Source organism: Diplotaxodon limnothrissa, linkage group LG12 (genome assembly GCF_057381915.1).
Source record: "Diplotaxodon limnothrissa isolate DT_005_m linkage group LG12, D_limnothrissa_male_GT1.1, whole genome shotgun sequence".
Classification (NCBI taxonomy): Eukaryota; Metazoa; Chordata; class Actinopteri; order Cichliformes; family Cichlidae; genus Diplotaxodon; species Diplotaxodon limnothrissa.
In genome coordinates this window covers 28,246,232-28,390,410 of record NC_140607.1, presented here as the reverse complement: position 1 = coordinate 28,390,410, position 144,179 = coordinate 28,246,232, and the positions used below count along the sequence as shown (strand labels likewise).

General features: G+C 39.6%; 4 protein-coding genes across 8 annotated transcripts; 1 reads left to right on the top strand and 3 right to left on the bottom strand.

Moving 5' to 3' along the window:
- Window positions 1-18,459: 18,459 nt before the first annotated feature.
- pcna (proliferating cell nuclear antigen) lies at window positions 18,460-21,561 on the bottom strand. Its single transcript, XM_085368498.1, has 6 exons — window positions 21,183-21,561; window positions 20,207-20,304; window positions 20,050-20,117; window positions 19,767-19,961; window positions 19,087-19,210; window positions 18,460-18,989 (listed from the first exon to the last, which is right to left on the bottom strand). Exons 1-6 carry the CDS (start codon window positions 21,401-21,403, stop codon window positions 18,913-18,915), a joined length of 783 nt encoding a protein of 260 aa, XP_085224624.1. The 5' UTR covers window positions 21,404-21,561; the 3' UTR covers window positions 18,460-18,912.
- Window positions 21,562-23,531: 1,970 nt separating this feature from the next.
- On the bottom strand, window positions 23,532-31,263 carry LOC146621490 (putative aminopeptidase W07G4.4). Its single transcript, XM_085368497.1, has 16 exons — window positions 31,229-31,263; window positions 30,401-30,442; window positions 30,224-30,314; window positions 29,369-29,517; window positions 29,157-29,265; window positions 28,739-28,866; window positions 28,572-28,671; window positions 28,310-28,385; window positions 28,139-28,224; window positions 27,378-27,482; window positions 27,064-27,139; window positions 26,869-26,987; window positions 26,700-26,783; window positions 25,274-25,331; window positions 24,112-24,293; window positions 23,532-24,021 (listed from the first exon to the last, which is right to left on the bottom strand). The coding sequence occupies exons 1-16, from the start codon at window positions 31,237-31,239 to the stop codon at window positions 23,887-23,889; spliced, it is 1,551 nt and encodes a 516-aa protein (XP_085224623.1). The 5' UTR covers window positions 31,240-31,263; the 3' UTR covers window positions 23,532-23,886.
- Window positions 31,264-31,788: 525 nt separating this feature from the next.
- On the top strand, window positions 31,789-41,027 carry fahd2a (fumarylacetoacetate hydrolase domain containing 2A). Of its 2 annotated transcripts, none has more exons than XM_085368496.1 (8): window positions 31,789-31,804; window positions 33,124-33,389; window positions 33,631-33,847; window positions 34,870-34,929; window positions 35,020-35,182; window positions 37,685-37,793; window positions 38,296-38,383; window positions 40,466-41,027. In XM_085368496.1, the coding sequence occupies exons 2-8, from the start codon at window positions 33,124-33,126 to the stop codon at window positions 40,526-40,528; spliced, it is 966 nt and encodes a 321-aa protein (XP_085224622.1). In that variant the 5' UTR covers window positions 31,789-31,804; the 3' UTR covers window positions 40,529-41,027. The 2 variants fall into 2 exon arrangements, with proteins under 2 accessions (XP_085224622.1, XP_085224621.1); XM_085368495.1 differs by lacking the exon at window positions 31,789-31,804 and adding an exon at window positions 31,806-31,867.
- Window positions 41,028-43,063: 2,036 nt separating this feature from the next.
- Window positions 43,064-83,944, bottom strand: gpat2 (glycerol-3-phosphate acyltransferase 2, mitochondrial). 4 transcript variants are annotated; one of them, XM_085368494.1, is made up of 23 exons: window positions 83,873-83,944; window positions 80,828-80,844; window positions 80,453-80,540; window positions 80,149-80,219; window positions 79,944-80,054; window positions 79,397-79,519; window positions 76,041-76,140; window positions 71,232-71,365; window positions 70,956-71,055; window positions 68,076-68,255; window positions 66,725-66,823; window positions 65,924-66,006; window positions 61,086-61,216; window positions 60,909-60,979; window positions 60,495-60,655; window positions 60,285-60,388; window positions 54,951-55,132; window positions 54,258-54,335; window positions 53,412-53,537; window positions 47,247-47,367; window positions 45,898-45,966; window positions 45,469-45,524; window positions 43,064-43,180 (listed from the first exon to the last, which is right to left on the bottom strand). In XM_085368494.1, exons 1-23 carry the CDS (start codon window positions 83,942-83,944, stop codon window positions 43,064-43,066), a joined length of 2,394 nt encoding a protein of 797 aa, XP_085224620.1. The 4 variants fall into 4 exon arrangements, with proteins under 4 accessions (XP_085224620.1, XP_085224617.1, XP_085224618.1 ...); XM_085368491.1 differs by lacking the exon at window positions 80,828-80,844 and having other exon boundaries at window positions 68,070-68,255; window positions 80,453-80,563; window positions 83,870-83,944; XM_085368492.1 differs by lacking the exon at window positions 80,828-80,844 and having other exon boundaries at window positions 80,453-80,563; window positions 83,870-83,944.
- Window positions 83,945-144,179: the final 60,235 nt, after the last annotated feature.

Here is a 144,179-nt window from a genome sequence, read left to right as displayed (position 1 = left end):
TCTCCCAAATATATATACTCTCCCATTTCCCTCTGTCAGTTGCCAGATTGTCTTTGTACTCCAAGTAGGCAAGCTTTCCAGGGATTTCCTTATGATTTGTTTACAAGATGATATTTACTGTGTCTTTCAGAGATTTTTTTCCCCCCTCTTGTATTTTGGCTCCATGTTACTCATTATTCTCTGTATGACTTTCGCCTGTTTGTTGGAATTCAGCTTTTTGTTTATTTACAGAGCAGGACTTTATCAAACAGATTACTTTCTTTTTACATCCTTTCTCTGGCAGGGAAACTCAAGCAGATTTGACACCGTATAAAGATGAAAATTAGTCAATGTCACAGTAATGCAATATTTATGTTTTGTGTCACGTGCACAGGCAAAACATTAATGCTTGTGGTGAACAAGCATCCCACTATCATATTTCTGTCTTGTCACGTGATGCAAAAAAAGAAAAAAGAAATCCTACTTGTAAATACTTTTAGCCCTTTTTCATTTGTACCTACTCAGCTTAACTTGAGCTTTTTATAAAAACTTTTTAGGGTTTTAAATTAGGTGGTAGGGTAGTACCTGCTACTAGGTACTTTTTTAGCACCAACTCGACAGGGTTTCCAAGCGATCTGAATGGATCTGAAAATGTGACGTCAGCAGATGATTGGCTAGTCAGTGGCTCGTCATGAGAGGGAAACGGCAGCAAAAACACCAACACCGTGTTTCTCAAGTCTGACAAAAAGCCATACACTGAGCAGCACGTATACCATATATTCAATTACCTCCATTGTTGTGTTGTGTTTGTGTTGCACACAAATGACGTCACGGACTTTCACTATCACGCCATTACTTTTGCTATCACAACCCCACGCACATTGAGGTGGTACTCAAATGTAATGGAAAAGCAAGCAAAACCAGAGTAGAGTAGTACTTGTGGAAAAGAGGCTTTTGCAAATATTCTGGAGTGGAAAGGTCAGAGGGTCAGCAGAAAGGTATAACTCTGGTAGTTATACTGTTACCTCTAAATTAGTTTTGACAAAGCGCATCTTTTCTTGTCAGCTCACGTTATCTCAGTTATTTCTTCTCCATATTTCCTTTGCCTCACTAGCTTTGCGTAACACAGAGACACAACTGCATACTGTGTTCACAGCGGGTGACCCACAAATAACCTCCTGTTCTATAACTAGCGAGCATTATTTAGAGGCCAGCGGAGGAAAACAGCAGATTAATATTTGAGTGACAGAGTGAGTGAACACTTTTACAAGAAGTCTGCTTTATTTTACTCAATCGTCCAAGTTCAAGATCTTATTCTCTAAAATACACTTTCAGCACTTGGTTTGGCTTCCCTTCAGCAAGAAAGAATGGCAGTTATTGGAGAAAACGGCTCAGTCGGACAAACAATCAGTGAAAAAAGGTCAGCTACAGCTGAACTCCAGCATCTCGCACCACACAGTGATGGAAGCGTGATGGAAAGCACTCTTGCTGAAGATCGACAGCTGCTCTCTGATCCCTGTGGGGGGTGTTGGGTGGGCTATCTGATGGTTCAGTCAAGCTGTTTCAATCTATTGCTGGTCCCCCCCCCCCAAGGACACCCATAGTCTTTGCTGAAAAGAGGAAAATGCATCAGACACACAGAGATCATCTCCTGTGAGAGGAGTGCACAGATGTGGAGGCAAAGCTGGGAATTCTTGCAGGAGAGATGAGATATGGGGCCACAGACTGCATGAAAGCAAGACGTAGCTTCCAGGTCTGAAAAGGGAAGCCTATGCACATGTGCCTTTGACCTGCAGCCTTTCTAACGGCCAGCAGGGGGCAAATTTTGAGGTTGTGAAAGGATGGAGTAATTTTCTTCCTTAGGTTGTTTTGTTTTTGCAGAAGCATTCATAGAAATCTGTTTTATATAATAAAAAAGTGTGGACTTCTGTACTTTAAGCATATATTCCTCAATCTTTTCTATTTTATTATCTAGTGGCTCCTTCTGGAGTCCTGAATTAAAAGCACCAGAAACATTATGCCCTTATAACAATTTGTTTTTAAGGCTTGTTTTTAAGACTAATATGGAGACACATCAAGCCCTTCGGTTCTTGTGGTCATGGCAGTGGTGGTTGTAGCCTCAGTGAACACTAGAAACATCAGAAACAGCATCACTGTTCCCAGACTCTTAAAAAATAACATTTCAGCGTCATGTGAAAAATTTCTTCAATGATTCACGTCATGTCTCCGCACATCAAAAATTCAGTGACTCATTATATCCCGTGGACTCCCTTTGAACCACCTTTAAACTCATCTAAATCTTTTGCAGTGGCCAATTATTTATTTTTTAAACAAAATCCACTGAGACCAGCTCAGCATGTTTACAGCTCACAGAGGACACTAATTGCTTAATTGCATCATGCGGTACAACGGCATTAAAGCAACAGCGTGTATTTTTTGTTGTTTAATTAGATTGTCCCTTTAATTTTTTAATTTATGTGTCATTGGGGTTGTAGCAGAATTTCCCAAGGGGGAACATAGTCTTTGGTCAGTTAGTCTGTTTTATTCTGAGTTTAGGTCATTTCAGTTTTCTGGCATTTCTCACTACTATAGTTAAAAGAAGGCTTATGTTTTCCACTTTAGTCACTTAAATCTGGCCGCATGGCTCTGTGCAGGGACCGCCTCTACTTTTCACAAATGCAAGGCAGCAACATCAGCAGCAAGTCTACAGCAAGACAGAACAAAACAGGCATCAGTGAAAACAGATAAGACACTGATTGACTCAAAAATGGCATGCATACCATGAATATGGGAGTGGAGGTGGGTTACTAAGCAGCTTGCAAGGGATAAATATGCTTATAGTGAACATCAACCAGGTGAGGGTGATACTACCATTTTATTTTATAAACTCAAGGTTTCATCACAGAGAGAACACACTGGGAAACACAGTCAGCTTTTATAAGCGCAGTTAAATGCTAACATTTTTACACAAGGGTTATTTGGCTTTTGAGCATTTTTGCTCGAATGAGATAAAATTAGATCCCTGACATTTTTCAGACATCAACGAGACAATTCCATAGCAGATTAGCCCCAGAGTCCCCCCCCCTCCGCCACCTTCTGCTACTGTAAACTAATGTGCATGAATGTACGCCGTGCCTGTCGGCTTAAAGCCCGTCAATGTGAAGGCAGGAAAAGCTGGTGGATGGGGCTTGATGATCAAAGCACTGTAAATCCTGCCTGCTGCTGGTGGAGTGGGAGAGCGGAGATTCCCCAAGAAAGAGCCTCACAGCTGGAATCATACAGCTGGTAATTTTCCTTCACCTTTGAAAGAAGCTGAGGAAAAAGAAAAACACACACACACACACACACACACACACACACACACACACACACACACCAGCAGCAGCCCGAGAATAATTTGCCCCTCAGAAGGATTTCATGTTTCTATGGAGAAGAATGTCTATTTTTAGGAGTGGTATAAATAGATCTTTCTGTAGCTCCAAAGCTTGGATTCTTGTGTGAATATCCCCCCGAGCCTTTACTGTATATAATTTCTCTTATTCATGTGTCTCTATGGACATTTTTTTATATAACACAGCCATAGATTTATCTGCCTTCCTCCTGAGCAAGTGTGTGTGTGTGAGTGTGAATGACAGTCAGAAACATGAACAGTTAGCGGGGAAGTGCAGACAATGAAGTGTAATTTGTCTCAGTGACATTAGTGCTGAGCTGTATGGTCTCAGTGCCTGAGTGCAATAGGCATCAGGTTGTCACATTCAATGAGATACACTTTCCAAAGCCCTCCTAGGACAAGTAAAATCACCAAAAGCTGAGAGGTAACATCCTTCCTCACAGAGGAACACCACTGGAGCTGATCAAACTAAAAGGCAGTCTTCACTGATGTCCCGGGTACAACATTCGCTTCATCGCCAGGCTTTGGGGAAGTGGACACAGAGAAGCAGAAGGACTACAATGACTTTGGGTGGAGGCGAGATGGGGGTGAAACAAGGAGCAACTTTGTAGCCGTGGAAACAGTTGCTAAGGAGCGAACCGAGGCTTTCCCAGACAGAGAAGAAACAGAGATGTGATTGTGATGGGAAACAAGGTGCTGTAAGGCACTTTCCTATATTACTAAATTGTACAGGGTACAAATCTCCAACAGAGTAGCGCCTAAATATTAATTTCACTGTTCTATGGATTTAGCTTTTTTAAAAATAAATCATGACAACCATGAAGCCTAAGTTAATGCTTGATACATGTCTTATTGTACTGAAAAAGACAATAAAAGGAGAAGAACTCAATGAAGCTCGGAGATTTCCTACTCAAATATTAGCTCAACATGATTTGAACAGATGCTGATCCATCATATAAGGTCATTGAGATAGCTGCCTCTTCTCCTGGTGACAAGAGTCAGTGTATAGTCTGGATAAACACCTAGTGTGGAAGGACAAAATCCCCTTTAACACAAAGAAACCTCCAGCAGAACCAGGCTCAGACATCTGATGTGACTGGTTGGGGCAAGAGATAAAAGGAGAGGACGTGCAAGGATAAAGACAAAACAAACTAGACAGAAGGTAATGACATGAAGCAGTGGCCTATAAACATATGGTGAGTGAAAAGAGCAGAGAAGAAATATTTAGTGCATAATGGAGATTCCCACAGCCTCACCCCATAGCAGCAATAAATAAGGTATACTTTATGGCTAGCTAGTCCAACCCTATGATTTAATAGTGACTATCAGCAACAACTTGCAGTTGAAGAATACACATTTTTCCTTTTGTACTGGCTTTAAAAACACTTAATTTTTAGAAGAAGGATTAAAGGATTTAACAGTCGGTCTATGGCAATCAGTTTTTTAAATACTAAATCAGAACAGACACTAATACAGAAGTTTTTTTTCTGAGGACTAACTAATTAATAACTTTATTAGGCTCTAATATTGAAATTTATTCAGTGTTTTCCCAGGATTAAGATGCACTTTTTAGCAGTGTCTGTAAATCACATAAAAGGCATCAGATTAGGCGAGAAATGTGTCATCACAAACCTGAAAACAGGGCTGCGTTTTTAGATAAAGGATAATAATTGTCTTCAGTGCACTCTGATATGTGCAAATGAAGAGGAAATATGCACCAGAGCCTGCATGCTAGTTCAGGCAGGCAGCTTGAGCAACACTGCATCATACACATGCAACATCACACCTCTTCTCACATCACATATCAAACAGTTCAATTCAATTTTAATTCAGAAGCGTTATTTCAAAGGGGTTTGTACTGTGCGGCAGCCTACAATATTAAAGAGAGAGATCCAATGATTAGAGGATCCCCTATGAAAAAGCACTTGATGATGGTGGAGAGGAAGAATTCGCTTTTGAGGAGACCTCCAGGAGAACCAGGCTCAAAAGCTACTCTATTTATTTAATTTATAGCTTACACTACTGCTACTATTATACATAGGTTAGATTTTTTTATGCACTATACTTTCAAAAGTATTTTTTCATCGGACTTCAGATGCATATGAATTTCAGTAACATTCTTACTTCATAGGGTTTAATATGATGTCGGCCCACCCGTTTGCAGCTAAAACAGCTTCAACTCTTCTGGGAAGGCTTTTCACACGGGTTAGGAGTCTGTTTGTTGGAATTTTGACCATTCTTCCTGTAGTGCACTTGTGAAGTCAAACACTTAGAACGGACAAGAAGGTCTGGCTCCACTTTAATTCATCCCAACGGTGTATATCTGTTTGAGGTCAGGGCTCTGTGCACGCCAGTCAAGTTCTTACACCAAACTGAGTCCTCCTGAACCCCAAACAATAATCCCCCCTCCATCAAACTTTACATTTGGCACAGTGCAGTCAGAGAAGTACCGCTGTGCTGGCAACCACCAAAACCCAAACTTGGTGAGCTTTACACACCTGCATCCAACGCTTTGCATTGCACTTGGTGATGTGAGGCTTGGCCATGGAAACCCATTCATTACACTATCTACACACTGTTCTTGAGCTAATCTGAAAGCCAGATGAAGTTTGGAGGTCTTTAGCGATTGGCTCTGCAGAAAGTTGGCGACCTCTGCACATTATATACCTCAGCCTCTGCTGATCCCGCTCTGTGATTTTATGTGGCCTATGACTTCATGGCTGAGTTGCTATCATTTCCAATCGCTTCCACTTTGTTCTAATACCACTAACAGTTGACTGTGGAATATTTAGCAGCGAGGAAATTTCATGACTGGACATGTTGCACAGGTGGCATCCTGCGACAGTCACTGAGCTCCTGCGAGTGACCTATTCTTTCACAAATGTTTGTAGAAGCAGTCTGCAAGCCTAGATGTTTGATTCCATACACCTGTGGTCGTGGAAGCGAACACCTAAATTCAATGATTTGGATGAGTGAGTGAATACTTTTGGTATTCACTTAGTAAGTAAGTAAGTAAGTAAGTAAACTTTATTTATTAAGCGCTTTTCGCAGACAGGCAATCACAAAGCGCTGTACACAAATATTAAAATATTAAAATAAACAATAAAATCAATAGACATTATATACAATGTAAAAGATCAAATGTAAATAATGTAAAAAAAAATAAAATAAAATATGTAGATCAACAAAAGGCTTGTTTGAACAGAAGAGTTTTTAACTGTTTTTTAAAAGAATCCACAGAGTCAAGCAAACGTAATTGTAGTGGTAAACTGTTCCACAGCCTTGGTGCAACAGACTGAAAGGCTCTGTCCCCTTTTGTCTTCAATCGGGGACAATTCAATAGTTCTTCTTTTACACTAAGGTGAGGGGGAAACAGTGTTTCAGTTCTCCTGTATGCCCCGTAAATGTGGCAAACTAACAATAGAAAATCTTTGAATCTTGAAATCACAAGGACAGGTAGTTGGTGTGTGAGAGGAAAGGATAGAGGGGAGATCTGCATAAAGATATCCGAGAAACAAACAGGAACACACCCTTTCAATATGAAGGGCTATTTAGCTGCAAAGCTTCACATCTCTCTCTTGCTCTTTGAACCTCTCCACCATGCCAGTAGGCTCTGTGTGTATATTTATTCATCACTTTATCCACCGAGTGTTAGGATTCCAGCAGAATCCAGCTCATCTCCCTCTCTCTTCGCTCTCAGGTGGAGTTGGCTACAGGTCTGGTTTTGCTCCTGCCTCCTCCTCTCAGTCAGCACACTGGTCTCCCATCTACTCATTACTCTTGGATTCAAAAGGCCAGCTTAAACCTCCACTCTCTGTCAGTTTGTCGTCACCTTTGTGGTGGTTATGAGACTCACTCCCTCTGAGTAACTTACCTCCCAAGTGATCTGACTTTGCAGTTCTTGTTCACCTGCCAGTGGTGAGCTAAGGCTGGATCAAGATTGGAGCTTTCACACCAAGAAAACTGAGCACTTTCTTATAAGGATTTATCAAAAAACACTAAGCTGTCAAGGAAAATCCAATCCCCTGCTCAGTCTCTGTGCAGCAATGCTTACCAGAGTGAAACTTACCTGAATCCTGATTTAATTCTTGCTTACGTAGTTATGTACTTTAATCATTTGGGTCCATACATTCGTACAAATAACCCACTTATTCCAAAACCTGATGACTTGTCTGAAAATGTATAAACACGCCAGTTATTTAAAAATTCACTAAGTAAAAGCTTTTTTGAGTAAAATTTTGAGGTCACATGAACACATGTTGGGCTCTTCTCGTGATTGCTCATTTCTATTCAGTTCTGTTCCCACTTTGTGTCCAAACAGGAATGTGAATGTGTGTTTTCTTTCTGTGCTTTAGTTTCTATATTTAAAATGAGGAAATAAGCTAAGCTTAGAAACACATAACTGTCATGGTGAACACAGTAAGAGCAAACAACCGCATTAATTATTTGTTCCACCTGAACTTCTTACACCCAGATGTGGCTCCTGAGCCTCTGCGGGCATCTTCCTCCCCATCTGCATCGCCTCTTCTTCTCCCTTGCTGCTGTGAAATCTGAGTGACAGAAAACAGGGACAAAGAGGACATCCCATTAATATGCTAATCCATGCGGGGATGACTTCAACACGCCGAGCATAGTCAGAAATACACATATGTCAGCTATGAGGCATACTGTGCAAAATCAGGGCTCAGGGAGGAGGAAGAGGAGGTGGATACGCATTTACTGTGGATGGGGTGCATAAAAAGCTAAATTGGTGGGTTTGTGGGGATCCCCACATCCGCACATCCACACATTTATCCCACTGAATAACATCTGAAATACTGAAGAGAGGAGTCTGAAGCAAGGCAGACTGTGGATTGTGTGTGACTGGCATGTCTCTGCCATGTGCGGCCTTGTTTGCTCTTTGCTGGCATCAATAATCCATGCGACCTGCTCTTATGCACAGACGGATGAGCACTGGGGGCTTATATAAGAGTCAGGTCTAAGAGTCGGGACTGACCCTCCGGGACCTGACTGGCTGACAAGAGAAGTGCAAACCACGACAACATAAATCTGTTTACTGGACAGACTTTCATCTGTTCTGCAGCACTCGCACTTTATACAGGCGATATTTTCAGAGAGAATCCACTGTATGGCTTGACACTTTAAATCCACCAGCGGTTTGTTTCGTTGCTGCTGATAAGGCCGATAGTGGTGTGAAATGGGTTTGAAAGATGCTGCCGGCATCTCCTGACCGAGAACAACCTGCTCTCTTCTCTGTCTCAGTAAATGTACCGCGTCACTGTCAGTAGACTCCCCCTGCCTCGCAGAAGAAGACAGAGATAGACAGCCAGGCAGAGTCTTTCATCCCATTCCCCTTATCTTCCTGGCCAAAATCCCCTGCCTCCAGAAAGCAATTTAAAGGCCAGACAGAGGAGAGGGAGCGAGTCAGAGCGATGCAGGAACGCAACCTCATGATAAACCAGCAGGCATCTGGTTCACTTGAATACAACAGTCCACATCCTGAAGAAGCGAAAGCCTACTACAGTAAAAATGCATAAAAATATTCAACAGTGAAATACAATTACATCTGAGCACCATCTATTAACAAATATAGACATGTTACAAACAATATAAACATTTGATTATGGTTTTGAGTGTATTTCTGGTAATAAAGACGTGTTTCTGAACTTACATGATAATATTAAGACCAAGATCTAATATCAACAGGCTGACCGGGAGCAGGTCCAAAGGTTCAGCCACAGACCTGTGTGAGATATGATTCCTCAAACTTTTCTTTGTGAAGAGCAACACTGATTAATCTCTGACAGTGGCCCTGCAGGAGCCTGTGCTCTGTCAAGCGCCCCTTAATGGGTTGACATTTGGGGGAGGTGCTTATTTGCTGATGATCAATACCTGACTCATGTCCATACAGATTAGCACAAAGACCAGAAATGGAGGAATCAGCTAGTTTGGCTGAATCCCAAAAGATAATCTTCTACAGGCAGAGTTGGCAAGTAGAAATACAAATACTACTATTAAAAATACTTTAGTAAAAGTTGAAGTACTGATTCAACTACTTAACTCAAGTAAAAGTAAAACAATACAGGCTCTGAAATGTACTCAAAGTAAGAAAGTAAAAAGTAGTTCTTTGGAGGACGTTTCTATTTTTATGCAACGCTAACTGAACCTTGTGCTGTATTAACATAATAATAAATAATATCAGTAGATTCTAATTATACTCAGCTTGACTCTGACAATGAAATCACAGCTACTGTGCACCAGTTACACATTGTTCTTTACTTTAAACCCATCACAGTACAGCAAACTAACCTCTTTATCCTGCACTAACATGCAGCCTTTAAATAACACAGTTAGTCTATCTCAGTTTGCTATGCAGCATGTTTCACAATATGAAAAAAAAAAAAAAGATCCCATGTTCAGACACAACATCTGATTTTAAAACATGAGGACTTACATGTGAGCTTTCCTTACCTTTAATTCTAACCTCTCTTCTTCCTCTCCTGTCTTTCTTATCTTTCTCCATTTCTGAGTAGGGCTGAACGATTATGGAAAATAATCTAATTGCGATTTTTTGCCCCAATATTGCGATTGCGATGCGATATGCGATTATTTTTTAAGGTCTTTGTCTTCTGTATTATTAAACAAAGACAAGCAATACATCATATAGTATGGCCAATACTATATTACATTAATTTTAAACTGTTCTTTCCTGGAAGACAGACCTCTGTTATGATGACATGAGGTGATGCATGAATTGATGACTGACATTTTTATTTAACTTCTTCAATCACAACAGTATATTTGAACATACACAATAGTTTATTTTTAGCTTACAAACATCTGAGCATAAAGTGCTGACAAGGAACCCTGGTGTAAACATTAAAATGAAAGTCAGTACAATGTGCAGATTGCAGAAATATACATAAAAAAAATCAGTGGCTTTACCACACTCAGTTTTTCGACATCTGTGAACTACTAGACAGTCATTCAATTAAAAAATAATATTAAATAAATAAAACTAATAAATAAAAAATACACACATCTTACTGATCTCTGCAGTCAGTAACATTACACATAAAGTGCAAACATAATAGCAATTGTATAAACACACACACAAACACGCCTTTAAAATTTAAAGGCGTGAAATTGGACGGTCTAGCCTTCTGATTAGCGTCACCGCTGTCTCGGTGGAGTTTAATAAACTCGGCCGTCTGCTTCTTGCTATCTAAAATATAACCAGACACTGGTGTAAATTCTCGACTGTCTCATACTTCTGTTTAATAAGTTTTCTGTTTGACGTTTAGTCAGCTGTGTGAAAACCAAGGAGGAACCCACCCGGGGGATTAATAAAGTTTTATTTTATCTAATCTAATAACTTTAATCTCAGCCAAACCGATTTACTCACGAACAAACAAAACACTGAAAAAAGCCCAACAATAACATTTTTAGGTTGTCTAAGTGACTTATATATTACGTTTAACCCGAGCAGCGAAACTCCGCGGTGATCTGAAAATGATGTGCCGGGAGTTGTGCCGCTCTCGGCCGCATCAGTAACCCTCGAGCTCCCGGCTAGCTGTCGAGCTGGTGGGTAGCAGACGCCTCTGAAAACGTCGAAGCACTTTTACAAATATGGGATATCTTGATAAACCGAGCAGATATTTGATGTTTACACAACTACTTTCTCGCCTGAAAATATGTTAAAAGTTTATTTTGTGACCCAGAAAGATTAGTATGAGTAATTTTAAAACTTAGTAGCGGCCGCCATTGCTGGAAACTGGAGTTTGGCTGGGCCGCGCTATGAATTCTGGGATATGGTAGTAATTTGGACAGCCTTCGGCACGTCGCTGTGACGTAATCGGTCTACAAATGCGGCCTCAGGAGGATGCAGCCCATGAATTTGGACATGTCCAGAGTATAATCGCAGCCTTTGCGGTTAGAAAATTGCACTTGATATTATCGCAAATGCGATATATCGTTCAGCCCTATTTCTGAGTTTCTATGCTCCATCCTCTGGTGAGTAATAAACGAACAGGACTGCCTTTCATGTGTTTAGGCTCAGATCAGTTTGATGTTTGGAGGCTGGAAGTATTTGTATTTGTACTTTTACTTCCCGCCTCAGTCTACAGGTTGGTGTCACTGTGAAACAAAACTGGATTTTGCACTTGTTTCTTGTGTTGGCCATATACTGTTATATACCATCACTCACTCCGTCTGCACTTGTTTCAGTTTCAGGTGACTTCTCTGATACTTGTTTATCATGTTGCTTTGAAAACTCCAAGCTCTGCTGCTAATTTGCATACAGTTTATTCAAATGTTAGTGATGGGGGATGGCATGTAATTAATTAATCAAATTTGTTTACTAAAACAGAATAAATGAGATAATTGTTGTCAGACATTCTGTTTATAATAACGCTCTCACTTTGCCTTTTAGTCCTCACTCCCAGGCTGCCACATGTCTCAATTCATATTCATGTATTTATTTTTTTCAGCTGAATTATGATTAAAGTTCTTTAAATCCATTAGAGTGATAAACTCTGTGTGTAAAGTACATGATAGCATCACACAGTGGCTGCAGATTTGCTGGTTGCACATCCATGATGCAAATCTCCACTTTGGCCACTGTGGAGGCCATTTGAGGAAAGTGAATTCACTGGCAAGTTTGAGAAACCAGTTTGAGATTATGTGACGTTGCATATCATCCTTAAGCAGAAGTTGAGACTCGTCAGACCAGGCAACGGTTTTCCAATCTTCTGTCTCAGCTTCCTGTCCTTTGCTAGCAGGACAGTCACCCGGTGTGGTGTTCTGCTGCTGTAGTTAATCTGCTTCAAGGTTTGATGTGTTGTGCACACAGAGATGCTCTTCTGTATAGCTTATTGTAGCAGTTGGTTATTTGAGTTACTGTTGTCTTCCTAGGAAACAGTAACTCATATGACCTTGGAGCGAGTTGTGTGGGAAATTCCCAGTAGCAGTTTCTGAAATAACCAGCACAACTACAACCACAACACGTCCACTTAAATCACATTTTCTTCCCCCTCAGATCCTCAGTTGAAGTTCAGCAGGTCATCCAAACCCCGTCTGGATGACTAAATCCATTCAGTTGCTGTGATGTGGTAGGCTGATTAAATACTTGTGTTAACAAGCAGTTGAACAGCTGTACCTAACAAAGTGGCTGTCGAGAGCGTATAAATAATCCCAGTGTTTATATGAAATGTTCCTCTGAGTTGTGCTGCCTCGAGCTGCTTAAATAAGAAGATTTTAAAAAGTACTGGCTCAGATAATAAGCGGTTCACTGTGCTTGTTAAGACAAATAATCAGTGTTGAAGACTGGGTGGTAATTATCACCTTCTGGATTATATCTGTTAAGAACACAATCTACGGTAACTGTAATCTAATTAGATAGACGAAAACAAAAACGATTTCCAACAATATCAAGTCAGCACGACACAAAAGTCACACACTCGCTGTGGAGCTCTGAGTCACAGACAGATTATCTGAGTGGCCTGATTTTGTCAAAGTCGGCTCTGTCCATTAAGCAGAACTCAGACACACAGCTCTGACATTATTATAAAGCACGGCTGATAACGCCGTTTAAAATTGTGGCCAATTCAGGCGTGGAAACCCCAATCAGGCTGAACCCTCCTTGCTCTCTTCCAGGACGTGATTAATCTTAACCTGGATGGCAGTGCTTAATTAAATATTGAGGCAGCTTAAATGGCTGCGCTGTCGCTTTGTTTTATCGGTCACTTCCTAAAATGACAGTCCCATCTTTTCCCTCGCTCCTCTGCATCTGGAGACAACACACTTCTGCTCTTATCTGAAGCACTGGCTCTATCAGGTAGACACAATGTACTTTAGGAAGTAAAATAATGCGAGCACAGCTGCACGCACGGCTCTGTGGAACATTTCATTAGAGGGTAAAAAGCTAGTGAGTGCTGGAATGAATTTAGACATTCAGGTACTAGGAGTTATGAAGCACATCTCATCAGATCTATCTGACATGAATGAATGCATTAAAAAAATCCTCTTTTCGTGGCGCTGGGTGAAAGCTCAGCCCTTTCAGCAGAAAAATTCAGATGGAGTCTGGGATTACAAAAGCAGGCAGTCTACTGTGAGGTTATAATCTGCGCTGTCTCTCCCCTGCTGTCCCTTATCTCTGGCTGCCTTTATCCTTTATTCAACTGGGACAGGTAAAAGCAAAGTCAGATTGCTCACTGACAGCCTGAAGATGAGAAAACTCCTCTAAATGGGGAAATGTTCTCAAAGGAAAAAGTCTGGGAAATATTTACTTTGTTGCTGTGTGGTAACAATGAGAAGACTGATACTAGGTAAAAAGCATACCACCAAGTTTGGACACGCACACACAGCCAGACTAGGTCCTGAAAGAGCAAAATCCTTCATCCCTAAAGCTAACCAATTAACCCGTGGTATACTGTTTAATCCTTACATAAACAATTTGCCACTGAGCATTAACTAACCCTCTCAGTCTCCTGGCAACTGCTAGGCGGGAGATATGCTTCAGTTTTCTGTATGGATTAAAGATACATGGTGCACTGTTCATTTTGCATAGAGCACACATGAAGGTTCATGCTGTTTTTAAACTGTCCAAGATGTTAGGCTAAACTAAGGCCAGGACAACCTATCTGCAGACAAGAAAACAAAGCAGGTGGTTATAGGCCAGGAGCAGCCATCTACAGCTAGCCCCAAGCCCCAGCATTGTATGAAGTTATGCTAGCCCTCCTGTTAAGGACATGTTTTTACCCTTTAAATTAAACGAGGTACATATCATGTGGTATTGCAGGTAGATACCTACCTACTTGCGATGGCCTTAATTGTATCCAGTCTGTATGCAAAGCTCAGTGTAGCCTTAAACTTGTTGGCTTAAACTAAAGCCTGAAATTGGCTGTTAAACTGTGGGATGCTCCCCAGCCGAGCCACTAGGGGGCCTTGGAGACTGACTGGAAAATAAAGGGATCATGTCTGAAGGAGACCCATTGCAGAAGCCTGGGTTCAAATCTGCTAATCTTGAAATTATTTTATTGCACCAGAAAAGGTTTAAGAACGATTACCAAGTTAAGACAAGTGTCTAGTCTGTAAGCTAGCCTAAGCTAACTACAGCCTTTTTTTTTACCCAGTCTGAATTTCTACAAACCTTAAACCTTCACTTTGCTGTCGCTATGCTAAATCATCTATTTTTACAAGGACTAGGGTTGCCAACCGTCCCTTAAAAAACGGAATCGTCCCGTATTTAGAAACAAAAGTACACGTCCCGTATTGAGCTAATAAGGGACGCACTTTGTCCCGTAATACAGTGAGAATCAAAAGTAGTCTATAACTTTTAATGGAATTAACACTTTGTTTGAAAACATAATTCCCAGCCCCTCTCCTGCTTTGTGACCAATGAGCTGACAGCACACTTATGACAATTCGAGTATGACAAGTCAGATTACCGCTCATCTCATTGGTTGAGGAAAGGTCGCTTACGGAGAAAATACCGGAAGACAACCGATGACCACAACAACAAGCATGGCCAACAGGGGAACAAACGCCGACACTGCGGTGCAAGTCTCGGACGGCACACTGTGCGTCCATAAAATGAAGGTTATAACAGAAAATCTGTCGCTCGCTCTCTCTGTCTTTCACTCACACAGACACACCACCACCATCAACTTTGCTAAATTGCTAATGAAAAACATTGATCAGGCAGCTGTGATTGAGCAGCAATGTAAATCCAACTATTTTCACGGTTGTTGTGGTCGTGATAATTTTGTGATGCCACATGGAAAAGGCTCGGATGAGCTTTCCAAAGTTCTACAAGTTGTGCCTCCATCGCTTGTGTCCAGATCACACGCTGCACAGCTGTGCTGCAACGTCTTTTTCACCGACGTTTACGTGTTTGCGCGTGAGCAGCTGCGGTGACACCCTCACGAGCGATTGATGATCGGGAGCTGGTCGTGAGGTGTTAATCGCTTCTCGTTACCCCACGTATACTACACGACGCACGATGAAGGCCAAAATCGGGCTGATCACCAAATCGGTCGCACGACTCAAAAATCGGCTCAAAATGGGCCAAAAATCGCACAGTGTGAGCCCAGCATTAGAGCAGCAATGTTTGTTCGCTCAGAGAAAGAAAAAAAAAAGGCTGCAAAAGTACAGGGAGGAATGGGAAAAGGAAAACACCTGGCTGGAAAAGTGCACTATAAAGCGCACTGCACTGTGTGCTGGCGCACTTTTTCCATAGGCATGCTTCTATTGGTGGGCACATGAAGAACATGAGGGGCATGAAAGCTCGGGGAACCCTTTACCAATTTTTTGTCCGCCAGGCCATGGCAGAAGCAGATATGGTATGTAAACACTGGTTTGTTTTTTTTAAACCCTCTGGTTAAGGTTAATATGGGCATGTGCAGTGAATATCAGGGCTATGTGGCCAGAAGTGTGATAATATAATTTATTTTGTGTAATAAACAACTGCAAGGATAGATGATTACAACAAATAGATCACTAATACATAAAAGTAATACATAGATGAATAATGATGATGAGTTAAGATGCGTAATCATGGGAACAAGCGGGTTTACAAACAGGAGCAGCTGATTAGCATTAGAAAAGCTGAAATAATACCTCAACTGAAGCCATTTGTACTAAATGCACTAAATGTGCACTGTTACAAGAATATTTTTCGTTCTATTGCTTTCTATTAATTTATATAATTTTAAGTTAAGCAGGACAGAGTTCTTTTAAAGAAAGATTTACTTATATTCTCAAAAGTTAAGCATGACAGGCTTCTGTTTAAGAAAGAGACCTGTTTTACTGTGTTAATGTTGTCATTGTGAGCTAAAAATAAATGGCTAAATGATCATTTGTTTCCCATATGGTCATATCACAAAGAATATGCATCTGCTTAAATCAAGTTCAAGTCAAATGGTTAAAAAATAATTTCACACACAAAAAAAGAGCTACCACACTGGGAAGGGTGAAGACAACTGGGTTGCCCGGCCCTGGCCACGAGGTGTCCCTTATTTATTTTTCAGGGAGTTGGCAACCCTAACAAGGACTAAGCTAATTAACATTAACAATTAAAGTTTTTTCATGAGGCTTTATTTCAATTAACTTTCCTAACAAAAACATGACCTACGACTGGTCTTTGGTAGGCCTGTGGTGCTCTTTCAAAGATTTTGTTTGGAGCTCATAATGTTGCATTCGTAGGGACGATGATGAAATTAACATAAAATATACAAAAATAAAAAAATTTGGGATTTATAATAAAGTTGGGGAAAAAAGAAGCTAAGTTTACATGTTTTCAGGTGTCTCCATTGCATAAAAGCTGCATGTATAGAAGCACCAGTGAAACCTGGAAGCCATGTTTCTACCACCTTCTTTGCTGTTGTTGAAATCTCCCATATATTAAATTTCAGGCCTCTTTGAGTCTCCCAATTATAACATGTCTGGGTAGACTAATCAAAAAGACTTCTGTCTTTTTGTAAGCCTCTGCTGCTCAAATGTTAGTTTCCAACAAAAACATTAAAAACAAGTAAATCAAGACTAAAACAATTATTGTACAATTCTGGGTTAAAACAATGTTTCTGTTCTGCCTTTTGTTCCCTGTTTTTATAAAATTGCTTTGTGAAATTGAAGTAAAAAAATCTGCTACCTTAATTTTTCCAATCTCTTAGCTTGATATTTACTAACACTACCAGCTAGTTTGTAGTTATGTCATGTGGCAGACTGCTTTGTGTAATGAAACACAGGCCGTGCCAGATGCATCTGCCAGTCAGATTAAAGCTTTATGAGGATTAAACGGACTCTACAGTGCCTACTGCCCTCCAACACAGATAACACAATCAGCTGCAGCCACACACTCTTGTTTCTCAGATGCATTTCTTGCTGCATGTTAAGTGATTTCTCTGAATATGCACAAGTTTGTTCAGTTTGGTCATCGACCTGCAGGGGCACAGAGCTGAAGCTCCAGAGGACCCTGACTCAAACAGCTTATCTATGATGTTTGCGATTCTGGGAAAATCCATTAAAATCCCCTTTGTCTGGTTGAATAACTGAAATGCAGTGAGTTCACAGTTACACAGTTGGAAACAGATTATGAAAAAGGATGCTGGGCAGCTGTTAGATTTAAGTGCAAAATAAACTGAAATACTTTTTGAAAACTGCAAAATTGTGTTTTGGACCATGAAGATCTTTTGTGCACAGTCTTTCCTGCAAAAGAAAATTCCCGAATGAGGAAGAAAATCATCAGGATTGCAATAAAAAAAACAAAACTATTTTAGTCAGTTTTTAACTTTGCAGGTCATTTGTTTCACCCGAAAAATAAAATCAGAAGTAGCAGAAGAGCATCACCTAGTGGCCATTTCTGATTACTGCGTCATGTTGACTCAATGAAGATTGAATCAATACGATTTGGGGAGGTTTTTAGGAAAAATAACAAGAGTTTGCTGATCAAGTTTTATAACCTTAAATGCAAACTTGGGTCTTTTCTTTTACAACTGATAAAAACTGTGCAGTGACAGAACTGATTTACATTTCTTAGCTTGTGAATGTGAGAGAAACCCCCCCCCAAAAAAACAGGACATTTACTTTTTTCTTAATGATTCTGATGATGAACAGGCCAGATGGATCGCTTTCATTCTTATTAACTCTTAGCAAAACCCTGTTTTTAAATAGAGAACATGACCTGTTTCTCAAAAAAACAAAACTATTTATAACAAGTCAACAGACAGGAATGACAATACTTAGAGGATTTTTGTTTATTTGTTTCCAAATCACAAAAACTTTGATTTTTTTTTAGATTTGATTCCTTTCTTGAGCCGTAATTTCACGTTGCTGTGGTTTGCAGATGGTGCAAAAAAGAAACATTTCATTTTACAGCTAGTGTCAGTGTTAGATCCTACATTTGATTACACCTAAACTCAATGTGCTCAACATAAAAGATAAAAACTTTTTTAAAAAGCTGTGTAGGTCTGTACCTTGGTGCAAATGAGCATAACAGCTTAGAGATCTGCAAGGAGTGTGATAAATACAGAAAGAATATTCACACATGTCCAGAAAAACGAGACAAAATTATTTTTAAACAACCTCAATTATTTATTTGGGAATGAATCCATGAATACAAAAACATTGCGTTTGACTGACAGTGCTGAACCACAGGAAGTATTTACAAATGTGTTATCTACAAAAGAAAAAAAGGGAGGAAAAACGAAAAGGAAATATGACATTTTAAATCTGCTTTCCCAAAAACGGGCAAAAATAGAGAGCGACTCTAATTTAGATTGAGCAAGTGCTGACATTTACACTGGGGATGTCTGGACCAGAGCCGGGTGCTCTGAGGCTTCACTGCATCACGCAGATGGCACCATTCATACAGCTGACAGCTGGCTGCTTATAAAAGGCCGACCTTCCACCGCGGACAGCAGATCAGAAACCTCGGGGCAGAGTGATCGACCGCCATGAGATCACTTCAGTGCTTCAATCACTCGGGACAAGTCGCAGTCGTCTCGCTTTTCTCTATTCTCCCTTTTTGGTCTGTTAGAAACACCTTAAGAAGCCTCCTCATCAATCTTCGGTGCCAGGTAGTATTTGATGTGCCCCATGTCAGCAATCTTGTACTCCACCACTGTAGGGAGAAAAACAAAACAAACAGTCAAGTCTAGGCCACGACACACCAAACGAAGAATCCTGCAGTCATTTGAGGGAAGAGCAGATGCACGTACCCAGGGGGATATCAGCGGACATGCTGAGAGTGACGGTCTTGGAGAGTGGCGTGGCCTTGGTGAAGAAGTTCAGGTAGTTGAGGGCAAAGATCAGCTGGACGGGTTCATTCATCTCAATCGTAACCTAAACACAGGAAGGGAAGAGCCAAGAACTTAACAGGTGCTGCCACACTCACTCAGATCACCAGCTCATAGAGTAAATAAGAAGCTCTAAAGTAAAGGCCTTAATTGCTGTCTCAGCATTAAGATGGCAACAAATATTTAAGAATACTTGATTTATTTAAATTTAAAAAAAAAAAAGTTGGTCTTAAATCTGCTGGTAACTAATTGATGCCTTTAAATAAACAGTCATGAATTCATGACACTGAAACATCTGCAGAGCTTTCAACCTCCACCTGTACTCTGTACAAACAGCAAAAGTCACTTCTTGGTAGAAACTTAAACTGATCCAGTCATAGGTCAGTATTTCTCTCTTTTTATTTTATTGCGTTTTTACTGTTGAACAGCTTGTGAGTGCATTACTGCCACCTTCTGGCAGTAATAGCACATTACACCAGGTGCCAGTTAAAACGGAGCACAAAATGCATATTTAAACCATCACATTTTAATTATTTCACATGTAAATTTTATGCAATTGTCTTGCCCATGTCTGCCAAAACATGCTGAGCTCTCATACTCACAGCCTCGTCCTCTTTGTCCACATTGCTGGTCTGGGACAGCTTGATGTTTCCTGTGCCCAGCTCGCCTGAGGCGGAGAACTTGACTCCATCCTTGGCGCAGGAGATCATGACGGCATCGCCGATCTGTGAAAGGTCACGGCAGATGCGAGCGAACTCCCCGGAGGGCATCTTCACCACACAGCTGTACTCCTGCTCCTGGAGGGACCGACAGACATGGAAAGGTTAGCAACCGTGTGAGGAAAACCCTGCCGTATACAAATTGAGGATGTAACAGCTGACTTACCGGAATACCAAGCTGCTCCACATCCAGGTCCATCAGTTTCATCTCATAATCTGACACCTTCTCCTGGTCTGCAAGATTGAAGAGAAGCGGTAAATACACCACCGTGACACCACCAGTCAGACTGATGTTACTGAATAAACATAGAATTCAAACTTACTGAGAGTCTCAAAGACGAGGGCGAGCGTGTCTGCATTGTCTTCTGCTCTGAGGGTGATGATGTCCTCATTTCCGGCACACTTCAAGATTTTTGACATACTGGATAAGAGAGGTAAAAAAAATAAATCAGTAAACTTTAGTCTCGCTGCATTATAAAATACAACAAAACTAAATAAATAACTAATATAACCACGTCATTCACACAATAAATCAAATCCTTTCCGCAAAATATAATTGAAAATTTCAACAAGTAGTCAGTAGTTAAATAAAAATATCATTCAGTCTGTTCTCTTTTTAAAAGAAGGACCTGCAGCGACAACAGGCTAAACAATAAAACAGTTTAAAATAAATATTACTAACAGTCTAATTTGCCGATTAAAAAGCGTTGTAAACAACTAAACAGGCAGTGACGTAGGAACGGAAGTGGTATTTCCCGGGTTCAACAACAATTCCCGCCAACTATCCCGGCGCACAGTTTGGCGCTAAAACGCTGTCACCGCGCAATCACAAAGCAGCGGAACTCTCTCAAACTGCTCCAATCGTAATTTAAACTTTAAAATGTTTTTGCCCCCTTAACAACATTTAATATACAAAGCGCGCCATTTCAGAGCGGTCACTAAAGAGTTAACTAAGTTCAGGAGGCAGACATGCCCGGGCAACTCCGCCAAGATGGCCTTGTTCTTTGTCAGCATCAGAAGCTGCATTAAGATGTAATAAAGTGCGCTTAAAAGGGGCTAAAAGCGATCGTGAGACTCAAAAATAGTGACCGCGTCACAAACCAAGCAGCCATTTTTTTTCGTGTTATTAGACTCGATAAACTTTGACAACTCAACCTGTCAACCTGGGGACATTAGTCAGCAGAAACTCCTCTTAGCTAAGCCCCATCAAGAACCAGCAACGGGCTGGCATCAAACGGTGTTAAGACAGTATTTTCTACCTATAAGCTCTATTTTTTATTTTTGGTATATGTGCTCCACCTGCTCAGGTTGACTCCCATGGCGAGGTTCCTATCGCAGCGGTACGAGTCGAAGCCATCGTGCCGCAGAGTGAGCTGCACCAGTGAGACGTGAGAGGAGTCCATGCTCTGCAGGGAGATGCCGGACGAGCTGACGTCCCAGCAGGCTTCTGTGATCAGATCCTTCAGAGCCTCCAGCACCTTCTTCAGGATGGAGCCCTGGACCAGGCGAGCCTCGAACATGGTTGCTGTGGAGTTTTATGTCTGCGCAGATGAAAAGATGAGAAAGGCTTCTCTGAGAGCTCAGGTTTTGTGTTGCTGGCGAGCACAGACACGGCACGTGATTACCACTTTCACGGTACAGAGGAGTTTAAGCTGGAAGCGCGCGCTAACAGCCAGTTTTAATGATTCGGGGGCGCGATTGCGTCATTTCCGTTTCCTTGTCGACGCCACAACCGCTTAAAAGAGTGGGCGATTATTTCAGCCATGTTGGAGAGGACAATTTTGTAACCTGGACAAATTATACAGAATATTATACAACACTGTACAGCAGGGGTGTCAAACATAGGGCACGGGGGCCAGAATCGACCTAGCAAAAACTCAAATCTGGCCCACTGAGCATAGCCATTCATACAACACCAAAGTAATTAAGAAATACATGAATAAATACCATAAAAGTTCTTGTTCCCTCCGGGTACTCCGGCTTCCTCCCACCGTCCAAAGACATGCAGCTTGTGGGGATAGGTTAATTGGATAATCCAAATTGCCACTAGGTGTGAATGGTTGTCTGTCCCGGTTGTTCAGTGATGACGCGACGAATCCTACTTCCGGGTCTAAAGTAGTAATATGGCTTTTGTGTTGTTAACATGTTTAATGTTATGTATTTTCTTCTATTTGATCTCAAAAAGCTCCTAAAACAGTCAGTGATCCCTGTTGACCTCCCTCAGCTTTTATTACCACTAATCATTTATTTAAGCTCAGTTTTTAAAACCTTAGGATGTAACTACAGCTCAGCCCATGCAGCAGTATATGAATGACTAACCTCGTATTGTGGATGGATTATCTCAGTTGTTCTCCTGGCTGAAGTTTGGTCCTTTTACAGCATCCTGCCATGCGATTACATTTGTTTCTGACCACCGAGAACACTCACGTTAACTTTTATCGAGTGGAAAAAAAGTTAGCTTGTTTATATTATGCTAACATAGCTGTGTCGCTAGCGGTCACATAGCACATCATTATATACCAGCTAGCCCAACTTCAGTAACCCTACAAACATCACTGCTGTTTAGTTTTCTGTCTTCATTTATGCTGGAAGTGATAGCAGAGCTGTACGTTTTAATTTGTTTCCAAAACCCCGCAGTCAGGACATGCTATATTGTATTTAGATAGAAGCTAGCGAGCTAACTCCCTGCTAACTTCTAACTCCGTTAAATGTCATAAATTCCGTTTTCATGGATGCCTGGATGCTAAACTCAATTGTTACACCTGGTAGAGCAGAACGCTGATCATTTTATTAAAGATGAAAGACTTTAGACAGTTTTTCAACTCTCAGTAATGCCACAGTGATCATTTGATATATGGACCTGCAGCAGAGTTTAGACCCAGATACGGCTAGTGACATCAGACTGAACAACCGACAGACTGGCGACCTGTCCAGGGTGTACCCCGCCTCTCGCCCTATGACAGCTGGGATAGGCTCCAGCGCCCCCCGCGACCCTGAAAAGGATAAGCGGAAGTGAATGGATGGATGGAAGTTCTCGTTCATCTAAAGAAAAACAACAACAACTTTGTTTTATACATATAGGACAATCTGGGCAATGAGCAGTACATTTATTTCTTAAAATGTAAGTCCAAAGTGTAGCAGCTGCAATTTATTTTACTACAAAACAAAACTGACACACACTGTTGTGATTTAACTTCTTTTTCTTATATTATGGTATCAGTCAGATTCAATCTGTAGTTAGACTTCTTTTCAGTGACAAAGTATTGAATTTAAATCAAAGTGGGAGCTAATCTTCACATCCAAAGTACTTGTTCTATATAAACAACAAAATGTATTTGTCATATAAAATGACCACTGTAATATGACTGTTTTGCATGCTAAATGTGTAAATTAACTGTAGCTATCACCTAACTATTCAAAATTTTACAAAGCTTAATAGTTAGCTAAATGTATCTAGTCTTTTTAAAAATAGGTTTACTACAAGTGCAACAATTTTGAACATCAGTTAGGATTTTCCAGTTTAAAAAAAATAAATAAATAAAAATCCATCACTTCCTTTTTTATTTTAAACTTGGTCCAAAGGCAATAAAAATGGGGCTTCCTCCTTGTAAGAAAACAAGTTACGTTGAGAGAACACAAAGACCTCAAAAACCTTTTTATTGATGAAGTACTTGGTTTGACAAGCACATGGTGTCACAAATTACACAAATCACATCTAAAGTCTGGTGCATACATACAGGCACACATAGAAAAGGATGTTACGTTTGCACGGCCATTTAACCCCTGAGAATGTACTGATTCAGGCCACTTGACAGGCTGGTTTGACACTTGATTCGGATATGAAGCAGCAAACAGTCTTACAGAAAAGCAGTCTGAGGTATTAATTCATGTCAAACAGGACAGATTATTTTTAATTTTTTAAGTGCTGTAGCAGGTGTTTCTTTTGTAATTGGATGGGAAGAAATTTGTGCAGGGTTTAAGTGCAGAGACTAAATTTCTCTGTTTAGAGATCAGAGAGTATGTAGTTGGTTGCCATGGTGACGATTGGGGCTCCTGTTGGTACACCTGGGAAAGGACCGCTGGACCCGGCGATGTCAATGTGGGAGTACGGCAGAGGGGCTTCAGAATCCACGCCGTGCTGTGGTGGGCACGCACAAGGTAACACAGGTCATTCCACACGAATGCACACATTTCACATGAATAGCAGATGAATAAAATCAGCAAGCACCTTGTCAAGTCCTGAAGCCATGATGAGGAAAGCTGCAGGTGTCTGATGTCCTCGAGGTGTAGCAGAGGACGGCAGGTTGTTGCACTGCAGGATGTCCTCGTACTCAGACTGGCCCTTGTGGAACTCATAGTCCTCGCGCCTGATAGTAGACACCTCAAACAAATCGCCCAGCACCTCTCCGGCTGCAAGGGAGAAGGCCATGTATTAGTGTAAATCAAAGGCAGCGTTCTGCCAACTGAAGGCAACATTATGCTAGTATAGGAGAAGGTAGGGTCATTTCACAGAATGAAAGTCACAGCAGACATTATCAGTGGTATCTTGCAGCTGCCCCTCAGCTAACATCAGTGGTTCCAGCTATGAGATCAGCAGGTTTATAGTGGTGTGGGCTGAATGCATGAAACAGGAACAAGATAGGACCCTGCACTGGTGGAAAGAGGTTTATGAAGCAATGTGCTTTTACTTCTTTTCAAGTATTTGCAATTCTTACAATAGCAGCATCTGCTGGGAAAACGGTAGTACTGCAATTTTATGAAAGCCTAAACTACAAAAACGTGCTAGGCCAACAGGAGTGGTCTCACTGACAATATCATTATAATTTGCTCCAATAATAGTTACACCGAAAAAAAAAAGTTAAAAGCTGTTGAAAACATAGATTCTAAAGAGGTCACATGATTCAATTTATATATAAATAAGCTTTGAAAGGCTGCCCTGTTTTAGACAGTCTGTGTAAAGATCTGGGAAGATTTTTCTAATTAATTAGACCCTAAATCAGGTCCCATAAATCTGTAGTCTGCACTAAAGTTATGTCTTAACTGAGTTCGATGCAAACATAATTCATTTTTTAAAACATATTGAAATCCAATTAACCAAAGTATCTGAGTAAATATGCAGCAATCAAGGAGTCCATTCATTGAATAATGGTTTTAGCTGTAATTGAAATGAGCAGAACAGAGTAATTCAAAGCATCATCTGTACAGTTAAAATAACTAAAGGACTGGTTATTCGGCGTTTCCTCTGTCAGTGAAGTTGTCTTGGCTGTTTTGGTTTGTACACCTGGCAAAACAGGTGAACTAACTCAACTGTTAACAAAATGATTCAGCTCCAGCTGAAAGAGCTGGAGAAGCCTTAGGTAAGTAGATCTATAATTGTAAATATTTCTCACCTTTCTGCCACTGAGCAGCGTTCCCGCTGCGATGGGCTGGTCCGTTATCCATGATGATCTAAATCAAAAAGTTCCAAACTTAACTTAGTACAACAATGATGATTAAAACACTGCTCTTATTTTTTTTTTTCCCTATCATAAAGGAGGGGTCACAGATTCTTTGTTTCATTTAGCTCAGAATTCAGACTGTTACTGTTTATGTACCACAACAACAAATTTAGGTCAGATTTCTAAATGCCAACTTGATTACAAAGAGATTATGAGTAAAATCCATGCTTTTCTCAATACGCATCACCTGACTAGTTTAGAAGATCTTAAAAACAAACTGGGAAACTGATTTGGGAGAATCTACCTCAGACCCAACTGGGCAAACTGTAGTCCAGTTTAAACTTGTACATAGTGGTCATTGGTCTGCTGATCATCGTGTGACTGATGCGGAGGATCCTGACCACTGTTGTATGTTTTGGCTTGTTTTCTAAAATGTGGACAAACAGCACATCCATCTCCATTGATTTCACCGTTTGGGGTGGCCCCATTAGATATCTCTCTAAGTGAACGTGACTGCCTTCTTATCTCTGTTGGCTAGAAGGCTCACTCTCTCTCCATGGAAGGATTTGTTGTCAAGTGCTTCCTCACAGAGGGTTGTTTTCCTCTCTTATTACTGTAGGTCTTTACCTCGTAATATAAAGCATCTTGAGGCGACTGCTTTTGTGATTTGGCACTGTATAAATAAATCTGAATTGAATTAAATTAGATCAGATACAACACATTTTATGTTACCTGGCAACCATTTATATAATTTGTATAGTATAAGCATGGAAGCTGTCATTACTAACACAGAGCAGTATTGGTGTACTGAATGCATGTGACAGAATGACAACATGACAACATATTTTTATACACGATTGAGTAAATATGTTAATGTCTGACTATATTCATATCCTTGATCTGGTTTTCTAGGGGTAGGGTGGGTTGGGTTTGAGGAATGTGTTCAGACTGTTTTTTGTTTTGTATTGATAAAAAAAAATTAGTTACAATAGTGCATGCTCATTTTAAACATTGCCAAAGTAGTTAGTGTATGCATAAGAAACCCTGTAAGCCAAAAGCTCCATCTTCAGATTACTCTAAACAATCTGTTTTATTATTTATTTATTTTTTAACTTTAGGCTACAAGTCAGTGAGAGCAGATGTCCTCCGTATGTTCAGCTCAGGCACGCTGTTCTGGCCGTGAGCACAGAAGTCCCATTAGCCTGCTGTTCAAACCTTCTGTTTGCAAGGAGCACTCAATCAAAAGAAATTTGTTTTAAAGAGAGAGCAGCTATAACTGCTTGAGGCTTTACATAAATGGTTCATTTCAACTGTTAAACATGCTCTTGAATAAAAACACAGCTCTTGAAGATATTGTCTGAGTTTCAGCAGTACTCACAGAGTAGTTGGGTCCCATGGCTCTGATGGCGTGACCAGTCAGAGTGGCGATAGTAAACAGCTGCGGAGAAACTTCATTTACTGCCTGTGTGGAGAGCAGAGGTAAGGTCACGCTGGGAAGGAATGCAACTGAAAACTAACAGCTAAAGATGTCTCCCGAGCTTTCCGACCTTCTCCTTCATCTCGCAGAGCAGGTCGACCATCACCATACGACCCTCGGCATCAGTGTTTCCCACTCTCACCCTACGACCCGCACGGGAAACCACCAGCTCATCCGCCACGTAGCAATCTGAGTAAAATCAAAAAATGTCAGCTGACGAGACTCCACAGAAATATTGTGGAAAAACAAATGGAAGCCCACTGACCTGCACCCACGCTGTTCCTCACCATGGCCATCACGCCAACAACCTTCAGGTGCTGTGGCTTCAGCTGGGCTACGATCTGAAGTGCAAGAGGAGTTTCAAAAGTTTCACTCCCCCATTTAAAATGTATCAAATCTCAGTATGTATAGCGGCCCTCTGAAGACTGCAGGGAGGCGAAATATTCACCTCTGTGCATCTAATAAGGTTTTTATTAACGGTGACTCAGCAGCGTGCAGAGCTGATTTATAGCCGAGTCACAAGTGATGAATATTTATTCCAAGTATTTATTGTTCAGGTGCAAAGAGGCGATTATTCACCTGGAAGAAGCCAGCGACAGCAGCAGCTCCACACTTGTCCCTGTGCATCCCGGCCATGACGCCACCAGCCTTGATGTCTGCTCCACCGGTGTCGTAGGTGATACCCTGGAAACGCCACATCAGAGGCACATTTGCTGACTAAGTACAAACGAATACCCGCCACTTCTTTCTGATTTCCTACCTGACACCTTCCTGCATGCCATTCTTCCTGTTAACTCCCATAATAATCAAACACTGTTACGAATCAATAATATATGCATCTGCGCCTCTATGGTGTTTACCAGATTGGATATGTAATGTAGTAAACAATCTACACCCTACATATAGTTCTAGCCCATCTGTCAACACAACCTGGCAACTCACAGCCAATTTAAGCAGTTAAGTGTTCAGCAAATCTGTGTAACACTGAAGAAACTAGCTCTCTGTTTTAGCTGGTGCTAAACTCTGAACATGCCGTAAGAGAGACATTTTAATCTGGATAAATACACTTTTGATCATAAGCTTATATCTGCTCATTGTGGGCATGAAGTTAGTCAATGCCATGGGCTCTGAGGTTAAATGGTGTAACATTCATATTTTATATGACTATATGATATTTGAGGGGGTTTTCATTTTGGGTTTAATATCATCTTGTAGGGTCTCAACTTCATAATATGAAGTACATTGGGCTGACTATTGTAATGATCTGGTGTTATATGAATAATATTTAAATAAAGCGATTTAATTGGTTCAAGGGCAGACACGTAAGAGTGTAGTCTCACCTTTCCCACCAACATGAGCGTCTTTTCGATCGGCCCCTCTCCGCAGTACTGCAGTTTGACGACTCGGGCCTGGTGACGGGGTACACCTGTAAAAGAAGAAAACATTAAATCAGTTTGATAGCTTTAAAAAAAAACCCATCTTAACAGCTTTGTGGGTCAGTGGCATCTTACTGTTGGCACAGCGGTTGACCGCAGCCAGGCACGGATACTCTTTCTCCAGAGTCTTCAGGTCGCTCACCACTTCAACCTGACGGTGAACAAACGGAGAGGTTTGAGGTGAGAAAACGTGGATTAAACTGTCACAGAAGAACCAAAGATAAATTAAAAAAAAAAAAAAAAAAAGTTGTAGACTGAAAATCAACAAAAATTCCAAATTCTGAATTTTTCTTAAAAAACAAAAGCAGAATATAGATGTAATAATACTCGTTCTTACCTTCACAGGGCTGTCTTTAAAGAGTTCCTGGACGTAATCAGCCACACGAGGAGCAGCCATACGTTCAGGGTCTGATCCACCGATGTCACGGTACGCCAGTCTGAGGGGGCCAAATGTGGTCAGCTTAGGAAACGTGTGCAGACAATGAGTTCAAGTATCTGACTCACCTCCCATTCTCCAGAGCATTAGCCAGCTCCACCAGCTTTGTTCCCCGAGCCTCTTCCGCTGCCCACAGTCCCAGAACACACACCTTGTGGTCATTTTTTTTCACGTTGCTCTCTCTCACTTCAAGAGGCTTTTGGGCACAAAGAGGGTGAATGAGTGTCCTTTTTGCACACAGATACGTTTTCTTGTTTTTAATTCATGGCTCCATACAGGGAAACTATCTGAATACAATTTCTAAACTTGGCCACAGCATCATTATGATTGCGGACAGCGTCTCTAGAGTGACTGTGTGTAGTGTCTGCAGCTGCTTGTGTCCACCTCACACACACCTTTCGATTTCCATACATGGATGATAGCACTTATACACTAAACCTGTCATTACTGGCAAACGGTAAACCATCAATCAAGATATTTTCTCACCATGTAGAGTGCATGAAGGGCTCCGAGCGCAGCCACCAAGGTGTTGTTCTTGTAGTCTGCGTGTGGAGGGCACACCAGCAGAGGGCGCTGCATGCCAGCTTTTAAGGCACTGAAAGGGCAAACAGACACCACATGAGGTAAGAAACATGGAAGTAAACCAGCAATTCAAGTCAAAGAAGGAGAAGAAAAAAAGTCAGCTGCCTTCAACTGACCGCTGGATCCCGTTGACTGCTGCATCACTGAAGCGCCTGATGTCATCGTAGTCGCGGTTTACGGGGCCGGTGGAGGCAAACACCAAGCGGTTACCAGGAAGGCCAGGGACCTTGATGACCACCACCTCCTCCCCCAGACCGCTGTCCACCTAGAATCACCACAAAGCACAATGCATCAGTAGAGGGCAGTAGTAGTACCATGACTGCAGGACGTCACTGTCACACTGAGGTTTAGAGGGCAGGCAATTTCAGGTCCTTCAATGCAGCTGCTCACATCCATCACACTTCCTTAACTTCTTACTGTCACAGTAACATAACAGACTGTGTGATGCTTTTTCACACTAATGTAGCAGGAATGACAACAAGATATAATGACGAATATCTGCTAAAACTGTGCTGATTTAATAAAGTGATTGTTTAAATCTAATATAATGTAGCTTAAATTGAGATTATTGTTTGGTTTGTGGATCTTGTGATTACCAATCACTTGGTTCAATTTAAGATGATTTAATTTCATTTGGCCCTTTATTTGCTTTGGTGACGCCCTTATAGAAAGTTTCAGACAAGGTTTAAATGTGAAAGTGTTTTTCCATCAGATTTGGAATGCCCTGCCCGATGAGATCAGCCAGCCATGACTTGCTTTCTTTTTCATTAAGTTTGTAACAATTCTCCAAGGACATAAAACATGAAAATATACTGACACGTACCTTTTTTCTCCTTATTTTAACTTCTCCTCAAGTTTATTTTAATGTGGTCTTATTTGTTTAACCCTATTGTTTTAATCCAGCTTCTATGCCCATCTTTTGCACAACTGCAAGCAAATATATAGTCGAAAGAAGAGAGTCGGACTCTTACAGCACTGTAGTCCTGCAGTGGGGCTTTCAGGGACTCAAGTTCAGAGGGCAGGGATTCATGGCTCTGGGTCACTAAAACAATCCCATCAAAACTAGAAAGAAGAAACAAACGGTCTTTTAAGAAAATCAAAAGAATAAAAACTGACAGTCAAAGAGGAAGTGGGGCCCTGATACTTACTTCTGGTTCCTGAGGTCGCTCGTCCATTGGATGGGCTGGACGCTGGAGAGAGAAACTGCAATGTCAGCAGAGCCTAACACGATATCTCAGAAGACAGAGTTGCACAATCAGTCTTTTATAATGCAGGCTACTGATTAAAAAAAAGTGGGCCAAGGTTCTGTGTTGTCTACAGCTGCTAAGGAGTGTCACACAATACATTTCCTGTGGCGGTAAACACGTTTAGACTTTGGTTGTCCATGCAACTTGAAGCCAGAAATCTTGTTGCTTGAGCTAAAATGACTGTCTCCAGACCAAATAACCTGCGCTTTACAGGGAATAAAATGCTCACGAGACTGACTCATTTCACATGAGTCAGATACTTCTGGCATCATATGACGCTTAGAAGAAGTAACCGAAAATGAAAACTAGATATGAATAAATATCTGCAAGCAGGATGGTAGGTTCGGATTTATCCACATTTTAACTAAATAAATAACACGTAAAACAATAAATTCAATATCACGCAGCTGTGTACAAAGCCAGTTAAACACGTGCTTAATAAAACAAGTAATCACACTCACAGCAATATCATTACTACTACTTAAAACTACGCGTTTATGTGAGACACGTGGATTAATATGGCCTCCTTTTTGCTATATTACCACTCTGACTTATTGCATTAAGTTTATATTACAGTAAAATATATCTTATTTTCACAGCCTGCTATTTGTGGGTTAAAATACAAAACATGTTGAAATTGGATCCGATTCTGCGCATGCGGCAGAAAGCTGCACGTCAGAAAACCGTTAAATTAGCCGTTTTGAATTTTAAATAAAACGTAAATACTACCTGGTGCACATTTTCTGTCGTCTTGCTCTGCTACCTTCAGGGTGAAAAGCCTAAATGATCCTTCCTACACCGGTTAGGAATTGGTCACATGATCCACTCACGCTGCCTTCAGGGACTTCCGTAGCTGCAAGATAAAGACAAGCTTAGCCGTAAAGTGCTTTTTGGGTCGGCTAATAAAGGCAGCTTTGACACTAAACGGCTGGTTTCAGTGTGTGGTTAAGCAGCAAAATTATGTGCTGTAAATTTATTTCGTGTTTTGTTGTAGAAAATGTCTAAATTTAAGTTAGCCAGGCCGCCAAATTTCCTACTGTACTTCAAGACACAATAAGGACACAGCAGGGATTTGTAGTTTCTACTTCCGATTCATTAAAAAGCCAAAAGCTCAATTTAGATGATTACATCACACATATATATTAATTACAACTAGCAATGATATAAATGATAATCGTGGCTGCACTCCGTCGCTGGCTGAGTGATTTATCTCGCTTTGGACGAGACTGAGCTGACGGACTACAAACGCTAACCGGAAGTAGCTAAAAGTAGTGTTTTCTGTGCAGAGCTGCAAAAACTGCGGAGGTGAGTATTGACTGAAGGCAGTGCAAAGGTCGAAGTGGAAGCAGTAGGTGTCACGGTTGTTCTGTAAGTGTTTTAGTATAAAATAAGAGTTAAAAATGATTTAAAAAAAATTCCGAGATAAGCAAATCATCCCAGGCTGCAGGTACCGTTTCTAGGGACAGAAGCTGCACAGAGAAGCTGCTTTTTCCACCGTGGTTACAACTTGCAGCTCTATTACAATGCGACAGCGGGAGATAATTACGTGTTATTATTTTGTGCAGATTAGCGAACTTAATTTGCACTTGCTCCATTATGGCAGCCGGTTCTCAGAAAAGTTAGGGTTCACGCAAGTTTTAAGAGTTTAAGGAGTTTAGACTGAGGCATTAAAAGTCAGAATCTGGAGAATATTAGAAAAGTAGTGCATGACAGAATCGTTGCACTGCATTATAAACGGAAACTGATGATATACTAGGATTTCCCACACAGCTAGCGCTATAGTTTACATAGAATGGTCAGAAATAGAGGGGGAAACAATCCAGTCATATTAGGCAGGTCTCTGGGGGAAAATGCCTTATTTTCTTTAAATCAAATATCCAGTCATTGTTCAGCTGTGGCTCAGGTGGTCTACTGTCGGTGGATTTCGATATCTCAGACTAAAGCTTAGTGTCAGTCTTAATTGGAGTGTAAATGTGTGTGTGAATGTTAGATAGAAGTCACTTACATTTAAAAGAGTGTGTGTGTGTGTGTGAGAATGAGACATGCTGACTGACTGCTCAAGAAAAGTAGAAAATGGTAGTGGTCACCAGTGCTACACTACAGCCTCCTAGTAGCTGCACCTTTAATATAAATGTTAAAATCCTAGGTGATTTTCAGAAAACGACCACATTCTTAAGTTTTCATATTCACAAACTTGGGTGTCCATGACGCCCGGCCTTGTGCAGCATGAACAAGTCCATTTACCATTTATTAACCAAGGTGTATACTGAAGAACTTCTGTGCACAGCACACCTGAAGCAGCAGCAGCAGCAGCAGCATATCACACCAGGCGCCGCTCCTGTCCGCTAACAACAGGAAAATGAAGCTATAGTCCTCCATCTTATTTCTCTAATCCAATTCAAGGCTACAGTTGGGTCGGAGCCTATCCCAGTGAGAGTCACACTACACCATGGACAGGTCACCAATCTACCAGAGGGCTAACATATAGAGAAAAACGATTATTCATGTTTATTCACACAAAATCAGTTAAACTACCATCCATGTCTTTGGACTGTGCATTTGTTGAAGGATCAGGTATGACCTCTACTATCTGTTTCCACTTCCTCTTCTTCTCACACGAACAGATGAGACTTCCTCTTCGCTCCTTTTGCATCTTCAGGAGTGTAATCGCTCAGGGGCAAGCTGTGGACGTGCAGAGGCGAGGACTCAGCGGTGCAGCGATGCGTCTGGTGCAGTTTCGACGTCGTGGTGAAGAAGCAAGCATCAGGGTGGGAGTGGAGCAAGGTGAGGGGCACAGTGTGGTGGATCTGAAGGCATTTGACCCCTTGATGCCGTCAACAATGAGAGAGCTTCTGGAGCTGGGAGACAAGGGCCTGGAGTGTGCCTGGAGGTATCAACAACTCTCTTCCATTAAGCCATTAATTAATACAGCCATACTATTGCCTTATGCTCCTTCTACTCAAATGACTCAATCATCAGCTTATTTGATTACACTCATCTCAAATCATCATCATTTTAGTATTTTCAGTTAACACAATCTTCTTTCTCACATACGTCAACAAGCTTGGTCATCTGTTCAACTTCTGTTTTCCACATCATCTAAAACAAGTCTTCCTCATCATCATCCTCAGAGCTTTGGCGTCCGGTAAGTGTGTAGTAGACCGAGCAGACATCCAGCTGCTGTCTCCAGTGACAGGTCCAGAGAAGGTGGTATGTGTGGGTATGAACTACCGCGACCACTGCCTGGAACAAAATGCTCCAATCCCCAAAGAACCAATCATCTTCAACAAGTTTCCCAGCGCCATCACAGGGCCGTACGATGACATCATATTGCCCTCTGAGAGCCAGGTGAGGGCAAGACTGACAGAGGCCTTAATAGGAAGAACAATGCTAACTCAAAAGAAGTCAAAGTTATATCTAGAAAAAGACAAAAAATAAATAAAATTCTTGTAAGATGATTGTTGAAGATCTCTGAGCAAAAACCACCACAAGAGCTATCACCTCTAGCTTTTATCAGCCTTGACTTCAAACAAGCCTGAAATCTCCGCTCTTATTATCCAGAATTACTCCCAAAGGAGTAACACATCTAATGTAGCCTTACAGACGACACAGACCCACGTTATCTGCGTTAAAGGCAGTGTGGTGTGCAGATAATAAAGGTCATCTCTGTCATATTTTTCAAATGGGTTGTGTTGTTCCTTAGTTCAAACACCAGAACTAATGAAGAGACTGCATTGAGCTGATAATGTATGTTATCAAAGAGTCAGTGCACCCTGAGCTGTGTCTGTTTAGCCCAAGTCTGCACAGCTCACACACTTTGACCACTGCAGACAGACTGAAGTCAACTGCACGCGACCTTTTCTGCTGATCAGCAGCCTACATACTGATCTCAGAGTATGCGAATTGGATAGGATTGTGTAGAAGTGCATCTCTCTAGCTTTGAACTTCAAATCCCTTGAAAGTTGTCACATTAACATTTACTTTTAATGGAAAAATACTTTTACATGAGTGGTTAAAGGTTGAGTAGGTCACTGTTTAAAGTAGGAATCTGGTCTGGACAAGCCAGACTAGAGTGAAGAAAATACCAAAGTATTATAGAAAAGATTTGGGGGACTCCTTACGTTAGCCATTAAAAGTAGGCCCTGTGACATATTTCACATTTAGTGCCTGATTAAAATTTAACCAATCAAATTAATTCTTTTGTTTTCTTTGATAGATGTGAGCAGGACAATAATTTAACAGCACAACACTTGCATAAAAAAAAAAACAAGCTGTTTTTAGTATACTTTAATTTATTAATGCTAAAAAATACACATGTGATGCTTCTTGACGCCGTTTTTACATCATCTTGGCCTTTTGTGCGATTGAAGGAGGTGGACTGGGAGGTGGAGTTGGCCTTTGTGATAGGACGAAGAGGAAAACACATCAAGGTCAGCATCACAGCATCAATGAAGGCCGCGGTGCTTTCACGCTTGGCGAAGCAGCTGTTCTGACTTGATTTCCACTCCTCTTTCTATTAGGAGGAAGACGCTCTCTCCTACGTGGCCGGGTTCACCGTGGCCAATGACGTCAGCGCTCGTGACTGGCAGATGAAGCGTAACGGGAAGCAGTGGCTTCTAGGAAAGACATTTGACAGCTTCTGTCCTCTCGGCCCAGCCTTAGTAACCACTGACACCGTGACAGGTGAGAGAACGAGCATCCGCAGCAGGAAGCGTGAGGCTGAAAGGGGGAATTAAAGACAATCTGGTGACTCATGCAATTATCTGTGATTCCGTACGCCAGCAGCTTCACCGAGTTAACAAGCTGCAATTCAGTGAGGAAATGTTGTTTTTGTAGCTGATGGGAGCAGCATGAAAGCCCCAACCAGATGATAATGGTAACCATTAGGATTTCTAAAGGCTAAAAACATTCTTGTCAAATGTGGGCCATCATGTTTACGATTCACCACGGTTTAATTTCTGCTACCAACGGTTTAATAACAAAACAAAGAAATTCTTACTTCTATATGCAGACTAGAATATTCCTGCATCACATCATAATATCCATTTTCAAAGATGAGATGTTCACATAAAAATGTCCCGCGATGATTTTTGTGCTTAACAGGCGATCATCGCTGATATTTGCTTTTGGGTTACGGCCATTATTTGAGCTGACAAGTAAAAAACTCGCGTAAGATACTATAAATGGTTATTGTTACATGCAGTTGTGAAACATTGGGTACACATTCAGTAGCTTGTAAAAAAACATCTTTAACTGCAATAAATCTTCATCATTATGTTCTGTATGATTTTTTTTTTATTTTATTTTTTTTAATGAGCGCTACATTGTTGCTTCAGTTCATTCGTTCTGGCCGATCGTGGCTCAAGAGTTGGCAGTTCATCTTGTAATCGGAAGGTTGCCGGTTTGAGCCCCGGCTTGGACAGTCTCGGTCGTTGTGTCCTTGGGCAAGACACTTCACCCGTTGCCTACTGGTGGTGGTCAGAGGGCCCGGTGGCGCCAGTGTTCAGCAGCCTCGCCTCTGTCAGTGCGCCCCAGGGTGGCTGTGGCTACAATGTAGCTTACCATCACCAGTGTGTGAATGTGTGGATGACTGAATGTGTAAAGCGCTTTGGGGTCCTTGAGGACTAGTAAAGCGCTATACAAATACAGACCATTTACCATTCAGGCTTTCATTTGTGAATGTTACAAACGGCTCGTGGATGAAGACTAAATTTATTGAACTCAACAGTAAAGATGTAAATCCACATCAGTGCTGTAAAGCAGTCCGTATATGTCAGATGTTGTATGTGTGAATCACAGCTAAGCTGTAATATTGAAGTTTTTACAGATTTTTCACATTTGGTGTGACCAAAATTCACCAAAGTTAAATCAGCTCGAGCTCTCATTGGCGCTACATTCACAGATAATTTCTTGAGAACTGTGGATGCTAGACTGCTAACAAACAGACAAACAATCAGAACTGATGACATTCTCACTTTTTTCGGGGGAGAACAAAATAACCAAACGTTGTGATGTGGTGTGGAGATGGTGCAGGAGCAGAGCAGGGTAGCAGCGTGCCCACGTCTACGGAAGGTGACATTTAAATAGCCTCCGGATGGACCACAAGCCCAGATCATCACCCCTCCATCACCGTAGTTTAGAGCAGGGGTGGGCAACTCCAGGCCTCGAGGGCCGGTGTCCCTGCAGGTTTTAGATGTGTCCTTGAACCAACACAGCTGATTTAAATGGCTAAATTAGCTCCTCAACATGTCCTGAAGTTCTCCAGAGGCCTGGTAACGAACTAATCATGTGATTCAGGTGTGTTGACCCAAGGTGAGATCTAAAACCTGCAGGACACCGGCCCTCGAGGCCTGGAGTTGCCCACCCCTGGTTTACATGGTGCTGTGCATTACAGCCGGATGTCTCCACTTTTGTCTCATCTGGACATTGTTTCAGAAGTTTTTTGTTTATTGTTCAGATGCAACTTTGCAAAACTAAGCCGTGCTGACATGTCCTCTTCAGAGAGACGAGGCTTTTCTTTTATACAACACACTTGAAAAATGATTCAACACCGTCGCTGTCAAAGACCACGTCAGTCTAAGTTTAGTTAGAATGAAAATCGCTCTTTAAAGGTAGAGTGTGCTTGTCTGCCTGTTTGAAAATGATAATTACATAATTTTTATTATTAGTAATTACCCTCCACAAGTGTCGTTGTCCTCTTACTTTGGTTATTTGCGTGCAGGTAAAACAGAGGCAGCTGAGCAATTAAAACCCTCTACGGATGGGTGACAATTTAAAGGAAAAGCCTAGATGCTTGACCCCCCTGCAGGGAGAGGAGGTGGCTGTGTTATGCTGTCGGGGGCATTTTGAATGTATGAGTTTAGTCTGTGTAAACATCACTGCACAGAAGAAAGTTCTGAGTGATCACATGTATCCTATAGTGCACTGTTGAAAAGACAGTGCCCCCGTCTACAGGTCAGAAATGATATTTAAATGCTAAAACATAAAAACTGTTGTTATCCACGATGCAGATGTACTCTTGAAAAAATAATAGTGTGTTCATGACGGGTGGTCTAATAAATTTGTTTAGACTACTTTCCACCAGCTTCTTTAAAATAATAAAATTATTTCCCTACAAATTTGTCTCCTATCTTTAGGCCTAAAGTCACAAGTAGGAAACTACTTCATGTGTCATTTCTCCTTCAGATCCTCATAACTTGAGCATCCGCTGCCTGGTTAATGGAGACACGGTCCAGGACAGCAACACGGATCAGATCATCTTCAAGACAGCAGCGCTTGTCGCTTGGGTCTCAAAGTAAGTTCCATAAATGAGAAGTTCAGATACTGTGTGTTTATGTACTCATATACATAACAAAGTACTCTTTTCTGCTTGAGTAACTCAAGCTGAGAGTTCAGATTCCAGGAAGTTAAGAAATGAAGCCACAAAAAGTTGCTGACTCTGAGCTAAAATTACACGCTTCATTTAAGACTTATCCACCCCAACCGGCACCCTGACCAGCTGGAGCGTTCTCTGATCTGATTTGAGATTTTAAGACTACAACGCCTCTCCCACTCTCGCTCAACTTACTGGTGATAATGCCTGTGTTATTCTCTTAATAATGGCAGCCCACAGCACCTTTCACAGGATCTGTGCAGACAGCGGAATAATCTGTGGGAGATATTGTTTCGCATGCTCCGGCTTAATCTAAATTAATACTGAAATTATACTGCGCGACGACGAGAAAGAAAATCCTAATTTGCTGAAGTGATGGTAATTCTTCTGATATTCCACTCTGTGCTTTTTCCCCTATTGATAGGTTTGTGACATTGATTCCAGGCGATGTGTTTCTGACAGGAACTCCTCCAGGCGTGGGTGCATTTAGAAAGCCGCCCATCTTTCTCAAGGTGATTTTATAGTCTGACAAAAGTGAATTCGCAGCATGTACAGCTGGTCTGGATATGTTTTGTTACCAATGTGGTTTATGCCTCTATCAAACATGGTAAAAGTATTGAATAATGAGGTTGGTGTTTGCACAGGTAATATCTATCAGACTGCTTTTTCCCTTCTATTCTTATCTCTGTATGGTATCAAAGAAGGCTCGTTAACCCTCAGAAGTCTTACCCAAGAAGTGGCAGCAATATTGAAACCAGAGATTGTAGAAAGTCGGTGACATTCAAGAACTTTTGAGCCCAGTTCATGAAATCATGAAATGATCACCAATAAGTACAGGATACAGATGATTGACAGGGTACTAAATTAGAGCACAGGTGTCAACTCCAGTCCTCGAGGGCCAGTGTCCTGAAACCTTTACATGCATCCCTGCTGCAACACCTGAATAAATTTAGTAGATCATTAGCAAGACTCTTGAACTTGATTGCATGCTGAAGCAGCAATTCAGCCATTTGATTCATGCTACAGCAGCTCTTGAGTGAATGAACATGGTGCAATAAAAGCACTTTTTGAAGTACATTTTTCCAAACACTTACATATATATAAATGTGCTTGAGTAAACACACCTGAATAAAATTTACTAATTTTATTCAGGTGTGTTGCAGCAGAGACAGAAATGTTTTAGGACACTGGCTCTCGAGGACTGTAGTTCAACACTCCTGCATTAGAGGGTTAGGAAGGTCGCTCACAACCAACCATCAGCAACAAAGTAATATGCAGGGCTCAAGTAATCAGAAGTGATAACAAGACCTTATCTCTAGGTTTTGGAAACAAAAGTCGACGTCAGACCAAATGTGAAAATCTGTAAAGAAAATTGTGTTACCCACAATTTTTTATGAGTCGTCTTCAAACTTCACAACAATATACCAGGCCTTGGGGGTCATGAGTACCTAGGTTGAATAAGTATTTGACCATGAAAACATTTTTCAAGAAATCATAAATAATGAGTAACATATCACGTGAAAGGGCATAGAGGGAGCTGTATAACACACTTTATTTTTTCAATAACATCCTACGATGTCACAATGATAATATAACAGGCTGACATCATCATTTTGTAATAAAAACATAATAAAACATCAAAGTTGTAGTATAGCATTTGCCCTTTGGGGGCAGTTGTGCTCTCTGAGTGCTCTTGTTTTATTTGTTCCCTTATTGCTAAGATTTGGGAGAATAATTTAATAAAACACTACGGTATCAATTTCAAACTCCTACGCCGCCTCGTTCTCGAGTCATCGCATTCACAAACATGCGTGTCCACGACACCTGCTCATCCTGTGGGGCGATGGTAATACAGCATGAGCCGTACAGCTGAGGGGTGAAGAAAGAAAAAAATGGCTCTTTCAGAGTACCTAAGTTGAGAATTTGGCTTCAGGTTAAATTTGAGGGTTGAAACTGATGATGATTTAAGATCTCAGAGGGTTAATGTTGTCATCTCAGGCGCTTACAGTCACGTGGAAAAGAAAGTCTCCTGTGATGACTTTCTTTTCCACGTGTGAGCACAGAATCTCCACACATCTGTTCAAACCTTTGGTTTACAAAGGTCGGCCAATCAGAATAAAGCCTTAGGTCACACATAAGTAAATTGATTGTAGACGACAGTAGGTCACTAATGGCCAGGCTCTGGTTGCCTAGGTAACCATCTAATGAACATGCCACTCCCTCATATGAGAAGCAGTGGTTTTGGATGTGAGGCCAGCAAAGCTGAGCCAACTCAGGACCTGCCTACTTAGCATTGCTAACACTTATTTTTTCTGTTGTTGCTGCAAGTCGCTTAATTTCATTGACATTTTGTGGTTGTTATATTGCTGCAAGGCTCTTCCTGGAGAAAGAAGCTAAAACAGAAAACAAAAATTAAACTGTGAATCAATGCAAAGCCACTTTAGTAAAGGCAAAGAATTTAAAAAACGTAGCTGAAAAGAGGCATAAAAGGACTATATTGTCCTTTCCCCCATTAATTACTAACAGATAATAAGGCTGTGATTTGAAATGTGTTTTTTTTAATTAAGTGTTAAAACATTTTTTTTTTCTTCCAGAAGGGGGACGTGGTGGAGTGCCAGATAGAACAATTAGGTTCTATAATCAACAAAGTGGTGTAAACCCTGGGAAGAGAATCCATGAATGAACATCAGCCGCTGAACTGCACCTTCTGATCACCCTCACAATGAATTACTATTCAAATAGTTTTTTTCCCCCTTTTACATAATGTGAAAAAACCATCAGGAGATATGTAAAACTCCCTGATGAATGTTTTATTCATGATACTTCAGTAATTGTGAGGAGAGAAAATGTGTTATTTTCTTTTACTACACAAAACAGAGTAATTATGTGACTCAACCTCAGAGTGATCACGAGCTGTAAAAAATACCCTCCGTCAGCAGCCGCCCACTCGTGCTGTGCAGAAGAAACCGTGAACCTACTGATTTTTCTTTTTATGTGAAAATAAAAAAGTATTTTGACACTGACGTAAAAAGTATTTCTAATTATGATTTAATATTCAGGATCAAAGACTTCAGTCAGAAGTGAAAGAACATCATCTTTCCCATAAAAGAAGGAAAACAGATTACTAGATGTGTGGAAATTAATGAAATTACAAAATGCTGCTTCCAACTGTGTGTTTTGTTTGTTTTTTGGTTTTTTTTACTTCGATCTGTGTTTCGACTCATGTAGCAGCTTTTAAATATGTCTGACAGAGCTTCAAGGATGGATTCAGTGTACTTGTTTACAATTTGCAGCAGTGTGACATGTTGACATCCTCAAACTGGCAGCTACGTTTCGACCACTGTATCCCTTATAATTTGTAAACTGCTCCAGTTTAAGATTAGTTAGCTTTTTGTTGAACATATATGGTGCAAAGTGGAGTGCTTTGCAGCTCAGTGTCTCGCTAACCTCAAAATACCCTACAAAAAAACCTCAGCCTCAGGCAATCTTCACAAGTCACAGAGGAGATTTTCATCTCATCCAAGGATGTTACGTGATTGGTTTGTCTGTTTGCCAAGAGGATTACTAAACAAGTTATGAAAAGATCTGCATGAAAGTGTTTACTGAAGGCGGGGATTGGCCCAAGATAAACCTTTGGAGTTAATCTGGATCCACGAGTTTGTGGAAGGACCCTTTAAAGGAAATTTTGGAGACACTGTTTGAAGTTCTTGAGAAAACAAACTAACCCAGATCCATCTATTATTCTGGATCCACAGCCTCACTTCATGCGCAGTGCAGAGGGAATCTTCAGCACTCTTCTAGTTTTTTATTATGAAGACTAAAGGAACACCTCGAATATGAAATCAGACTTACATATTCACAGAAATTAATGGAAAAAATGCTAAATTAGTTCACCCCCACTGGCAACTGTATAATAATTATAATAACTCAGAAAAAAAGTATTTTGCATCGTCTGAATTGCGACTTCAAAATGCCACAGCCAATCAATCCCTATCCTGTTTTTTGTTTGTTTTTAAAGGTGTTCATGATTTTCTTTTTTCCACGTGAGAGCAGCTCACATGGAAAACAGTCCTCAAAACTCACATTTCTTATTATGCAAATCCTCTGTTTTAAGTCTCGGTAGCTGCTCTTAAACAGATACTCAAACGCAAACCTTCTAATTTAATTTCTGTTCCGAGTGGGCCACGGCTACAGGCCAGTTCCACAACTATTTAGGACTCAGTATCCTCAGCTCAACACTAGAGGGCAGTAGATTCTCACGGCCGATGGCAGCTCAACCACTGCGGCTGTGGTCTGTGCTCGCTGAAGGAGTAAAAACAGCTGCACTGGCATGTGACTGTACAAACAGTCAGCTGTGAACGCCAAAATACAGAGGCCTCCAAGTCCCCATTAAAGCAAGCCATCGATTTGTCTCTGCATCTTAATGTCAAAAGGTCTACGTGAGACATACAGACTCTCCAGAGGTCTGACTCAGCACTGAATGATCTATGTCCAGAAGGAGAGCAGCTCAGAACCATGGCTGTGTGCAAGAGACTAACTAATAACTAATAAACTACTTTAAAGGGCTGTAAATGGCCTGCATTTGTATAGCGCTTTACTCAGTCCCTAAGGACCCCAAAGCGCTTTACACTACATTCAGTCATTCACCCATTCACACACACATTCACACACTGGCAATGGCAAGCTACATTGTAGCCACAGGTGCCCTGGGGCGCACTGACAGAGGCGAGCTGTAGTTGGTTTCGTTTGTACACAGTGAACTTTTTGCGCTTTTGTTCAAGTCATGATGACACAGGAACTTTTATTTGAGTATAAAGAACCAAACAAACATTTTCTCACGGAACAGACAAAACTTGATGCATCCTTCGTTACAACATAAACATGCGTGGATGCGCAAACTGTACCAACGAGCGTCATCCTACAACGAGTCCTCACAACTGATTACAGGGACTTAATAATCCTCCTCTCCTGCGGCTTTATGCAAATGCTATTACTAAAGATAAACTTAAAATCAATGTCTCATCACTGAAAAATCAAAATGCAATTAACCTAAAGACACCAGCGTCCTGGCTCAGCATGCATCTGTTTTAACTGAACACGGGCTCCCTTGATACAAACAGAGGATGAGGTCAGACTCTGCAAGAAAACAAAGCCGCGTTGAAGCCTTGAGTCATGCTGCTCAGTTAAATGTATTAATTGTAGAGGTACTGAGAGATGAAGCGGTGCAGTTTCTGCCTGTTTTCTGACAACTGGAACAAAGGACTAACAGCCAGGAAGACGCCTCCCTTCTGCCACTCCTCCAAGAGGACCTGAATTGAAAATAACAAGCAGAAACACAGATACGTTAGTAGCATCGCAACCACAGTGCTTATTATTTAGTAACCTTTATTTGAACAAAGTGAGTGCGCAGCTTTTTTTCTTATCTTCATCAAAGCGCTTCCTGCACAAGGCTGAATAAAAAACAGTGAGGTAATAAGACGGATAAAAACAAAAAGCTCCCAAAGCAACAACGCTTCAAAAATGAAAGAGAAAAACAAAGCTACAGATTTCACATAAACAACATCACCTAATTCACTTAGCAAGGTCTGAAATAATGAGGCCAAATGAAAGAGGCAAACTTAAGATTGTGTTGTCCTTCCTTTTTCTTTTAAAGTTTCCTAAAAACTAGAAGCACATTTCCTGTTTGCTTCAACTTGGAGATCTTAGAATTCCCCCTGCCTTACCATCGGAGGCTTAAGATGAAGAAAAGCTCCATTTCTGACTGATAACCTCAATAATAAACTTAATAATTGCCTCTTGAGATGTTTGCAGATAAATGGGTCAATGATGCTCTATTTTTAAAAAGACCGCGATTCCCAACCCGCAGACTGAAAGAGAAGACTGATGGGAGCAGACACTTTGCCTGCCGAGTTGAAAGGCTGGTGTAGTGGTAGAGTAGGGATAAAAATGTTGCTTCTTTGCTCTTTCTTCTGAAAATCATACCTCCTACAACAAAAGGTAAAAGTAAGTAACATTCATTTATACGGTGCTTTTTACTCCTTTACATGAATAAAACCAACACTAAACAAAAGCTACACAATAAATCATTCTGGAAAATCCTGCGTTTCTGTTCAGATTTCGGAGTTTAAGTTGGTGCCCTTCTTTCTCTTCAATATTTCCTGCTGCTGTTTGCAGAATCACAGCAGATGGAGATAAGAGAGGCTCATATTCATCTGCAAGACAAACCATTTGCTGTGTTCCAACTTTCATTTTATGAAAAGAAAAAAAAAAAAAAAAAAAACATCCGCAGACTTGAAAGCTGCAGCAGCATGATAATCTATCACAATATACATGAGGCCTTTATCCAGTCTCATCAAAGTTTCTGTTTAATCCAGAGTTCACTGTGCCCTGGTGGAGTGCTTTCATATCAGGTCATCTCACACCCAACGGGAAGAAAGAGAAATGTGCCACAGAGGATTCCTCAAAAAAACAAGTTTTGTTGCTTCATACACTCCAGCAAAATATGCAGCATAATATCCTTCAGTGAGATCAAAACAATGCTTCATTGTTAAAATAAGTCCTATTCCGCGTATAACTCCTGCACTCCACAACATGTGGCTTTTTCAAGGTTACGTTCTTATTACTGAAAGGAGTCTAGTAGTTTTAAATTCTTCCGGGTAGAAAAACCTGTAATCACAAATCACTTTTTATAAGGGGGTCATATATTTAGCGTGTAAAGTCTCAAGGAACTGCAGCTGTGAAATGAATGCAGTAAAAATTATGATATTTGAAGTTTCGAGATGGAAGGATTAGAGTGATGCATCATTGATCCCAACCAACCAACATTTAGAGGAGCCTTTTCCACATAGAAGCTGAACCGCAGCACATCTACAGAGATCGAAAGATGTTTTAATCTTTAGTCCAAACTTAGAATGGGAGAAAATGTAAAAACAGAAATAGACTGTGATAGCAGCATTACAGGTTCATTTAAAAACAGTGAGGTTATAATGAGACACTATTATTGATTGTTCTATCGATCATTTTACTTCCAACTGTGAATTAGAGAGTTTATTAGAGCCTTATAAATATGGGACTGTAAACACTGATCTCATGTGTAAATGCTGCTTTAAAACTTCTCAGTGCAACCCTACCAAAAATGGCACCGGCACAGGGACCTCTGGGGTGGGAAAGGTTAAAGACCTGAATGTCAAATGTAAACCACTTTGTCACAGTTAAGAGACCTCAACCTGTCTGCGCTACTTTTTTCCATTTCCTAATTTTAAATAACTCATGTCTTTGGCTCAGTGAATTCTCTTTATGAACTGACATTTCTGCCTCCTACATGATTGGATTTGGTTGGTTCCAGCCAGGCAGAGAGGCTTCCTATTGCATCAAACATCAGGTTTCTGTTCACAGCCACTGAAAAATGCCACCAGTTTGATTGATTAATAGTGATTTGGAGATCACTTCAACTTTTTTAGAGTTGGATAGCACCTCAACTTTGAGTCCTGAGTGGAGCTATAATTCCTGGCACACAGGCAGATTTGGACAGAGACAGAGACAGAGACAGAGACACACACACACACACACACACACACACACACAGGCTGTCACTCACCCCCAGGTCTATTAGTGTTCTGACTGCAGTGTGCGCCGCCTCCTCTGAGCAGCTCTCTGTGAGATACAGCAAAAAGACGCACATGAAACAAAAGAACAGACAGATATCCAATATAGAAAAAGCAGGTTGGGATAGGAGAACAAAGCCATACCAGTGGGACTGTATTTTTTTTCAGAGTGTAACATTGTAGGGTCATTTGGGTATTTTCTGGTTATCTTTTATGGTGTTTTTTTTTTAAACAAGGAGGATAGCATGTGATGGGAGTGAAAGGAGCTGTTTTTCTTCTCTGGTCTACGTACCTTTGTTACAACACACACTGAATCAGTTTTTTAAAAAAAGGCAAGGTGACAAGCTTTTAAAGTTTTGACACAAAAATGGAAGATCTTTGTGAGTTTTTTTTTTTCCAGAGGGATGTCAGGTTGAACTCACCATAGTGCTGTTTCTTCTTATTTGCTGTGTCACAAAGATATGAGTGTATTTGAGCCACGAACTCAGCTTCTGCAGCAGGAAAGACATGAAAATGGAGGCAATTATTCAAGCGAAACAAAGCGAGAACAATCTGCTAAGATAAAGCCATCTTATTATAAAAGCTACTAGATAAAAGCTCTTTGATTCGTCCTGTAAAAGCAAAAACCATATCTGATTTTAATTTTGCTTGTATCCCCTTCAAGGTCCTCTCCTTGGTCACCTCTGCATTGAGTTTGTGGGAAAGGAAGATGTCACTAGAAGCTAAATCTGGCGAATGGGGGCGGGGAGTGTAAGTGGCTATAGTGTTGTGTGGCCAAAAGCACACCCTGCAGCTCGGGTCATTGGTGCTTAATGCTCACTCTCAGATGTTACAGGGTGATATAGTAGAACTCTGCACTCACAATATGAACATGGGGGATAAATTAATAAGGTACATCACTGTTAACGTGGAAAAAAAAAGAACAATGTGCGTGCTTCACATTCTGTTTTTGACCTGATGGTCTTTCTTGGGCCTGGAAAAATCCAACTCCTCCAATAAAGACTGCTGTTTGGTCTTTGGGTTGTGGCTGGAGAACCAGCTCTGATCACTGGTGATTATCTTCAACACAGAAGGGAGTTCAATTTATGGCAAAAGTTGATATTTGTGCTCTGGTTTTAGGTTTCTGGAACATTTTTAAATGTACATGGGAAAATGGTCAGAATGGCATTTCTAGTTGAAGCAGTGAGTGCTTCACTGTGAGAAAACACTGCAGTGCAGAGGTTCCCACATATTAAAACAGCACTTTGTTTTCATTGATTAATTTTTGCTCTTTTGGGAGTCCACTTGATGTGGATTCGACAGTCAAAGGTTTTGTTTAGGCAACACGGCATTTCTACACCACTAATCAAGAGAAATGAAAAACTGTTGAGATAAATGACCATTTAAAATAAAAAAAATACTTAATGCATAATTAGTTTGAAATGCTTTGATTGCATATTAACAATTAAGGGTTTTTATAATTTTAGTGACTATTTGTAGCTGACCTGCAGTACCTTCATGGCCACTAGGGGGCTGCAGACCACACCTTGGACATTGCTGTTGCAGGTGAGTTTAAATCAGTATAGTTTTGGTTTTCAAAACATGAAAAATGTCACCAGCATTCACTGCATGCATCGATACTAGAGTAGGCCTGACTGAAAAGTCACTCTAATACCAGATCACGAGATTGCCAAATTACTCGTAACCACAAAAGGAATTTATGACCTATCTAATGTTTACCACCCCACATTGAACACAGGTGACCAGCTTCCCTTAAACAGTGTCCACATACCAGCCAGAGGCATCTCAAAGAGATCCAGCCCCATAGTGGTCCAGCATAGCGCCCTGAGATGTCCAGCTAGCATTCTGCAGAGGAAGAACAGCATCTCTGGACAGTGACTTGGCTGTCGTATCTAGAAGAAGTTGACACAGGCCACGAAGGACACATAAGAGTAAATCAGAATGAGGCAGTGAAGAGTTGAAAGATTATTTTCTACTACAATACCACATACTTAAACTCACTGTCAGGAGGACGATGCACAGCTCTGGGATGTGATATTACTCAAAATAAACTGTTGACTCGCTGAGGCTTGAATATTTGAAGGCAACATATTTTTATGAGAGTGCTGCTGATGTACTGTTTGTAGAAGAAAATCGCAGTGGATAATAAATACATCCAAGACTATTAACGGTACGACAGAAGGAGCCCAATTACTTCTGCCAAGTAAGCCGTGTGATTGGTTTGGTTTGTTGGTCCGTTTTTAGCAGGATTACTCAAAAAGTTTTGGACAGATCTGCATGAAAACTTCACAAAAGTGGGGCTTGGCCCAACTTAGAAATGATTAACATTTGGAGTCGATACCAATATGGATCTGAATTCAAGGATTTTTTGGAAGGATTCGCTGCTATTGTGAGACGGGAGTAAATTGGACATTTTGTGTCACATTCTAACAAATGCACAATTTTAATATCACAGTTAAATCTGAGAAATCTCTTAATGTTTTTATGAAGATACAAAAAAACGAATCCAGATACACAACTCATGAATGGTGCAGAGGTAATATTAAGCCTTGACAGAGGTATGCAGCCTCAAGTGGCCTTTTTTAAGTGCATTACATTTAAGCGAAAGACCAGCAAAGAAAACAAACACTAATGAAAGAGTAAAGCCTTCTCAATGACTTCAAACAACAGACTAATCTGCAGTGCCTACCAAAAGTTTAGAAGTACTCTGCTTCCTGGTCAAATAGCTGTTAGAAATAAATGATTGCCCCACTAATCATAAACCAGATGGGATGCTGTGTCACTGCAGGATGTTGTATAGTTCTCTAAAATATCCATAAATGCTTTAAAATTTGATCTTTCATTGCCTGACATTAAGGTCCTTGGCTGTGTACTCAAACTTTGGATAAACTGTGTAATTACTCTATAAAATGCTCTTCATTTGTCTCAGAAACTGGAAATAAATTTTGCTATAAAGACTGCGTTAATGAGTACATCAGATAATGAGAGGGGCCATGAAGCTGGTGGTTCATTAAACTACTTGATAAAGTGTGTGGGGACATTATAATCATGTGGAGTTCAGCTGCTCCTGTAAAATGTTCCATTTTCTTTGGACATTACACAACTGCACCAAACAGCTTGCAGCTCATATTTGGTTGATTCTGCTCTCCTCATCTAAACTTTAGGTTTTGTGGAAAGAGAATGGAGGTTTCTGCCACAACTTTCAAAGTGCACGGAGAAGAACAAGGGTCCTAAGAGGTCTAAGATAATTCAGGGTGACACCCTGATGAAGGCCACAGACCAAAATGTCTGATCAAGTAATAAAATTGTTCCTTATACCTTAAATGTTGCTGGGGCTTACATTAGTATATCAAAGTCTGAGCCAATCCTCATTTCTTTATATTTTGCTAGGAATATGTTAAGGTGCAGTGTTTTATTGAAACGTGGAAACGAACACGTAAATACAGTATGTAAGGCATAGTTTATGCCTTGAAAGTCAATATTTGATATGTTTATTCTTCAACACAGTCTGAACTCTTGGACAAGCTTCCTCGTCTTTTCTTAAGAACTTTTCAGGATTAGTTCTCCAGACTTCTTGAAGGAGATTCAAAGCTTTTCTTTGGACACTGGCTGCATTTTGGTCCGTTCTCCGTCAAGATGATCTCACACTGCTTCAATAATGTTGAGGTCTGGGGTCTGGGGAGACAACTCCATGACTGATAGTGTTCCACTGTGGGGGGGGTTTTCTTATCAGTTATGCTTTTACTGCACTGGAAGTGTTTTTATGATCAACATTATGCTGAAAAATGATGCTGTTTCCAGTCAGATGCTTTCTGATGGTACCTGGTATGCATTTTGACAAGATTCCCAATACCACTTGCTGAAATAGAGTCTTAAACCATGACAGACCACCGTGTTTTACAGATGGCTGTAGACATTTTGAACAAAAATGTCAAATGTGGATTCATCACTCCATCAAGAACTATTGTCACAGATTTTTAGTCAAGTTCTTGTATAATTTGGCACACCTCAGCCTCTTCTCCTGGTTTGCCTTCCCTAAGAATGGCTTCTTGACAGCAACCCTACCACCATTTCAGAGGAGTGGATGGATGAGTCGGAGGGCTGGATGCATTTCTCAGGTTCTGTGTCAGGTCGATTTTTTCTCTCTAAAGGAGATGACTTTCAGATACTGTTCATATGTTGTTGATAATTTTTAGGTCTTTTTTTTCTTCTGTCCTCTACCTATCCAGTTAAGGACACACTGCACCCAAGATACACCAAGTTTTCAGCTAACAACTCTGTTTATGCCTTTCAAACTGTGTAGATCCATAGATTCGACTAAAAAAAATAAGAATAAATGTTTCGGGACAGGCTGCTAGAAATAAAGCACCTAAAATAAAATTGTTTCTTCACTAAGATGTCTGCTATTTTTAGAAACAACTCTTTGTTCATCCCTTGTGTTTGGTGCCTAATTACCGAAGTATTGATTCACAGATCAGTGTTAAGTGGGTGAAGAAACAATAAAAAAAAACAAACATCCCTCTGGGTGGAAAAAGCAGGTAATGTCCAAACAAAAACTGAAAGGCCTTCAGAACCTTGAACATTATTTCTCAAGACCACTTTAAAACATTACAAGAAAGCCTGGCTTCTTTAGATACCCAAAATATAAAGAAATGGGGCTTTTTGCACAGCACCTTATATCTGCATACAATCCTTTTTTTTTTAAATAATGCATTAATTAAGCTTTTATAACAACTTTTTATATTTTTGCTAATGAACTGGTGCCACTTAGTCAACTGGGCTAATTCAATTAGCGTTTAAACAATCATTATAAAAAAGGTGAAGCACTTAAATACACAGAAAAAGTTGGAGACAAAAATGACAGGATGAAAACAGAGCCGTCAGAGTAACGATCACGAGTTGAGTTGTACGAGCAGTAAAAGCACATCACAACAAAAAGGTCAGCACTGCAGCTGTTGTATAAACAAGTCCAGAGAGACTGCTTAGCAAAGACATTACACAAAGAATGAATGTTTGCAAAGTGCAACAAAAAATGCATTTTCAGCACAATATTTACACAGATAATATAAGGAGCTTTAAACTACAGGAATAAAATTGGATCCAAAAGGAAAATGGCAGAATCCAATAACACTAAAATGTCGATCATATTGATTTATTTATATTGCATTTTACTGTTTGTTTCACATAACTGAGAGGCAGCATGAATAAATAACCTAATACGCACAAACAAAAAAATATATACATACATTTGGGAAAACAAAACAGCAAAGTTTTCTTGCTTTTTCTTGCCTGCAAAACAAAAGTGAATCTACCTAGGCAAACTGAGGTTAGGGAATACTTTTTGCTGTCTGTTATGTAGGTGTATGCAGTCTTGCTTCAGCACCTGAACTGAGGATAGCAGTGCAGAGGCGGCAGGATAAGAAAAATGAGCGTACTGGATGGAGAGAGTTAAAAGATTGAGTTTGAAAGAGTGGAGCTTTGTAAACTGTAGTGCGGCACTTCCTTGGTGGACAAAGCTGAAATGAGAAGAAGTTATGCCAGCGTGGGTGGCACTATGCAGTCAACCAGCGAGCTACATGTGGCAAAGCCAGTCATAAGAATGCTCTTTCTGTTGTGTGGTGATGCTAGTAAAATCTTTAAATTATAAAAAAAATCAGGGCCTGTATTTCCAGAGTTAGGCATATGAATAGTAGAGAATTGCGAAGCACAAAAGAAGAGTAGTCTCCACACTGAAGAGTGCAATTTCCAGTATTCAGAGGTGTCGCTTGGCAATCATTCATATGAAAAGCAGGTCATATACAGAAAGACGGCTCTACCTACTATTATGACATCATGTGACATGTAGCTCAGAAGGTAGAAGGTCATCTTGCTGGTTGGTGGTCTGCGTTTGATCTCAGATACTTCCTGCCCACGTGTTAAAGTCTACTTGCTTAAGACCCCAATTACCCTCCCTGCCCCTAGTGGTTATGGTTAGGTAGTATCTTCGTGGCACCTTACTGCCAATAGTTTCTGTGTGCATACTTGTATGGCTCAGGTTGTGGGTATATAAATCTTGCTCTGACCACCTGACTCCTGTTTGGGAAGAAAAAAGGTTCTAATTTGAGTTTTTCTGTGAAAACTTAGTTTAAGGTAAAATTAGGTTCAGAAAAGTGGCAGTTTCAGTCTGTAAGTTTGTAGGAAATGATTGTGAGGTAATGGAAACACAAGTGTGTGTGTAAATGGGCATGTGGGAGGCAAATTGTAAGGCACTTTGATAAAAGCCCTATATAACGTCAGTCCATTTATCAGTCCATATCATAAAATGATCTAATAGGAACATAAAAATGCCCTGAAGCTAAAATGTAACACCATTAGATTTTTTTTCCCCCCGAGCTTGAAGTATATGTGCCAGCTCTTTTTCATTTGAAAGTGTAGGTGTAGGTTTCCACTATTTACTGGAGAATTACAAAGTACAGTTTTGTTTGCCTGTATGACTTTTCTCATGTGATGCTTGAAATAAATCCCAGGAAGCACACACAAAGCACCACTGAGCTCACAATACTCCTTTCACAGAACCTGGGATACACAACCTGTAACAAATATGAACAAATTAACATTACCAACTAAAGTACAACTAAATACTATTAGGAGGAAGGAGGCAAGGAGGTGGAGGGTGATGTGTTTTTGGAAGCAATGAAGCAATGATGATGCAGAGCTCAGTGGCAGACTTGAAAAGCACCAAATCTATATATGGCTTGCCTTTTGTAAACAGACAGGTGGTGGGCACATATAACTGAATGTCCTACATATTATAACCAACACATCTATAAAGACTTAATACACTGAAGTCTTTGAAAATGCTCTCTATTGCAAAACATAATGTAAAGTGCTGGTATCACCTTTTTTTTCTTTTTAAACTGCTCATAGTGTCGACTATTCACAATGTAAGCAAATGTTCATTGTTCCGAGATTTAAACAGGAAAAGCCATTTTAAGATGACAGCACCCACGGCCATTATGGTTCTTTAATGTGCGATAAGCAAATATGCAGTTTCTTACCTTTTCCATCATCTGGCAAAACAAAATGCTTCCAAGCACGTGGATGCTAAAACTTTGAATAACAATATCCTCATCTTTACTGGATTCTATGATGCTGAAGCTTGCATTTAAAACGCTTCATTGGTTAATGCTACTGCTATCTCCATAGCTGCCAGCAGAGCTGTTAAATAGTATGCCTGCTCACATCAATGTGATAAAACTGCTGCTCTTTCTCTATGCAGATTTACATTTGCACAGTCACGACTCCCGAGACCATCACCTCAAAGTTGCTCTGCAGTGAATACGAATAACATGCCTGCACCTTTGACAGCTGGTGAATTGGACACCTTGGAAGTCGGATATCACGTCCAACAGTCACGACAGTTGGACTTCTTTTAAATCTAAGACCTTACTGCTAATTGGCATTCAGGATGTGGGCTCTATCCATGCAGGTGCTTTTATAATGGAGATTCAGTTGCTTTAAAGTTGTATTTCATGTGGTTGTTCTGGTATTTTCTGTGCATGTCCTGTAGGCAGTTTGGGCCAGCGCACAGCCAGTCCCACAACGGTGCCTTTTGAGAACAAACTACCATAATAAACATATCGGAGAGCTGAATGTTAAGTAGTGCTACTTAGAGAACGATGAGTTAATATCCGTGGGAAGAAAATCACGGCCAACCAGATCTTAAGGCTTCATAACAGATGTGGGCCTTAAATTTCAACTGTCACTTCAGTGTCTATGAAGCCTACTCACTTCAGACGTTGAAATGAGTCATTTCAACTTTTTTATGTAACTTTTCAGTCTATCCAGTCTTTTTATTTCTCTCAGTGGAAAGATGTGGAACCAGCTCTATACTGGACACAACAGAAGAGAGATGAAGGAGCTACAGGGGCTCAGGAAAGCCAGTGGTCTTCTGTACCTTATAGGAGCAAAAGTCCGGCTCCTCGCAGTCAGAATCGCTGTGATAAGGGTCGTCAGAAGTGGTCCAGGTCAGAGGACCCTCCTGTTTCTTCCAGAAATCACAGATGGGAACATCCCTGGGAACCTCCAGAGGATAGTGGGCAGAACAGACAGAAGCAAGCTCTGGTTAACATAATATGCAAAATATAATGGAGACCACAGGATAAATGGATGACATTGTGTCTTTAACTCTTTCCCCCATAAAGACGTCATTTGACGACCGCCCTGCACCCTTAACCACGAGTTTTGATATCTCAGTATCTATAAATAAAGATGTGGTTTGACCACCACTGGAGTAGTTTTTTCCAAGGGAACCTTTATAGACAGAGCCTTCTGGTGAAAACCCAGACACTTCTTTTCCTGTAAGCAGACCTGAAATGCATTCAGAAAAAGGCTTCAAGAGTTACTCCTAGTGGGCTTTAAAGGGGTAAAGAGTTAAATGAACCTGATTTCTACTGAAGTCTAAAAGCAATGCAATAGAACGCTCTCTAGTACAACACCATCCTCTGGTGAACTGTGGCCTCATTAGCGGTGCTGGACTGCATTAGATTGTGGAGGTGTATGATATAAAGTCTCCAATGAGTACAGAGTAACTTAAATAGTTATAAAACCAAATTCAAACAAAGAAAACATTAAAGAGTTGAAGGTAACATTAAAATTGCATCTTTGGGTAAAACACACACCAGATCTATTACATATTTAATTCATTAAACTACCTTTAGGACAAGATTTCAGTGCAGTTTTGTTTGTTAAATTATGCAGTTTTATAAGGCCCAACTTTTAAAACTATTAAAATTTTTCTTACTTCTTCCTGGATCAGGATGCCACAGCGAACCAGACTGTCAATGGCATCCAGCGCGAAACTCTGGGAAGACTGACAAGGCTATTGAGAAAACGTGAGAGGGCAAATGATTCAATGGTGAGGCAAGGTTACAAACAGCTTCAGCCAATCACATATCTAAAAAATGCAGAGGGAGACGGCTGACAGGGAACATAAGGTGTGTAGTAGAGACGTAGGAATCATCTTAGAACGAGAATAAGGGGTGCCCGGGAGGGGAATCAGAGCAGGAGAGATGTTTCTCTGTGAGGAATGGGGAGAGAAGTGTAGCTGCAAGCAGCAGAGACAAGAAAGAGCAGCTGCCGAAATGAAAGGTGGGGAAACAAAAAGGAATAGTATTTCTGGCTCAGATTCGGAGCCCTTGAAGTCAGTTTGATGGAGCATGTACACACACACACACACACACACACACACACACAAGCGCACACACAAGCGCACACACAGATACACAGTGCACGCATACAATCCAAAACCTCTCTCTGGCTGAGACAGAGGCAGCAGAGCAGGATGAATGGCTGTTCAGCTCCATTAAACATCCATTGAATGAGACACGCTGGCTGTGTGTGTGTGTGTGTGTGTGTGTGTGTGTGTGTGTGTGTGTGTGTGTGTGTGTGTGTGTGTGTGTGTGTGTGTGTGTGTGAGATATGAATTCAAACTCACTGGCATGAAGCCCGGAGGCAGGAGATGGCAGAGCTGCAAGGCTCTTGCAGTGAGCTCAGACTGGCAGAGCACCACATCAAACTCCGTGTCACCTTTGACCTCCACTCCTTCCACGTCACTCCGCACGCTGCTGCTGACGCCACTGTGAGCCACCTCGCACAGCATGGCTGACACCGCACACGCTACGAACACAAACATTTTATTGTTTGCCTCCTCAAGACCAAATGTGCAGCACAGGTGTTGTGTGGCAAAGCAAGTGTTTGTTTATGACAGCTAAGTAGGTTACAATTTGGCTGAAATCTGTTAGCCATTACACACGCTCTTTGGAAAATAGATACACTGATGAGATTTTGCTGATAAGCGTGAGCTAGGATTTCCGTCATTTACACAAGTGTTATTAAGTCTTTGTTTACATTCTCAATCCCAATTATCCATTCTTTTTCATGTCCTGGTGGAAAAGTCTTGACATCCAGATTGTTCATGTTCCTAAACTGTGCAGCTGTCACACCTCGGGAAATTCAAACCTGATGGAGAAACCTGTGAAGTAAATCCATTTTCCTTATTTTATTAAATTCCATACAGCACCAAATCAAAACAGCAGTCACCTCCAGGCAGTTTATACTGTAAAGTAAAGACAAAACAAAAAAGTAAACAAAAATTTAAAACAATGACTTGAGATATTCCTGTTAACTAGTTTAATAGTCATTAACTGGTCAACTAGTCTAAAAATAAGAACACACATATGTGAGATCGATTAACAGAGTGCTGTTAATTTTAGCTGTGCTGTGCTAAGTTATCATCCACAGTACACTGCCTGCACTCAGTGTGGTTAGGTATTGCTCCAGCCTGACAGTTATATGTAATTTTACTCTGGCTCTGCACACTTACAGCCATTTATTTTCTGCATCAAATTACTGCAGAACTGCGCTCATTCATGGACCTTTTCACCTCGCTTCTTTAAAACTTCCCATCGCATAAAGAAGGTCGGCAAGTGTCATTGTAACCTCTTGATGACAGGGCACTGCCAGTGTATATTAATAAAATAAAAGAAGGATTTTATTTTGCTACTTGTTTAACTGACTAGTATTTCTGGTCCCAAGTAGTGAGCAGCAACACCTCAAGGGCACATGACTACTATGGACAAAAGCTCAGGCTTCAAACAGCTTTTTTCCTACTCTTGGCTCCGGATGAGGTTAATAAAAGTGGGCGTTTCTATTATGGTAATCTCGACCACCCTTTTAACTTATCTGTTTGCAAAGTGGTAAAACTGCTTGTTGCAGGCTTGGGAATAACCTGAGGGACCGCACCATGCCCAGCATAACATAAATCGTTATGAATCATGAAAAGCTAATCCAGTAGAGTCCAAGAATAAAACTGTGAAGCAGGAAATGAGCATAACACAGCCACTTTAAACAAAAACCATTATGGAGGCGGGGGAGATTTGACTATTGCTAACCCCAAATGTGTGTTTATCATATCGCTCTTTCGATTTGCTACAACATCACAACAACGTACTGTATACAGGACCTGATGCAACTTATTTTTACCACTTGAGGTTAGCACCCATGTATGGATATACAACAAAGAGACTTTCAGCAGTACAAAGCCCCCTGCCCACCAGTTTCACTTCCTATACAACCAAAAGAGGTCATGCAGGAACAGTGAATCATGCTGGAGAAGTAGCTTCCTGTACTTCAAACCATTATTTTTACCTCCACCAGGAATCCAAAAATGGGGCTACAGTTTCTATGGCTTCATTCCTGTCTGCCTGTCAGCATGAAAATAAGATTTCAGCAGATAGCTCTGGGCTTGAGGATCTGGTAAAGTATAGATTTACGGTTTAGGATTTCTGCCATTAGACGATTACCATATATTACTGTCATGTATTATCGCTCTGTTCCCAACCAAAACACCAAAGAAAAACACAAGACACTGGATAATTCTGTAAATTAAAACACCAGATATTCAGTGCCAATACTCTTTAGATTATTGCTTTCAGCAATATCTGTGGTACAGGTGTAGATTGTTTAAAAAAAAATGTGGGGGAAAAAAATACAGCTGCGGATATTAAAACACAAAAATAAAGTGTAGGTCTGTGACAGAAGGCAAACTATGTCTTTTAAAGGAAATGAATGATTTGGACGCCCATCCATAATCAAACCTCCACACTTCTATTTTCTCCTGCTCGCATCCAGGCCATCTATTTCCTGAATGCATAATGGGAATGGAAATAAAATGTAAAGAGCACAATCAGCATATGTGAACACCATATGTTGGTTATGATAAACTTTCAGTATGTGCCCATTATCAGAATTTTACACAGGAGATAACACAATCAAACCAGGGATTTCCGGTCTCTATCCAAAAGAGGAGGTTTTTAATGGTGCCACGTGTAATACAGTTTGATTCAATTACATGCATTCCATACAACTGTGACCCTAATGCACATCTTGCATTTGTAGTCTGATTTGCTGTCCATGTCTTGCTCATGGATGGTCACTGAAGCAACTGCCAACTGTCTACAAGACAGTTGATGTACAGTTTAGCTCTCAGGGCCTTACTTGTAGTGACTGAAATTGAAATGCAGCCACAGAAAGATCTAAATAAAACCTGTAAGAGTTATCTGACAGGCTTCAGCCAACAAAAACTAAAATACTGCAACTCTAGTACTGTTGTTTTAAATTTGACATATACTATATACTACTACTTTGATATACTATCACTGGCCAGTCACATGAAAGCTCGATACATTTAGACACGCAGACATGATCAAGACAATCTGCTGAAGTTCAAACTGCATCAGAATGTGGAGGAAAGGTGATTTAAGTGGCTGTGTAGATGGTACAGTTGGTGATGCAAGACAGACTGATAATTTCAGAAACTGCTGACCTACTGGGATTTTCCCACTCAACCATCTCTAGACTTTATAGAGAATGGTCAGAAAAAGAGAAAATATCCAGTGAGCTGCAATTCTCTGGGCAAAAATGCCTTGCTGATGTCAGAGGTCAGAAGAGGATGCCAGACTGACAGGAAGGCAACGATAACTTACATAACAGCTCGCTACAAACAGGGCATGCAGAAGAGCATCTCTGAATGTACAACATGTCATCCCTTTGTCACCACATGTACTCAGCTTCTGATGGCTCCTTCCAGCAGGATAATGAGCCATGTCACAAAACTCAAACCATCTCAAACTGTACTTTGAGATGGTTACTCAAATGGGCTCCACAGTCATCAGATCTGATTCTCTGTCAACAGTGTTGGGGAGTAACGGAATACATGTGCCGCCGTTACGTATTTAAAAACACTAAATATGAGTAGCTGTATTCCGTTACAGTTACCGTTTAAAAAGGTGGTATTCAGAATACAGTTACTTTGTTGAAATAAATGGATTACACGCCGGTATTTTCCTGTTTCATATGTTAGGCTATGCCCTCTCTATTTTTGGCAATTCCACGCACATTAAGAGGCTCAAATGCCTGTGTCTCAATCTCATAATGACGTGAACAAATGTTTTTTAAATTATTTAATATGAAGGCAATAGGCAGAGTGTTATAGGTGTAGTCCTAAAGAATGTAGCCTCATGGGTAGTGTAGTCCGTGCTGCAGGGAGAATGGCCTGCCATACCCGTTATCTGTCTGTGAGCACGAGGAGGGAGAAAAAGGAGAGTGGAAAAGCACGAGTTGTCACCGATCAGAAACGGGAGATGGAAGCATGTAAATATTATAATAACCACTTCAGCCAAGAAGAGTGCCTGACGAGCCCAGTTGTAAGTAAGCTATTAAGACTCGACTGTACACCGTGTTCTTGTTTTCCTCTGAAACAATAAGTTCCGTTGGAGCAGCCTTTCAACGCCTCTCTCTGTCTCTTGCTAGCAAAGTTGACCCAGACAACAAAGTAAAGCTATTTTTGGCTACGAGCCCGTATTAGCCAGAGGTCCCTTTACTACGGTTCAGAGCCGCGGACCTGTTTTATATACGCACGGAATAGTTTTGTATGCGAGATCGCTGCTAAAAGTGCAGCGTTACCAAATGTCAACCTACTCTTACTCATTTTATATTAAGATTTAAACATCTAGTTGGTATTGGTATGGCGAGTAGCCTTTAGTAATAGTAACAAACCACACAGCAATAGTACATTCACGTAGTTGTAAAAAAGCATGATAATATATTAAGCAATCCAAAGTATTCAGAATACGTCACTCTCATTGAGTAACGTAACAGAATACATTACAATATACATTTTGGGGCATATATTCTGTAATCTGTAGTGGATTACATTTTATAGTTAACTAAAACTAAACTAAAAACTAAAACTAGATGTAATAAAAATCTTAGTTAACTAAATTAAAATAAATATTCGACTTTTGAAAAAACAAAACAAAAAAACAAACAATTCTGTGAACCTTTAAAACGAACTAAACTAGAGGAAATATCCTTTGATTAAGTGCTTGTTATTTTGGTAACATTTTTATCAAAACTTGTCTGATGAGGCTTTGATGGACATATTTATTGAATCATTTGGACATCTACAAGACCGTGAGTCGATGCTTTAAAAAGTTCTTTGTTTTTGCAGTAATACCTGTATTAATTTTCTTAAATCTTGCATCTGACATATGCCCTCTATACAACAATAATTAATAAAGACTAAAACTAAAGCTGAAAGTACTAAAAAAACTAAAGTGAAACTTCACAGTTTCAAAAAACTACTAAAATGAGCCTACCTGCTCTGGAAAGTAACTGAAACTAAACTGAATTAAAGGCAAAAAGTCAAAACAAAATAAAAATTGAACACTAATAACAACTTAAAAACTATACTATCTCTGTGCTTTATCATCCAATAGAGCAACTTTAGGATGTGGTGAAACAGCAAATTCACATCATAAATGTGCAGCCGATATACCTGACGCAACTATTCCCAGCGCACCCCCACTATACGTTTAGGTTCGAGTTCAAGCATTATATACGAATCTCCACATACTCCTAAAGCTGGAAGCGATGGACATTAAAGAAATGTAAACTTAAAATGAAACAGTTTAATTCCACTGCTGACACTTGCTAGTTTAAAAAAAAACTCTTTCTGTGTGCACACTCCCTGACACTGCTAAAAACTTGCTACCCCCTAAATGTCACGCATAATAAATTCTTAAAATTAAAATGTTTTCTCTAGAACTGATTTTCCAAGCTGACATGCCAACAGAGTAACTGCCAAGGCCTCCTACGAAAAATACGGTGCCTGCCAGAACACATGGTGATGGTGACAAGATGATAGATAAATAAACGTCCACGAAAATTATGTTACCTACATAAAACGCATGCCTTCAAAGTCACTCACCCCCAACAGCCTCCGAAATAAAGGCGTGTGTGACCGTCTTTGCCATGTAGGAGAGGTGAAGTGTGGCAGCAAGAGAAGGACAGGGCACAATCAATGGGTCTTTCCTAGAATTGGAGAGGTGTGTACCAAAAGGAAAAATAATAAAAGGTAGAATGTATTATTGATGAGCAACAGCTCATCAGCATTTTTCTTTTATGACAGGAAACTGACTTGGATGGAGCAGCAGCTATGATGAGGTGAGGGGCGAGCAGAGACAGGGAGTAGTGGACAACCTCTGTCAAACTTCCCCCAAAGCCGACGTCTTTGTTCCTGAACAAAAGTTCCTCTGTGAGCCAAGCCACATCACGACACAGAACAGATGTACTTACACCCTGCGGAGGAGAGAAGAAGGAAAAATCTAATTCCAAAATCAGACATGAACATTAACCATCTGCTGACATTAGTTAGAGACTGGTGGGTATGACTCAGAAAATCACTGTCACACTCTACTACACTTGCACGAAAAAAAAACAGTATGAGCCGCTTGGAGTGTTGATGGATCCTTAGAGGGGTAGCAGCAGATTTTAACACTCACAGCAGCAAGAGGAAACTTGTTTGCATCTACACAGGGGCTGACAAACGAACCTTGCGATGTTTGTACAGCAGAAGACTGGACATAAGACTGGTGGGCATCACAGCCATGCAGGAAGTTGCAGCTAGACGCACACATACACACAAACACACACACAGATTATGCAGCACAATTTGCATACCATTATAGACTCATTTACTATTCAGCAAGGAAGATAATCCTGTACTTACAGAAGATGAGGTGGAGGATGATGGCAATGCTGAGGTTTCTCTCCGACCGACTTGGCTCTTGAAGTTCAGATGCATAATAAGAAGACGGCAGGAGCCACGACACTCTCCTCTGCCCGAATGCACTGCCAGCGCTTCAAAGAAAAAAAGGGGGAGTGAAAAGAGAAGAATACCAGCATAAATTTAGATTTTCATTTATTTATCTTATATAGAAGAGATGATGCCATAGAAAGAGAGACAGAAGGATGTGGCGCTCAAAGTGTTCTATGTAAAGAGAGCTGGTCTCTTGTCCCCGATGGCAAAGAGACAAATAACAACTGAAATGGGAAAACTGATGAGCAAAACAGCTTGTTGTGCTGACACAGTAGATGTTCACACCAGTTTCAACAGTTTGGTGGTACATCGTACTTTAGTTTTCCACACTGTATCTTTAACTGAATTAAAAGGGATGTTGTTGTAACTTCGTGCAATCGTAGCAGAAGTATAATCTGCATGGAAAAAGAAGAGAAACTTTGGAAACACTTTTTCCGATGTGTTTCCGATCCACTGAAATTAATGCTAAGGATCCCAATTGACATATTTATTTCATCATGTTACATCCCCCAGGAGGATGTCTCTTCTCCCTACTAACCCTTTGTTTTGTACTAATAGTAACAGTAAAAATGAGTCCAGAGAATCCATGGACGACAGGGTAGTCTCATATTAAACAATGGCATCACATCCTTTTTCCAGGCCAGATCTGCAAGCCTCAACTTCATCCGACGAGAGAGACACCCAGGTAGTTACATGGGTCTCTTTCCTATACTGCTAGAATAGGAAAGGCTTATCTTTTAAGGCTTCAAATGGAATCATAATTGTCCCAACTTGCAGTGACTGATTAGAAGTTTTATTATTGATCCACATGCTCAATATCCCAGCAGGCAAGTCCTTGCAGCAAGATGTAGAGCATGCTTAAAAATTACTTTATACTACTGGACATGGGGGGCAGCTCCACAAACAATGAAAATAAGATCTTACAGAAGACTGACATTTAGCATAATACTTGGACAAGGCTGGATTCCCTCAGGAACAATGTACAGCCTGTGTAAAATCTTGAATTGCCTCTCCCAAGCAGAGTTAAAGACCAGGACACTGGAGAGCTGCACAGGCCATAGAGGCCACTCCAGGCCTCCGGCTCTATAGTAACCAGGTCAGATTCCAATCTGCCTTTTACTTTGTCAGCATTATCTACATGGAGGCTCAAGAGGATCTTATAAAGCCTCTTGGTAAAATATTTAAGTTGTATATTATATGGGAGAAATGCTGAGACCTCCAGTGAAATTTATAATGCCTACTTATCAAAGGTACTTTAACTGGCTGTAACAAAGCCTTCTCAGCTTTGGGGAAAATAAAGTACAACTTTACTTTTCTTATTTTGATGAAGATTAGGCAGCCTAGTAAGTATAAATGAGCTCACAGACATTACTAAAGGTCTAAGTATATAAATTTTTACCACATGTGACTGCAGTGGGGTATTTATAATTATCTAGTATATTTCTTTTTCTTTAACATTTTTTAGAGGTATTACATTATAGAACTGGAAACATTATTTATTTAATTTATAGCTAAAAAAATGAAACTATTGTAAAGTGAAGAAAAAAATAATCTCTTAGATTAGGTCTACAGAATAGCTATAAAGCTTTCAGACGCTTTGAAACCAAAACCCGGCATGTGTTTGTAAAGATCAATCATATTTTAAGCAATCTGCATTGACAGCAAATAAACCAAATATAACAGACTAATGGCTTAACAAATAAAATAGTAAAAGTAAAACAAATTGAACACTTTCAGTTTAATTTTGACTCAAATCTAGCTGCAGATCAAATGCACTGGTAAACCAGGAGGGTTGGTGGTGAAAGTAAACAAATCTGCCCACGAACTGTTACATGTTCTAAATAAACATGAGACATTTACGCGTGTACACCCATGCAAACCACCGCTCTCGAGAGGACAAATCGGCTCTGTCGTTTTTTTTTGTCAAAGCCACATGGAGTCACTGGGGACGGGCAAAAGTGCTGCATGCTGTTCTGCAGCAGCCTTTCACGATTCGCTCTTTGTATTCCATATAAGAGCCATCTCACATTAAAACATGGGGTTGCTTTTATTGTGAAGCAGGCTCTGCACTTAGTATGCGATAGTTTATCTAGCGTACAAAATGAGATGATGGCCATTCCTGGCCTTTTTTCTAGCCATCCATCCATCCGTTATTTGTTGCTTATCCAATTCAGGATCCCAGGGGGGCTGGAGTCTATCCCAGCTGTCACAGGTCCAGAGTCGGGGGTAGCCCCTGGTCAGGTCGCCAGTCCATCACAGGGCCAACATGGAGACAGATAATCACACACTCTCACATTCATGGCAAGTACTGACCCAACAGATATCAGGTGACCTTACGTGCATGGACTGTGAGAGGAAACCGGAGAACCCAGAGAGAACTCATGCAGACACAGTGAGAACATGTGTCTGCATGTAAACACAGCTAAATTCAAACCCAGGATCCTCTTGCTGTGAAATGACAGTGCTAACCACTCCACAAAAAACAACTATGTTAATTACTATAATTTATAATTAATATACTTAATGTTGTAAATGGAAAAATACTGAGAGACGCCATAAACAGCAGCACTAGCTGTTCCTTTCTATTTGTGCTCAATGAGTCTTTGGAGGTGTATTAAACCACAACTGCAATTATCACAGCAAACAAAGCACTCATTAAACAAGGAATGAAACTGAAATGATTATAACTTTAAAGAGTAATAACATAGTCTCTGAACTAAAAAGATCCTGTATTGGCCGTCAGCGATTTGAATGTGTTGAAGTGAAGTGGACTCATTGTCCGGGGAGTTGTGTAAGAAATCATGTGAATCAGTCTCGATATTATTTGCTCCAGTTGAAAAGAAATTTCAACAGCCTTATCTAATTATATTGAATACTTTCATTACATAATTATATTACATAATAATAATTTCACTTACCCAAAAAATAGATAAATAAATGCATCACAAATTCAAGCTAACTCTAAAAGTGTTCAGTAAGAGTTCAGTGGATCACTTCACACTACATTTGTGCCTATAACGAGCAATAATGTTTTTCAGCTGTTTATCTGATGCTGTGTTAAAAGTGGTGTAGCACTGATGCATTCTGGTTCTATATTATTTTTAAGAGAAGATATCAAAACATTTTAGACAGAAATTGTTCATTTCAACTAAGAAAAGTTACAAAGTGTGTGCACTTTTGTAAACAGTGTCAGTCATATAGTCACTTATCCATCTCACCATCCATTATAAATCACAGGTTACTGTAATGTGTGAAATATAGAAAGAAAGTTCTACATTTTATTGTCATCGGTTGGCTGTAGTGCCCAAAATAATGAGAATTAAAATCCACTGAGAAGTCAATGAGGCAAACAGTCACAATTACCTATTTTCAGTAGACTGGACATGCGACCTCACCTGTATCCAGACAGCTTACACCAAGCTTCCAAAAAACAACAACAACTGTGTTTTAGAAGCTAACAAGCTAATGTTAGGCTTGGCATTCCCTCTGATAAACAGTTTAAATTCTAGTGTCTGAGTCTAACAATTTTAGATCTACTACAATGAAAGTTTTTCTACTGCCAGCTAGCAGCCGCTAACAGAGGCTAACACCAACTAACAGCAGCAAAAACAACACAGTTTACTAACAGAAAAGTTCAGGATATCCTGACCAACTCACCTCGCTATCATTGTCATTGGACAGGCATGAGCTTCACTGATTCATTTACTTGTTTCATTGAATTCAGTTCATTCATTGACATCTAGAGATGAAATCTTAAACACTGTATCTTTAAACCTTATTATGAGCTACATGGAAAAACTGAAGAAAAAAAAGAGAATCTCCAAAGGTGCATCATGCTGCCCAGAATCTGTTGATGATAGAATCCCTATATACAAGTACATAGGTCATATCTGTGAAGGCACCCTTAATGCTTGATGATATACTGCAAACCATTGAAAAATTAAGTGCACTGTCAAAACAAAACTGCTGAGCAGTTTATATCCTGTCTTGCACAAGATCAGGAAAACATTTTGTTTGTTTTAGAGTTGTCTGTCTCTTCAGCTCTTACATATTGTAGTTAAAGGGTGAGCCAATGCTCCTTCCCAAATGTGGTTGCATTCAAATCAAAACATGCAAATACATACACTAAAATGTCTAAGCTTCAGTATCTGATACAGTGTGTTTGTAGCATTCTGAATTAAATATATGTAACGGTTAAATGATATGCAAATGCTCTAAAGCTGAAACCTCAGCAGCTAGGGAAAAACAGAGTGCAGCAGAAGCACTGAGCAGCGCCCAAGCATGTTTATGATGTAGGCGCAGAGAGTTGAAGTTGCTCACATGCAGATGACAATCCAATCTAACTACCCATCTCTACTCCTCTCTTTTTCTATCGCTTGGCTGTTTTTTCCTCCATCCCTCTCATAAGAATTAAATGTATGATGGGAGAAGCCACTCTGCTCGTCAGAAGCCAAGCAGAGATTGAGCGGGGATGTTATTTTCTTTCCGTTATCTTTTTTTCACTGGCAGACTGTGTAATGTTGATGGTAATTGGACCGAGGCTAAGAGGATGAAAACTCTCATCAGTGCTTGCATCATATCTGTGCCAGATTTAAGGTTTAGAGAAAAGTTCTTCAAAGTTTAGGAGAAAACAACTTTTCAATTTCACAGATCCAGATAAAACACAATGCAGTTCCACTGTGGTTTGTTCATATGCAGTATTAATGTTCACTCACGCATACAGGCATGTATGCAGAAGCTTTGATTACCGGTTGTTGAGGATAACAGGAAGCAACAGGTCCTGTAGAGGGAGCCATTCATCTACTCTGCACCTGCCTGATTCGCACATCTCCTACACACAAACACACGCACACAGGATCGTTTACACACGCATGCACATGCAAAGAGCTTTAAATTTGCATCTTTAAATTACTTAAAACTAATGCTCTTGTTAACTGGGTTCATAAAACTGCACAAAGTCTCAATTAGTAACTCCATTTCCAGTTTATTAGGTATATCTAGCTAAAACTAATATATAGTGATACAGTGTATCCTGCAAATTTCCTACTGAAAAGCAATAATGCCAACCAAAGAGGCATTTAACTTATTATCTTTCTTGTGGTGTGCTGAATTACACTCACTCTCTCTAGTCTCAACGTGCAGAAAACAGAGGGCATAAATGTAGAAATTGATTTATTATTTACTTAATATAATATGCTATAAATGAGATTTTACAGCTCAAAGGAAATTTTAACTAAGACTAATTTAAAATGAAATAATTTCAAAACTCATTTGTGAAGCTAATTTAATTATTACAATGTGAAAAGTGTGATTTGTGACAAAGCTTTCTGTTTACTGGCACAAGAGTGTATAAATAAATGATCCCACAAAGCGTAACGAGACAATATTCTCAGCTCTTTTCAACAAAAACATGTCTGCCTTTCTTTCTTTCCACTAGGACAACATGACTGTTTGTTTAACCACTGTTAAAACGCTCAGAACTCATGCTCAAAGTAAACACCAGTACGGCTGAATGGGGTTTTTAATGACATGGGCTTCCTGCTGCGTACCTTGACAGAAAAGGGCTGGGCGAGGTGAATCCTCACACTTCCTTCTGGCCTCCAACAGAAAAGGCACCACAACCACTGGAAGATAGATCTCAACCCAACCTATGAAGATATGTAAAATACACACACACAGATATATATCTTGACATATTTACATTTAGGAGGACATGTGAACAGCAATACCACTAATGAGCAGGATCTATAACGAGTACTAAGATAAACAGCCGCCCTCATAGTGTGCTTAGGAGTACAGGAACTGTGTGTACAGCACTGTGTGTCTACAGTGTGTGAATGACAGAGCAGAAATGATGGGGCAAGGACCTTATTATTGCAATTAACCAAAAGCAACACCCACTCTCCGGTATCATCTCAAAGTGCAGATAACAAAGGGCGTTATTAATGGAGACTAATAATCATCACAGCTGCCTTGAAAAAATATTAAAATGCAAACCTCAACTCAACGACCAAAGCTGCCCAGTGAGAAATTAGAGAGCAAAGTTGTGAAAGCTCTCGAAGTTGGAGAGTCATCACTGACAACTTTGGGTTTTTTCTCGAGACCACAAGTTTCATTCTGTGAGCACCTCTTTAGACAAAAATCTGAGAAACTTGTGCCGTCAACACACAACACAGATATCCTGATCACAGGACTGTAACTACAAAATCTTATTTTTAATGGACTCAATATTCTTTGTCTTTCTTCTGTTTGAGTAGACAATTCTCTTTTCCTATTTTTCTAACTACAGCTATTTTGGGGGTTCTTGGGGGTTTAGGCTGTATTTGCTTACATTTGAGTGAACTTGCCCGTGTCTGCTTATTATCTATTAGCAGTTCCTGTTTTCAAAGTAAACATACATACAGCTATGCTTGGATGTAATAACGGAACCAAGTTAACACTGTACAAAATAAAGTGAATTTTAGGTAAATTCATACAGTCATCACACTATTAAAGCATTATTTTTTTCTCCGATGTAGTGACACTGTATCTGTGTGTGAAAGGTCTTTGTGTTCACATTCACTCAGTTGTATCTTAAAAAGTGTTTGCATGTTGATCGCCTCCATGAGCTGTATGTCAAAGTAACTGCTGTCGCTCCAACTGTTTGTCGTGTTGATAAGTGAGCCAAAAAAAATGGCACAGACTGCAATAACTAATTTCCTGTTGTTTTTATAACACTGACAAGCACCTGTTCCTTTCACCATATGCAGTATTTCTGCCTCATGTTCTTTCTCCTTTTTGCAGTTTGAAAACAAAGCACTAAAGCAAACCTGTTCACTTGTTCCTGAGGACAGAACAGTTACAGATGGATCCTATTAAGTGTGTGCGTGCGCTTGCAAGTGTTTGTTTACACACATCCACCTGAATGTAGGTCTTGGGTACACAATCGTACGAGATGCCCACGGGGACCAGACTGACGTCGGGGACAGATCCCTCTTTGATGAGCTGCCTGATGCGAGCCAGCCACTGGCCACCCAGGCCAGACCTCTCTGACACACCAATACTTATTGCCTGGCCCTCATGTAGCAGCTCACGTACCAGCTGAGGAGAGAAAGATGGCAAAGACAGAGGTGTGAAAAATCCTGGGAGTCAGAGAACAATTAACATAAACGCCTACAATGCATTTTGAAAAGACACATAAGCAATAATGCAAACCAGAAGATGGAGGAAACATTAAAAAAAAGTCCAGAGGCAGAATGTGGAGGAAAGTCAAGTCAAAATGCAGGAAGCAGGCAGGATAAAGAGCAGAGATAAAGCGGGACTGTGGGGGACACTTAATGACATTCAGAGATACTTCCCTCACCCCAAATCCTGTTTCCCCCTTACAGACAACAGAAATTCAATTACCATTGAACAGCAGCTAAACAGGCCTACACTCAATAAACAATAAAGGTCTATTAACACTGAAATACAAGCAATAAACAAGCCTGCCTTCTCACGCAAAACAAATATGCTTTCTCACTTGAAGCGCAACTGAAAACAAACAAAGTAATAAAACATCTCACAGCATCAATTCATAAACAGGCTGTTTATGTTTCACTTTAGCTATAGTCTCTGTATACCGACGTCAGACTGAGCTGTTTTATTGAACTGTATAACACAATATTGATCTTAGTAAAGACAGTAGCGCCTTTAAATGAAATGTGGCTTTAGGTAAACTGATACAGATCACAAAGCGGCTGGCTCCTTAGATATAAACAGATATTAAGAATAAATAGATGCTGAGGATTACTGGTAAAAAAATAAAATAACTGAGGCACTTAGACAGGCACTTGAGGAAACCATAAAAGATGCAAGATGTGGGAGAAAACAATACACACCACGAATATCTCCCAGATAACCGACCTGTCAAGCTCCTGATTTAAACTACCAATGCTCTTCATATTTCCCCACCCTCGTTCTTATGGCTTTGTCACTCTAGCCAACTTCCAGAGCTGCAATATCTTTAGCAAAGACTGAAGCTACTTTGTAATTCTGAGAATGAATGGAAAGTAGGATGAGATGGTAGGGTGGCAGGCTGCATTCTGATTGGGGAGCTGACTGTGATAACAATCCGCCATGTAGTGCAATGAAAAGTCCCTGCGTGTCTGTGAGTATGAATTTAAATGAATGCACATACACTAAGCAGCAAAATTACAAAGATGGGAATTTTTGTTTACCTTCTAATTTTTATATAATTACCTGCTGTCTAGGATTTATTTTTCATCAAAATGCATTAGCAACATGATTTCGAATTCAGGGCTCAGTGTGCCATTTTAACTTTCACATACAGCACTAATGAGGAATTTGTACCAGGAGAACTTTTTTATGACTTGTGGCACAGAAAAATTTGTGCCTCTAACCTCAATTAGTAGTTGCCCATAAAACTGGACATTTGCATATTGTGACCCAAGTGGTAAACTGTCCTGATGCTGGTGTGCTGCAGAAGTAACCTAAACAGAATCTGTTTAAATTCACACTGACTGGTCACTTTATTAGGTATAACTGTTCAACTGCTTTTTAATGCAATTATCTATATCAACCAGTCGCATGCTAGCAAATCAATGCATTTAGGCATGTAGACATAGCCGAGATGATCCTGGCCATGTCTACATGATACATTATGATACAATGGAAGATTACTGAAAGCACAACACGTCAAAGCTCCAAGCAGATGTGCTACAGAAGAATTCTGTCAGCTAAGAACAGGAATAATTCTCAGCCAAAATTGGGCAATAGAAGATTGGAAAAACACTGCGTGATCTGATGAGTTCTGATTTCTGCTGCGGTTGGGTCAGAATTTGGTGTAAAGAGCACAAAGGAATGGATCCATCCTCCCTGCTATCAACAGTTCAGGATGATGGTGATGGTGTAATGACGTGGGGGATATTGTTAACAAACTTTGTGTCCTTTAGGACCAATTTGTCATTGTGTAAATGCTGACCATGTCAATCCCTTTATGACCACAGGGTACCCAACATCTGATCCTTTCAAGTTGCCACTAAGTGAATATGCTGTTACACTGATGGATTCTTGTATCAAACATGAACAAAGTTTCAAATAATGTGATCAGTGTGAGCCAAAAGCTCAAACTTTAGAGTGCTCTAAATGCTCAGGTTCAGACAGTTCATACCACTCTCGGATCTGTATGACATCAAAGAGAGGGAAAATTCTTAATATAGCGACACAGAAGAAAGCTGATTTAAAGGGTGAAGGGTGGACAACTTGTTTCAATCACCAGAGGAGATGTATCAATATCCATCGTAAGATAAATAAGACTCAGCTGTAAATCATACAGATCTTCTCCAGTTGAGTCTAAGAATAAAACATATGGAGCTGGAAAAGAGCAAAAAAGGTCCCCTTTAATTACACTGGGTTAGACTACAAACAGGCAATATTTGCCCAAGTTAGAAAAAAATGGGTAGAAAATTAAAAATCTCAGCAGCTATTTCATGGTCTGCTATGACATTTAGGGAACACAAATGTCAGTATCTCCCTTTTTTATGTGCTAGAATGAGGTTTGCATCTGTTTACTTTAACACTATGCCAGCTCATGTGTGGCACAGCTTGTGCCTGTTAATGTCCTGATGTTTCCATTTAACTTAAATAAAGCCTCTCAGAACCACTGCAATTGCTTGTTAAAGCAGTCAAGCGGAAGTTTGATGTCTGATATAAGGACCAATTTCTTTTCCTTAAAATAAAGTATGAAAATCACCAGACCTAGGAACTCTTATATACTAACCCTTCTTATTTCTAACTTACAGCAGTCATGACAGACTGGTACAACGTGTCCATCTCAGCATCGTCCTCAGTAGGTGCAGAGGGTGGCAGGAGGACTACACCTACTTTCTGCAGGATGGATCTGCAGGATAAACAAAGCATAGCATAACTCAAACACTAGTTTAATCAAAGAAAATGTGCATAAAGTCATTCATGCACATTTTCACTGTTTGAAATAAAACTGCCCAGCTCAAAAATAGTAGCGTGAATAAAAGTGATAAACACAGCACCCTATTTAGTTTGTGTGTATGAATGTACCTTAGGGAGGCGTTCTTAATTTGGAGAGGACAAACAGTGTACGGGACTCTGAGGCTGTGATAGAAGAGCACGAGAGGGATGAGAGCGCAGTCCACGGCGCTCTGACGCACGTACACATAAACCAGCAGAGATCCCTGAATTAGAGAACAGAAGCAGCTTCTGATAAACAAAATTCCTCACATTGTAATTCATTACATCAAACAAACACGGATTGTGCAGAGGTGACGCACAGATTAAGGAGCGAATCCGTGACCTTAGATTAAATCTGCTTTTGATCAAGCCACACAAAGGAAACAGGAAGGAATGAAGAAAAATTTATTTTATGTTTTAAAACTAGCAAAGACACAGTGAAAAATGTGTGAGGTCAACATTCAAGTATTTAAAGATGCAGCCACAGTTCAAGTATAGGTGGTGAGTATGCCTGAATGGCTGGATTGATTGTAGAAGTTGACAGCGCAACTTTGTTTTTTTCCCAGTGTCAACAACAGCTCTATTATTTGCTTTGTGGTCCCTTATCTTTCGAGTAGCATTAGTGATTTTTTCCATTATGGACATGGAAATGAAGAGCTACTATCGCAAACTCAATTATATATCGAGTGAAGTCAAAGCAGAGAGATAAAACACGATGGCACTTCTGTGCATGCGATATTGTCGCTACAGCAAAAAGCGCTTTGCAATAAAAGAATTAAAACACATAAGCAGCCTGAGCATTGGTAGTCTTCATAAACTCATGATAAAAGATATGTTATTCTTTTTTATTTGCTTTTTTAATATAGTGAAAGACACAATAACTGGGTTACACCTGAAATTATTTTATATGAATTTGGTTGTAACTATAGCCAGTATGCAGTGGTTCAAACGGTTCAGTGAGGTCACGCTGTAACCCAACTTGCCTCAATAACGCAGAAAATGAGAGATTTTCAGGTTTGTCATGAAACAATTTATGGATGAATAAATTGGTAAAGATTTAGACAATGGGACTAAACAAGATTTAAATTGATTTTGTACACAGTCCCTCCAGAGATAACCCTCGATATATCCTGACAATTACACTGCTCAAAAATATTAAAGAAACACTTGATCATCACTGTTTAATACAAAGTCATAAACACAAATCTGAATCCATTTCACCTCCACTGGAGAGGCAATGACAAGGCAACCCCCAGAAAGGGAGGGGGGGCTCGTCTTATTGCTGCTGTCTAATTTTTCTCTAGTTTTGCTTTTCACTGGTCTCCTTGTCACTACTTCTACCTGCAAACCAATTAGGTGTCACAGGTAGTTGAGCTCCTCAGTAATGGTACATCCAATGTGGTTTACTGTGTCTCCCAACATCAGTCTGTAGAGTGTGAAGGAGATACCAGGACACAGGTACAAGAAAAATATCACTGCAGCCCTGAAAAAAATCATCTCCAGTGGGTTACTTATGAGCATGTTTCTGACCAAACTGACCAAAAGACAATGTTAAGCTGCCTGCAATATATCATTCAGCAAGACTGGTTTGGCAATGGGTCAGTGATGGTCTGGGATGGTATTATCTTTGGAGGGTCACACAAACCTCCAGGTGTCAGCCAATAGTACCAAGATGAAATTATGAAAATCTCAGAGCCACTTCCACTTCATGCTCGTGCAGCTCCTCCTGCTGCAACACAATGCCCTTGGACAAATGGTGTAGTTAGTGCTTGAATGACAAAAGCACTCATACTACTGAGGGGTTCTCAGGCTCTTCATACCTGAATCCAGTTGAGAAGCTCTGGCACAGAAATAGCACCATAGGCTATTCAGATCCAAATCTGGGAAGAAATCCCCAAAACAACATCTGCTGTCTTATCAGGAGAAGTCCAGATGTTGTTGGATTTAATGGACTGATTCTTATATAGCACTTTTCTGCTCTCCCGGAGCACTCAAAGAACTTTATACAACACACCTCATTCACCCATTAAGACCTATTCACACAAGCACTTCTTTTCTCTATGCTTAAATGCTTCCTATCTAACATTCACACACATTAATACTTTGATGGACGCATCAGAGAGGAACTTGGTGTTAGTATCTTGCCCAAGAATATTTGGCATGCAGGCTGGAGCAGCCAGGGATCGAACCGCCGACCTTACTCCTGAGCTACACCCACCCTAATGTGCATACAGACACATGGGTGTCAAAAAACTAACTGAGCCATCTGAAGATGCAAGTCACATCAAATCAAATCAAATCACTTTTATTGTCACATCACATGTGCAGGCACACTGGCACAGCACATGCGAGTGAAATTCTTGTGTGCGAGCCCCACAAGCAACAGAGATGTGCAAACACAACAACACAAACGAGCAAAATACAAGAATGGCCAACCTGAAACTAATAAATATATGTACAATATATAATAGTGTATGCATTTCTGGATGTGTATACTAAATATTTTCCTACGTGTGTGTGTGTGTGTGTGTGTGTGTGTGTGTGTGTGTGTGTGTGTGTGTGTGTGTGTGTGTGTGTATACACATTTTTACAAATTAAATAGTAAAAAAAATAAAAATAAAATAATAATAATAATAATAATAATAATAATAAAAAAATATATAAAATATACAGAGTTGAATATGTGCAAAACAAGTGGCATTTATATACAGTGTGGAGTGCATAATGTTAAAGTTCCAGTAGTGAAGCTGAGGTGTCTATGACGTGTTCAGCAGTCTGATGGCCTGATGGAAAAAGCTGTCTCTCAGTCTGCTGGTACGGGACCGGATGCTGCAGAACCTCCTTCCTGATGGAAGCAGTCTGAACAGTTTATGGCTGGGGTGACTGGAGTCCTTGATGATCCTCCCCGCTTTCCTCAGGCACCGCTTCCTGTAGATGTCTTGGAGGGAGGGAAGCTCACCTCCAATTATCCGTTCAGAGCACCGCACTACTCTCTGGAGAGCTTTGCAGTTGTAGGCGGTGCTGTTGCCATACCAGGTGGTGATGCATCCAGTGAGGATGCTCTCAATGGCACAGTGATAGAAGGTCCTGAGGATGCGGGGGCTCATGCCGAATCTTTTCAGTCTCCTGAGAAAGAAGAGGCGCTGCTGCGCCTTCTTCACTGTTTTGTTTGTGTGTACTGACCACGTAAGATCCTCAGCCAGGTGTACGCCAAGGAACCGGAAGCTGCTCACTCTCTCCACAGCAGCGCCGTTGATGGTGATGGGGGTGTGTACTTCTCTGCACCTCCGGAAGTCCACTATCAACTCCTTTGTCTTTGCGACGTTGAGGGTGAGATGGTTGTCTTGACACCAGTGGGTCAGGGCGCTGACCTCCTCACTGTAAGCCGTCTCATCACCGTTGGTGATAAGACCCACCACTGTAGTGTCGTCCGCAAACTTCACAATGATGTTGGAGCTGTTAGTGGCTGTGCAGTCGTAGGTGTAGAGTGAGTACAGGAGAGGGCTCAGTACACACCCCTGTGGAGCACCAGTGTTCAGTGTGATGGGGGATGAGGTGATGCTGCCCAGTCTGACCACTTGGCGTCTGTCAGACAGGAAGCTAAGGATCCAGCTGCAGAGGGAGCTGCTCAGTCCTAGATCCTGCAGTTTCCTGTCCAGCTTCGAGGGAACGATGGTATTGAATGCTGAGCTGTAATCTACAAACAGCATCCTCACATACGTGTCTCTCTTCTCCAGGTGTGACAGGGCAGTGTGTAGTGTCAGGGCTATGGCATCATCAGTGGACCTGTTGTGGCGGTATGCAAACTGTAGAGGGTCCAGTGAGTCGGGTAGTGCAGAGCAGATGAAGTCCCTGACCAGCTTCTCGAAGCATTTGCTTACGATGGGGGTCAGGGCTACAGGTCGCCAGTCGTTCAATGAGGAGATGGTGGAGGATTTGGGTACAGGGACGATGGTGGCCATTTTGAAGCAGGCTGGGACTACAGACAGAGAGAGGGAAAGGTTGAAGATGTGTGGGAACACTCCAGCCAGCTGAGCCGCGCATCAGCGTGTGATTTAAATTGTGAACTTTGATCTTTGTTGAATCCGTCCTCACTGGATTGAAGATTTTTGTTTTCCACTGACTGCCGTTATGTCACAGTGAATTACTTATTGTATTTCAGAAACACTTTCCAAGTTGAGTATTTTATTCATCAGGACTGGATGTGCGACTTTTACTTTTAAAAGTCACATTAACTTAATTTCACAGCAGAGTATTTGAAAACCATTAGAAATCATAAGAATAACATTTGAGGTTTTCTGTTAGCGGAAGCTGTTTTCACATGCACTGCCGCGTGCAACATGTGAGAAAGCACAACTTCACACAACATCCTGAATGTACTGACGTTTTCCAGAGTTTATCTGTGAAAACAACTTTAGACACACACAACATTTCAGCGATAACAAAGCTGAAGACCTCGCTCACTGAAATCATTCATGCCCATTTTAAGCCTGATTCAGAGTTATTTACGTCTGTTTATTTAGTCAACCATGTAATTGTGAAGTGTGAAGTTTGTTAGGAGAAAAAGAAAATAATTCCACATAAAAAGGCAAGCAGGAGAAACCTCAACTTTCAAAAGATTCCAGACAATTAGATCTGTTTACTTCACCTTACCGAATATATTCTCACATTTCTGTTTACCTTGAAATCTTTTGGAGTAGATGTGTTTACAAATGGGGCGGCAGCTTGTTTACCATCTCAATAGATGTCAGAGCACAGCCTAATGTGAAGCCAAAACCTCCCAGTATCAACACTGTGCAAACACACAGTGTACTTTCCATTTTTTGCAGCAAGAGACACCCTTCAGCATAGCAGATATTTAATCTACAAAGGTGTGTGTGCATTTATAGAAATTTGTACCTCTTGTGAGGCTCTGTGTAAAGCCGACATATGGTTGAGGTTAACTTGAATGCTGCCGAACACAGAAGCAAACATCTTCAGCATCGCCCAGCACACGAATCTAGTCAAAAGAGGATAGTGGGTGGAGGGATGTATAGAAAGAAGAGATGAAAAAGTTAATGACAAGAGATGCACACAAGGCCGTAATAGACAAATGAAGCCAAGAGAAATAATCACCAATAATATAATTTAGGAAACAGTTTAGCACAAAACGGGAGGAAAGGACAGTGTTAAATGTGATGTTATGTAAATGAGACAGGTGGGGGCAAGAGAAAGTGGGGGAAAAGGATGGAGATAAAAAAAATGATGACATAGGAAAGAAGTGAATCAGTAAGCAATAAAACAGCAAGTGTGAGAGGATGACAGATGTAGATAGAGACAAAGTCTATAAATGAGGGAGACTGAGGAAGCGAGGAGAAATTGAATTTTGAAGAGATTTCTTAAACTTCAAGACAGTCAAAAAGTTTCTTTAGAAACAAAATAAAGTTTCCACTTCATTTCACTAGACATTTGAAGAATTTCTGACACTATCTGAGGCTACAGAAACATGGTCCCAAGAGATGATAGAGTCATAACATCCAATTTCAATTTAAATACAACTTAGTGCAGAGATCAAAAACACGCCGTCCACTAGCCGTGGACAAGTTTGTGTCTCAAACAGCTGTCAGTCATCTTGAAGAGCATGATGATTGACAGCTAGAAAGGCATTCATCTGTAAGCAGTCACACAAGAAGCTTTGAGCTGTCTTACAGTAGCACATAAGCATTTCTGTTTGTCTCTTCAACACAATTTAGGGTTTGGAAAGCCTATTGTTCTTCCCCCGAGTGACCAAAAAGAAGTAGGAATTTGTGATATCTACATATCTCCACTGACAGCTGACTATTCCAATTTTTTCCAGTAAAAATTCTTAAAACAATCCTGTGTACAAAAATGTAGAACATTCTTGTAAGACAGAAATCCGAAACCCTGAGCCTCAAATTCTGCTTTTTCTGCTGGTTTAAAAAAAAAAAAACATAAATAAACATAATTACTGAAATGAATTTTTTTTAATGAATCTGGCAATTATCTTGGGCTATTTTGTTGCTAATTAATATTCATAAGAGCTATGTTTCCCCCCCCCTGTGATTGGCCTGTTCGTCATAGCAACCACAGCTGTGCGTTTTTGGGTATCGCCAACTAATACTGCAAAAACACTAAAGCCAACAATGTGTGAGTTAAGCTCTTAACATTTTTCACTTATTCAGTCCATCTATGTAATGAAAGATGTAAAAGTGACTCATGAATGGCCACGTCACTTTAAAAGAGGCTTTTTTAAATTAATTTCTCCATGCTTGTTGGGGACTATTCTTCAACACTGATCCACAGTAAACCTACAAAGCACAAGGACGGTCTAAGTTCAATTGATGCAACATTGTTAATGTTCATTGTCATTAAAAAACATTCAGCAAATGGCTCATTAATGTGTTTTTAATAGTTTTTGGACAGAATAAACCCTCAATGAAAATGAGAAAAAGCTTTAAAGACCTTGAGTGCACAAATGATACTTGTTGGCAGGATCAGTTGATGGGTGGCTTTGGTGTTGTCGAGGCTTTAAAGGGACAGTTGACCTGATATTTTTTAGATGGCTCTTTTTTTTAGTCATTTTATTTTGGAATGCCCAGTTTTGGAGATATTAGCTGTGGACATGTCTGCCTTCCATCAAAGTCCTTCTACAGGCAAGTCTTGTCACTCGCCAGTAATACAGGGTGGGCCATTTATATGGATACACCGTAATAAAATGGGAATGGTTGGTGATATTAAAGTCCTGTTTGTGGCACATTAGTATATGTGAGGGGGCAAACTCTTCAAGATGGGTGGTGACCATGGCGGCCATTTAGAAGTCGGCCATCTTGGATACAACTTTTGTTTTTCCAATAGGAAATGTGACACATCAAACTTATTGGTAATGTCACAAGAAAAACAATGGTGTGCTTGGTTTCAACGTATGATCGTTTTGGTCACTGCAGTTGCCCGCAGCTTATCTGGATGATACCAACTGGTCTTCAAGCAGGTTTAACTTTCACGATAACGTCATTTTTAAAAAAGTTAAAAGAAAAAAAAATCCAGATCTTATACATTTACTGCAAAAGAGAAGGTTATTGGCCACAGAATGGGTCAAAAACAAGTACGTATACAGCACAACCAAAGTTAAAACTGTGGTGTATTTTTACTGTGTGTGGGCAGAAATTCAGAAACAGCAATAATTCAGTTTCCTGCCCGGCTCTTGACTGGCTCTTTGAGGGCAGGAACAAAAAAAACATAATTTTTGCCATTACAGAATTCTCCAAAGCCCAACAAATCCTAGATTTCCATTCAGGATTTGTTGAAATGCAGTCTCTCTCTTATACTGCTTCTCTTGATTACAATGGGAATAAATCTCAATTAATCTATTTTGTTACTTGGGGAAACATTTGAAAACTCAGCATCAACATCACGTTCATGAAAGTAGAGAAAGTTTCATGCAGGAACTATTTTCTTTATACCAAATTACGCCCGTTTACTGTATCACTGCGCAGAAGAAAATGAGCATCTACCCATGATGAGAGGCTTGTGAAAAAAAGTCAGTAACGATCATGTCCTCCAAATAAAAGACGCCGCACGCATCTTTTAGTTGGCAGATGGAGAGAGGACAAAAGAAAAAAATCTTCCATGAAACTGCACAATTTTGCACTTTATTTTTTGTAACCTGGCCATGACATTTGAAAAAACAGCTGTCACTGCTGAGTTTTTAAAAAAAAAAAGTATCTTTTGGCACTTTGAGCATCACAAAAAAGATGCCACCTAGTTCTGTTATATTCAAGAAAAGGCAATATCTCTAAAACTGAGCAACTCGCATAACAACAATGCATATGGATAAGCAGTCGTATAGACCTAAATTACATTTTAGAAAAGCAATGTTGCTTTAATGTTGAAAATACATAAAATTAACTCCTTAGCCATTATGGAGTAGCAGCGAATGAATGAGAATAAAATAGGAATTTCTCATAAATTAAGATGTGAAAATCTTTTAGAATCGTTATATCATCAAAAGGCTCATCTTTTCTGCATCAAAAGATTTAAAAAAAATCATTAAAAGAAATCGCTGCAGACTGCAACTCCATTTTTGCTTCAGGCACACCGATATGATACATCTCACTCGTTATTTCTAAATGAAAGGTCTCACAGCACAGCTCTGAATCAATATGCAAATGTGATGTATTAGTAAATACACACAAACAACCATCTTTGAACCTAGCTTTTTTTTTCCCCCCAATCGACTCATGCACACATAAACAAACCTTAAGACGCCAGAGGAGATGCAGGTGTTAATGAGGGGGAGGAATGGTGAGAGACAATCTAGCTGCCCGTGGCCGTCTCCCCCCTCAGGTGCTTTGTGCTCTGCTGTGAGCGCCTTCTTCACCCTGAAACACATGGTCACAGGACAGCAGGGTTAATACGGAACAAAGCTTCATTTGTGCTACACTTAGACAAACACCAGCCTTCCAGTAAGACAACAACACCATCCCTGAGTGTGGAGGTTACATAAAGGTTAAACTCAATTACACAGGAGGAGGGACAACAACAGCTTCAAACTGAGGAACAGTGACAGAGATTGAAACCTCTCCTCAAGTTATCCCATCTTTCTTCGTTCACTCTTTATAGACTGAGATAGCCTTACTTTTCTGTTCTTTGCATGTCTTTGTCTTATCTCCACTAGTCCTTTCTCATTCTCTCTCTGCAGAACTGCAGGAACCCGTTTCATTTTCTGTATCTCTGCCTATCATTTATTTACTCTCCTCCAGCATCTCTACTCCTGTCATCCTCCCTCTCTTTCTCCTCAGGTACCTGTGACTCTGACAGACTCGCTCAAGCCTGCCGCTAACAGGACTGCCGTAAACCTTGCACCCACTCACAAACAGGGCACAGCACACCCTCCGCACCAGCCAGCCTCGATACCTGCATACAATTCAAAGAAATGAGCATGAGTGAGAGCGCTGGGACCAAATAAATTTGTGTGGCTTTGCCCGAATGCGGTGGATTCTCATACTACCTGGTTTGTGTCTCATTGACACTCAGCAGGTTGTGGAAACCAAGGGAATAGTTTTGTCCAAGCTTCTTGCTCTAAGCAATGACAAAAACAGATAAAGATAGATGACCTGAATGTCAACATCAACCACGAATGGGCTGTGTGGGGCACAATCCAATTTACTGTATAAAAAAAGGCTATAGCTGAAGGACACTATGTGAATGGGGATAGCTACAAGAGGATCTTTATACTCACAACCTTTGCGTGCCATATAAAGTCAGCATTTTTTACTCAGTGAAAGAGATCCATAATTACTCTGCACACTCACCAGACTGTCTGGGGTGCACTGGTGGCAGCACTGGCCCACAACTGGCCTGAACTTCCCCAAACAAGGAGGCACAGTTTTCATCATTTTCCTGATCTTTAATCCACATGACAGCTGGGAAGAAACACAAAACAGACACAACACAAACAGGATGTCACATGCAGAAAAACCACAACCACATCCACTTTTTGAAATAACACTCAACTGCCATGTTATTACGTACATAAAGCTAAAACTAATGTTTCTTATCTTATTTGACTTTAATTTGTTGCACCCTGATGTCTTTTGAGCTTGTGAAATTTTTTCTGTCTCTTTGATTGGTTTAACTCTGAATTCATATCGGCACGCCATTACTAGCAGTGCAGTAAATATTAATACAGTTCCCATGTGAGCCCCTGTATCAGACGCTCCCTGTGCAAATCAAACAAACAGCTCATGCACTCAACAAGCCAGGCTGTGTACTGTATACTAATCAACCACACTTCAGGCCTCCCCGAGCAAGCTGACTGCTGGTCAGGTGTTCAAATATTTGCAGTACAGTACGATAAAACACGCCAACCGACTGATTATCATGGTCGATGTGTTGTGTTGATCAGGATTCAGAGTGATCGCCTGGCTTTGGGAAAAAAAGATCTAATCAATCTCCTAAGATCAATGACACTTTCTCCAAGTTGAATGATGATGGATTCCAGAAAAGAGAGCAGCTGACTGGTAGATAAGGTCAATTTAAAGACAAAACCTTATGATCATGAAAGTTTGGATCGAACTATCAATAACTTAAAGGGCCATACTCGTTCAGGGGAAAAGTACAAAGAAAAGAGGTAGACCAAAAAAATGAGAGGCATGCGGATTATCAGGCTAAACCTGTGTGTAAATAAGCTGGCCCAGCTCGATGACCAGAGTTACGCACTTATGTCTGCTCATTCCAAGGAGAAGGTAGAAATGCTTCGATCTGGATCTGATTTTACATTGTGCTGGCACGGCTTGTGCTATGTGATCACCACTTTCCTGGTGAGGAATTTTGTTTTTTAATGCATGTGAGTGGACTTATTGGGCATGACATCACTTTAAAGTTTTAGCTCATTTCAGTTTTGCTGAAAGTTTCAAGGCCTTGAAACTTGCTCAATATAGTAAAAGCTACATAAAAGGAACACGTGTGCGTTGGATTTGATTAGAGTCACTTAATTTTGTTGTACTTTTGTGAGTTTTAATGGAGTTTTAAAATCATGGGGTGATCTATGAATCCCTCCTGGTGGTGCATTGAGATGCTGCTGTGAAGTCTGATCACAGAGCTATTCAGCTGCCACAAAGCTTTGCATTCATAAGCTGTGGTGTTTGGAAACTCGACAGGGAATAGAAATAATTAAAGTAGTGATGCTTTCAAAACAAAATCTTTCAATGTACCATCAGTTAGAGTCATCCAATAAGGAGGGCAAAAAAAAAAGTTTATTCGGCTTCTACATATCAGAGGGAATTTTCTCTAGTTGTGCATTATTATATCCTGAAAACTTAAAAATCAACTCACAAAAATGAAAACATTAGACTGTTGTTTACCTATTTAAGGAAGTTATACAAAGATATTTATGAGGCAAAAAGTGTGTGAAACAGCTCAGTATTTTCTGTCACTCCGCTGTGTAACAAAAACTGCAGCTGCATTTTTCCAGTGACTTTGGGTTAGATCTGCATGCTAACTTGAAAGAACTTCTGCTCTTCCACAACAGTTTTTTAGATTAAGGTGAGTACTGATTTGATCATCCCAAAATATTTTCTTTACTTTCTCAGGGGCTCTTAGGGAATAAAATCATGCCAGCAAAATGCATCCAAGACCAGAACAGATTCTAACCCTGGTCATCTGTATCCTGCATAGATTCTGCTTTATCAGCTTTTAAAAATACAGCTAAAAGTCTAAAAGCTATGTCGCGTTTTCAGTAGCTGTTCAGTGGGCCAGATTGTCGTCTTTGGCGGGCTGATGTTGGACACTACTGATTTAGAGCCATAGAGATATTTCAGCGCCAAGAGCCCGACTCGCCTTTGCTGTTCACCTTGGCAGCTCATTACTTGTTGTCAAAATTGTAAAATTTAAATTTTAAAAGATCTGTAAAACTTGAGGAGAGCTAAACTCATGATTTGTTTGAGCTACGCAACAGTCCTGCTTGCTTACTTCGTCTTTAGCAGAAAACCCCAAACTCTTACTATGCAACATGAAATCTGTCTGAGTTGGCCCGCCAAGTCCACCTACACAGCTAGGAGCTGGCACACAGGTACATCTTAGGCCCCTGAAGGGTTATATCAAGATCAGATAGTTTGACGTCATTGTGTTGCCTGGCAACCACCAACCAATGCGCTAAAATGACCCATTTGTAGCATTTATGCGCCCAGAATCCTAAAAACACCTTATAAAAATATTATAAAAGTATTGTTTTCATTTCAATAGCAACATTCATATCCACAAAGTCAAAGGATGCACGACAGAGCACTGTGAAAAACTCTTGACTTTCTGAGATAATTTTACATTTCACCCTGCCACTCTGATTGGCAACAGCTTTTCTTTCTTTCTAATATGACAATGATCCCAAACAAAATGCCAATGCAGTAAAAGCATACCTAGATAGAAAAACACAAACTATCAGTCATGGATTGGCCTCTCCAAGGCCCAAATCTCGACATTATTAAAGAAGTGTGCGATCATCTTTATACAGACAGGAACAAAAGGCAGCCAGCATCCAAAAAAAGAGCTTTGGATGTTCTTCGAGAAGCCCGGAGAATTATTCCTGAAGACTACTTGAAGAAATTACAAGAGAGCTTGCCTAAGAAAGTTCAGGCTTTGTTGAAGAGTAAATATGGTCATACCAAATATAGATTATATTAGATATATATTTTTTGTGACTTAAAAACATTCAAAATGACACCTGTAGAAATCTGCATTTCTGGAAATCTATAGGGAACAAATTAGTAGCAAATACTGCGACTAAATGTATCCTTTTCAAACCACTGCTTTTAATTTCTCTGTACAGATAATACATACTACGAAGTTTAAATCCTTTTTGAATGCTTGTTAATGATTTCCTCTTCCTCTCAGTCTTTATGCCGATCTACGCTAATCGCCTCCAGCTGAATACCTAACACACAAAGTCAGATGTGAAAATGCTACAGTATAGACGTCCTCATTTCGGTGCAATGAAATACATAGGCATATTTACCATAACGTCAGTATTCCTTTAAAAATTATATTCATTTGTTGACGGGCATGTATGAGACTCACTGATGCATCACATCCACTGATTTGGCACATCAAACAGAATTAAACACAAGGGGCCACGCATGTTCTCTCGTGATTGTGAAGAACAAAGCTTTTGAGATTAGTGCCCGTGGAGTAAGTGGGAGATGACAGTGGGAGAGAGACATGCAGGCAGTTCTTACAGCGGGTCTATTCTGCTGAATTGGAAGTGGAAGGACTGTGTCTTTGTTTATCCCATCATTCTTCTCCTGCTCCATGGTGAGGCCCCTGCTGATTTACAACCACAACCCTAAAAAAACAGAGAGAGATTGGGTAGGAAAAAAAGAGTATGAGGAGTCATGTCAAAAATGCTGCATTCTGACGTTATGTTGGATTATACTGTAATGTATGCTTGCGATCACATGTAAATGTTTTTAGTGCTTTTTGGAATAATTTGAAGGCATTTCATAGGGCTCAGAGAAAGACTTCCACCTTGCGATTTAAGATAACAAACACTCATCCACACACAATCTCAGCTTCCTTCTTGATAGTATCTCCCAATGCCCTTAGCTACAATTTCACCCACCTAACAAACCCTTTTCTTGCCCTGCACCATCACAAATTCTCTCAAATTCTTCAACACGCCTTTCATTCTTTTCAAATTAAGGGATATCAGCCTCTTGCTGCTAGTATCACTGAATTGGTCTCCTATTGCTTCCTCTTATTGGACTTCTAGTGGCAAACTTCACTTTAAAAGTTTTCTGCTTACTTCTATATGCAGGTAGGAATCAAACAAGGACAGAACTGCCATTAAGAGGTTAGAGATGTTGAAGAACTCGAGGCTGTCCTTGCTCAGCAACACACAGGTGAAGCTGCACGAATGCTCACTAGTAGGTTATAAATCATTAAAAGCAGGGAACATAGCCATCAGCTGAAAAACAGCTCTTATGTAACTGATGCTGGTCCCTTGCCCACTCTGAACCGTAGTAATGAGTGTTGGCAACATAGGTCACAGTGTAATACAATCTAGCTTAAACAGGTTATCTAATTGATAGCACTGGCTGTGGTGGAGCTCAAGTGAGTAATCATCTGAAATTAAGGTAGATTTAATTCAGATTAATTCAAGTTCACACTCTCCAAAGGGAGAGCTACGCAAGCATAAAAGCCACCATCCTGAGAGAGATTACCTTTGGTTTGTATAAGGCTTTTGATTCTACTACAAAAGGGTGAAGACGTGTGCTGCTGCCTTCAAATAAACCTTTTTCTTTGGCTACATCAACGCAATTCAGGAGTCTCATTAGGCACAATGAAAGACTCTTCCTTTGCATCTCTGTCTTTCACTGTGTTGATCCCATTCTGCCCTATTAACTTTGCTAATTAAAACTTAAGCCCTCCCCATGGGAAGACGCTCCATTTCAACTGGCTCAAGTTCCCACATTCATTACCAACTCCTGTGGGAAATGGCAGACATTGATAAGAGCTTCCCAGGGCTCTGTAGTGTTTCACAGGTGCGGCAGGTGATGAAAGAGACAAGGCAGCAAAATGGGAGTAAAGAGTGTAAAACTGTAAATTACACAGGCAGAGAAACAGCAAAGTCTCTAATGGGGTTATATAATCCACTCAAGGGAATACAAGACCACATGGAAACAGCTAGAGACAGCAGTATGCCAAGGCCAGGTCAACGTAACACTGCAAACAAGATTTTAATTTTCTATGTGCCATCTTACCAGTCAACATACAGTACAGAAATTAATGCAGTCGTGTAAAAACATTCACTTCAACATTGAGATCTGGGCCGCAGGTACCTCCTTAGAGCACTCATATTTATTCTTGCTTGACTCTTCCACTCGTTAAAACTTAACTGATCAATTATAGTATTTAATTAATATGCTGTAGTTTGCCAACGTGACAGCTCAGACCTAAGTGGGCCCATGATGAGAAATAATTAAGAATTAATAAGATTAAAAATCAAAAGCCATTAAAAGATGCCAGGACAGATTAGAGTGAGGATCATTTTAGAGCAGCAGTCAAAGGGATGTCAGCTGGTGCATTCATGTCTAGGGTAGGGTTAACCAGGAGTTAATAGCAGAGGCTTTAAAGGGGGTGTTATTGCTTTTTTCCTGCTAAATATTTTTTATTCTTGGACTATTAGAGTAGCTTTACATGATTTAAAGTTGCAAATTAGAGTTGCACCCATTGGCATCGGTCAACTACATTGCAAAGTACTGATTTTTGCAGCTTCCAATTTTCTTTCCGAGATTTATAAATGACACCAAAATCAACTTTTATTCAATGCTAATTATTTTTTTCATATTTTAATGAAATGAAATTAATAAACTTTACAATTTCCTCCAAACCTTAGTAAGTTACAGGTTTCTCCTCTTACATAAACAACTGAATATAGTATATTTTGCTGCTGGAAGGAGGAACAAATAATTCTCTGAAAACAGGTTGCCCACCTTTACTTGACATTTTCTATCTACCTAAACAGAAGAAGGTGCAACAGATTTAGATAACAAAACAAATGTCAGTTATTTTGATTATTTTATTTATGTTTGTGACGAGACAATAGGACACCAACCCTTTACTCATTTTTCATTCATCTCCCTAATTTTCCTCATAAATGCTTTTGATCCTTTGCTCATACCAAGGCTGCTGGCTCTAGCTTAAGCCACTTAACCTTTATTTGTTTCTATAAAAAATTCAGGTTCAGCTGAGTGAGGGTGATTTAACTTTCTGATTAGATTTGTTGTTATAAACATTTTCATGGTGGTCCTCTCAGTGTTTACTTTGGACTTACTCACAGCAAAGAGCTTCCTTGCTGACAACATGTTAGTGTGTGGTTGTCAGAATTTTTGTCTGCGCCACTGTGGGGCATGCATCACAGATGCATGAAATGGACTGGTGCATAATTAGACATACGCAAAGCTGACCAGACCGAGAACATTAAACATTAGCTGGTCAGTTGGCCCATCGGTATTAAAAAATAAATAAATAAATAAAAATCTTTATTTGTTTTATATGTACTGCTCCTTGGTGCAACCCCTCAAATGTTCTCTTGCACGTCCTATTTAAGAAACTGAAAAAGAACTTCCTCACACCCCGAGTGGGTACCGGCTGTGCACTGCTAGAGCTACAAAATGAACCTTCAGCAGGCCACTGGTGTGAATGTCTTTGACCAAACAATCAAAAATAAACTTCTTGAGGTTGGCCTGAGGGAGCTATCCGGTGCTTGCTGTCTGGCATTGTGAATCCCAACTGGAATTTGCTGTAGAATTCCAGAATACCACAACATGTGACAGACGTGAAAATGTCTGGAGAACATTATAATGCGTGTAACATCACTCAGCATGACCGGTTTGATGGCGGATCAATGATGGTTTGGGGAGGCAAATCCATGGAGTGACGCACAAACTCGACGCTGGAAATTGGAACCCAGGCCATTAAGTATCAGGTAGAAAATCCCATATCCCATCTGTTGTCTGATTAGGAGCAGGCCCCGACATTGTCAGGCATTCATTCAAACACAGGGAACACACTAACTACTGAGTACCATTTTAAGTTCCTGCAATGAAATTCTAGCAAAAGTCTTTTTTTCCTCTCTTTGATTTTCTGGTTGTCTATCAATTTAGTTCTTTCATCAAAGAATATGTTATCCTAGTTTCTAACACCTCACTCAGTCCATATCAAGATGGATATTGAGCCTGACTTTTTTCACATTGAGATTGATGATTTCAAAGTGTTCCTTTAATTTTTTAAGCAGCGTACACATATGCTACAATAATTACAATAATAACAGCTCATCTATCTGTAAAGGAGCTGCACACAGAGAAGATAACAGAATACATTTGTTTAAAATTCATCCTCCACACCTCCTAGAACAATTCAACTCTGAAATGAAACTCTTCAGATAGGGTTAAGATAGGCAGCACCAAAAAATCATTTTAGATGATGAGAGAAACTGTAACTCCAGGGAAAAACACAAGAAAGTGTGCCCTAGATGGGTAAAAACCCATGACCCTCTTGTTGTGTATCAGAAATCAATGAGCTACACTGCTGTCCATGCGGGACGCAGGAAGAGTTTCTCCTTAAATCTCTATCCAGGTATCATTTGGATTTTCTGCAAAAGCTTGAAAAGATAAACTGTAAATTTTTCTATTAAACCACGGCAATGTCAAAGCAGCAGAGGAATCACACAGAAATGAACTGCATGTTTCTGTCAGAACAGCTTAAAGAACTTAAACTGAAATACACAAAGACAACATTAACACTCTTAATCTGACAAATGGAAAGGTTACTCTGAATGCTGTCAGAGCGCATTACGTATACTGAATTTAGCTGAACACCGCACTGATGGCAAAAAAGGATTGCATTTCACTGATAGCTAAATAATCAACAAGATTATAGTAGCTAACAATAACCTTAAAAAGTAACAATTACAGCATCACCTCAAACACAGAATTTGTAAAACTCACCTCTTGCAGTAGAAACTTGTTTACCGTGTTTGTTTTGAATGCTGTCACAGCTGAAATCCCCACAGCATACAAATTAGCTTTACAAGCCCCTCTACCCTGCAACAGTCCTTGTAATGCTGAACACTAACGTCATCAAGACGCACTTTTGCAGCTGTAACCGACACTGGTAGCTAATTAGCCTGATAACCTGTCTATCAAATATCAAAGGTAACGCCCAGAAAATAGCAGCATTTCACATTTGGATATTTTTCTGTCAGTGGTAGTCTTTAGAGCCAGGATTTCCTTCTGCAAACAAAAATAACTATGTTGTAAACACACCATGTGAACAATTCAGACAGCAACGAATTACTGTAAGCTTGCGTCAAAACGGCAACATATACCTGGAAGTGGTGTCATTTGAATTACACTGAACAGGCAGCTGATCTACTAGGATTTTCCTGCACAACCATCTCTTTATGGAGAATGGTCTGAAAAAGAGAAAATATCCAGTGAGCAGCAGTTCTCTGGGCAATGTAAGATGTCAGAAGAGTAGGGATGGGTATTGATAAGATTTTCACGATTCCGATTCCATTTTCGATTCTGTTTAACGATTCGATTCTTTATCGATTCTCTTATCGATTCTTATTTTTTAAAAAGGAGAACACTAAGTTCGATTAGCTTAGAACTTTGTTTTATATCTTCTCTTTGAACAAGATAAAAATTTAGGAGTAACATGGCCTTACAAACCCAGCAGTGAGATCTTAAGAGATCCAGCCTACGGCTCTTCAATGGGTGTCACAGGGTCCCCAGGAAAAAAAATTGTAAATGTAAAATAATAAAATCAATATTCTTCTGTAGCAATAACAAAGTATAACATAAATCATTCTGTAGCAATTACACAAGAATATCCAGTAATGTCCCTGCCTACAATTAAACAAATTCACTTACTGAAAATCGGGGGCATCTGCTGTGGCAAATGGGTGCAAACCTTTTACCACAAACTTAGTCACTGCTCGGTGACATTTGTCTATCCTGGCCTGAAAGGAGACGCTACCTGTAGACTGCAGCGAGAACTGCCAGCATCTGAGCCAGACTCTGTCTGTCTCTCTCATCATGGTCACCTAAATGCACAGTAATAGCAGGTTTTGTAATAAGGCAGATCGCGCTAACATAATATGCACTGTTAGTTGATTATTTACCTGGCGCATTAACGGGAGAGGACGTGCAAACGTTACCGCCGCTGCTCGGTTGAGATTCACGAGTCTGGAGCGGAATTAAAAACACGACATTCATTTAAAGTTATCGTGTGTTTTGTGAGTAAATGCTTTTGCATATTCGTAGTGTTTCCTCCCTTAATGAAATATCTACTTTGCAAGTTGCCCTGTTGTTCTCGTAAAGTATAATCAAACTTTTGAGCGTTTGCGGCCAGGTAAATGACGCTCCGCAACGTGGTGACGTCATTCGGGGCGACTGGAATCGATAAGGGAATCGTTTGCAAAAATGGCAAACAATTCCAAGGAATTGAAACAGTGGGAACCGGTTCTCAACAAGAACCGGGTTTCGATACCCATCCCTACAGAAGAGAATAATCAGACTGCGTGGAAGTGGATGGAAAGGAGGAAGACAATAACTTAAACAACAACCTGTTATAACGAAGCTATGCAGAAGAGAATCTCTGAATGTACAACAGGTCGAACTTTGAGCCAAATGAGCGACAGCAGCAGAAGACCACACTGGGTACCACTCCAGTCAGCTAGGAACGGGAAATTGACACAGCTTTTCATCCTGGTTGTCTGACTAATGAGTCTCAATTTTGGCTGCACCATTTGGATGGTAGGCTCAGAGTTTGGTGTAAACATGAAAACATGGATCAATCCTACCTTCTATCAACAGGCTGTCAGTGGTAGTGTAGTGATGTGGGGGCCCCATGGTACCCACTCAGCGTAGTTTAAACCCCACCGCTTATCTGAGTATTGTTGCTGATCATGTCCATCCCTTTATGACCACATGGTACCCATTTTCTGATAGCCACTTCAAGCAGGATAACGAGCCATATCTCAAAGCTCAAAGCCTCCCAAACTGGATTCTTGAACATGACAATGACTTCACTCTACCCAAATTGCCTCCACAGTCATCAGATATCAGTCCAATAAAGCACCATAGGGATGTGATAGAATGTTAGATTCACATTATGGACGTGCAGCAAACAAATGTGCACTGTGTGATGCTGTCATGTCAACATGGACTAAAAGCTGTGAATGCCTTGTTGAATCTATGCCCCTATCACACTGGGGATTCACTGGTGAAAATGAGATGTTACAGAGTGCCGATGTAATAAAACAGCATCAATATGAGCCAAAATGCTTGTGGGCATGAGTAGTTATTAAATTATGTTGCCATTGTGACTCCTTCATGAAACCACTCATATGGGCTAGAGTCCTCACAAACCAAAAAACTGAGAAGCTTGTTGTGTATTTGTCCAGAGCCGTTCGATAAATCAGGCTGAAATGATCAAAACAAAGACCAAAATGTCCATTTGTGAAATCTGACTGGGCTTCAAACAACTAAGTATTATAAAAAAAAAACACTGACAACATGAAGCAAGTGGGTCTCAGGATAAAGGTTTCTCAATTTCGAGGGAGCGATTGAGGTGGCTACCAATTAAAGAACAGGATACAGGTAATTGTTATACAACAGATGAGTAAATACATTTGAGTTACCTAGGCAACCAGAGCCTAAAATGTCCACTAGTGACCAAAGCGATGTGCGATGTGTGTGGATACAGCTTCAGGCTCTGAAGTCCATGCAAATTTGTTACGTATAAAACTGGAGAGTAATAAACAAATATCTCTTCTCAGCCTCCAGGTGGATGCAGGTGGTGGAGAGCAGCACTGACGTGTCAGAGGCAGAGATGAGAAAGTCTGCAGGTTAAATTGACTACCAAATTGCGAGGGTGTGTTTGATAAATGACATGAGCAGAGTGAGCCACGAGAGTATTTATGATGCAGGCTTTGCCAGTGCATGTAAAGTGGGATTTTTGTCAGTGAGCAGAACTACTCTCAGCTGATCCCTTATTCACAAGGGGTCACCACAGCAGGTAGCCTCACATGTTTGATTTGGGAATTTAACACCAGACGCCCTCCTTGTTTCAACCTGCAAGGGATTTGCGTCTCCTCCTAGAACTGAACCAGGGATGTTTTGCTTGTTAGGCAAATGTGTGGAAACTACTACACATCAAGCCAGAAGAAAATATTAAGGATTTTCATCAGTAAGCATCACTGTACACTGTAGCGGAGCTGCAGATTAATAACTGAAAATTGGGGTTATCACAGAGAACTTCCAAAAACAAATGCCTGACAGCTTATTTCCCAGTCCCTGGTCATTGAGGATGCTAGGATATTATGAAACTGTCATTAATACTCCAGAAGCAACACCTTTTTCTAAAAGGTAACAGTATAAGTATCTAATTTCATACAGCTTGCAACTTTAAAAGATTTGCCTTATGTTAAGTCAGCTAAGGCCCCTGTGCCACACAGGAGTTGGCAACTACCCATTCCTACTTGTCCCGAACTTGCATTTCATGTGTTTGTTTTGTGCAGTTAATGTATTTGTTTATGTTAATTCGGCTATGCCAGGGCCCTGCTCTGATTGGTGCGTGGATATACAGCCCGACGAGACTGGTTCCAGCTGGAGGACCCGCCCACTAAAGGAGGCTGGAGTGCCACGGCGAGGGAGGCTCTCGCGTCTCTCCTCACAACCCAGCAGTATACCTGTGGCAGCCGCTGGCTGCAGTGCCGTTTTGAAAGTTGTGGAAGTGGAGTGGGTAGGGGTGAGCTGCGGTTTCTTTTGATCACCAGTTTTCTCCTGTTTTAAATTAGTTACAGAGGTCAGACTCTGTCTTTATTTTTGACTTTATTTTGGTAAGGTCAGGGGCGCGGGATTTGTTTAGATTTGTTTTGTTTATTATTTTGGCTTTGGCCCGAGTTTTGTTGTCCCTAGACTCGACTTCTTACCACTTTGTAAATAAATCACATTATAAAGTAAGGATTTGTTTCCTGTTGCTGCTTGGGTCTTGGGGGTGGGGGTGTGGGGGGTAAACATGAATTGGGGGCTCGTGACTGCTGAGTGACTGCTAGCAATTGCTGTGAAACTGATTGGTACAGAAACTGTCAACAAGCTTAGATACCGGCCAACAACCTATGGCAACCCCCAGTAACTAGGGAAAAATGTATATTCCCTGAGTGGTTGAGTGTAGTAATCGGTTAAAACCAGAGCAATCACAAGCTTATCTTGCGTCACCAAAAATTGTTTTGCCCGCAGCTGCTTGAAATCACCAAATTTCATTCACTTTCTATGGTGATCTGGTGTGGACACAGCTTAGCATGCGATGGTCAAGACAGACAAACTATTATTTGGACAATAAACCAAACCGTGCATATCACAACAAAAATGCATTGCATGTCTCAAAAATAGTGCTAGAGGGGTTCTGCATATTAAAGAAATAAGACATGGAAAAAATATGGATAAGCTATGTAAAATATACACGCAAATATCTGTACAATATATATACACATATCTTAACGTGGTTTTTTTTCCATTTAAACAAATACAAGCATGGCTTCAGTGTGGATTGAATATCCCAATACTGTGGAATTTTCTGGAAACAAATATATTTGTCATACTTTCTTTTATCCATAACAATCCCGATTCCACAATCCTTCATACAGAAACCCCATAAACTGCTGCATAGTTTCATTGTTATGCTGTCTTGAATGGGATGGACCCCCCCACAACAATGACCAATTACTTTGTTCCAGTATTTGGTGTGAAATAATCTATAGACAATATGTGACTATAATAACTGTGACAAATGTTTGCAGCAGACAGACAATGAGCCCTCCTATTATAAAGAAAATTCAATTTGAGCAAGGTTTTATTAAGGAAAGCACAAGTTTAAAAATCCAGTGCTGCATAATGTACTTAGTGATAACATTACCCGCATGCCTTTGACATGTATGAGCCTTCTTCAACAAACCACCAGGGAGCTGGGATTCTGCTGAGCAGGCAGATAGATTACGCAGCTGGGACAGCATTGTGATAGTCTTGTATTTACAGTCTACAAGAAACCCAGGCTGTCCAAAAAAGAATGCTAATATGGTAAATATACACAACTATTCAATCGAAGGTGTGAGCTGTCTCACCGCTTCACTGCGCGCACACACACAGAAAATCAATCTGTGAATCAGTAGCTCTGCGTCACGGAGCCAGAGAGCATCATCGATTTCCCAGAACAAGAGGAATTCTATAACTTTACACTGTGCTCTCTTTCCACCTACAGCCACACTGTTTTCACTTTAATGATATAGTGCATGTAGGTAATCTTTACAGAAACATTCTGACAGCTATCAATCAAATAAAACTGTTTAATCAGAGTTGTGTATCTGTAACTAATAGCACTACAGCTGGATTTGTCATGGTCCTGGGCCGTGTTGGCCCAGTATTCTTAGTTCTCTTGTATTTTTGTATTCAGTTCCCTGTTTAGGTTCTGTTTCCTGAGTTGCCCTGTTATGTGGTTCCCTGTGTGCTTTCCCTTTGTGACTCTCACCCCCTGTGTGCCCCTCTATGTATTCATGAGCCCTTGTCCCCTTTCGTGTTTTATTCCATGTTTTCCCCAGCCTGTTATGTCTGTGTTCTCCCCGTGCTCTCTCCTCCTGTCTGAACCTCTGTACTTCCTGTTTTACTTTGACAGTCTCTCGTCAGTATGCGTCATGTTGTGTTCACTCCTGCCCTGTCTCGTTATGATTATCTGTGTCAGCTGTGTTCCCCGTGTGCTCCCACTTCCCTCGTTAACCCTCTGTGTATTTATGTCTGCGTCTCCCTCAGTTCTGTGTCGTAGTCTCCCTCATGCTGCGTGGATTTCCCTGTGTCTCTCTCCAAGTATTAGTTTCTTGTGCCCAGTTTAAGTTTTGTATTTTCCTGTCATCTTGTCAGCAATAAAGCTGCCTTTTGAGTTCATCCCTTGAGTCCGTGAGTTTTGCGATTGGGTCCTCATCCTGCCTGCCACACAGCCGACCTTGACAGGATTAGTTATGACCTTTTTTCACATTTGTTCATCTAAGTCAGAATTCGAACATGTGGTATAATTTACAATATATTAGTGCAAGAATTACTCCCAAAATTAATTTAGAAAACCACATAATCCACTTTTTATGGGAAGATTAGCTTGTCCACACCCTTATCATATACAAAGACAGCTCCTAAATGTGTGACAAAGGCTTTAAATGTGCTGTATCAAACAGCAGCTTTTCAAAAAATTTCACACAATTATTTGTTATCTTGTACTTGTCAATCAATTACCCGTCTTTTGCCAGCATGGAAATCTTTTCATCTTGTGTGATTCACTGAGCGCTATAGATGAGGTCTTTTAAAAAAAATAATTTTTATTTTTAAAAAAGTACATTAGCAACTTCTGCATTTTCCAAATAAGAGAACTAAACTTTACAACAATCAGTGCAGCTTGATTGGAAATTCTGCACAGCAAAAATAACTTGAAATTTTTAATTTGCTACCGTTTAGCCAATTACTTTTGTTTAGCAGTGTGACTTCTACACATCAATCAAATCAACCCTCACAGATGATTTCAAATAAAATAAAAAAATCCAGTTTTCAGTTGATAATCAAATTGTGCAACATGTAGTAGGATACGCAGCAGCAGACATCAACATTTTCATTTTAAATACTTTAAAATGTAACATGTGGGAAACGTTCAATTATAAAATATATGAAACATGATCTCAGATACACTGACCGCAACACTAATGTGATGCATCAGATAATTCTCTTTTTATGGGAAGACTAGCTCCTCGGCAGCCTTATCATAGAGAAAGACGGCTCCTAAATGTGTGACAAAGGCTTCAATTCTGCCGTAATTAACAAAAGCTACAGTTTTCTTAGTTACTGGCTAATACCAGTCAACAAGGTAAATATGAGCAGGTAAAGCTGCTGATAATTTGGTGCATCTACTGGTGCTTATTACTCACATTTATTTTATTTTATTGTAGCACAAAGCTACTAATTCATAAGCAGCAGGTGGCATTTTGTCTGGAAAACGCTTTTAGTGAGAATTATGCTATTCGTGGTTTGAAACAAAGCCACTCCTCCGTATGAAGTCTGGTATCATTTGATTATCAATTCAACTTTCTGCAACATCACCGTGAGGTATAATTAATCACAACTTGTGTTGTTGCTTTGGAACATCCTGCCAACTGGGAAGTTGCACATACTAACATTAAGGAAGATAAATTAGTTAAACTGCTGTGCTAGGCACATGAGGCGTAGATAAAATGAACTACACGATCCAAGGCCACTAAAAAGACTAATGACTAGTATATAAAGTAATACTACCTCAAAGATTCTATTCTTCTTTCGGATGCTCCATTTAGGCATCACTACAGCGGATCATCCACCCACATCTCACCGCAGCATCCTCCTCTATCACACCAACCGTCTTGCATGTGCTCCTTCACCTTCTCTAAGGTCTTCCCTCTTGCCTGGCAGCTCAATATTAAATATCCTTTAAACAATATATTCACCATCCTCTGCATGTGTCTAAAACACTTAAGCCTTGCCTCTCTCCAACTCTGTCTCCATACTACTCAACTCAGCTGTCCTCTAATATGATTTTCCAGTCATGTCCACCCCGGTCACTCCTAATGACAATCTTAACATCTTCAGCTCTGTCTTCTCTTTTGGCAGTGTTTCCAAACGATACCTAATAGCAGGTCTCACTGCTATCTCGTATACCTTCCCCTGTCACTCTTGCTGCTATTCCTCCTGTGAAAAATCATTCCTGTCACTCATCTCGATCCACTCCACCCTGCCCACACTCTCTTCTTCACCTCTCTTTTGCCCTGTTTGTTGTTTAGGATGGTTGACTCTAGGTATTTAACTCATCCACCTTCACTACCTCTGCTCCTTGCACGCTTTCCACCCATCTCCCTCTGTATTCTATCTTGCTTCTACGGACCTTCATTCATTTGCTCTCCGGAGCATACCTCCACCTCTCCAGGCTCTCTTCCACCTGCTCCCTACTCTCACTACAGACTGTGAACATCATAGTCCACAGAGACACATGCCTGACTTCATCTGTTAACCTGTCCATCACCACTGCAAACAAGAAGGCGCCCAGCGGATCCCTGATATAATCCTCTCTCAGATTACCTCTCTCCTCTCTTGGCATATGACCATATGCTTTCTCTAGATCCACAAGTGATCAAATTTACCTCATTATAGCTAAGCAAAAATTAAAGCTGGATAGCCCTTTTTAATGAAGACATTCTGATGTGTTACTGTTTGACAAGTATTTATGTAATAATAACACATATAGGACTGGTACGAGTGTAAATAACAAAATAAAAGCATGCCATCACACTGTCACAGCTTGAATTGAACAAAGCCACATGTGCCTGTGTTCTTGCTACAGATGGAAAGAGAAAAAGTCTATTATGAAAAAGACCCATTGCCACTGACACGTGAGCTGATAATTTGGGTACAGTTTCAAAGACAATTTAATCACTGGAATATCTCCGATGGTGAAATGATATTTTTCTTGCCTTTGAATGACCCCACTCGACAGGCCCAGGCAGAATGATAAAAAAGACGTGTGAGAGGCGAAATAAGAACAAATTGCTGTGACTTTTGATGTTCTTTCATAAAAACAACATTAAAGCATGCACAAAACTTAAAAAATATGACTGAGGGAAAACAGGAGGGGGGAGGAAGATAGGCATGGAAAAACAGAGATCAGATTGTTTTCGACTAAAAGGATTTGATGATAATTACACTGATCAACGTGTTTTTGACTAATAGGATCTGATGATAATTATACGGATCACTGAGCTGTTTCTAACAGATACTGTCAGATAAAAAGGTTTCCACTTCGCAGTGGATTCACAAAAAAGGAGTACTAATTACACGTCAGATACCCGTCATCTCTCTCTGTTCACACCTTCACATTTTCCCCTATATCATACCTTTAAACAGCTTTTCATTGCTCCCTGACAGCCATGCAGTTTAATTAACTACAGTGGAGTATGAGACACCTGGGCAGACGTGCAAGGTGGGAAAAGACTGAGGCAGACTAAGAGGCCAGATACCTGCAAGCATTCCTCATCCTATTCTTAAAACATGCAGATTCAAGTCTGGGGCCATATTAACCCCTCTGCTCTCAAAAATGTTCAAAATGTGTTTAAATAAAAAAAGAAAAACTTCAAAAACAGAGTTTAGGAGACATCTTCTTTAAACATCATACTGCAACCTGATTTCTTATGCAACTGGCCTGCCTGGTAATTGATTCGTGAACTGAAGACTTGACAGCTTTTATGCAATAATTGAGAATTAACTGTGTAAAATGTGTTGATGCAAAGTCAAACATGAGAAGTCTTTAGTGGCTGCACTGATAATGAACAATGTAAGCTTGTTTGATCAACACCAACTGCCTGATAACACCCACTTCATATTAAGTTTACATTAACTTCAAACAAACACCCAGAGTTGCCCTGCTTCTATGGCAACAACAGACCACACAATGTGTGGTGAAAATAAGAAAGGAAGAACACACTGATCATATTGAAAGCCAAACAGTGTGTATGCCTATGAACCCTATGGTACTGTGAGTACAAATCCCTCAGCAGCTATAAATATCTCACAAGAGGCAGTCACTGAGGCAGGAACACTGAGTGACCATGTTACTTCCACATAGGGCTGCTCAATTAATCGAATTTTAATCACGATTACGATCTGGGCTTTCAACGATCATTAAAAATGACTGAGCCGATTATTAGCCCCTCCCTCATTTATCCGCGACACCTTAAAGGCCGGTCCGTGAAAATATTGTCGGGCATAAACCGGTCCTTGGCGCAAAAAAGGTTGGAGACGCTGATTAAGAGGACCCGAGGGAAGCTCGGAAAGCTAAGCAGAAGTTATTTGGAGAGTGACTGCTGTTGGTTGAAAAGAGAGTTTAAAAAAAAAAAAAACTTCAGTGGTGTTGCACACTATTTTATATTATTTTTTTAAAGTCATTGTTAACCCTTTAAAGCCAGTCAGAGCAGCACGCTCCGTTTTGTGTAACTATTTTTTAAATCCCTGTAGAACCTGAACCGAGTAAGCTAGCGCAATAATTTGTTTTGCATATGAAACCGGAGGAGTTGTACTTACATCTTATGCCATCAGCTTGTCCTCGGTCACGGTTTCGTTCCACATATAGCTTTGCAAAAATTGCATAAAAAGGCTTGCAGGAACAAAAACATAATATTCCAGAAACACGCTTTGCCGATCCGATCAGCTGTTCGTAACACTTCCCACAGTGAAACAGACGTCAGCACGAACTATCACATGTCCGCCATTTCCTGGCCGAAACCGGAAGTGATGTCATTTTCGCGGAAATTGTAGTTTTTTTACTTGTAGGCCTTAAACCTATACTGGTCATGTTTGACTTTTCTGTGTCGTTTCTGGGATGCTTAGAACTCGAATTGCACTGCTGGAAATAGTTTATTTTGATGCACATGCTGTTTTCTTTGCAAATTTGCATCATAGGATTGTTTTTTTGTTTTTCCTGCAGTATATAAAAATTGCTGTATCTCCAAAATAAAACTATGAAGACACTCAAAATAAATTTCCTGTTGTTGTAAACTATTTTTTGCAACTTTTTTGTATTTAAAGCTTTGAGGGATAAACCTCTTAAATTTCTCCAAGTAGAAATATATGTAAAAAATACAAAAAACGATTTTCAATTTTTTTGTAGTTTATTGCACTTTTTTTGCAATTAATGTAGTTACTATGGACTTAATGCATACATATTATTAAAATATGGGCTATAACAGTTGTATAGCAACTTGAAATGCTCCCACAAATGGCACTACAACATGTAAAAAAATAATATAAGCTCTGGCGGACTTGGTTCTATAGTAGGTCTTAAAGGGTTAAATAAATATCGTCAAATAATCGAGATCTCAATTTCAGTGAAAATAATCGTGATTATCATTTTTGCCATAATCGAGCAGCCCTACTTCCACACAGAAACAGAAAGCAAAGGACAGATTCATAATGAGAGGGACCCACTGAAGTCATATTTTTAACTTCTCCAACATAAGTAATTTTCTTGAGCGATTTTGCTGCTTGACCTTCTGCATTACAGAGAGACGTACAGCATGGTGGATTAAAATAGTGACAAGCGGCGCACTTCTTTGAGCTCTTTTAAAACTCATCACAGCTGTGAATAATTTGAGTTTAAGGGCAGCTACGATAGCACTGAGCTCCACCACATTTTAGCATGGAGCAGTAACTCAGTGACACCTAAATATTGAAAACAAACCTTGTTTTTGCATATAGCAGTAAAACAAAACCCAAACAAATATTATAATTATCTTTAATACTAGACTGAGAACGCACAGTTAAAAAACAAACAAACATGTTTTCCTTTTTCTTCCTAATTCTTTAAAATTCTATTTTTCTACCAGTGTTTCAGACCTCTGTGTAAAACTGCCAACTTTATCGAACTGGTTGTATTCTGGTTATTTTCCTATGTAAAACCAACACTGCAATGTCCTTATGATCATTTTGCAGTTAAATTGCTGTCCTGCAGCAATTTCATCACTAGTTGTGGAGGAATATTAGTTTCAAATCTATGAAACTATCTTTGGCTGGACTCTGCATGTAAATAGTTAATATACATTTCCATTTAACATGAATTTCTGTGTATGTAGGGAACAACAAATTTTCAACAGATGACAACAGATTTTCAATTTTTTTCTTATAAATCACAGTTACTCTGCAACTAGAATTTGCCAGCAGACTGATTCTATTCGCCATTTTATCAGCGTCTTTGGTCTTCACGCACAAAAGTCCTTTTGAAGGTAGCAGTTAAAAAAGATATTTTAAAAGGAAACAAGATAACAAGTTAATTCCACACAGTTGCAGTTAATTTGGCAGTACAGCAGTCTCCAACCACTGTTTCCATAAATGTTGATGATTAACATCACAGAGCAAAGCAAATGCAAACAATGTCCATCACATCTGGAAAGGCCTAAGCAAATCTCTTCTGTTTCCACAAAACTCAATGTTGCTCATTTTGTTATACAAGTTTTGAAAAACATGCAGGGGTGTCATTGCCTGGTACAATCTTTTTTCAGTTTAGTGGACACTTAGTCTATTAACGACGTGTATAATTCAATAACCGAGTCATTAGTCAAACATGCAGCTGGGTAAACACTTGACCTGAGTGTTATGAGTGTGTTCAATTGTCGCGCACAACTAAAACATCCATAATCCCTCTGTAGGCTTAAAACCATCGATCACACGTACACACATGTTCAGAGTTTTAGTGCCCAAGTAGATGTGATAAGATGTGGTAGATGTAGCAGGGTGGTTACACTATGATGTACAATTAAATGAATGGATGCTTTAAGAATCAGAGTTCAGCAGATGTGCAGGGACATCTTTGAGAGAGAATGTGTGGAGACACACACATTGTGTTCTTCAGTGATGTCTGACCTACAGCTGAAAAATGTCAGAGAAGAGAGGTGTGTAATTATCTATATTTGTATTCACGGTCACAGCAGTTGTACTGAAGGTGTACAAAAAAGGTTGACAGCAATGTTAAATTAGAAAAGAAACAGGACAATATGGACCTGCACAAAGCTCAAACACATTGCATACAAGCCATTTTACTTGGCTAAACAGTAATTAGTTTTAAGAGAGAATAATTGAGTTACACTGAAGTGAAATGATAAGGTACTGAAGGCAGAGATCACAGCAGGGTGACTGAATTTCACCGAAACACATCAGATATGGCACGTGAACTGAAGTGTAAAGCGTTCACGTGCCAACCCAAGAAAACATGGGTTGTAATCATTTCAACTTGTCTGATTTTCTTGTGTTAAACTCTGTGGTTAACCCTCATGTCTTAAACTACTGAAGAAAAACCGTTATATAACCAGCATCCACAGCCATGTTTTTTGGTTGGGTTTTTTCAGCTGTAATGAATAAATGCCATAGTAACTATATACATACACATTAAACTTAATGTATGTGTATCGCACTTTTCATACAGTGGTTGCAGCTCAGGGTGCAATAAAAGAAGCACATAGTAAAACAGCAGCAAGAGCAAAACAAAACCCATAATAAAAGTTGACATGAGTAAAAAAAAGTGTAGCTATAGGTTTTGTGAAAGTAGTTATCTGAAGACCACTTTGTAAAATGTATGTTGTTACTTTGGCTTTTAAAAAGTGCTTACAATGCAATAAACACTGGGCTGAGTCCTGTGGCATTTTTATGAGTCTGCCAGTGAGAGAAGCACTGAACTATCAGAGGCCACAGGCTAGGATATCTGCTTGGGTGGGCTTTACTAGGTCTACAGAGCAGGTTAAGGCTAAGCGGTGTAATGTTTTGCAAACCATTAACTCTAATAGCAATTGGGGACCTGTGCAGAAAAAGGTAAAATTCACTGCTCAGACCTTCTTATACTTAGGAGACTGTGGCTAAATAAGGTTTGGTTTAGTGCAATGCTTTGGAAACTGCCCCATTCCCTATATTTTTATAAGGATCTAGCAGACATTTTAGTCAAAGGTCAACATCCATATATCCTCTTCAACTTATACACTTCAGGATCATGGTGGGTGCTGGAGCCTATCCTGGCTGTCACTGGGTTAGAGGTGGAGAACAGCCTGAACAGGACGCCAGTTTATTGAAGGACTAACATGCAGAGACAAGACAACCATTTACAAGTATGGCCAACTAAATGTCAGCAGTTAACCTAACATGCATGTTTTTCATCTGCTGGAGAAAGCTGGAGTGCCAAAAATCCAGCCCCAGCTGACTGATGGAGTTGAACCCCTCTTTGTATTCTTGTTGTGAGTCGACAACATTAACCATCTGGCCAGTTCACAACAATCCACCATCTCAGATGCCTGTCCAGTCAAGATCCCCTCAATTCACGGCAATTTGGCATTATATAAATAAAATCAATACTGTGCGCAGCAGCTCACAACTAGGCTCAACTTTGTGTCTAGGAAAGTAGCCATCTTTAAATGATATTTTTAACTTTTGGTTTTAGTTTTTTTTATGATCCTAGTGTAAAACGCTACACGTCAGTTTGACATTGATTTCATATGGCTGATGTGTGCATGATTTGTATCTTTAAGTTCTAGGTGCCCTCCGTTGATAACAGATTCAGGACAACTGTGAATTACGTGGGCTGGGCCTATTTAAGTGGCCTCCTTCACAGCTCGCCTTCTTGGCCTGTTGATCTCCCGCCCTCCTCATCCATCACACAGGACCTTTATTTTCTTAATAAATGGTGGTAATTAGAATATAAACCTGTGTTGCATCCTTCCTTGTGTTGTGCCCTTTCAAGCCAGCTTTAACAGAAGTCTATGGAGCAAGCAAAAAAAATACAGGGAGATTCACTAATGCACTAACTTTTTTTGGATTCACGGGCCTGGTAGGACGTACATCCAGAAATCAGAACCCTTGGGCCCACAGTTACATAAATTTCATTTTAACAGCAAAGTCTGGCCCCAAAGAGGCACACTGACTTAAAAAAAAAAAAAAAAAAAAAAAAAAAAAGGTAGGGGAAGAGCCAGCCACTGAATAACTGATGTGAAAAATTGTTACAGGTTACAATGTAACTGACATTAAAAAAAAAAATCTAAATTAGCCCACACTGTGCCAGCTGTCTAAAAGTCGAGGAGAATGACTCATTGTAGTCATTCACCTGGAGATTCTTTTGCCTAATGATGCCCCTTTTTGACTTTTTGAGTTTTGTTCTATTTTCCTTCTAGGACAATGTACCGGAGTGGACCAAGATGATTCCGGGGACAAGTTGTGCACATGTGTGCTCTAGAAAAGCTCTTTTCAGTGAGAAAGAAGACAAAATTTACCTGTTTTTACAGGGTGATCTATTACTTATCAAACAGTCTCTTTAAATGCAAACTGCATTATGAAGAAAAATATAGTAAATATTTAACCATATTCAGCATTAAGTAAATTCCCTGATTAGGGAATTCTGACATAAAACTAATGATGATTTACTGAAGACAAAACAGGACAACAGAGTCTTTGCAACTGCCCTGACTGACGATCTAGCTTTTTATTTTTGTGTTTGCAGTCATCTATTTGAGATTTAAAGAAGCTTTCTTGGACTGAAGGCCTTTCCACACATAACACATTATGTCCTTAATACCAATCATATTGAAGTAAATTATAATTACTTACATAAGCCGTTACCATGAAACACTTTTGCCCCAGGTTACACATTCTGTACAGCATATGACATCTTTCCCTTCTTTCTTTAGGTGTTTGCAACATTAAACGTTGCCTCTTTTGTGTGTATGTACTAACCACCAAAAGGGTAACGTGAATGTGTATGCAATCCTGCCACATGGCTTGGAAGACTTCTGAGAAAAAAGGATTTATTAAGGTCTCATGATTGCATCTCTAACAGTGGATAAACTAATACAATAAGTGCTGAGGGCTTTGTGGTTATATGCCATAGTGAGAGAAGGAGACATGTGAGGGTCATTAGGTGGGCTCAACTGGAGCCCAAAAGCGTGAATTTTCTATGTTAATCTTGCCCTCTTTCACTTTTTCATCCTCACTGTGGAAGATTGGTTTCAGCAAAACACTGATGTTACTGTTTGCCTTCTTGCCAGCCTTTATCACATCTTTGCAAAGTGAAAAATACCAAACCTTCCTGTAAGGCTTGATCTCAAAACAACGTACAAGTTATTTGACTCTTACAAAACAACACCCAAGAAAAATGTTTTCACTCCAGAGGCAAGTGAACAGAGAGGCAAAGTGAGAAGATGTGAGGTAGGAGGAAGCTAATACTCTTCTTTTTTGTTAACAAAGATTAAAAAAATTGATTTTAGTTTTTAGAGAAGCTTGATAACACTGCCTGCTACTATGAGTTTTAACATGTCTGGGTTCCTGTCCAACATCAAAATGTTTTCTCTGTAAAACATTGGTAATTTTGCTTTTAGCATAATATGTGGAACAAACAAAAGCAAAGAACTTATTTAAAACCATGTCGGATTAAGGCAAGGACACAAAACAAGCTGTTTTTGTTGTTGCTGCAGAAAGGTTAATATAGCCTATCTGCCCCCAAGGTTTCATTGAGCATTTATAGTAGACGTTTCCTGCATGAACGAAATGTCATGAGGAACTGTAACATTTTCATGAAATGCAATATCAGGCTTATTAAGCTGCAGGGAAAACAAGCACTGGCGCTACGCCACACAGCAGGCCACTTATTTAATAAGTGAAGCCATTGTTTAAATTGTCATCTAGTAACTACACTGATAGCAACATGTGTTAGGATGAGTCTGATTAAACTCAGCAGGTAATTGACCAATTGATGACATTGTACCCAATAATTAGCCAAAGTAGTACATCTAGTTTGTTTTATCAAAAAAAATGATAAAACATTTAGACGTATATCACTCTCCTTCAAGCCATCCACATTAGAGATGGACCGATCCGATATTACGTATCGGTATCGGTCCGATACTGACCTAAATTACTGGATCGGATATCGGAGAAAAATAAAAAAATGTAATCCAATCCATTAAATATCACGAAAGCACCTCACAAAACTTGCAACACGCCGTAACTCACCTCAGAACGTTAGCACGTCGGCGCAGTATGCATCACGTGATAGAGCGGCTGTGGCATGCGGGACCTGTCGGTGGTCTGGATAGCATGTGGAGCTTCGCTAGCAACCTGGCATTTCATCTCCGACAAAGTTATCCCGAGAGAAGTAAAGCAAGTGTGTAAGTCCATCTCTGAATGTTTGTAAAGCATTCCTGCGTTAAGCTTAACAAGCGACTGCCTCTCCTGCTGCTACTTCAATCATGAAACTGCTTAACGATCAGCTGATCGGCTTTTCTGTCGCGAGTCCGTGTCTCTAGTTTGCTTTTGGCCCACTTTGCACCAGAAAGAGGAAACCAGCGGCTGAACAACAGCAGCACGTTTAAGCTTGATCAGCTGTTGTTAGAATGTATTTAATATTACTTTCTACTCGAGGATCTTTTTCTACGTAGCTGACGGCTGGTAACTGTGCAGGGGCGGATCTAGCAAAGTTTAGCCAGGGGGGCCAATAGGGCATTAACAGGGAAAAGGGGGCACAAAGACATACTTTTCTTTCTTATTCTCATTTAAAATGTCTAGCTTTTAATAAATAATTATCTGACACCCAAAGTTTTAATCTGATGTAAAAGGAATAGAAGTCCATTATTGTATATAGTAACTATTAAGTCTAATATATATACCCTAGTAAGCTATAGTACTTTTTCCTTTGGGAAGGTACCATCTGTGCAGTCTGCAATTCTGTTGAAGAAAGATGTTGAATCTATTTAATATTTCTTGAAAAATAATTGATTTCTGTGCATTTTTTTTCACACTGCATCAAATTAAGGTTGATTACGTCGATTAAGCATCATGAGGTGGAGCGTGAGGGGTGGTTCCCTATTTTTTATTTATTTATTTTTGTTGTTGCTGGGAGTTGGAACCCTATTAGTTAGGTTGCTTAATATTTATGCTAAGTACTCTTTAAAATACCAGAATAGGGAGGATGGTGTAGGTTTAAGTTTATTAGATTGATCAGTAGGGCTGCTCAATTAATCGAATTTTAATCACGATTACGATCTGGGCTTTCAACGATCATTAAAAATGACTGAGCCGATTATTAGCCCCTCCCTCATTTATCCGCGACACCTTAAAGGCCGGTCCGTGAAAATATTGTCGGGCATAAACCGGTCCGTGGCGCAAAAAAGGTTGGAGACCGCTGATTAAAAGGACCCGAGGGAAGCTCGGAAAGCTAAGCAGAAGTTATTTGGAGAGTGACTGCTGTTGGTTGAAAAGAGTTTAAAAAAAAACTTCAGTGGTGTTGCACACTATTTTATATTATTTTTTTAAAGTCATTGTTAACCCTTTAAAGCCGGTCAGAGCAGCACGCTCCGTTTTGCGTAACTATTTTTAAATCCCTGTAGAACCTGAACCGTGTAAGCTAGCGCAATAATTTGTTTTGCATATGAAACTGGAGGAGTTGTACTTACATCTGATGCCATCAGCTTGTCCTCGGTCACGGTTTCGTTCCACATATAGCTTTGCAAAAACTGCATAAAAAGCGCTTGCAGGAACAAAAACATAATATTCCAGAAACACGCTTTGCCGTTCCTATCAGCTGTTCGTAACACTTCCCACAGTGAAATGATGCACATGCTGTTTTCTTTGCAAATTTGCATCAAAGGATTGTTTTTTGTTTTTCCTGCAGTATATAAAAATTGCTGTATCTCCAAAATAAAACTATGAAGACACTCAAAATAAATTTCCTGTTGTTGTAAACTATTTTTTGCAACTTTATTGTATTTAAAGTTTTGAGGGATAAACCTCTTAAACTTCTCCAAGTAGAAATATATGTAAACAAAACAAAAGCGATTTTCAATTTTTTTTGTAGTTTATTGCACTTTTTTGCAATTTATGTAATTACTATGCACTTAATGCATACATATTATTAAAATATGGGCTATAACAGTTGTATTGATGTATAGCAACTTGAAATGCTCCCACAAATGGCACTACAGCATGTAAAAAAAATAAAATAATATAAGCTCTGGTGGACTTGGTTCTATAGTAGGTCTTAAAGGGTTAAATAAATATCGTCAAATAATCGTGATCTCAATTTCAGTGAAAATAATCGTGATTATCATTTTTGCCATAATCGAGCAGCCCTATTGATCAGTATTGCTGAACTATGAAATATTTTTTTTTTGCATACAGGTATAACAGAATAGCTTTAGTGTAGTTGTTGTTTTAAACTTGAGTATGAACTTATACAAAATGCAGCAAGATATTTAAAAAACAGTTTTGTTGATTAAAAAACACTATATCGGATTCATATCGGTATCGGCAGATATCCAAATTTATGATATCGGTATCGGACATAAAAAAGTGGTATCGTGCCATCTCTAATCCACATAAATCCCTCAAAGAAATACCTGAAATCTGAAACAGACTTGTGCCATTTCTAACGGACCTTAATTATCCACAATTAATGAACCTAACATTTTACTGAATCCTTATTTTAAATACATTGCTGTATAAATTTATTACCCTTCTCATCTAAAACCACACAAAGTTCTAAAATATTACAACCCTAATATTTTACTTTCTATCAATAAACAACTGCAGCTATTCAAAGGATCAGAAAGTACAGTACTGAGTGGAAGACAATAAATTAACCGACATAAACATTATTTAGCTAGCCTAATTGATTTTCACGATTTTGGTTTGCTGATTGTATGCTCTTAGACACTGAGTTTTTAGGTTTTTTTAATACCAAATACAGATTTATAAGGATAACAAGCTCACAATATTGATTCCATGAATAAAAAGGTGAACTGAAACTGTACTGACACCAGTTGACAACTGATCCAAGGTACAATTTGATAAAATGCTGGTTACAAAGCAAGATTACAGAGTAGGGTGTATGTCGCTGTTAATAAATAACTTTTTGTAAAGAGTTGGTGTCTTAAAGAAAACATATCAATCAAAATCAAGACATTTTCTTTTCCTTGGATATAAATATAGACACTGTGGTGTAGAACTCAATACGCTCTCCTCACCTAGCCTCGGGTGGTCACTAGTGGATAAAAGATGAAAAGAAACACAATTCTACTTCAAGCCATCGATCTAAATCCATCAATTAAAGCAACATCTAAAATTGTTCAAGTGTGTTTGCAGCCTTCAGAAAATGTCTAATTATTTTCTGAATCGGCACAAAATGTGCCAAATTTCTTTCAAAAGGCAACATCAACAACTGTCAACACATAGAAAGTAACAGCAGCTGTAACTCAGTGCTAACTGGCCTTAATTCTCCTCATTTACTGAGACTGAGTTTTCAGTGTTTTTAACTACTGGGTTAAGAACACTGTGGTTTACCAGCTAATAATATTGACATGAATAAAAAGGTGAACTAAAACACTTTGAGTTAACAATTGACAATTGATTGATCTAAGTCACCATCCAACAAAATTGAATAATTTTACATAGTAAGATGCATGTCAGTGTCAATATTTTTTAGTAAAAACACGGTCTCTTGGACAAACACTTAACCAAAACACGTTTCTGTGATGCTGTAATGTAAATAAAGGTTCCATATAGAGCTGGGCGATATAAGATTTTTTCATATCACGATATGTTTTTTTCATTTCAGGCGATAACGATATCTATCACGATATAAGCCAAATAACTATATTTGTAAGATTTAAATGTGCCGTTGCTCACAAATAAAATGTGAACTAATCAGCAGCTTGTTTTGATTTAAATATTTATTTCCCATAATAAGTTCAACAGGGTATATGTACTTAAGGAACATGAGACTTTTTCAGATAAATAAAGGCAAATATTGCAAACTACACAAAAGGCAGCCGCTAAAGCACAGGTCCCAAACTCTGGCCCGCGGGCCAAATTTGGCCCGCAGCCTAATTACATTTGGCCCGCGAAGCCATACCAAATTACTATTAGAGCTGGCCTGCTGGTATTATACAGCTAATATATATATTGTTTAGTATAAAGCTTTGCTTGTTCCATATTCAGTTTTCCAGCAAAACTTATTTGAGTCCATAAGAAAAGATCCATTCTTATACCTGGAGGAAGATTTTTTTTTTTTTTTCAATAAATATTAATGTTAGCCTGCGACTTTGTTCCAGTTTTGAATTTTGGCCCACTGTATATTTGAGTTTGACACCCCTGCGCTAAAGCGTTTAAGTTTCAAAATAGAACAAACAAAACAGACTACTAAATTGTCAATTCCACTTAGAAACAAAATATTAATTCTAAAAATAAATCTTAGTTTGTTTTACAGAAGAACAGACAAAATTGACTAACTTTTGTCAATATCAAATAAACTGAGAACTAAAAGGAAATTCTCAATCTCTCCTTGTTGTATAGCTTAGCTTTTCAAACAGTTTAATTCTAGCTGTAAAATTATGCTTCTAGCTCATATTCACAAAGGTAGGATGGTTCGCCACTTAATTTTAGCAGTTAAAGTATGCTTGTACATCACATTTACAAAGGTAGGACGGTTTGGCACATAATTTTACCCATCAGAGTATGTTTGTAGCTTATATTCACAACGGTAGGACGGTTTGCCACTGAATTTCGTGTTGTGCGCATGCGTAGAAACAACGGGTAGGATGGTTTGTCAGGTAGGATGGATTCCAAGAACACCTGCATTGGAACGATTGGTTCGGCGATTGGTTCGGCTCTGCGCTAGTTAATTTGGATTGGTTGTTCTTTTTTTTTTTTTTTTCTTTTTTAAGAGGACAAGAGAGATGAGGCCTATCGCAATAGTTTAACTTTTCTATCGAGGAAAAGTTATTTCGCAATACATATCGTTATCATTCTATCGCCCAGCTCTAGTTCCATAGTGTATAGATTTCTTTCACAGATTTCTTTCACGGCAGATATTCCCAGTTTCAGACAGATAAGAGACAAACCAAGCCTCAGGGTCCCAAACTAGTGTACTCCTGGTGCAGATCCAAACCCCGGATAAATAGAAGGATTGCATCAGGACGGACATCCAGTATAAAATCTGTGCCAAATCAAACATGCGGATCTGCTGTGGCGGCCCTTTGGGAAATATTGAATAAATACAACTTTTATTTACAATGGAAAATAAAGAGAAGAACAGTGAAGCAAATGCTGAGCAGTGCAACAACTTTATCTGGCGGACAGAAGAGTACCATTTATGCCTAAAACCCCCCGAGGCTCCCACCGGAAACAGGGACATTTAGTCTTGTATTCATTTAATTTAGCACTAGTCCTAATCATGTGGCACAAACCAAACATCTGTGCTTTGGTGCTACTGCGGAGTTCGTAATAGTTTAGTTTTTCTGTTTATACATTTGTAAAACCACGATCATGGCATCAGTTCGCTAGTAACAAATAATAATAATAATAACCAAAAGAGCAGCTGACAAACACGTGTCATTGGGGAAAATGTGTATTCCAGACAGATTGGCAAGTAGTTTCTGGATATTTTGGCTATAAAATATAATAGGAATGGAGGCATACAATGCTGCAAAGAAAGAAAAAAAATAACTTGTTACATATTTGGTTACAGACAGATTTCTGTGGTCGTCATTACAAATCATTACAAATAATTACAATGGATGAACTTGCAGGAGTTATTTTGCGGTTTTGAGTTAGATTTTTCCGATATTTGGGATGTGTATAAACATATCTCAGCAATCACACAGCAAAAAACACGAATACTTAAATAATCCTATTTTACCTCAGACACACAGCTAGATGCTTCTCCGGGTAGGTTAAGTCTCTAAAATTATTTCTCTGCCTCCTTAGATATGGTCCCAACTCTGCCAGCACAAAGATCAAACACGACACTGACATCCTGAAATATGTATATCAAGGAGGTGAAGCTGTATTACGGACACGTAATACAGCTTCACCTCCTTGATCAAACCATTAAATTTTCCCTGCAGCTTTCTTTTTAGAATCAGAAAAACCTAGAATCTTCGTTTTCTCCTTTTTTCGTTAGCAAAATCAGAACCGGCTCAGTTTGTTTTTTGTGGGCGGCAAGGTCTGCATCTCGAAATTCTGAATTTCATGTTGTTTTTACACAAGGTGTTTGCCGTTTAATGGTAAATGGCTGGGCACTCAGACTGAAGTATTGGAAATTTTAAAATGAATATAGAGGTTTTAAAGATGTTAACAAAAGCTGCGAACATTAAGGGTATTTGTAGAGCGCTTTACTTAGTCCACTTACTTACCCCAAAAGCGCTTTACACATTCAGTCATCCACCCATTCACACACTGGTGATGGCAAGCTACGTTGTAGCCACAGCTGCACTGGGGCGCACTGACAGAGGCGAGGCTGCCGGACACTGGCGCCACCAGTAGGCAATGGGGGTGAAGTGTCTTGCCCAAGGACACAACGACCAGGACTGTCCGAGCCGGGGCTCGAACCGGCAACCTTCAGATTACAAGGCGAACTCCCAACTCTTGAGCCACGATCGTTTAACAGCCTTAAGGGACAACTTTTACTCTGTAGTTGGCAACTATTCGTAGACAAGTTAGTGCCCAGCCTACGGGCAACTGAGGTAATATGATAGCAGCCAAAGCAATCACAAAGAAGACCAATTTTTCCTTCGAAAAGCCAGCAAAAACTCAACGATTGTTTGGGGAATGCACATCTTTTCCTAGCAACTGGAGATTGACTGGGGGGTTGCCAACTGGTTTCTGAGCCTATATATCTGTGAGCTTAATGTTCGCAGCTTTTGTTAACATCTTTAAAACCTCTATATTCATTTTAAAATTTCCAATACTTCAGTCTGAGGGGGGTTAACTAAAACCAGATGGGCCACTGGGCTTGTAAAGCACTGATGGAAGTCCTGGTTCTACAAAAGCAGACATAGCTCTTGTATAAATTACAGTTCAAGAAACCCAAAGAGTTAACAACACTCAAAGTCAGAGTAAAAAGTTGGTCAAGAGAATGAGGATATTACTGGCTATTGCTTTAACTTTTAATGAAAGTCTCTCCAGGAAGAAATTTTGAAGTGTTGCACTCTGTTGTTCATATTGTTGTGCGCAGGATAAAGTACAATGCCTGGCTGCTAATTCACTCTTCACAGCTGGCCAAACATAGCGTGAAGTGGGTGAGAATGTGAAATCACAGAAATCGAACACTGACAGGGCCTTATCTGACACTGGAAAGGTGTGGAAATTTCTGAAGCTATCTGACCAAATTACAAGCAGTTTGAAACGAGTGCAAAGCTTGCTCAATGCCCTAAGGATACTCTAAAATGGACAGCAGTGCAGATTCACGCAGTAACTTGGATGTTAGGGGTTTTTTTTTTGGGGGGGGGGGGGGGGGGGGGGGTTAGGGGCATACACTGATAAATTTGGCTGTCGAATGCTCCAGGATATTTGCAGCTGTAAAAGAAATTATGTCACACAGGATTCACGAACAGACTGTAAACTTATCTTCTGGGTTACCAGCACTGAATGAATAAGACTATCATAGTTGTGATTTTCAACATCCCATCTCATTCATGTGATTTCATTTAAAAAGAAAGAAAATGAAGAGGGCACTTTTATTTAAAGTACTGAAGGCACTTACATTTCAAGTCCTCACACTTCAATTTCAGTGACAAATGTTTGGGGTTTTTTTTTTAAACAGGAAACAAATTAAACAGGCAGCAGCCTAGTCAGACCATGTTCTGTTTGCAACACTGCTGCCCCCATTGATGTCACCTGGGGAGGACTACAAATTGGTTTTCACCTGAACAATACGCTTGGGTCCATTTGATGTGTTAACCTTCATTTGTACCAGGAAATGTAATTGGAAAACAAAATTGAAAATGCAACTGTGAATAATTTACACTAAAACTGGCAAAGTGTTTCAACTTGGGCTGCTGAGACACACGGCCAAAAGAAAAGATTCATATTAAAAACCATAAACTGGGTAGAAATATAACTACGCTGACGTCAAGCAGTGCCACATTAGGTGACAAATGAATCAGATGATTTATAACTATAATGTTTCTTTGGAAGTCAGTAGATAGACCTGTAGTTGATATATAAATAATTTAGCCGCACTGAACTTGTCTCAAAGGCTTCTGTTTGGCATTCAACTGTGCATCACCAGCTTTTACGTCACTGATGATGTGAGTCCATCTGCCTCAGTATCTTTCATGTCTTGTAAACATGGTTTGGCCGACCTCTTGAGTGTAAAAGTTGTGTTTGATGGTTTAAACCTGTTTGTGTCTATGGTTTTCTCTCGCTGTAGCGCAGCTTAACATGTATCCCAGGGTGCTCAACCTAAAAGGAGATTTTTCTTACTCAAATCTAACCTGAAGGTCCTCCAGCACTTGGCATATTTGTTATCCTGTCAGGTATAAACTCAGCTGATGTAAGATAAAAACAACCCATTCAGAAGGGCTTTATGAAGACATAGGCAATCAATAGCCTTCCTTACAAGGGATTTCTTGGTAGAGTTCATAATCTTAGTTGCTGGTTGTGACAACAGCCTAGTAAATAACCAACAATGCTATATGGCCTCGTGTGCATGTGATGGCCTTACACACCAAGAATTTATCAGATTTTGGCAGAAAGACAGAGAAACGCGGAGGGGTGGGGGGTGAACACAATGACTAAAACACAATGGCAATTAAAAATCCACAGTGAAGTCATGGAGGCTTGCAGACAGTGATCTTGAGCACAGTTTGGGTGGATCGTTTTGTACAAGTTTCAATAAATACTGACTAATACTGGAGGAGGATCAGAGATCTTTGTGAACTGTGGACAGACAATCACGTAAGCTTGCCGGTGCTTCAGACAGATGAGCTAAAAAAAAAAAAAAGAACTTTGTGTTGAAAGTGAATTTTTGCAACATCCAAGCACAAGGGCACAAGGGGGTATATAGATTAGACCTCATCGAAAAATGATCTTAGTAAGTATTTGGGCACTGTATAATGGCAGAGATAATAAATTGGGTCTTTGCATTGAACGTCTACTGGTGGGGTGAAATTTTATTATTTTCAGAAATATCTTCTCAGTCAAAGTTTAATTATAGCTTGGACGATATCAAGCATGCTCTATATGTATTCAGCTGTCTTCAGTAGTCTTTAAAGCCCATTCAGTGATGCTTTATGCCCTATCGATTTTAGAAAACCACTTTCATCCAGGTAGAAATATTTCCTGAAAGGTGATAATAATAGGTTGCATTTATTTAGCGCTTTTCAAGACCCTCAAAGCACTTTACAATTCCACTATTCATTCACTGTCACATTGACACACTGGTGGAGGCAAGCTACAGTTGTAGCCACAGCTGCCCTGGGGCAGACTGACAGAAGCGAGGCTGCCATATCGCGCCATCGGCCCCTCTGGCCATCACCAGTAGGAAACAGGTGAAGTGTCTTGCCCAAGGACACAACGACCAAGACAGACAGAGCAGGGGATCGAACTGGCAACCTTCCGGTTACAAGATGAGCTTCCCAATCCCCGCGATCACTTATAACAACTTGGTCTTGATTTGCAGTGACCCATCCCTTTAGGCTGACATGTGGACTAAAACAGTGTTAGCAATATACCCCCAACAACATTAACTGAGTTATTGGATCCCCTAACGCTAAAGCAGTCAAGTCTGTACTGTTCATTTAGTCTGCATCACACATACACTCGCCCACTTGTCAAGAATATAGTGAAGGATGACTCATCTTTGCAGACCTCTATGATTTTTGCATCACTGACTTTTCAGATGTAATGAAGGATTTGTGCACTGTAACCCAAATGTAATGTTCTTCTCTATGTAACTGTCACGGGATTGTTCTCCCTATTTGGGGGGAATCTCAGTCACCTGAGGAATAATTGCACTTCTGTCTTTTCTAATACATGAGCATCACTGTTAAATGTGCACTGCTCATAATTTTCACTGATATCTTTCCAGTAGATCAGATGTGTGCAGAAGTGTCACTCTAGTCATTGTTACTATTCAGTAGTGATGTGCGGATCGATCCTGAAATATCGATTCCTCCGATACCAATCATTTATGTTCTAGAATCGATTCTCACATTAAAATATCGATATTTTAGTAATTTAGGGTAAATTTGTAGTTTATCATTAACAGGAACACAGTGGAAAGAAACTATAACATTCGGATTGTCTACATTCAAAGGAACTACTTCCTCTTCCGCCTTTCATAGTCATGTGCGAAATACGGCTGTATAAATGTCTTGCAGCCCCTTGGCGTGCGCACTCACAACAATGGCTGATAAATACATTTTACAGTGTTCATTTATCGAATGAAATACGTTAAATGTCACCGTTATTATTGGCCGGCCCGGAAACAGCGGGGGTGTCCAAATTCAGAGGCTGCTTCCACCTGAGGACCCGGCCTTCGCGGTCTAAAGAAAGCCGGGTATACGCCACGAGCTCCCTCGGTGCAGTGAAACTGCCGTCTGCTCCTTGCTATCTAATATATAACCGGGCGCTGACGTAAACCGTCTCACACTTTGTTTAATTAGTTTTCTGTTTGACGTTTATTCAGCTGTGTGAAAACCCCTGAGGAACCCTCCCGAGGGATTAATAAAGTTAAATTTAATTTAATTTAATCTAATCTAATAACTTTAATCTCAGCCAAACCGATTTACTCACTAACAAATAAAACGCTGAAAAAGCCAAACAATAACATTTCTAGGTTATCAAAGTGACTTATTTATCATGTTTAACCCGAGTAGTGAAAGACTGCGGGGGTTTGAAGACAATGTGTCGGTCGGCTCAGATATTTGAAGTTTACACAGCTACATTCTCACCTGAAAATATGTTAAAAAAAAAAAAAAATTTGCAACCCAGAAAGAGAAATAAGAGTAATATTAAAACTAAGTCAGTGCCGCCATTGGTGGAGACTGGAATTGGCTGGGCCGCGCTATGAATTCTGCGATATGGTGGTTTTTCAATTTTGTTGTCCGGGTGGAAAATCGGGAGAAATTCGGGAGAATGGTGGCTCTGGGAGATTTTTGGGAGGGGCACTGAAATTCGGGATTCTCCTGGAAAAATCAGCAGGGTTGGCATGTATGGTTGTGGCAACATCACTAACCTTGTCAAACACCTCAGAGTAAATCATATCACAGAATATGACGAGCGTATGTTGAGGTGAACTGAAGAGGAGGAGAGGGACAGGTGCTGCTAGGGCGAGACAGACGTCTCTCATGGAGTCCTTTAGTGATGCAGGCAGGCAAGGTGTTCAAATAGTGCACGACTTCAGTTTTTCTATTTCTATATGATGAGCTCTGCATTATTAAGTGATAAGAACAAGAAATCTGATGTCCTGTAATCATTATGATGCTATACTTTGAGATACAATAAATAAAATAAGTTTTTGTGCAAAGTATCGTATCGGATCAGTATCGTCGATACCACACTGAATATTACTTGGTATCGGATCGGAAATGAAATCAGTGGTATCGCACATCACTACTATTCAGACACTAGCCAACCGAGCAGACTATGTGACCAAAGCTTCTGCCGCCCTTGCACTGAACATGAACCCTCTTTCAAAGTCAGTTTGATCTCTTCTTTTTGGCATTTTGAAAAAATCTAATCACTTGGGCCTGCTCATCACTTTCAAACATGTCTCAGAACATGTCTTGAGTTTTCCATGCAGAGCGCTGTGGCTTGGATCACCTGTAACTATTGTGTTTCTTTACTTATTTGTCACATATCACAATTTTTTTAAAATATCCATTTGATCAGTAAGAAGTCTACAGCACAGCACAGATCCTTAGAAATCATTCCTCGCAAGTTTCAAAGAAATTGAAAAAGAAAGCAAAAGGTAGTTAACGGTGTCTCACCTCTACTGAAGGTTTTTGCCTAAATTCAACAGATTTGAACCATACTCACAGCAGTATTTAATGACTATTCCTCATTTCAAATATGTTAGTTACAAGAAGATATTTTTTTCAATTAGTGTTGCATTTGAAATAACAATAACAGATAAAAGAGCCACTTTACTTAACATAAAATAATATTAAAAGTGTTTTGGGGATCATTAGAATCTATGGAGCTTGGAAGTTAGTCAGGAGATTAGATAATTTAAAGGATTTATAGTATTAATAACCCACATTGTAATAAAGGATTTCATTGGTGTTAAAGCTGGATTTGAAATGCCCGACAGCAATATAATTAGTTATAAATCTTAGAGACCCAAGTGTGCATTTAAATGAATGAATTACCTCCACTGCCCACATCGACTATGTGGTCTTTTTGTCAGCTGCCTTTATTTTCTTCATCTGTTCGGTGTAGTGGAGGCGTGTAATAGTAGGTGTGAGCCGTCCACCACCATTTGGTGTTCAGCAGAGAGAGCACAGGCAAGGACAACAATATCACTCTTCACCTCAAAGATATTTTTCCAACAAAACCGACCACACAAGAATTCTTTTCAGTGTGGACATTTTCAAATCTTAAATTGCTCGAAAACTAGTAAACTAGAGAAAATGTAAACTCTGTATGAATGCCTGCAATACTGTGTGCAGGCATGACACTACACTGGCTATAAAATTTTAAATGGCAGATATTTATTTTATATCATTTCTGTTTTTGTGTAGTGGGCCCTAATTTGTAGTTTGGGCTTGTCTTCTAGTGTGCAGTGAGCCTTGTACTCTGAACTATATAACCTTAAGGTATTAAGCACCCAACTCATGAACAGTTCACATTTTCTAACAAAACATTCTTGTCAGGGCAAAGTGACCTTTGCTTCTATACTGTATACAGTTTCCATTTCTCTCCTGCACCAAAAGAAAGAAAAAATAAAAGGTAAAGGGGACGCTGAGACGAGAAATAAAGCTGTGATTTTTGTGACTTCAGTTTCTCAGTGCAGACTACTCCTCATCTGAACAACTTGACACTTTATCACACCCTTCTGCTGGTCTTTCTAGCTCATCACAAATAAAGATCATTTCTTTGTTCACTCTCACTGAAAAATGTGCGATGTGGTTCTGGCAGCTTCTGATGGATAGGTCTTTGAAAACACTGACTTTTTTTTGTCTTATAGCCAGCAAATTCAAAGTCAACTCACTTCTGAGCAGCATAAGGCAGTTTTTGTTATACACATCAAACGCACATCAAAAAAGTAAAGAAAAAGTTTAAAGATGTTTAATAACGAGAGTTGTAGAGACTATCCCAATTGCCCTAAGGCTTCTTTAGTTATACTATTGTATCTCTCCATTGTCAAAGATCTGTAACAATTAAATGGGATGAAAAAGCAATTATATACAAGGAATGTACAAAGAAAAACATCAGTAACCTATAATTTCTAATTTATCATTTCCAAAGTGAGTTATTTTCTTTACTTTATTGTGCAGTTATCAAAGCCCAGCAGTGTAGCTAATAGGGTCGCATACTGTTAAATGCACATAGATCTTAGAATGCACAAGTGATGAGCTCCTCCACAGGTGTGCACATATTTTTCTTCAAAAACACAACACACTCCCAGCGCTTTCCTCCTCTGTTTCCAACTTGCACATTTAGTCTTTTTTCCTCCCCTGCCCCTTTCCTCTCTCAACCAGCTGTGCAGATAAACAACCAAGCACTCAAGTGGAGAAAAGAAACATCCCCAATGACAGCTCAGGGTAAGAGCTCTTCTAATTACACTACAAAACACTGCCTAAGCATCTTCTGTCTTACCGTCATCCTTCTCTCTGTTCTGCTCCTCCTAACTCTGCTTCTTTGGCACTCAAGTCTCCTCTTCTTGCTTCTCTTGAATTTTAACCAGCACGACAAAGAACTAAAGAAACATTTTTCCTCATTTGCTTTGCATTTGCTAATGTGAAACACAGACTGAAACCGGTCTATATTGAGTCTCTTCTCCCATCACCATCTGTCTTCTCCTTTTCTAAAATTCTGCCTTTTCTTTTTTTTTTTTTCTTGTCATCTGCTGCCTTTCCTCTTATTACATTTTTTTCCCGTTTGCTATCACTCGCTTATCTGCACCATCTTCTTCTGCCTGGTAATAACAGTCGTCCTCTTTTCCACCGCCTCAGATTTTCACACAACAACTAGGCAAGGAGGTTGATACAATATTTAGCATCATTTCAAATAGTGTACTTGATTGAGGCTTTTAGTGCCGATGCATATCAACATTTCCATGTCATGGATGAGTTAATCCAATATCTGATTGTTTTTTTTCCCGTACATTTTATCAGAAAGCTAACAACAGAAATATGTAAAAGCAACCACTTGAAAAACACCAACGACTTAACTTGTAACGACAAATGGGGTCTTTCCAGCTCCGTATTTTTATCCTTAGACTCTATTAAAGTATTTGCATAATTAGTTCAACCACTGTCTAAAATGAGCTGTTTCAGTACTCTTCCCTATTCCCTAAAACCAGCGTAGAAAAAAACCCCTCTGCAGTCTCCAACCCTGCATTTAGAGCAGTTTGAAGCTCAAGCTTTAGGCTTATAGGAATTACTTGTACATATGCTGATGTGTGAAACTTTGGCCAGGTTTAATAGGAACATCCACCACTGTAACAGAAATGGGCAAAAGCACATGTTATATTACTCCAAACCCATCACCAATATGGCAATCGTGGCTCAAAGAGTTGGCAGTTTGTCTTGTAATTGGAAGGTTGCCGGTTCGAGCCCCAGCTCGGACAGTCTCGGTCGTTGTGTCCTTGGGCAAGACGCTTCACCTGTTTCCTACTGGTGGTGGTCAGAGGGCCTGGTGGCGCCAGTGTTGGGCAGCCTCGCCTCTGTCAGTTCTTAAAGCTGAGTACTACCTAGCGCCAGAAAAAAAGACTATTGGAGAGCCTGCTTTTTCTTTTCATGCCCCATTTTTGTGGAACAACGTCCCTCACGATATTAGGCAGGCATGCTCTGTGGAGGTTTTTAAAACTATGTTGAAGACCCACTTGTTCACCCTATCCTACATGTCTTAATTCTACGCCTTCTATGCCTAGTTTTTAAATTCTTATTGTTTATAACTTGTATTGTGTTTTTAAGTTGTATTGCTATATAACTTCTATAATCCAGTGAGACAGCCGTTTCGCCGGCTTCAGCCTGAGCTGCATGGTTCCAGCTCGTCTTCAGTTAACCTAACATATTCCATAAGGTCAGCCCAGCTAATTGCGGGAGACATGAGGGGTGAAACCAAATATCTCATTAGGACTCATCAGACCAAAGCACAGATTTGCACAGGTCTAATACCCATTTCTTGTGTTTCTTGGTCCAAGCAAAAGTCTTCTGCTTGTTAGTGGTGGTTTCTTAGCAGCTATTTGACCACAAGGGCCTGATTTGCACAGTGGATGTAGAGATGTGTCTGCTACTGGAATTCTGTGTGGCCTTTATCTGGGTTCTAAAAACAGTGATGAGCAGTTATACTGGTAGCATTCCAGCCTCTCTTTACACCAACACCTGTTCCTACACATATCCTATATATACTAAAATCCACTGTGGCCACAACATTTTCCTGATGTGAAGTACAAAAAAACTGTAACACTTATCATTATTATTATCATTACTTTCAGCATCAGTTAGAGGTGGGGATCACCAGACACACAACAATACAATAATATCATTCACGATACATATTATTGCATTTTTCTATTGCAATTTATCACCTTTTTTCAAAGGTAATTATGCCCTCGAAGTTCAACTTTGTCAATCTGTGTTAACTATTAAGTATTTAAGTTTATTTAATGAAATACTGATATTTGGATTCCCTGAATTGATACAATATCACATCCTGAGATAATAATAAATCCGCATGAGACCCAGCCCAATTATTCATGTCCTCTATAGTGGTCATTTGTTTTTGGTCTATATCTTTGGTCTGACTTATTTGAGCCACCCTAAAGATAAACCAAAATCAAAGATACCACCTCCTCCTCCTCCCTGCTGCCCCCTCCCAACCTCCCTCGGTTCTCGGGAGAATATCACAATACTATGTTGTATTGATTTTTTTTCCCTCCACCTCTAGCATTGGTTCCCTCAACTTAAAAATATCGGTCCCTTCTGCTCAAAAGGTAGTCTGTGTGGATCTAGACTGGGGAACTGAGGTGTTGAGACCTGGTAGCGATGATGGACTAATACAAACATGAAAACAGTGCTTGTTCCATTTTTTTAATCATTTTTTGTTTTTTTATTTAGTCATTGTTTATTGAAAATAATCTAATCAAGCAACTTATAGTGAATCACAGCTGGTACATTTTGCTGTTGACTAATGCTTCCAAACGTTAAATTCTCTCACCAGTATATATAAAAAAAAGTAATGCTAGTTATCATTTTGAAGGACTGAGACCATTTAAATCTCAATTTCCAAATGAGACCCTGTCCAGTTTAAACGGTTAGCAAAGGCTCGCGCTAAACTCGGATTTCAAAATGCTAACAGAGGCCGGGAGCTTCGTCTCTGTCGGCAGTGATTAGCTTTAGCTGCTAACGCTGCTGATGTTTAGAAAGAGCAGCAGGACTCTGATTACACATGCTTCCAAGAACATTACAACTAAACTGATATATTAAAACATTTTAGAGATGATAGTAAATCATGACAGATTTCCCCTGACTATATTAAACTTTCTCTGACTATATTTGTGGACATCTGTTACAGATGAACATCTGCTGTTGCCAGCAGCTCATAAACTAAAGAATCAATACAACATGTAGATCAGGTATGATGATTATTTAGTACAAACCTACAATAACTAAATAGTTCTAAAGTTACAGGTTATATACTATGGAAGACTGCAAGTTAGTTACTGTATTTAATACTTTAGAAATTCCTGGGAGAGTTAAAGCCATTACTGGAATTTTTGCCATTAAATTTTTAATTTTAGTGGCGTTCTGTTCTTCAAATTCCCAACAGTACATGTCAGGGGTGAAAAACTGTTTTATTTTAGAACATAGGATAGTGGATAAGGAGCTGCCAGACAAAATGAAATGAACAAGAGAACACAGGAGGTTTATGAATGTAGTGAGAAAGGACATGCAGTCGGTTGAAGTGACAGAAGATGCAAGGGACAGGGTGAGATAGAGGAAGAAAATCTGCTATGACAATCCCTAAACAAACAGCCAAAGGAAGAAGAAATAGTAAAATCCATCCATTTCTTCCGCTTATTCAAGTCAGGATCATGGGGGTGCTGGAGCCTATACTAGTTGCCATAGGGTGAGAAGAAGATTGCCAGTCTTTCACACGGCTAACACAGAGAGACAGATAACCATTCACATTCATATGTATGGGCAATTTAGAACTAATTAACCTAACCCCACTAATGGCATGTCTTTAACCCAGTACCTTCTTGCCGTGAGGCAACAGTGCTAGTAGTAAGTTTAAAATTTGCATTCCTAACTCTGAGCTCCAGTAGCGGACTCAGTGACTGAAACTGAACAGCCTCTTGTTTGTCTTCAACTTGCCATAAATTAGTGATATAGTTTAATAAATTGGGACTGGTGGCTATGTGTGTTACGTCTTTGCATCAAGCTGTTGAACCAACCTATTCTCTGTAATGTTGAGTACTTAATAAAGTGCACAATGATGAGCGGCTGCAGTAAAAGACAAAAACAAAAAAAACAAAAAACAAAACCTAATCCAACACATCTTGTCTTCTGCCAAGGTTTCCATCAGTGAAACGAATGAGTTACAGCAGGAGACACAGCAGTTTGTATCAGTATTAGAGAGACTCTGGTCTTGGTAGTGCTGATAGTGCTTTATTCAGCAACACAGACAAAAGTAAAGCATTCACTTTATTTGCTTTGGCAGTCTTTCTATAATTCTCATCTTGGCACTCCTCATTCCCTGCAAAAGCTCACTCTTTCACCCTCAAGAAAAAAAAAGACAGCCTTTGTGTGGATATTTGTTGTTGTTTTTCTGAAGTTAAAATCACTTTTAAGCCTATAGAAGGGAGAAAGCCCATTTCCTCTGGTCTTTCCCTTTCAGCTCCTCTCTCCTGACAAATCATTAATCTCTTTCCATTTGTTTGTTCAATTATTTTGTTCATTTTTTCATATCACCTGATTCTCTCGTTATTGCGTTTTATCTCTTTCTGCCGCTCACGTTACCCAACTCTCATTGTGCCTGACGCTGGTTATTTCTCCTCCAGGACCCAATCTAGCTGTGATGGATCCACTCATCTCTTCTGCATTAGACTGCCAGGGGAACAAACCATAGTATTAACAACAGCAATAAAACTGATGACGGTAATAAAAGAACCACACCAGCATTATCTGCGCCGTTGATACAAGTAATGGTGAGCAAGTTATCATGAATGGATCTCACTTTCTGACTCTCCCACTCCACACACATATATAATTCAAGCATGCACACTGCCAAGAAAGTAAAATCTATTTAACGGGCAATTTATGTGATAATCAGGCCATAACTTTCTAATTTATGAAGTTCCCTTCTGGAGACTACCAATCAAATCATCTTCAATCATTGTGGCTCTCCAAAATTAGCAAGATTCCAAGGATTGCTCTGTTCCTTACCAAGAGCTCACAAAAAGAATTGGATACAAGAACTGCTATTGAAATGTGGTCTAATTCTCTTGTTTCAGCACATTTAACTCATCCTGCCTTAATCAATAAAGTCCAAGTGGCAGTCAGGGTTAGGTCATCATCAATTTGTCTGACTGACAAATGAATCCAACAACTATTGACAGTAACAACAAAGGTCTTAGAACAAGTTACTGCAAACTGTAGATTTATGGTAATGAAGAAGAAACTGAAAAAGCTTCTCGGATGAGAGGTGAAACGTCTTCAAGCAACTTAAAGAAGTCCAGACGCTTTTCTTTCCAAGCTCCTTTGACTACGATGACCTGGATGACTGAGAACCTTCACAGACATGTATGGTAATGCTTTCATATAAGAGCCAAGACAAACAATATGTAAGCCAAACCCAGAAAGTCTCAAGTGATATTGTAAAAAATTGTCCCAGGAATACAATAAAAATGAATTAAATTGCAAAATGCAGTAAGTATAAAAATACAAAAACTACTTTCAGATTAAAACAAAAAACAAAAAACAGGTGGATCAACTGGTTTAAAGACAGTAGTCCTGACTAGTTTAGATATCACAACAAATTATTGAAATTTGGTAATATGGTTGGAAAAAACCAAGAAGAAAATAACAGAAATAGCAATATATTAACCCTCTGGGGTCCAGGGCATAATTGGCCCTTTTTGACTACTTTTGATTTTACCTCTATATTTCACCTTTAAAAACCATTTATCTTGCCTTGTGTCATATCATTCTTTTCAACACAACCTAACATGTCTAAATTTACATTTTTTTATCTTGACATATTGTATTAACACAATTGTTCTAAATTCAGACAAAAAAAACAAAATCTGAGTAGAAAAAAATGATAATTTTTACTATAACAACCACAAACATGCTTAACGAATCAACTGTGCTGACTCAGGTCTATGATAATTTGTGATGCTGCACTTTCTAATACTGTCGAGAAAGACTGCCTTATACTGAATGGAGGTAGGCTGTCCCATGTAACTTAGAGGTCTCATATACAGTAATATACTAATTGCATATTTACAAGTTAAGGTAATCCAGTGCAACACTACGAAAGCAAATTGCGTCTTCAAAAAAGTTTTTTTCAAAAGTTTCAAATTATGAATGTATTGAATACTTTTTATAACTTTTCATTTGCTGTACAATAACAATAAAGCACATTTTGTTGTTGACAAATCAACAATACACTAAAGAACATTTTTAAGTACAACCCTACTACAGCAATTGGCAAGAGACCTTACAAGGTAAAAACCAGTACAGTTTCAGTCTGTGTATGTGTGTACGTCTGTCTGTTTCTAGGAAAAGGATATAATAAAACTCCTACTCCTGCCCTGCAGGTTGACAGCCCTAGCCTTCAGATTGATTTGACCAATAATTCCGGCAAAAGCTCATTCACATGAAACCAGATTCTGTGCTTCCCATCTGTCGCCCACTCCCTCACATTCAGTCTTGCTATTTCAGATTCCAACAAAACCTTATTTGTTTGCAACCCTGGAAAGCTATCCAAATTTTTAAAACTGTATAAATCAATACACAAAAAGTCTAGAATAAATCACGGCAAATTGATAATGATGGCTTTGATGAGAGAAGAAGTGGGTGTACTAGAAATGTGGTGGAAGATGACAATACTACCCAGAATTTGAGGTTGTTGTTATTCCCATGGATACTTTATGCAAACACATGCAATATGAATGCAGACGCTAATGCATTTTTAATGAATGTCATCAGAAGGCTAAATGTGGGACAGAGTGTTGTTTTAATTGAAGAGGAATAATTCAAGTACCAGCATTCCATCTGCTATATCACCAACTCAAAAAGGATGAGATTGTGTTATTTAACACCCAGCGTCACTTAATATTTGAATTAAAAAAAATAATTTTAAGCTTTTGTGTTACCACTTAGTTCAGAAAATTTATTTCGCATTCATGCGTCTCATTTGGGGCTTCGCAAAAAGAAAATGTAGCTCAATTTGGAGTTCATAGTCTAGGTGGTTCGTGAAGTGCTCTCTGCAAGAGTTCCCTTAACGGGGAATAATGATATCAGTGAGTAACTGGCTTTGTGAGCTTCAACACATATTCCAAAACACTGTCATGTTGCAAAGGTTCTTATTCTTTTCCTCCAATTTTTTCTCAAACTACTACTTTTGATTAAATATTGCTAACTTAGCCACTTGTGGTTTTGGGCTACAGGAACAAGAAGACTGCTCAGTGAAACAGTAGGCATAACATCAAACACCAGCACGTCTGCAACGCTCTGTGATTTATTAATTATGAGTTTCCTGTAAAGGCCAAAGTTCAGTGGTGTCGACACGAACAGATACATTACTGCTGCAAAGTTTGGAGTCACCCAAAAAAAGTTTTATGTTCTGTGATTTTTTTTATTAACGTCTTTAAATAAAGAAATCTAGATAGGACATCCCTTAATCTGTCTTCTTTCGCTTATCCTAAGTCAGGTCACAACGGCTAAGCAGCATATTCTGTAGTCTTTCTCCCAAACAAAATGTTCCAGGTCCTCCAGGGAAAGCCCAAGATGCTCCTGGTCCAGAGAAGATATATATTCCTACTGGCAAGTTCTGGGTCTTCTGTGTAGTTTCCTCCCAGCTGGGCAAGCCTGGAAAGCCTCCAAAGGAAGGAGCCAAGGAGGAATTCTGCTTGTTCATTTACTATTCTGAGTTTAAGATTGTAGTTTCAGGCTTTGGTTCCTATTATAGTTGTTATTCCTTTGTGCTTAGTCCTTGATTTTGGATATCGGTTCCATTTCCTCTGTTCAGTATTTGCATTCTTAGGTCTAGGTTTTAGTTTGTTTGTATTCTGTTTCTCGTTTCTGTCATCATGCCTCAAGTCTTGTCTCCATGTTGTCTTGTCTCCATGTTTGTTCGACTTTCCGTCTTTGTGTGAAGTCTGCGTTTCTGTTCCTGCGTTTTGTTTCTCCCCGTTTAATTTTTGTGGCCTCTGTCTCTTTAGTTCTACTTCCCCTGTCTCGCCACCTGTAATTAGTGTCACCTGTTGCTCCATCATCATCCCCATGGCTGTCTCTCTCCTTGCTGTTTGTTTTTTTCAACATGAGAATTAGTTTAGATTTCCTGGATGCTGATCTGCTTTTAAGTTTATTTCTCGTTTCTCGAGCCCTGAATTTGGCGTCCTCCTGCATGCCACAAGACTTTTACATAGTACACAGTAGATCCCCTGGTAACTGGAAACCGTACTGCTATGGCTACACTGATTTGCTTATCTGTATAATTTTTCACTCGTGAACAAGATCCCACAATACTTAACCTCCTTTTGACTGGGTTAAAAACTTTCCCCTCAAATTAAATACAATTTCTGGGAGTGAACTGTGGCGTCAGTCTAGAGCTGGGCGATATATCGCGTTTTTAAAAAATATCGATATATTTTTATACGAGATATAAGATGTGACAATATCCTTTATATCGATATAGTCTATGTTACGTTATAATTATACTTGTGGAGCCGCAAGTTTGTCTCTCTTTCGTCCACTTTCGTCTTTACGCAACGTTACTCGGCCTCGCCTCTCGTTCACTGAACACAACTCCCCCTCCTCCCCCATCGCTTCACCTGCAGGAAGCGACAAGATGGACACGGCGAATCTCCGTTAACGAGTTACTGCGCATCGCCTCGTGCGCGGGGCTGGACGGCGTCAACGTGTTAGCTAGCTAACCACGCAAACGAGCTAACCACGCTAACGCCATGCAGCCCACAGGGGCTGCACGGACTAAAATCCTTTCATTTTCTCAAAAGTTGACAGCGCGCCTTATGTATGAATTCTGGTTGTGCTTGATGGCTGCGAACCGATTTTATGTGGAACAGGGCGCTCAGCAATCTGTCAAAAAAAATTTTAGTACGACTTTGGTAAGCTACGGAGCTGCACCGCTTGATGGATTGTCGGAGCATTACGGCTGAGCCTCGCGGAGTGATACGTACTGTGCTTCAACGTAATATTACCCTACTGTGTATAAGGACCATAAATGGCACCTGTTAAGAGACGTGGTTGCGAAGTGGATTTCAAACTCCAGGCTGTCAGTCACGCAGTACAAGTTGGGAACAGAGCAGCTGTGAAATCTGTCTTTGTTATTGTGCTCAGCGTCTTTTAGTTTACATTTTGACTGCACAATTGTGAGCTTTTTGTTATGCACAAAAACAACATTGTTTTCTTTTATTTATGGAGCATTATTATTTAATAAATGCTCATAGTTTATTTTTGAGTAAATTTTATGTACATCTGCTCTATGTTAATAAAAGTGCCTGTGTGACATCTGGGACACAGCTTTGACTAAGAACTCTCTTTTTGTTCTTACTTTATGGCTTTAAAAAAAAAAAATCGAGATATATATCTTATATCGCCATCCAGCTAAAAAAATATCGAGATATGAATTTTGGGTCGTATCGCCCAGCCCTACGTCAGTCATAGAGGTATTAGACGGGATCAGAGACCAAAGGAAAGCCTTGTTTTGCTCATTTGTCTCACTCATTTGTCTCATCAAAGAATCATCAAAGATAATAATCATTATCTTTTATTGGATAACATTTATTGAATCCCAGAATCTAGGACTTGATCTATTGCTGATGTTTAGACCAGTGTTTGTAAAGTTGAAGGGTGATGAATGTTTCTCATAATGGGCTTTTTTTGTTCTTTTTGGTCATCCCATTTCCCACAGTAAGTATGCAACATTCATTTTTTTTTTTTAAATCCTTCTTTAATCAACACATTTCATCTTTGTTTACATGACTGGAAAAGGTTTTTTCTAATGACTAATCCACTTCATAGCAAGTTATTCTATTAGATAATAAAAAGTACTGTCGAAGATGGATGGTAGATGATGGATTCAAACCTAAAACACTTCCTGCCTTGTAGCAACAGTCTTAACCACTGTTCCACTGTGCCCCCAAATTTATGTTACCACATAAAAGTTAAGAAAATGTCTACAAGCTGCAGCTGATAACAAATACCTACTAGCTATGAAACGTTGACAGGAACATAGTTTGGATACCATTTCCTGCATTGTGGTAAATCCCGTTGGTAGAGAGAGCATACTTCACATACTTGCCAGGGCATTGCCAGATCTGATTGACTGGGTCCTAGCCTTGATGAGGGGCACTTTAGCAAAGGTCCTGCCCCTCATCAAGGCTAGGTGCAGCTGAGAAGGGCTGAGAACATGAGGTGTTAAGGGTTAAACCACTCGAGAACGTGCCTCTAACTATAAAAAGTCATTTTTGCCTGCACTGGAACAAGTTTTGTTTAAAGTCTGGCCTCTGTCTTCTATGTGTGACCCTGCCCAAATGTCAGTTTAACATGGCAACAGCGTTTGATTAAGCAGGAATATACTGAATGTTCTAATTCATTCAGGACCTGCCTGCTATCTTCAATCAGAGAGTAACAGCAATGATTTCACAAAGTTTATTTAACAAACAAATCAACTGTTGGCAAGCCATTAATTTTTTTAATGACCTACACCATAGCACTGCAGCCTGATATAAAATTTGATTGTACAATATAGAAAATAAGCTTGCCTGATGTTGTATTCTCTAGCTCTGTGTTCCCTCAAAGGTCAACACTGTCTATATGGGTTTGCTATTTGTCAGTGATGCAGATTTATGTGTCAGAGTTTACCAAGTTGGACTCGATACAAGCAGGAGCCCCATGAGCTGAGTGCTGCTCAAAAATGTTTAAGGCATGGGAGTAATAGAGAAGCCTGCACACATCCACCACTTCAGAAACTGCATAAGAGAGTTTGTATGAGAGAGAGAGAGCGGGAAGCACAATTTTCATTGCTTCCACACTCACAGCAAAATTTAGGTAATGCTTAATCATAAAACCTCACTGTTTTATAATGATCCTTGACTTTAAACGGGTTAAACATCTCAAATCTGCAACGCTAAATTGTCATTCGTGTGGGTATTATGTTCTTAAAACTGGCAATAAAGGAAGATAAAACGTTTTATTGTTTTTTAGTTGTAGCGAGGGAACGCAAAGCTTAATTGTTGAGAGACTTTGTCTAATTAAAAGCAAATTTCTTTGTGAAGAAATCTGAGAAATTGCCTTGTGGGCTTTACAATTGTACGAGCTATAGCTTGTATCAGGAGCAACAATCAGCTGTTTTTCTGCTCTGCTGGTGTATTGAATTAGCTCGTTTACAGCATATGGCTTTGCCTACATTTTACCCATGGGTTGCCACTTTGTGCAGTGAAATGCAATCTCATCTGAAAACCTTTTGTTTAATGCCTTTTATATTTAATTCAGCATAGAGGCTTGTATTTAAGTGCCTAGAAACTTTTAATAATGCAGTGGTATAAGGAAATCATAGACATATTAGTAACAGGCTGTACATGCAGGACTCAAATACATTTTCCATAAATGGATCCCTTAAAGCGTTTTTGTAGATATACAGAAGTAATCCTGTCATCTAATATTTTAGCTTTTCAAAAGGCCAAGATTTGTATATTACTCACAATAATGTTTGCTTAAATTAATTCCATTTTTGGTGATATTCAGTTAAAATTTTCTTTGGGATGATTAACTGACACTTTCATATTTCTTAAGACTTCTCAGTATATACAGATTTTTATTAATGACCAGTCTTAAATTAGGGAACTATTTGCTGTTTTGACTTATGTTTACTTACATACACTCACTCTGGACAGACTGAAATGCTAAAGTGCTCGCCTGAAACACCTGAAATGCCACAGCCAAACTTATGTGAACAACTGCATGTAATTGTAGGTCAGCTGTAAAAGTACAATAAACTACAATACGTCATTCCCAAGAAACTCCAGTTCACATATCAACACACTAATTCCAATCCACTGAATACGTTTAAATTAAACAACTCTACAGTAATTATCTTTACAAAGTTACGCTTCCAGCAAATCAAAACACATTCATTTCAAAAAGCTGCAGCACCAGCTAAAGCTAATTCTTTATATCACCATTAATTAAATATCTGTATGACATTTTCCACGGTTTGCTTGCCTCTGACCATATATACTAGTGTTTGCACACACACCCCAGTCTTTTCTTTTCTTTTTTGTTCCTATAAACTCCAAACTCTTTAGTTACTTGAGCTACAGTAATTAACTCAGAGGAAACAATAGTCATGATCTGACATTATTTTAGAACAAGAATCACTTTTATTTTATTTTGGAAAGAATTAATTGTGTGTTGTAAATGTTGTCACTGCAATGGAAACACTTTGGAAAGATGCACCATTTCTGGCTTCCTTCATAGACACTATTAAGTTTCTTCAGTCGGACTTTCTACTGCTTTTTGCCATAGCAATGCAAGCTCGGACATCTCCTCTGAGGAAAACTGACATTGTGTTGACTCTACGGCTGGGTATCGATTTTGATTTCTATAATCGATTCGATTCCAATTCGCAAGGTCCCGATTGGATTTGATTCTGAATGAGACAATCTGAAATATTATAATTCAGATCATTTATCGGTTCAGATTCTCACAGATTCTGAACCTGCAGGATTTGTCACTCTCTGTCCAAAATATACTGAACCAACAGCAAAAGAAGATCAAAACTACGCTTCATGTTTGAAAAACATTGTCACGAATTCCCGCTTGCTTTGGCTGTTTTGCTTCCACCAAGATAAAATCACACTTCCTGCACAGCCCTCTCTTTCTGTCTTATTATGCACCAGTCTACCATTGTGTACAGTGCTGTCGGTCACTATTTTGTTTTTTGTTTTTGTTTTTAAACAACCTCCGCTGAGAAAACCTAATTTAAACTTTTTAAATTGAAAAAAGCTTAGCTGTGTCTCTAATAAAACTTCAGTAACTTTGTTCTGTTTCACTTTTAGCAGCATCAGATAATGTTCATATGCTGATTCATGATTTTCTTCAGTTTTTTTTAATCTACTGCAGAATATTTTTAAGGCGGTTATCTGCTATGAAAAGCCAGGCCAGGAAAATCTCCATATTTTTATAAAGCCAAAGCTGACACTTGTGAGACTTCATCAGAGGTGTAAGCATCACAGCAGCTGCCTTTGTGTCAAAGTAACTGAGGATAAAACACAGAAAAACATGGAGATTTTCCTGGCCTGGCTTTTCATAGCAGATAACCGCCTTAAAAATATTCTGCAGTAGATTAAAAAAAACTGAAGAAAATCATGAATCAGCATATGAACATTATCTGATGCTGCTAAAAGTGAAACAGAACAAAGTTACTGAAGTTTTATTAGAGACACAGCTAAGCTTTTTTCAATTTAAAAAGTTTAAATTAGGTTTTCTCAGCGGAGGTTGTTTAAAAACAAAAACAAAAAACAAAATAGTGACCGACAGCACTGTACACAATGGTAGACTGGTGCATAATAAGACAGAAAGAGAGGGCTGTGCAGGAAGTGTGATTTTATCTTGGTGGAAGCAAAACAGCCAAAGCAAGCGGGAATTCGTGACAATGTTTTTCAAACATGAAGCGTAGTTTTGATCTTCTTTTGCTGTTGGTTCATTATATTTTGGACAGAGAGTGACAAATCCTGCAGGTTCAGAATCTGTGAGATGTCGGCTTCCAGCACCAGACAACGTGTCCGTGTACGTGCAGTGAAATCCGTCTACCTGCTTATTAATCGTGTTTTAAGTGTTCTAACTCAAAGTGTTTTAACTCTTTGAAATAGTTTTGTGACCTTTAATCTGAGATTCTGGCGTTTCTGGCAAAATCAATTTATATTTGAAAATAAATTTAGGATTTAATGAATCAATATTGATTGCATTATTCAAGCTAAAATCGATATGAATCAGGAAATCGATTTTTTAAACCCACCCCTAGTTGACACACAACTGAAGGGCCCAGACAAATTACAATAATAAAGGGCATATTAAGCACTGTTGCACTAGGTCTTGAAATTGTAACCCTTTAAATTGAAAAAGCCTAAAAGGGCTCACCGACAGTGTATCCACTGGGGAGGACAATGACCCATTTTACAAGTTTAAAGTACACTATAATTTAAATGGGTTCCTTTTTTTTGCCCAGCTCCACTTTCCCAAGTTTTAAGGATTTTGGCCTGGTAATTTCAGCATAATGCGATCACACGGTAAACAACCAAAAAACAGCACAGATAAAGCAACTCCACCTCATCTTCCCCCTCAGGAGATAAAATAAAATAACAGAGTAGGAGTAAAGGTATCAATACTGGTACTGACAAAATTCTAACAAAACCCATCTATATCAGAATCTTGTTCTCTTGAAAATGCTAAAATGGCCTTTGTACTGAAAGGCATACATCACTCTTTTATAAGAAGCCTCCAGGGATTATGCACCAGCTTGGCTTTAAAGTCAAAGACAGTAAGAGGACACAAAGGAAGGAAACAACAGCTGATGAAAGACCGAGGGATAAAGGATTGCAAAGGTCCTTTGACAGACTCACCTTGGATCTAATAGACATGACATCGTCGTAATGTCCTAGGACAATGGCTTTTTTATAACTAAGGACAACCTTAAATTCACCAACTTAATCATGTCGAGTTCTTTTTCACACAGTTCAAACTTTCTAAAGGGCTCTCACAGAAAGAATTTCTCTGCTTTCTTTAGCTTCTTTTAAATACCATCATTACGCTGTGGAGACTGATCCATTATTCATTTAATAAAGTCCTACCTGTTAAATGAATAATGGATCAGTAAAAAAAAAGAAGAAAAAAAAAGACTTCAACATTTCTCTAACTGTGAAAAAAAGAAAGTTCCAGCCTGCACATTTCTGGACATCTTAGTAATTAGCGTATGATCATATGTTAAGTGTATCCTCACATGAGTTATTTTGTATTTCTAAGGATCAATTTTTCATTTTCCAATTTTATGCGCACACACACACACACACACACACACACACACACACACAGAATGCGTTTTTGAAACAACTTGAAACATTCAAGTTTGAAAAATATGCAAAAAACTCAAAAATCAGAAAGATGGTAAATATGTACAAATACAAAACTGTATCAATAATGACTTGAGACCATTTCTTTGATAAAAGAATCTAATTTAAACTAACAAATACTTTGTCTGCTAACTTTGGATTAACAGAGTGGGTGTGAGAGGAGCCACAGGCTGCATGGACAAACACAGCCCCCCCACCAAGTAACATCCTGCTAAGAGACGATGCCTTTCAAGCAGCAGCCTTACACGTTGCAGGAGACAGAACTCATGGGCTCAGCCTGAAAAATTGTTATCAATGTCAAGTGTATTAGTGTAGCTTTCATGAGCCACCTAAGTGTTAATGGAAAGTGATACTTGCTCTTGTTAACAGACACATCATCTTTCGTTTAGGCACATGGGGATGAGCACTTAATCCAACACCCCAGTGATAATCATAAAGCATTTTTCTTAACACTTCTGAGTTAGAAAGCTCTGAAACTCTAAAGACAAATTATTTCTTACCTCTACCATTATTTGCTTTATGACATACTCTAAAGTAGTCTCAAAAGTTTCTGACAAATGCTGTTTCTTTGTGTATTTCTTAGTTTGTATGTTTGTTTTTATCAGGTTCATTTGAAATTAGAAGTTATCCTACAGTTAGGGAAATATTTGATCCACTGCTAAATTTGTAAGTTTGCTCACTTACAAAGAAATGGACACTCTTTATGGTAATTTCATTTTAATGGAGAAAGACATAACATCAACCAAAAATCCAGAAAAAAAAGACATTACATAAAAGTTACAAAGTGATTTTCATGTCACTGAGTGAAATAAAGGGGACCTTGTGGGCAGAGCAAGATTTCAATCCATTATGGCATGTGCTACCAATGGTGTCCTTGGTGACTGTGGTCCCAACTACCTTTGGATCATTAGCAAGTGCTTCCCATGTAGTTTTGGGCTGACCCACCACTTTTCCCCATGATCATCCTCACTCTATGTGGCAAAATCTTGCATGGAGCTCACAATTTAGGGTGACTGAAGACCATTTTATATTTCTTCCATTTCCAAGTAATTTCACTACTTGTCATCTTCTCACCAAGCTTCTTACTGATGGTCTTGTAGCCCATTCAAGCCTTGTGCAAGTGTACAATGTTGTCTCTGAAGTGAGCTTTGACAGTTCTATTCTCTTGCCTATGGCGAAGGTGAGGAATAGAAGAAATTGATTCTGTGGACTGAATCAATTTCTTCAGATACTCCTCAAATCACTGAGATCAGGAGTATCTGTAACAGACTGACTGACTGAAATCTGCATGCCCATGTGGGAGACAGATTACAATCTCTGCTATGCACAATTCCGGCTAGCTTGTAGGGAATCAAATGATTATTTCAGTGACATACAAATCAATTTGTAACTTTTATGCAATTTGTTTTTTCAGGATTTTCTTTTTTTGATATTCTGTCTCATAAAATTAGTTTCATAAAATTAGAAACTGTTCATCCCTTTGTAAGAAAACAAACTTAGAATTCAGCAGAGGATCAAATAATTGGTTCTCCGCACCATATAAAAGTCATGTGAAAATCAGTTTTTTCCAGTACACTCTTACTACTTCCGGGAATTAAGAGGATAAATAACAGCCAGGTGCTGATATTAAAATGTGCTTGATTAACTGATCATCAACATGTTTGGCAAGTTACAAGTTACATCTGAATAAATCACAAGATTTGTGGAACAATGTCCTTTGGGCACACTGCACAAAACAGAAATGTCTGGCCATAATGCATAGTGATACGTTTGGTGAAAACCACACAGCATATCAGCACAAGCACCCCATTTCTAATGTCAAGCACAGTGATAGAGGGGGTGATGATTTGGGCTCGTTTTGCAGCCACAGCATATTGGCATCTTGAAGTCATTGAGTCAACCATAAACTCCTCTGTACACTAAGGTTGGCCGATATGTAAAATTTTCTAGCTGACAGTCGTCAGTCCACTAAATGACGATAGGCGATATATTCGCGCAGGTGACTTTTTGATGGGCGGAGCAATGAATCATGCACGGACTGATTGGCACATTGAGAATTTATACGTTTTGTTTGGAGGAAATATTTCAGTATTAATATAACTACTTTTTGGATTATTCATTTATTTATTTGAGATGCACCAAATCGCACAAAAGACTTAACATTACGTCAGAGATTTTATTCTATGTTTGCTGGACTAGACATTTTGATTTTTAACTTACTTTTTGTTTAATTTTTTTATTTGCTGTTTGGTTGGGTGTGTAAGACAAATAAATTGTCACAATGACCTAGAGGGTACTCTAAAAGTAAAATGTTCTTTTCTCATTTCAAGTAAAATAAGTTTGCATTCTGAACTTTAAAAAAAAGCTTTTGAAAAAGCTGACTTTAGAAAAAAAATGGTGACTGTAGCCAGTGGCACCCCTTGGCCTCCCAGTAGATTCACCTATGGTATCAATTTGAAAATCCTACGTCACTTCGTTCTCAAGTTATTCAATTCACAAGATTTTCTGAAAACTTGACCTATGACCTTGAGGTCGCTTAGTTCTCGATTTATCCCATTCCCAAACTTGGGTGTTCATGTTGCCTGCCAACCTGGCGGGTTTTTGACAAAACCCCATTAGGCTTTTACGTGTGAGGGGTAAAAGGTGTAGTGTAAGTTTCCCTTTATCTTGTATTTCTCTAACCATCTAGGCATTAACTCCCCCTTTTTCCTCATAAAGTGAGGAAAGGGATGACTGGACAGATGACCTTACATCTAACCCTAGAGATGAGTTCTGCATCTCATCTCCTGGCAGAGTTTTTTGTTTCATACGCGCTCTGAATAAATGATTTGATTTGCTGAGTAGCATCCCATCACAGACAAAAGAAAACACTATACAGATTAAAGCCCCATGGTAAATTCAAGGAAGGTTAAAAAGGTCAGTCAAAGTCTAGTAATAGGTCTGGGCGCATAAAAAAAAAAAAAAAAAAAAAAAACAGCATCTGGGTCTGGATCTGGACTATTGCTGATCTCAGGAAAAAAGGTGTGCTAAATCATGCCCAAAACAAAACAGAACCATCAGATCCTCTCAATTAGTGGACAAATGTTCAGTAATTTCCTTCAATTTGTCACCCATTTTTACATTCTTAGAGGTGCAGTGTGCAGAATTTATCCTCACTGTTTCTATGAGAAGCTATATGTACAGCCATTTATCAGGAAACCCCCCCAAGATTCATTAGGAAAAGCCTGGAAACCAAGAATTGTAAATGAGAATAAACAAAATAAAAAATGATAGATAGAAAATGATGAAGGATGAAGACTGAAGTCCTGTTTGTGAGTTTCACCAGTAAGATCAAATAACTGTGCTAACAATACACACCCATTCGCTTGTTAAAATGTTTCACGACTACAGAACCTGCTTGACTCTGCAGATAATTGATTTATTTAGGTACCATTATTGATTTATTTAGGTACCATTATGTGTTGAATATGCGTTTGATTCCCATACCAAAGATTTCTCTTCTTCACTGAGGTGAGGAGTACATGATTAGACTGAGATGGTGGGCTGCCTCTGCATCATCATCATCATCCAGTAAATTGCTCTGAACCAATGCCATTTTGATGCCGTTTATATAAAAGCTAAAATGGTTACTACAATATTCTACCCAAGCATATAAAAAGAGCTCTGGCTTATTACCCGGTCCTAGTTATGAGTCACATTTCCCCTAAAGTACAGATGCAATTCCAGCTCATTAGGGTAATGTTCAGACTCTAATGCTGCTAATTCTTCAGCACTTGCTTTCATCCACTGTTCAATATTCAGCCATGCTGGCAAACTCACACAAACCTAACATCCAGCCCCACAGCTTTAGCACCTTTCTGTCTCCTAATGCTCCTATAGATCCGATTACCAATGGAGTAGTTGGTAGTGTGTACCTCACATGTATTCAATTCATTCGGTGCTCTAATAGAGACTGACCGGGCTCACAATTTATATAAAATGATGACATACAAAGTTATCACAGGGAACCAAGTTAGTGTGCCTCCCAAGCTATACTGACTTACTTTTTACAGATCATGTACAACAGTGGTGTCAAACTCAAATACAGTTCCAGAAATTGTTTTAATATCATGCTGTGACATATTTGAAAATTATCAACTATTTAGATGGTCTTTTATAAGCATCTGCACAAGCAATCTACTGCCTGAAGACAGCGGTAATGTGCTCTACTACGCATAAATTAAATTTATGGGAAGTGGTTGTTTAAAAGGCAACATTAGATTTTGTTGCTTCTTGTTTGGCAGCAATGAAGCTGGATACATGGCTGTAAATTTAGGCGACTCAAAAGTTCAGCAAAATATATTATGCTCTACAGTGGTTTAATTTATGAGTCACAGCTGCTATTAAAGGCATAGCACATTTGTAGGAATCCAGAAGCATGAATACCTAACATGAACAGAGAGATGAAAAATGACACTGATATAAACATTAAACACATCTAAGAGGCTCCAAATTTCCTTACTCTTAATTTAGCAAAAGTTATCTCTATGCAGGAGAATCCCAGGCAATACATCCATATTACTTAGATCCTGGTGTTGTCTTGCATGTGGTAAAAAATAATTGAAATTAATTTAGTGAATTAGCCTCTTCATCAAAAATGAAAGCATATTTTATACAATCAAATTAGATGCAGTCCTGTAAAATTAAGAACACCCCATGATTCAGTGGCTTGTCTATTCACCTTTAGTAACTCTATCAGGAATTTTGGCCCACTCTTCTTTACAATGTTGCTTCAGCTCAGTGGAGTTTGCTGGCACTTGTGTTTTTTCCCACAGCTATTTTGTTGTAGCTTTGCTGCTGACTTTGGGATCACTGTCCTGTTGCATGACCCAGTTTGGATCAAGCTTGACAACCTTGTGCTTGAAAGTTTGTACGAGGTGATTGTGCCATTATGCTGTTTGATTTTTACTAAATGTGATGCTGTGCATTATGGCCAAACAACTCCACTTTGATTTCACCTATCCAGAAAACCTTGTTTCACAAGTCTTGTGGTTTATTCAGATGCAACTTTGCAAACCAAAACTGTGCTGCCATGTTATTTTTTAGAGGGAAGAGGTAACCTTTCCAACACTTCCAACTGAGGCCTGTAGAGTTTAAGATGTACCTCTTAGATTTTTTTTGCAGTTTCTCTGAGTATCTCAGCAGTATCTGACCTTGGGGTGAACTTGCTGAGATGTCTACTCTACTTTCTACTCCAGATAAACAACTTCCCACAACTCCAGCTTTAGACAGGGTTCATGCGCCTTTTTCAGGGTCAAATTCAAGTTTTTCCAGCACATGCTTTAATGCTTTAAGAATGCACAAGCATCTACTTCAAATCTATTTAATTTATCATCTGTGATATTATGTACAAGTCCAATGTATTTTGTTCATCTCCCTTAAATAAACAGGCAGCCTTAAAGCATGAAATATTCATATACAAATACACATATAAATGTGTGTACTTTCTCAGTGGCTGATGGTGCCCCACAGGCTTCAGTGTGAGCTTGAAGACATTTATAATGTTTAAGTAGTTTAATGTGCAGGTGCTGACGATAAACACATTTTGAATGAAAGCCGGGGAACTTTGGTAGCACAGAAACAAGTGGCTATTCTTTGTGACCATATGGATCACTCATATTACCATTATTTCAAATACTCAAAGAAGCTGGGATCCAGGGTATAATTGGCCGTTTTTGACTACTTTTGATTTGGCCTCTATATTTCACCTTTAAAAACTGTTTATCTTGCCAATCTGTTATTTTCTCATTTTGACAAACTGTATCAGCACAATTTATCTAAATTCAGACAAAATTTTACAAGTAGAAAGTAGAAACCACGAGCACGTTTAACGAATCATTTTCATAACTTGAAATGCAAATAGAAATTGTACATTTTTAAAAATATGCACAAGTTTTGCAAACAACAAAGTTACATGGTACTATTTACCTAAAAATGCAGCCAAGGCTCAGACGTTTTTTATATAACCATTTCAAACTATTTACGGAATAATCAGGTGTTCTGCATCAAATAAGAAAGCACAAAAAATATTTATGCAACTCCAAAAAATAGTTTGTGTCCACTATAACACAGATGAGAACAGCACAGGGATAAACCTGCAGGTCTGACAGCAGGTGTGTCACTCAGTGTTTACACTGCAATCTGCCTTTGGTGGCTTTTTTGCAGCAACTGTGACGATCACTAGTAGAACTGACACACAAAACAAAACAACGACTACACTACACACTAACTACACAAGACAACACACTAACTTGAGACTCCAAACACGGTACACGTCACAAATTTCTCATGTATCAAAACTGTCTCTCTCTCTCTCTCTTTCGCTCACTCCTAAAACTTCCCCCTCTTCCCAAACAACCAAATGCCACATGTTGCCATATCATTTTTTTGATTGGTCGACGTGGTACATTTTTCCACCAATAGGGAAGGAGTGTTTTTTCTTTTTTCACCAATAACTGTTGTTTTTCACTCACAAGCAAAGCGTGTTTGCTAGCACTCTCCTTAGAAAACGCCGTTTTTACCGTTTCTTCCCGGAGGAAACGCCACTGTTTTATTAAAAACAAAAAACACCGGTTTTACGTGGCGTATCAACACAATTTAAACACTGGTATATAGTTTGAAGTCCGCACGTTTGACCCAAGTTGAAATGGAGACTCTGGGTCGGTCGACCCCAGAGGGTTAACCAGAAAGCCTTAAGTTAGCAAGTTATGTATCAGGCTAATGTTTAAAGCTTTCACTTGAGTAAATTAACTCATTTCACTGCTAAGTAATGTTAGCTAAGTTCACAGCATATTCCATAATAGCGCTGCCATACTGCATCACACGCAGTGCATTTCAATCATTTCTCCAGCGAGTTTGATAGCTAGCAAAATAATAATCATAATTTTTTAAAAATAGCATGTGTAACGTACACGTACTGGAAAATTATTTACTAGGACTCACCTATCATGTGACTGGAGAGCGCAAACTCCGCCATTGTTGTTTTCCATCAAACACTCATTAAAACAGCAACCTATAAGTATGTTAGCGCACCCATCCCCGACTGTCCGAGGGAGGGGCGGGGTTACACGTTGAAACAGACAGAGGGGCAAGACAGACAGAGGGGCAAGGCAGCCCAGGCGGAGAAAATTTGCCTCTACATTTTGCGACTCATTTTATTTCTCTATCTGATAAGAAAACTATTCAATCAGATAGATATTTGTGGTGAATGAAATACAGTTACACTTTCAAGCACTTTTAAGCACCACATCTGAGATTCAAGCACTTTTCAAACCTTGAAAAGACAACATTAAAATTCAAGTATTTTCAAGGATTTCAAGCACCCGTATGAACCCTGTTTATAAAAAGGTGCTAACGCTTAACGTGACCAATTAATCAAGTGCCTTTGATTAGCAGCATCTGGCTACTAGGGGTGCAGCTATTGATCATTTTATTAATCTATCGATTGAACAATTAATTATTATTAATAATAATTCAGTGTCCAACCTAACCTCAGGCCAGTGCCTTACTGGCCCATGTACATTTTTATTGGCTTGTGAAAACCGCTTTTATTAATAAATATTAATGCAATTTAGTTTAATTTAGCCTTCAGCAAGCTGTATGATTTAACCAGTCTGGTGTCAGACTAAGTTAACAGTTCATCTTCATCTTTTAATACAACTTCTGGAGGCTTACTGCAGATGTTTCTGTGTACAAAACAAACAGCAGTGGATGGAGCAACTACAAAGTTTGCTTTTCTTCATGTTGGAGTTTGTTGAAAGACTTTTTTCTAGTAAAGGTTTCAATGGTGATTACAGGAACAGCGCAGCTGTTTTGAAAGCTAGAAGCACATTTTTTCACTCTGAGCTAAGCCTCTCGGCTCTGCCTCTTTGCTCTTGTGTAAAACAACTCTGCCTCCACATTAAAATGTGCCAGCGTTATCATCACTGCTATCAGTGTTTTTGTTTGAAACTAGTGGCTGCGCGGGCTTAATGTTGTCAGGCTTTTTATTCACATGGTGCTCCTAAATACGTTTGTATCGCAGGTCTGTTTTTAGTCAGAAATGTAGGTTTTTTCACATGACTCTACAGTAATCTGAGCAACTATTCTCAAAAAAAGAGAAGAAAAAAAAAGGCCATAAAAAACTAATTCACAATTATTTTTAGTGTTTAAAATTAAATCAAAGGATACAGATAATATAAGATAAAAAAAACCAATAATACACTACTGCAGGAGACTAAATCTAGAGTTAAAAGGCAAATTCATTCAAGAGATAACGATGGAACCTAAATGGTTTGTAATCATGAATTTAAATTGACTGAGAGCAACCAAAGAATTCATTTTCTGGATGCATTGCAGAGGATTTCAGGTGGTTAGAGCGAAGAAATTAGAAGCTGGACTTGCAATGATAGCCAAGCAGGACTAGGGCTGATATGGACCAGAGTGCCATCCTAGCATAGAAGTGGTGGAAAATGGCAGCCTTCCAATTAGAGTCTTAGCGATAAACAGAGACATATGCCTATCATGTATTTTAGACAGAGAAGATCAGCAAACGTGTTTTAACTGCTGATATGTATAGAAAACCAAAAGTTGAGTAGAGACTATTAATATAAATGATTAACTTTTTATACCTTAAAATCTTTCCCCACAATGAATCCATGATACACTGACATCAAAGAGTCCAGATCTGGTCCTTATCCTGTCCTTTCCTAAAACATCAACTTTAACTACAGCATACAGTGTGTGTGTGTGTGTGTGTGTGTGTGTGTGTGTGTGTGTGTGTGTGTGTGTGTGTGTATATATATATATATATATATTCATCCATTCGCTTCCGCTTATCCTTTTCAGGGTCGCGGGGGGCGCTGGAGCCTATCCCAGCTGTCATAGGGCGAGAGGCGGGGTACACCCTGGACAGGTCGCAGGACCAACACACAGGGACAGACAACCATTCGCACTCACATTCAAACCTAGTGGCAATTTGGATTATCCAATTAACCTATCCCCACAAGCTGCATGTCTTTGGACGGTGGGAGGAAGCTGGAGTACCCGGAGGGAACCCACACAAACACGGGGAGAACATGCAAACTCCACACAGAAAGACCCCGGCCTGATGGTGGAATTGAACTCAGGACCTTTTTGCTGTGCGGCAACAGTGCTAACCACCGTGGCACCGTGCTGCCCATGTGTATACATATTATATATATATATATATATATATATATATATATATATATATATATATATATATATATATATATATATATATATATATTAGGGGTGCAACGATACACAAAATTCACGGTTCGGTTCGATACTTTGGTGTCACGGTTCGATATTTTTTCGATATAAAAAAATGTTCATGCCTTTTTAATTTGTCATTTATTAAAATTATAAATATATATTTTAACTCAAAAGTACAGTTTTTAAATTTAACCCTAACCCTTGTGCGTGTTTTTTATTTTGACAGCGAATGCGCACCTGCGGACCACTTATGTGCAGCCCTGGTTATTTAGCTCATCATATCGCAGCCACAGAAATTCTTTTGTCCATGAAACCATAAAGCTGCACTTTCTTTTTGCCTTATAGTCTGATTTGTCATAACTTCTCCATTTTGTGGTAAGCTTTTCTTTGGCTGTCACTTCTTCACCCTGACCTGTCTTATTTGGCTCAGCAGAACTGAAATGCTTTTACACACTCACTCACATAAGCTCAGCGATTCTCTGCACGATCAACCTCTCACATGTTTAAGCTTGCTGCGGGAGATTTCACTTGTCATGTTTGCATAGTAAGCTAACGATTAATAAGACGATGTCAGAGGAATTGGTGCACAAATTATCATCACTCACAGATCAGTGCTGTCGCTCTCTATACACAGTTCGCGCGATTGCAAAGTGAAAGCAAAAAAACAAGCGCAAATTCAAACGCGATTTCAATGTCACATATTGACAGTGGCTCACCGATGCCAATGACATAATTACCCAGCTACATTTCTGAAAGAATGCAAAAGCATTGACATATATTTTTCCTTCCTACAATAGCCCGACGGGCAGGGAAGAGAGATTTTGGTAGCCCGACTGAAAAAAATCGCTAGCTCCGGGACGTCGGGCTAGCGATATTGCAAGCCCTGTATCTGATTGAGGAATCACTCATCTTTGGAAAAGAGAGTTTATTACAGAGAAATGTCTCTTTCCAAAGTAAAAGCTATACTATCCGCTTCTTCTGGGCTATATTCTCAGCAGCATAAGGAGAATCACGTGCTAACAGCTGTCTAAATGACTCGGCTAAAGTTAGTAGCATGCTTGTTGTTTTGGTCTTTGCACTAGGATGATGTCGGTGTAAATGTGCAGTCATATTCGTTGTGTTCCCACTAGTGCTTTCAGGTTAATCTCGTTGAAATGACCTTAACGCCACAACACGGCAAATCTCCGTTAACGAGCTACCGCCGATCGCCCCGTGTGTGGGGCTAGACGGCCAACACGTTAACGAGCTAACTGCGCTAACACACTAGTTCCCACCCATGTAATTGAGCATTGCATGGCACATCCAACATACTGTTTTACTTTAGTCCATGACTCGCTTACCTTCAGGGTCATACGTCACATGAAAACCAAAATAATTCCAAACGCCAGATCTGAATGAGGGTGGGGGAGGTCCATGTGTCTTGCTAGCTTGTCCTGCGCTCTTCCTTCTGACTATGCTGTCTGTGTTGAGTGCTCAGTGGATCTGCGCTCGACAGTGCAGCCTAGGCGGAGTAGTCGAACGCAGATTCACTGAGCGCTCAACACAGACAGCATCGTCGGAAGGAAAGTTGATCAAATAAATTACAAATGTTGTATTGTTCGATACATATGCGTACCGAACCGAAAGCACTGTATCGAACGGTTCAATATCGATACGAATATCGTTGCACCCCTAATATATATATATATATATATATATATATATATATATATATATATATATATATATATATATATATACACATACACACACACACACACACACACACACACACACACACACACACACACACAAACACACAGTGTTGGGAAGGTT

Coding starts and splice junctions, on each gene's coding strand:
- pcna (XM_085368498.1), bottom strand. CDS start 21,403: ATGTTCGAGGCTCGCCTGGTCCAGGGCTCCATCCTGAAGAAGGTGCTG. Junction 19,962..20,049: donor TGGAGCAGCTTGGTATTCCG/GTAAGTCAGCTG, acceptor CGGTCCCTCCAG/GAGCAGGAGTACAGCTGTGT. Junction 19,211..19,766: donor TGGACAAAGAGGACGAGGCT/GTGAGTATGAGA, acceptor TCCTGTGTTTAG/GTTACGATTGAGATGAATGA.
- LOC146621490 (XM_085368497.1), bottom strand. Junction 28,225..28,309: donor GGTCAACCGCTGTGCCAACA/GTAAGATGCCAC, acceptor CTTCTTTTACAG/GTGTACCCCGTCACCAGGCC. Junction 24,022..24,111: donor TGGCTTCAGGACTTGACAAG/GTGCTTGCTGAT, acceptor TGCCCACCACAG/CACGGCGTGGATTCTGAAGC.
- fahd2a (XM_085368496.1), top strand. CDS start 33,124: ATGAGACTTCCTCTTCGCTCCTTTTGCATCTTCAGGAGTGTAATCGCT. Junction 34,930..35,019: donor GAAGAGGAAAACACATCAAG/GTCAGCATCACA, acceptor TCTTTCTATTAG/GAGGAAGACGCTCTCTCCTA. Junction 35,183..37,684: donor AACCACTGACACCGTGACAG/GTGAGAGAACGA, acceptor TTTCTCCTTCAG/ATCCTCATAACTTGAGCATC.
- gpat2 (XM_085368491.1), bottom strand. CDS start 83,944: ATGGAGCAGGAGAAGAATGATGGGATAAACAAAGACACAGTCCTTCCA. Junction 80,055..80,148: donor GTCAATGAGACACAAACCAG/GTAGTATGAGAA, acceptor AATTGTATGCAG/GTATCGAGGCTGGCTGGTGC. Junction 60,980..61,085: donor CATCCTCCACCTCATCTTCT/GTAAGTACAGGA, acceptor GTGTGCGTCTAG/CTGCAACTTCCTGCATGGCT.